Source organism: Sorghum bicolor, chromosome 6 (genome assembly GCF_000003195.3).
Source record: "Sorghum bicolor cultivar BTx623 chromosome 6, Sorghum_bicolor_NCBIv3, whole genome shotgun sequence".
Taxonomy (NCBI): domain Eukaryota; kingdom Viridiplantae; phylum Streptophyta; class Magnoliopsida; order Poales; family Poaceae; genus Sorghum; species Sorghum bicolor.
In genome coordinates, this window is record NC_012875.2 from 60931582 (window position 1) to 61037738 (window position 106157).

The 106157-nt window shown below is 43.0% G+C and overlaps 10 protein-coding genes, 1 long non-coding RNA gene and 1 other non-coding gene across 18 annotated transcripts; 6 read left to right on the forward strand and 6 right to left on the reverse strand.

Moving 5' to 3' along the window:
* Positions 2858-2929, reverse strand: TRNAQ-UUG. Its single transcript has one exon. It is a non-coding gene; the product is annotated as a tRNA-Gln (tRNA).
* On the forward strand, positions 4766-6091 carry LOC8055472. Its single transcript, XM_002447331.2, has 2 exons — positions 4766-5618; positions 5806-6091. The coding sequence occupies exons 1-2, from the start codon at positions 4903-4905 to the stop codon at positions 5996-5998; spliced, it is 909 nt and encodes a 302-aa protein (XP_002447376.1). The 5' UTR covers positions 4766-4902; the 3' UTR covers positions 5999-6091.
* On the forward strand, positions 9858-11663 carry LOC8076517 (serine/threonine-protein kinase SAPK5). Its single transcript, XM_002447332.2, has 3 exons — positions 9858-10214; positions 10374-10895; positions 10992-11663. Exons 1-3 carry the CDS (start codon positions 10095-10097, stop codon positions 11487-11489), a joined length of 1140 nt encoding a protein of 379 aa, XP_002447377.1. The 5' UTR covers positions 9858-10094; the 3' UTR covers positions 11490-11663.
* On the reverse strand, positions 12001-21325 carry LOC8076518 (DDB1- and CUL4-associated factor homolog 1). 2 transcript variants are annotated; one of them, XM_021463187.1, is made up of 14 exons: positions 20886-21325; positions 20171-20261; positions 19957-20073; positions 19667-19842; positions 18701-19565; positions 18452-18549; positions 17932-18355; positions 17246-17845; positions 16987-17169; positions 16001-16528; positions 15416-15526; positions 15191-15309; positions 13565-15095; positions 12001-12959 (listed from the first exon to the last, which is right to left on the reverse strand). In XM_021463187.1, exons 1-14 carry the CDS (start codon positions 21080-21082, stop codon positions 12255-12257), a joined length of 5745 nt encoding a protein of 1914 aa, XP_021318862.1. In that variant the 5' UTR covers positions 21083-21325; the 3' UTR covers positions 12001-12254. The 2 variants fall into 2 exon arrangements, with proteins under 2 accessions (XP_021318862.1, XP_002448829.1); XM_002448784.2 differs by having other exon boundaries at positions 16987-17175.
* LOC8055473 (NAC domain-containing protein 30) lies at positions 36595-39028 on the reverse strand. 2 transcript variants are annotated; one of them, XM_021462682.1, is made up of 4 exons: positions 38691-39028; positions 38255-38552; positions 37796-38118; positions 36595-37637 (listed from the first exon to the last, which is right to left on the reverse strand). In XM_021462682.1, the coding sequence occupies exons 2-4, from the start codon at positions 38418-38420 to the stop codon at positions 37125-37127; spliced, it is 1002 nt and encodes a 333-aa protein (XP_021318357.1). In that variant the 5' UTR covers positions 38421-38552; positions 38691-39028; the 3' UTR covers positions 36595-37124. The 2 variants fall into 2 exon arrangements, with proteins under 2 accessions (XP_021318357.1, XP_002448830.1); XM_002448785.2 differs by lacking the exon at positions 38691-39028 and having other exon boundaries at positions 38255-38679.
* Positions 55226-61085, reverse strand: LOC110436194. The gene is made up of 3 exons (XR_002453934.1): positions 61000-61085; positions 60377-60481; positions 55226-55724 (listed from the first exon to the last, which is right to left on the reverse strand). It is a non-coding gene; the product is annotated as an uncharacterized LOC110436194 (long non-coding RNA).
* LOC8066531 (protein NRT1/ PTR FAMILY 5.10) lies at positions 58118-65316 on the forward strand. Its single transcript, XM_021462583.1, has 3 exons — positions 58118-58619; positions 58698-58915; positions 63708-65316. Exons 1-3 carry the CDS (start codon positions 58451-58453, stop codon positions 65097-65099), a joined length of 1779 nt encoding a protein of 592 aa, XP_021318258.1. The 5' UTR covers positions 58118-58450; the 3' UTR covers positions 65100-65316.
* LOC8076520 (receptor homology region, transmembrane domain- and RING domain-containing protein 1) lies at positions 66982-70953 on the forward strand. Of its 3 annotated transcripts, none has more exons than XM_021462584.1 (5): positions 66982-67216; positions 67888-68156; positions 68492-68698; positions 69063-69467; positions 69936-70953. In XM_021462584.1, exons 2-5 carry the CDS (start codon positions 68030-68032, stop codon positions 70682-70684), a joined length of 1488 nt encoding a protein of 495 aa, XP_021318259.1. In that variant the 5' UTR covers positions 66982-67216; positions 67888-68029; the 3' UTR covers positions 70685-70953. The 3 variants fall into 3 exon arrangements, with proteins under 3 accessions (XP_021318259.1, XP_002447380.1, XP_021318260.1); XM_002447335.2 differs by having other exon boundaries at positions 66984-67216; positions 68492-68716; XM_021462585.1 differs by lacking the exons at positions 66982-67216; positions 67888-68156 and having other exon boundaries at positions 68583-68716; positions 69047-69467.
* On the forward strand, positions 74703-86221 carry LOC8076521 (transportin-1). The gene is made up of 29 exons (XM_002447336.2): positions 74703-74879; positions 76128-76415; positions 76516-76605; positions 76825-76902; positions 76972-77052; positions 77296-77346; positions 77546-77631; positions 77931-77997; positions 78082-78138; positions 78234-78263; positions 79050-79109; positions 79220-79333; positions 79777-79890; positions 80365-80463; positions 80665-80790; positions 80908-80982; positions 81094-81165; positions 81308-81418; positions 81639-81722; positions 82353-82460; positions 84090-84191; positions 84274-84336; positions 84414-84488; positions 84738-84809; positions 84895-85019; positions 85146-85197; positions 85278-85346; positions 85440-85499; positions 85591-86221. The coding sequence occupies exons 1-29, from the start codon at positions 74703-74705 to the stop codon at positions 85672-85674; spliced, it is 2670 nt and encodes an 889-aa protein (XP_002447381.1). The 3' UTR covers positions 85675-86221.
* LOC110436277 (30S ribosomal protein S17, chloroplastic) lies at positions 86715-87502 on the forward strand. The gene has a single exon (XM_021462891.1). It carries the CDS (start codon positions 86788-86790, stop codon positions 87232-87234), a length of 447 nt encoding a protein of 148 aa, XP_021318566.1. The 5' UTR covers positions 86715-86787; the 3' UTR covers positions 87235-87502.
* LOC8076522 (probable inactive histone-lysine N-methyltransferase SUVR2) lies at positions 89582-94201 on the reverse strand. Its single transcript, XM_002448788.2, has 8 exons — positions 93847-94201; positions 93170-93719; positions 91792-92912; positions 91381-91640; positions 91191-91257; positions 91044-91094; positions 90301-90394; positions 89582-90186 (listed from the first exon to the last, which is right to left on the reverse strand). Exons 1-8 carry the CDS (start codon positions 94039-94041, stop codon positions 90158-90160), a joined length of 2367 nt encoding a protein of 788 aa, XP_002448833.1. The 5' UTR covers positions 94042-94201; the 3' UTR covers positions 89582-90157.
* LOC8064298 (increased DNA methylation 1) lies at positions 95310-104292 on the reverse strand. Of its 3 annotated transcripts, none has more exons than XM_021463026.1 (12): positions 103823-104292; positions 100652-103713; positions 100313-100436; positions 99691-99776; positions 98971-99212; positions 97967-98053; positions 97582-97681; positions 97118-97316; positions 96797-96993; positions 96293-96463; positions 95545-96096; positions 95310-95452 (listed from the first exon to the last, which is right to left on the reverse strand). In XM_021463026.1, exons 2-10 carry the CDS (start codon positions 103685-103687, stop codon positions 96443-96445), a joined length of 4092 nt encoding a protein of 1363 aa, XP_021318701.1. In that variant the 5' UTR covers positions 103688-103713; positions 103823-104292; the 3' UTR covers positions 95310-95452; positions 95545-96096; positions 96293-96442. The 3 variants fall into 3 exon arrangements, with proteins under 3 accessions (XP_021318701.1, XP_021318700.1, XP_002448834.1); XM_021463025.1 differs by having other exon boundaries at positions 103817-104292; XM_002448789.2 differs by lacking the exon at positions 96293-96463 and having other exon boundaries at positions 103817-104292.

Consider the following 106157-nt stretch of genomic DNA (forward strand, 5'->3'; position numbering starts at 1 on the left):
GATCCACGTGCATTTCCAAGGGCTTGTTCCGCTGCTTTTGCAGCTTTTTCAGCACTCATAGGGTGCAGCAGCCGCACACCCCCATAGCTACACTTAGGCCTTGTTTAGATGTGAAATTTTTTTGAATTTCACTACCATAGCACTTTCGTTTGTTTGTGATAAATATTATATAATTGTAGACTAACTAGAATTAAAAGATTCATCATATAATTTACAGATAAAGTGTGCAATTAGTTTTTGTTTTAATCTATATTTAATACTTCATGTATGTGCTGTAAGATTCGATGTGACGGGGAATCTTGAAAACTTTTTGGTTTTTGGAGTTAACTAAACAAGGCCTTACAAATAGCCTTACAAGTTGCCGAAGTTGTTATATATACATAATTATATAAAAACTATCCAAATTCAAAAGTACCATCTTATGATTTTGAAGGCCGAAGTTCAATTTCAAAGATTGTGGCGACTCAAATTTTGTTTTATACTTTCAAATGGATAGTATTATGTGAGAACACAAATTTTTGATAGGCACACCTTGTAATTGTACTAGCAAATTTATCAAGAAATACAACTTTAAATGGTTTCCGAATCATACTGTCTTTAAATTGGCATAGTGTCTTATATCGACTAAAGGTGTCACCTCTTGCACATTAGTTGTCAGTCTAGCTATCACATGGTGATGATATTTGCTAGCTAAGAACGACCTATTGTAAATTATAACCCGAGGTGTCTTGCAATATAGCTACAACCACTGCCACATACCACTTTAAGTTTATGTATTCGAAACCTTCTTGTATACCAAGTAGTATTAGCACAAGTATATGCGCGACATGGTAATCTATCCCAACAATAATCTAGCATTACTACTTACTATTGTCTCCCCACCTCTCCGGATGCCTGTGTCTAGGGTTGATTTATTTCTCTCATGTGAACCGCGTACCTCCACAAAGTTCTTTGGTACATGCCTTGGTGCACCAGATACATCTAGTGTACCGTTTACATTTGATAAATGGCTAAAGAGAGTGCGTGAATTGGTCTCTAAAAAATTAAAGCAACACACGTTAGCCCATGCAATTCTACTCACCGTTTGCACGGTTCAAACCCTAGAACTAAAAGAATGAGACTAAGACCATCACACTAAACATGTGCTTAGTCACGATAACACTAATATATATAGTCCTTAATTGTGCAAATAAGACATATGACTAAAAGCACATTATCATGGAGAAAGACACCCAAGATTTTTGCAACCAAATGAATATATATAGCAAAACACTTGTGAAGACATATTGTGAAGAAATGGCATATGTAGAGTCATGCAAGCTTAAAAGGCTGAAACGATTTCTATCTTTGATCTTGAGTATATGTATGTCATACCATTAAGATTTAAGAAGGATGAAACATTGATTGTGTTGATAGCCTTGGTGCTCAAACTAACTAACCCAAGAGAGAAACACTTGTCACAAACACTTGGGAATGGTGGTCCTGAAGCTTGTTTTTAGTTGGGATGAATAGACCTCTAAATAAGTTTTAAGTTGAGTCTAAGATCATTGAAATCTTGGCACTTATTTTAGAGACACATGCACATACCTCCACGAAGTAATTTGCTGCATCTTTGTTGTATTGTTTACATCTATATATCATTTACGTTTGGTAATGGTGTGATTATTGTGCCCTCTGTTGTGTACTAGTTACACTGCATTGTGTTATGAGCTATGACATCATTTACCTTGTGTAAAACTATTTAAAAATTTAACAATCTAAAAAGTAATAAGAAATTTTTATGTTACTACTTTTGCTTCTACGTTGAAATATCATGGTACATTTGATGGTGCAAATTAAAAAGGTGACGCACCAAGTTGATTTTGTGGATAAATCTATCAATGTTTTCCTCGTTGCACAAACGTTCACTCTTGAACAAGAGAATGTGTTGGAGGGTATTGATAACCTATTGAGAGTTCTCGTGGTTAGTGCTCTTTGGGTGAGCCCTGTGGGTGCTAACATGCACCGGCTTGTTCACTGGCAAGGAAATGTGAGATGTAAGTACATGTGGTTGTGACACAGAGCATTTTGATCATAATTAGAACTTTAATCATGCTCAAGTTATTTGTTATAGAGTTGTAACTAAATGTTGTAGTGAAGATGTGGAGATATGGCACGTGTAGCTAATCTATTTCGATATGTACGACTTCAATTATATAGTTATATATGATGGTGAGAGTATCACACTTACTCCATTCCAAATCAAAAGACTCGTTTTGACTTTTTCTAGATACATAACTTTTGCTGGAGACTTAGATATACACTATGTCTAGATACATATTAAACGGAATGTATCTAGAAAATCCAAAGCGTCTTACAAATTAGGAACAAAGGAAATATTATATAGTACATGTGTATCTATTGTATCTTGCAAATTGCATCTATTTTCTATGAACTACTTTCCTTACAGAAATGATGCAATTCTAGAATGTATTTTCATTGAAATGTTCTTTAGCTAGGTGTCAATGTGCCATTGGGCGAGAGGGAGCGCCAATGATGTACACGGCCACACGGGAGCTCAAGGCCGGCACGGTGCCTGCCTGCCTGCCTGCCTGCCTGGTTAGAGTTGAAAACTGGACTACTACTACTACTACTGGAACAGCATACTAAATTTTGCTCTGATGATGATCCCAATGTTGGTAGGGAAGTGCTTCAGCCGTTCAACCACGGATCATATCACTTTGGCTGACCGGCATCTACATGGAGTAGGTGTTTTCCATTTCCATTTATTTATTTATTTATTTATATGAAAACCCAAAAAAAAAAAACACTATTGAAGGGGAAGAGAAAGGGGGAAATGAAATGTAAAACAAAAAAAAGGTCCCACCGGGATTCGAACCCAGGTCGCCAGATTCAAAGTCTGGAGTGCTAACCACTACACCATGGAACCAATTTGTTTATTTTTTATTTCCTACAGAATTATTATATATAATAAAGAAACGATTCTCAGACCACCAGGATAGGTGTTCATAATCATGGAAACACAGAAGCTGGACAGTGTCTGCCCATTCCTCCTCCTCCTCCAGCCGACGCAGCAGCACTCCCTTTATTTCCCAGCTTCATCGCCGTCGTCCTCAACTCAAAGCGCCTCCCGCGTCCTGCAGGTCCAAGTCCAAGACGACCAATGCAACAAGCACAAGAATTAAGCTGCGCGTACGTGGAGGTGGAGGTGGAGGACGACATCGATCTTCATTCGGCACGTCCTCCGGCGGCATCGGCGAGGCCGTACGTCACGGTGAAGGGCAGGCATCCTGAAGCAGGTCAACCTCGAGACCGGCCGGCGGCATCATCCCCATCACCGTCCTCTTCCTTCCATCGGCGACGACCATGCCGCTCAACCTGTACTGCAGTGTTTTTTATATTATATGTTTTTTTTTAATGTTCGTATGTTATACATGTAATGTTCTATGCTGTATTCTGTAATATTTTTATAGTATTCATGTGATGTTCTATAATGTTTTTAGTGATATTCACACAATATACATATGATGTTTTATGATTTATTTAGTGATATTTATGTAATATGTATACAATGTTCTATAATAGATTTAGTGATGTTTTACAGTGTATTTAGTGATGTTCAGTTAGCGTACCTATGATATTCTATAGTCTGTTTTAGGATGTTTAAAAAGTATCCATGTGATATTTTCTTTTTAATGTTTCTCTGTTACATTTTTTATTTTTTTTTCTTATGATTTGCTCTAAATTTTATTTTTTATTTTATGTTATGTATTTATTTATTTTTATGTATTTTATAATACCAATACCAAACCTCTAATACTAGAATACTGGTCTCATAATCTGAGAATATTTTTCTTACAAAGACAGAATATTATTCTCTGAACCTAAAATATTGTTTGTGCTCAATAAAAAATATTATATTTTTATAGGATAAATATTTATTAAAAATATATTTAAATATATCTATGTGAAATCTTGTTTTGAAAGATTGATTGCAAGAAATCTGATGGTATAATAAAAATTTATTTGGACAGTTATGACTTTTTTTAGTTAGTCGTAAATTATCATGCACGAGAGCTGACGTGGTTTTGTGGTCCCACCGCGGCGTGCTGTTGCCGCAGCCCCCCTGCATCCTCCCCTCTATTTTGTATTTTTTATTTTATTTGTCAATTTTTTTTCAGGGAATCCCGAGAGATATATATCCCTCAATATATACGTCATTTGAAATCTGCAAATATAAATGCGTTAGTTGACCATAAGAGGAAATCCTTGAGATATGTATATGGTAGGTGGGTTCACCTATTAATTCGTATCTACTAGTAGTAAGTATTATTAGCTACTAGGACAAACATATATTTGACATGACGAATTAAAAATAAGTTGGATTTTCAAATTTGAAACTAGGCCCGGGCCGGGAGTGGCCAACGCGCGCGCGCGTTTGAGCAAATGCGGCTCCGGCATATGCATTCGCGATTTCCCACCGCCCAGTTCAACTTTCCATGTGTTTTCGGCTCAAACGCGGCACTTGTACATAGATATATATATATAGTATTGGTTTTACACTAGCTATGTCTCTAAATTAATAAAGCAATTTTATTAATCCATTTAATTTTGTGTGTATACAATATATATCTAGCTAGCTAGGCCGGTGGTGGTAACATCCATTGACTTGCTTAGTTTATTCGATCGTATCTCCTGGTCAATCAAATCAGTGACGACGACCTTGTGTGAACGCTAATCAATTATTAATACTCCATATCTCCATAGATATGATCGCGAGCACAAGCAGCCTCTCCTTCTCATAATGTCTGCCTGGCTGCCTCTATATCTACGACCTGGTTGGTACCCGGCCCGGCCGGTGGACTGATCGTCGATCCTTTCTCATGTCCATTTAGAATCACCATGGCCGCCGGCGGGTCGTCGTCGTCAAAGCCAACAAACAACAACAAGGTTTTGCGGGTGTGGGAAATGCTGGACGCCAACGACAGGGCTCGTATGGCGTACAAGCGGCTTCTCGCTCGTCCAACCATGCTTGAGGTTGCCAAGAACGTGATTTGCCTCCTCCTCTGGATGGAGACGACCATTGGTGTCAAAGTCCTCCAACAAGTACTGGAGGAGATGATGAGCAGAGACGACGACGACGACCCCTGCAATAAGCAGCAGAAGCACTACCAACTCGCTCTGCTCATCAAGGAGGCAGATGGCCTATACAGCTACCTCCTTGATGAGCCTGACGACGCATTGCCGGAACCCCTCGTCTGTAACATCCCCACCATCGTGTCCCTCTGCGGTGGAGGAGGCAGGCTGCTCGACTTCAGATTCTTCAAGGTCCACAAACAAGTCGTCGCACGTGGCGTCGCCGTCATTCGGGACACCGTCGCCGCACTTGTCTTCAACGAACACCTTCACGCCATGCTGCGTGATTTTGAAGACGACCTTCACTCCAGTCTGATGAGCCAACCAGCTCCAGCTCTAGAGCTCATGGAGCGGTTCGTCCCCATGTCCACCACGCCCCCCGAGGACTCGAGGATGGTGTTCCTTGCCTTCTCCGTGTCCAAGAAGGCCGGTCGTCGTGCCCATGGTATAAGCTCACAAGACATCATCCACCACTTTGAAGGGTATGTATGTATGTATGTGCGTGCTAGCTCATCTGATGGAGTTGTTGTATTTCCATATATATATATATATATATATATATATATATATATATATATATATATATATATATGCTCTCTGTTCATTCCTCTAGCAGGAGGATTAGTTTTTTTTTTCCTTCATGCGTACGTGGGGGTTAATTTTGTGCAGAGTTTTTGGGTTTCCGCGTCACATCGAGCGCGTTGAAATAGAGCAGCCATGCACAGGCCAGGACTCCAAGCATGGGATCATTTTATTCAAGAGCCCGGAGAAGATGAAGGAGGCCATGTTCGGGGAGACCTCAGCATTCTTTAGGATCAAGTCGCATGACATTTGGATGCAGTGCTACATGCCTCCGTTCTAATTAAGCTCATTGAATCAACTACAATATATAACCAATTCACCTATCAGTGGTTGGTGTTTTTGATTTGGCAAATAATGGATTTTTTTTTTGTTATTGTTGTTTTCCGGTTGAAATTTCTAGTCGATTTCGATCCTAATAGTATTATATATGCAATGCAAGCTACACATACAAATTTGTCACCGCTAGCTTGTTTGTTGATTTCAAGTACTAGTATCAGTCATGCATCGTGTGATTTCTATATCTTCACCTTCTTCCCATGGAATCAGATCCTACGACTTCCTTCTCCTTGATCGTCTACGCAAACTTAGGGCCCCTTTGGCAGCGCTCGTGCCGCTCCATTCCTCGTGAGAATCAGCGGAGCGCAGCCGAATGCCTCAGCTTCATGCCGGTCTGCGTGGGAATCGCTTCCACCGCTCCGTACAAATTGCACGTCAGGTTGGGAGCGAAAAAAACCCACTCCCCCGAACATGTCCTTGCCTCCAATGCGTTGTCCATCTCCGCGGACGCGCCCTTGTTCTCCTCCAACAAAGCACTACTCCCCCTTCACCGCCGGCACACCCTACGCCGTTGTCTTCAAGCCTACCATCACCATCGCCTCTGAGCCTATTGTCGGTGAGATCTAGCCTACCCTTCTCTTCCCCGCACCTCTTTTCTTCTCCATCACAGAGATCCAGACTGCTCTTCTTTCCCTCTCGCCTCTATTCTTCTCCATCGCCGAGATCTAGCCAAACTTTCCTCTTTCGCTCCATGGTTCGGAGCTGGAGCTGTCGTGGATTCCTACCAAACGGCACCGCTCCAAGCATGGAGTGCAAGGGAGCAACAATAGTGGAAAGCGAGAGTAGGAGCAAGTGAGAGTGGCTTAGGAGCGCTGCCAAAGGTGCTCTTAGAACTAATCAAGGAGCTAAAGTTGATTGAAGGTCAACACTTTGCACCCTCTACTTATTGCCACATTTGACATATTAAAATAACCTCCTACATATCCATGTTTTTGCCATTGTTGACCTGGATCTTCTTGGATCTTCTTTTTGAGATCTTCAAAGGCCATATAATCCTCGCCCGATAGCATCTCTAAAGTCGTCCTTATGATGCTTTTAGGATCAATCTCAAAGGGACATGTATCTTACCGGCCATAGTGGCCGATTTATCCATCCCCAATGGAGTTGCAAAAGTATTGGCACTAATCTGGTCCCACACTAAAAGAGGCAGATCGCTTGAATCACGCAATGATTGGCTCATAACGAACCCAAGAAAACCAATTAGACTTGTTTCGGAAATCGGCCAGACCTGTTTCCATAGATTTCCTATGAAAAAAAAAACTAAGAACCCTCCAAGGAAGGAGCTCATCGGGAAGTGGCACCAAGGGTTGTTCTAGAGTTGGAAGGATACCTAAAATGCCTACAAACACCATCGACCCGAGGAGTTTGTACAACAATAAATACTATGTTTGGAAATGGTCGAAAAGTTAAGTCGATCGTATCATGTTTTGATCGATTGCTAGATACATTGGTGGCCCTTCATGTGTAGGTGGGAAGGTCTTGTGCTTCATTAGAAGTCGAAACCTTTACAAATCTCTTGTGAAAATACAACTCCTAACTCGGATCTAGCTGTCAAAGCTCAAAGGGTTAGGAATTGGCCTGGAATTCTCTCACCTGGGCTCGAAACCAAATTAGGCATCCTACATCTGCATTTCTATCGTCTTCGCGAGGGTTACACGATAGTAAAGTCAAATTATTTATTTAAGAAAGTCTTCAAAACTAGAAGAGTCCGTTTTCACAGTACACCTAGCGTTAATCCATTCGAGGTTTAACTTGAGGCGCCGGGTCTTGAGACCGGTTCTATCATCGTAGCCATGTCATCATGGACAGACGAAACATGACCGGCCACCTAAGGCCTTGTTTGAGTACACTTTAATCCATCCGGATCCATTTGTATTGGGCCAGATTGAAGTGTTGTCAAACCAGGCTTAACAAGAATGTTAATATTATCGTTTCTTTTTTAGAATAAGTATTGGAAAATACAAGGGCACCGTCCGCTTGGCAATGGCAAGGTTCCACCACAAATGAAATAGAAGATGCATGGATGTTGAAAAGGCAAGGCAATGCACTCTTGGCTGTCGGATTCATCGTTGGTGCGCGCATGTGGAAGTACTAACGCGAAAAATTTTAGATTTTGCTACTGTAGCACTTTCGTTTGTATTTGATAATTATTGTTCGATCATAGATTAACTAGACTCAAAAGATTCGTCTCGCGAATTACAGACAAACTGTACAATTAGTTATCTTTTTTATTTATATTTAATGCTTCATGCACGTGTCTAAAGATTTGATGTGACATAGAATCTTAAAAAATTTTAGAAACTAATGACCTGGCTCTGAATCAATGCAGGCATGAACTAGCCGACGCTGCAAAAGGCTACTCAATCTGCCTGCTCAATCTTGTCCTCCCGCTTTTATATATAATAAACAGCTGCAGCTTAGTAATAATATTAGTACACTACTGAAAGTCTAATCAAGCGAGAAGATTTGAATTGCCAGTTTGCCACTGCAACTGCTGCTGCTGGCAACTAGTCTTTATCCTAGGAATAGTCTTTGGGCGACTTTCTATATGTTGCTGCTGGCAACTAGTCTACGTATTGTGTATTATATATGTACTATGTTAGGCCTTGTTTAGTTTCGAAAAATTTTGGGAAATGGACACTATAGCATTTTCGTTTGTATTTGACAAATATTGTCCAATCATGGACTAACTAGGCTCAAAAGATTCGTCTCGTCAATTTCGACCAAACTGTGCAATTAGTTTTTATTTTCGTCTATATTTAATACTCCATGCATGCGTCTAAAGATTCGATGTGACGGGAAATGTGAAAAATTTTGTAAAATTTTCTGGGAAGTAAACAAGGCCTTAGAAGAAATTCCTGTAGCTTGTGTTCCTTCCCTACTGTAACCAACAGTACCGGAAGTAAAGATGTTAAGAAGAAGGGGGGGAAAGGGAAACACCTCAGCTCAGACACTGACTGGTGACTATTGGCGGCTATATATTGTACTAAGTCAGTCTCCTCTCCGGTTCTATGATGGTGATCTTTGTTCTTGAAACCATTGAGAAAGTGACGCTCCACTCGAAGTTGCATATTCTATTCTACAGTAGTGGTATATGGTATATACCAACAGCAACTTGCTTCAATTCGCATGTACTCCCATGCCGTGTATATTCAGGTGTGTTTTAAATGCAGAATCCTGTGCTCTTGCTGGTGATTGAATCTAATCTAGCTAATCCAGGGAGCAGGTAAGCAGTGTGTGTATGTACTGAAAGCGATGGTGGTGGTGGTGGTGGTGGGCTGATGAGAGGCAGCAGCTGGGCAAGGGCAAGGCTGCCATCATACTAGTATTCCTAGATATAATTAGGTCAGGCAACCAGCACTAGTTAGTATTGGAAATCCTATTCACTTCACGGATAAGGAACGAACTAGGGTGATAGATGCACAGAGCCACAGAGAGATGAGGCGAGGTCCCTTTCGGTTGGTGTATATGCATTGCTCATTTCATCTGCTCTGCGCCTCTGCGTCTTCGTGATGGTATTATTAGTATTACTTACAACAAGTGCGTGCCGCCTGGACGGCTGGACTGGACTGGACTGGACAGGATGGATGCACCGTCATCGCCATCGTAAATAACGACTAGAATACAAGCCGATCCCATCCCATCCCATCCCATCTAGCCTGCATAGTGTTACAGACAAAGCAAATGGGATGGGATGGAGAGGAAGAAAAGAAAAGAAAAGAAAAGAAAAGAAAAGAAAAGGCGGCAGCGGCAGCGGCAGCACCTGCTCCGTCCGTCGTTGGTTGGACTGACTCATCAGCTCAGCTCCACAAAGAGAAAGAGGGCACCCCACCACCCACACATCCCCCCTGTCGTCGCTGTTTATCTCCGCCCGCCGGGGCCTCCTCTCCTCGTCTTCTCGATCCCTCCCACCACGCCTCCACCATAGCCCCTGCCCCTGCCCTGATAAGCTAAGCTTGTGGTTGAGGTGCGTTCCTGCACAGAAAGCGTGCAGGTGCAGCAGAGATCAGAGGAGGACAGCTGGGATCCCAACCAATCCCATGGACAAGTACGAGCCCGTTCGTGAGATCGGGGCGGGCAACTTCGGGGTGGCCAAGCTCATGAGGAACAAGGAAACCAGGGAGCTCGTGGCCATGAAGTTCATAGAGCGAGGAAACAGGGTGAGTAGAAGTAGAAGTAGAAGTAGAGTCCTTTCATTTCCTTTCCTTTTGCCATCTGATCTATCTAGTCTAGTCGATGGATTATTCCTTCCTTGTATCTATATTATGGGCTATGGATGCCTGAAAGTGAAACAATCCAATCCAATCCAATCCAAGCAGATCGACGAGAACGTTTTCCGCGAGATCGTTAACCACCGTTCCCTTCGGCACCCCAACATCATCCGTTTCAAGGAGGTGGTTCTGACCCCGACGCACCTGGCGATCGTGATGGAGTACGCGGCCGGCGGTGAGCTGTTCGAGCGCATCTGCGAGGCCGGCAGGTTCCACGAGGACGAGGCCCGCTACTTCTTCCAGCAGCTGGTGTGCGGGGTGAGCTTCTGCCACGCCATGAACATCTGCCACCGGGACCTCAAGCTCGAGAACACGCTGCTCGACGGCAGCCCCGCGCCGCGCCTCAAGATCTGCGACTTTGGATACTCCAAGTCCTCCGTGCTGCACTCCAGGCCCAAGTCAACGGTCGGAACGCCGGCCTACATCGCCCCCGAGGTCCTGTCGCGACGAGAGTACGACGGCAAGCACGCAGATGTATGGTCCTGCGGCGTCACGCTCTACGTCATGCTCGTCGGAGCCTACCCGTTCGAGGATCCAAAGGATCCAAAGAACTTCAGAAAGACAATCTCGGTCCCTAGTGCTACTCTTTTCTCTTAATTTTCTGCAATTGCAAATGCTCCTTTCTTCTGAAAGGAAATTTGCTTCTTTTTTTTTTTTTTCTGGCAGCGCATCATGTCCGTGCAGTACAAGATCCCCGAGTACGTGCACGTCTCCCACAACTGCCGCCACCTCCTCTCCCGCATCTTCGTCCAGAACCCCTACAAGAGGATCACCATGAGCGAGATCAAGAGCCACCCATGGTACCTCAAAAACCTGCCCAGGGAGCTCAAGGAGGAGGCACAGGCAGCCTACTACAGCCGCCGGGGAGTGGGAGACGCCGCCGCCGGCAGCAGCAATGCCAATGGCAATGGCAATGCCAATGCCGTGGCACCAGCAGCCTACTCGTCGCAGAGCGTGGAGGAGATCATGAGGATCGTTCAGGAGGCGCAGACGCTGCCCAAGCCCGCGAGGCCCGTCTCCGGCTACGGCTGGGACGCCGCCTCCGACGACGACGACGACCAGTACGAGGAAGAAGCAGAGCCCGAGGAAGAAGACGACTACGACAGGACGGTGCGGCAGGTACACGCCAGCGGGGAGTTCGACATGAGCAGGCTCCAAATCTGACATGGCACACACCTCTCTCTCTCTCTCAGTTCCTCTCTTGGCAATTGCCAACAACCCACCACCACAGCTTAAGCTTAGCAGTCAGTTTTGTGTTGTGAAAAAATTGCGCACCTGTAACCCCGCAACGCTCCCCTGGTTTCAATTCAGATTCAGATGCATTTTTCAGTCCCTGCATTTTTTTCATCTATCTATCTATCTATCTATCTATCTATCTATATATACCAACATGCCTGTCAACGACACAATAATGCACATGGTACACATGAAAGGCACATATTCAGTGATAGGGCTATTTGATTCGATTCTCTCATCCTATAAGAAAAACAGAAGAAACTGACACTTTGGATCTTCGGAAAACAGGTATCAGCATTTAGCCTCCACCGTGCCTAGACAAAAGTCGATACTAGCACAAATAACATAGTCAGTCCTGATGCTTGCAACTTCATCAGTGACACTCAAAACTGAGCATAACAACCAAAGTCAGCAGAGCAAAGCAAGCTCACACCATAAATAAATAAAAAATAATTAAATAAATTTTAATCGATCGATCGATAAGCAAAACTCAAAGCTTTCCCATCTTTACTTACATCATCTAAGGCCTCAACACTTCATTATGTTCCAAGTTCCCCAGCAGGAGCTGCGCTACCCCTAGAGGAAGGAAATAATTACAAGCATAATGTGAGCGTATAAATATTCAATTGTACATGGCCATGCTCCATGTTCTTCAGCAGGGCAGCAGAACAAAACCTACATTATCCAACACTCCTACATGATCCAACCCTCCTCGTCGCCACTGCTAAAGGATTCCATCGTATCACTCTCGTCGTCCTCCCCTTCATCGTCACCCAAAAGATCCATCAAGTCCCCTCCCCCTTCAAAGTCACCGCCATCATCAATGAACTCTGGGTCATCTTCAATGTCATCCGAACTGGGGATATCGTCGCCACCATCTTCATCACCATCATCGCCACTGCTGCTTAACTCTTCAGAATCTGTATCCCCTTCCAGCACTGGCGCAAGAAGAACATCATCATCAGAGTCATCATTGTCATCATCGTCCTCATCATCAGATTCACCTGCGTCCTCTGGATCTGAATCATCATCAGTTATCCGCTTCCTGCCAACTTCGAACAAACGAGCAGAAGAGAAAAGCTCCTGGTGATCGTCCATAGCAACCACCCCAATAAGAGAATCATTGGGCTCAGTGGCAAGATCAAGTACACAGCGGTCGATTTGGACGGTTGCAATATCTGAGTAAGTCACCGCATCAATCGTGCGGAATGCAGGGAAAAGAGGTTGCCTGACCCTACGAGCATTGATGGATGCTGTCACGTCCTCAAGATTACGCCTCAGGATGGCATAGATAACATCACCAGTTCCATTGAACTTTATTACTGTCTGGTCCAGGGAAGGAACACTCCTCAAAAGCTTAAACTTCCTCAGATCCCACACCTCCGAATTTAAGATCACCTATACAATATTCAACAACAGATAAGGAGCCGAAAACACTAGCAACAAGTTCCTCTGCGCAACAGATATATTGGTAGCAAAGTCACAGTGGATAAATTATCCTTTCAGACCATTGTTCATCATCATCATCAATACCCATGCACTATGATAAATTTCCACCCCACTTAAGAAAATTAGGTGACAAATGCGCTATTATTTTCAATAGCCCACAGTTTTTTTAGTGCCTTGTAAGGCTCTTGTTGTTTTGCTACTCCATGCACTCCTCGTTCTAAAAAATGTTATCTGTACATTGTTTACTGAGATACTTTGTTTGGGCTCAAAAGATAAGATTATGTTGAATCCAGAAAATCTGTTACTGAATAAAAAATGGGACAAGATTGAGATACAATGGCATTAGCTGGATATGCTGCTGAACTAAACAGGTCATGGAAGAAGGGAAAGTATATCAAACAATCCTACAGTCATAGTCATGAGAGAGAAGTGATATGTTAAGAATGCCATAAACCCACAATAACATGCTATGAGATGGATACAAAGACACTACGGCTCAAAACATACAAGTAAATGAGATTAATTAGTATGGTTCAAGGGACAAAAAAACAAACCTCATTTCCTGCTGGATGGAATCCACCACCACAGTAATCTGTGAACTGGTCAAACTGATGAACAGGAGTTGGTTGCCTCGTATCCCACAGCACTCCATTCCAAAGCAACATTGTGTCTGAAGGACTGAAATGTATAATGGGTTGTACGTAACCCCGGCCTGAACCTGAACTGCTAGTGTTATCAGGAAGCCGTGTAGCAAGGGTATATGTCTGTACATCATACAACTGAACCTCCCGTTGAGCTGTATCAGTAGAAAGGGCAGCAAATGAAGTTCCAGAGTGGTTAAACCTAGCAGCTTTGCAGTCATCAAATGTGTGCAAAGGCCCTGCTGATAGCGAGTAGGCATCCCAGATCTTAACCTCATTTAGGCTGGATGTGAGAATCAGCTCATTTCCACCAGAATATGTCGACTCCATCATTGTAACAAGATGTTGGTGGCACGTTTGAGTCTCTAGGAGATTTGCCGTGTTGCAGTCAAATATCCTTAATTCACCTGTGTGGTTACCAGCTGCAACTCGAGATGCATCTCCAAGAAATGTCATGCAAGTCAACAGTGATGCCTCATCACGACAAACACGACACTGCTTGAACCTACTGTATATAAAATGACGATCCCTACGAGGTATCTGTATCCCACTAAATTGCCTACTTATCTCACGGCTTCCCATACGAGCAGCTATGTTTGCAGGTGCACTAAGGCTGCGACTAGGCTCAGGGCAAACATGAGGGTGCAAAAGAGAGAGTGGTGGCAAAGTTGTAACTGGAGCAGGACACTGACGGTGTTGATGTTTCAAGTATTGTACAACCAGTGAGTCAAGTGTCATACGCTCCAAATTTCCTGATTGTTGATCATTCACACCAGGAAGTGCTGTAGTGGTCAATGCTCCTGGTGTGCCTTGAGAATTGTCCAAGTTGTCAGTAGAAATATTGTTGAAGTTTGTCCGACCACATTGAAATGAAGTAGGAGAATCTACTGCAACCGACAGACCTTTGCGAGTGGGAGCAGGAGTTTGGAATGCAGATGGTTGGTACATTTGATCAGTTGCTGCGAGGCGCTTCGATGCTGATGCGGAATTATTATCCTTCACATCCACAAGCTTCCTCTTAAGTGGCAGCGACAGTGGTGTTTTATTCAACATTTCTGCATCTCCAATATCAGCCGCAATAGGTACAGGACTTTTAAGGATGTTGCTTGCTCTGCTACCAGAAATAGGATGCGGAGACAGAGCTCTTCGTGAGAAACTGGATGAGAAGGTCAGTGCCTTTTTCTTAGATGAAGGCAGGATAGAATCTGATCTCTGGGCAGATTGATCTGTCGACATATTTATTTTATCTGAGAGAAATCCCTGAACACGTCCAGAGGGCCACTGTTGCTGAACAGATGATGCTTCCAGGGCAGCAACTTGGTGGGCAGGAAGCACTGCTGCTGTCAATGGTAAAGGTGCAAGGCCAGCCTCCTTCTGGAGCATGGCAGCAGTGGCAGTGAAACCAGACCCAAGGAGATGTTCATGTATCAACTGCATCAGTTCCCTACACACCCACGAAAAAAAGAATAAGAAAAAAAGGAAAGGAAAGAACTCAAAGCTGCAAGATAATGCAATAGAACAATCATACAGAAATCAAACCTTGAGTGATAGGAGATAGGAGTAGCAGCGGCTATCCCAGCTCGCTCAATGCGTCTCAATGCTGGAGCAGCAGCATCAGTTGCCGCTAATGTTGTTTCTTTTCCAGAATTTGTCAATACCTGCCAAAGAATCATGTGATCAGTACTCGTTTAACCAGCCTCGCCTGTTTAGAGGGTTTCTTCTGCAAATTTAATATCTGTAATCACATAAGATGAAAGCTCTTACCGCAATTAGTTCAATTGCCACTTGGGTCAGCTCAGCCTGCCATCTTCCATTATCGCCCCCAGACGTCTGGGCACTGGTATCACGGATCAGTTCTGATAATTTCTTTCCCACCTGAAACAATTAGTGGATAAATATCTTCAAGGTACGCATTCAATAATTATTTGACAAAACTAATCGTCTTGAGCTATATGTAAAAGGCACAAGGACATAAGATAGTAGTATGCCATCTGCATTATCACAAAGCCACAATCAAGAAAAAGCCTGGACAAATTAGGATTTTTAAGTCTTCCAAAATATGCTTTTGACTACTAAATTTTCACATATTATATTAGAGATTGCTAGAGAACGTATATCTTGTTCAAAGATCCAGGAAACATGAATCTATCGATACAACTTATATACACTAAACATGTAAGAAATTATACTATTTGGTTGTAAGAGCTGATAAAGATGACTTTTTCAAATGTTAATAGGCCCTATAAAAAACCGAGGGAGCACTCAGCTTGCAATGGAATCGTAGTTAACAATAGTTATGAGTTGCCACTGTGGTTTATAGCACTGGACATGAGATAAGTAATGCAATACCTGGAGCTTTGTCAGTATATGTGCAATTGTATCGTCTCTAGCCAGGCCAAGCAGGACACGGCAGGCAAGGGCTCGAATAGAATCTATAGCCACAGGATGTGTAACCATCCGAGAACCAAGAAGCTGTAAAAGAATTTTTATGCCATTATTGGCTCTTACAACTTCTCGAGCTTGACGATATCCTTGTTCCAATTGAGCAGCAAGACCAGGACCACCACCTCCAACTCCTAGTGTTATTCTCCGATCACCGACTACTCCAGATGGCACAACAGGTGTGCTAGGAGTTCCTTGATGCAAGGTATTGTTCCTTTCAGCAGGGTTGCCATCACCAGATCTTTCACGAGATTCACCCTGATTTGCAAGTAGATTCCTATCTAAAATACTTTTTTCAAAGTTCTTATCTCTGCTTTCTGAAGCAAGCGCTTGCGCAGCTGCAGGTTGCTGATTGGCAGTCGACAATGGTTTGTTGCTGATAGAAGGAGGTGGGCATACAAGATTGACGAGGACATTCAGTGCTGGACAGATCACCTGATTCACAAAAACAGTGAAAAGTAGATTTTTCACAACCTTACCAATATCTTGGGTTAATAATCACAGGCCTACCAAACTTTCTGCAAACCTGCCAATACTGGAGTAGTCTTCTCACAAAACTACAAACTTGTGACCATTCATGACCAATCAGGCCCAGATCAGTCACAGTTCATCAAAATTGACCTGGGCTCAGCTGGCCTGATGCCACTTACATGTGGGCCCAGCTGACCATGAAAGGAGAATGATCACAAAGTTGTACTTTTTGTGAGAATGTACCCCAAGCAGTGGTGGGTTTGTGAAATGGGCACAGTATGATGTAGGTTTATATAGCTCAAAAGATAAGCAGATTTGTGAAGTTCACTGAGTGATAAAAGACATGATATTTAAAATAACACAGAAATTATCAGGGAATTGCAAATTTAATTCATACTCATATTTTCAAAGTGAAGCTGTACCTCATGATCAATATAGTCGAGACTTTTCACCGTGTCTAATAAAACAGCCATACCAGCACGATTGTTGCTTAATGTTCCCTGCACTATTGATTTGCGGACATGTGGCTGTGGCATAAGTGTTATGATGTGAAGAACTCCAATTGCATATTGAGTTAAGTCACGCAAATACCGATCACCATGTGCCTGAAACTGTGAATCAAATCAGGTTATAAACAAAGCCCCACATAACCAAACAATGCATGTGTGCAGTGTGTTTTACCTTACACAACTCCAGCATAGTCATGTGACCATTTGAGGCAACAAATTTATCCAACACAGGCCAACGAGCTCTCACAAGAGCAAGGCCTAACTTTCTGTCCCGCTGGATCTGACGAAAGACAGCATCCATAGCTTCATTGCTAATGTCAAAAGGTTTGTAGCCAGCTCTTGCACTAGAAGTATTCCGGGCAATACTACGGATGCTTTTGCTTGGCCGAATGGAATCAACAAGCTGAAGGAGATGAGCTCTAAAGTATTGCCGTAGAGCAACACAAGTATGGTATGCAACTTGCTTCTCTGATGCAGTTAAAACTTCAGCAGGTGGTCGATCATTCCTTTGATTTACATTGGAGGATCCTGCTCCTCCAGAATTACTGCCAGACCTTCCAGATGCACATCCACATAGGATATCGAGAAGCTTTTGCATCCCATCCCGGGCATCAAATAGATCCAGAACAGCTTTGAACACAAAAGCAGCAGCGAAAAAGATGGCCACATTTTTTCTAGCTAAATCTTGTGGGCACTCAAGAAGTTGAAGTGCTAATTCAACAACACTGTCAAGTGTGTCAGAGGAAAGCGCACAAACACGTTCCATGGTAGACTGCAAGCATATCAGAAGATTAGCATGGTAGAGAAGTAGCAGATCAGCATTAAGATTGCGTGAACAAGTAGTATGGTTGTGTCTACCTGAAGAGACCCAAAAGTGAATAAGCAGGCAGAAAGACCCATATATGTCTGGGTAATTCTAGGAATAGAAAGGATCTTCTGAATACCACCACGATCAACAAAGAGTGCAGCAAATTTTCGATGAGCAGCCAGTGCACAAATTAATTTAAGGACATCAGGGAGTTGAGCAAAGTGGTCACGTCCCTCCTGATCTTTCATGCCCCTTTGCAATAACGTGAGGCAAACATCAACACCTTTTTCATGGAGAACAGGACCCAAAGCTTCAACATATTCTCCCAAAATCTGTAGACACTGGATGCTATATTTTTCTCTAAGTTGTAAGAGCTGTGCTTTGTCACTGATAACAAAATTTTCCAAATCCTGGTCTTCACTGGTTTGGACAGCTTCTTCCACTGCACGCTCTTCACCAACTTGATTTGCACTTCTGTAACACCAAAGTGAACTCTCAGATAAATAACAGATCAGTGACAGAAAACAATGAGAAACATAATGTGCATGTGTAAGCATTTCTCCCCATTACCGTGAGACACTAGTTGACACTGCAGCCTCAACAACAGCAGATGCAGCTTTCTCTGCCGCTACTACAACTGCATCACTATTATTTTCGCTTTTCCAAACCTGCAGAAGTACAAGCGTTCCAATAATAAGACATAGTCACTAATGAAATACTCCCTCCGTTCTAAATTATCGACTTATAATTTGGAACGGAGGGAGTATGAAATGGATGCTAACAAGCTATCTGCAAGTTCAAAGATGTTTTTTCCCATACCTCCAAAGCAGCAGATTTCACAAGCTCGGCAGCAGCATCACCTGCTGCTTTCACAGCTTCATCAGGTGCATTTGCTGATCTGGCCTCAGCCTCAGCAGCTCTCACTGCCTTCAAAACAATGTCAGATATATCCTTCAAACCAATAATGCAATCCCTGAACCGATCCTCGTATTCTTCTTTGGAAATAGCGCTAAACGACTCGAGGCCTGCAGATCTATTGTTCACATCAGTTGCCTTCTTTGGATCATCAACCCTCACCACATTCCTGTCTCTAGTAGGCCGACCTCCTATTCTCAATCCAGAGGTTGGTGATAAAGGTGTCATTTCACATTCAGGCAAGTTGTCTCCTGATTTTCCCTTCACTCTAAGTCGCGAGGGCGCTCGACCCAGCTTTCTTTTCAACACTTCGCCATTTTCACTGATCTCTTCATCTTTAAGAAGCCTCGTCACAGAATTTTTTTCCCCATATTTTGACTTTGTGTCACAAACACTTGTGCCATAACACCGATCATTGGTCCAATCAGCCTCGGGGACATCAGAATTATCCAATGAAGCAACAGTGTCATCCAATGACCTTTCTCCATATGCTTGCCTCATTCCAACACCAGGCTCATTGTCCTTCTCTGCTGTTGGGTTGGTTAATAATACTCCATACCCAACCCTTGTTCCATCCAATCGAGAACCATCTTGGGCCAGACGAGATTTACCCCTACTATCGTCTCTGCCTCGAGGATACTTGGTGTCTTGTGGATGATTAGCATCTCTCTGAGAAGATGAGGAATCCCCAAGGACTCTTATGCGCAAAAAACGCATGAGCTTCGCTGATACCCCCAAAGTCAAGACATCCTCTACCAATTGCCCACCGCTGAGGTGAAAAAATTGAAACATGCAAGAATCATATGAATATCATAATGAATTCGGTAGTAAAAGGATAACACTCAGTACCAGATGAGACACTAACAGTACCTGCACAAAGCCATAGCGAGCAACCCGATCGCATATGTTCTCAGCATCTCAGCATCTGTGGGTTTATTTTTTCCTAGATACTTCCATTCACATTCATTAGACGCTTCAGGATCCTCCGTTACCCACTTTTTAATATTATCTATGATAGAGTCTTCAAAGACGTGGGGATATGGAGGCTGAAGAAAAGAAAGGCAGAATGAAAAGCTTAGCACAGTATGGAACAGGTGGAATAGATTGAGAGCAGACAACAGAAAGAGTACACGACACAAATGCATAGAGGAGAAGCTAACCGTCCAGGCAGATTGACAGCTCAGGAGCAGCCTAGCAGCGGCAGCACGTACAGCAACAGAGTAGGAGGTGTCTGACAAGAACTTACAAAACACCAACTCGTAAAACTCGTCATTGTCCTGTTGATAGGGTTAAAGTAACAGTGCTTAGTTATAGAATTAATGGGCAAAATGAAATTACGCTGATGCATACAGAGCTCCAGAGTAGGCTACACACCCGGAGCAAATTGGCCAGCTTCCCAATTGTAGATGTGGTCCTTGTGTTTGTGTTATTGAACGTTGGGTCAGCTGCACATAACTCAATATATCTGCAGAGGCAAACAAATGGTTAGGAGGCAATCAACAAGCAAGTCTGCAACTCCTTATGTCTGTGCCATTAAACATTGGGTTAGCTGCACATAATAACTGAATTAAAGTGTGAATGGCAGTTTTGCCTCGTAAGCCCTGCATCCACATCCACATGGTAAAAATCGAACTAGTTATTAGTGCATGAAGCCTCACGAGAAAGATGGCACGAGTAGCCGATATCCGTCTGTCAGCCTTTTAATCCAGTCAATGCGGTAAAGTTGGCCAGACAAGAATACTTGAAATAGGGATAGCCGGATAGCGGGGATAGGGATGTAGCTTCCCGCCTGGAACTGGGCAGGTAATATGCATATCCAAAGCAGAGCGAGTTGGTGCCATACGCACACTAGCGGTGGTGCAACCCGGCCAGGAGGCAGGGCTACTAGAAGGCCCTAGTAACCAAGTGAAGCGGGACGCAGCAATCTAACTAACAGGAGGGAGAATCGGCTCACAGGAATAGAACAGAATTTAAATTAATAGATATATATAAACTGGAAGGAAGAGGAATGAAGGGAGGGGAGAGAGAGAGAGAGAGAGAGAGAGAGAGAGGAGCGGACAGTGACTGAGTGAGGCACAGCAACACTGACCTGGCTTCGTGGAGCTCGCACATGGTGGCGAGGGTGTGGAGGAGGCGGGGGTTGGGGTCGAGCTCGCGGTCGAGGATCCTGGAGATGACGGTGTGGGCGCGGGCGAGCAGCGCATCCTCGTCCTCGTGCGGCGGGCCGGACCCGGGCTCGGGGGCGGCGGCGGCGGCGGCGGCGGCCTCCTTCCCCGACTCCGCCATTGGTGGAGCGCGGGATTACGATTAGGGTTAGGGTTTGGCGCTGCCTAGGGTAGGGCAGGAGGCTGCGTTGGTGCGGGTGGGTTGGCGATCGCGAATTCGAATGGAATGGAATGGAATCGATGGAGAGGAGGAGGTTGGGGGAGGAAGAAGCCAAGAGGGAAAGAGAGTCCCTACCCGAGTCGCGAGGGAAGGGAAGGGAAGGCAAGGCACGGGCAAAGGCGGCGCGGCGCGGCGCTCAGCCTCAGCGCAGCGCAGCCCGCAAGCAACCTGCTCTCGCGAACCTTCTCAGGTCTGCAATCCCTTCTTCGCTCGCCATGGGCATGGGCTGAGTAGGGTTCGCTTCGGCCCATAAGAATTAGGCCCAACTAAACATACGAACTAGAGGGGATTTTTTTCCTGTTTCTTTCTTTTCTTTTTCCTACTACTATCATCATCGTCACTCCGCTATGCTTTTGTTGCCCCTACTAGATTAACACTTGGCCACAAACTGAAATCGGAAGTTCAATTCGTTTGAACTTTCGGTTGCACATGTTGGCCCAATCTTCGTCCATATAATACAAAGAAAGTTCAATTCCCAAATGGATTGCTGCCATGGATAGTGAATTTCAAGCGCTGCAACGCAATCAAACTTGGCGCTTGGTTCCTCCACCAAAAGGCAAAAATCTCATTGACTACAAATGGGTTTACAAGGTAAAATGAAAGAGCAAACAGATCTGTCGATCGTTATAAGGCGAGACTTGTTGCTAAGGGCTTCAAGCAACAGTATATGATAGACTATGAAGACACTTTTAGTCCTGTTGTCAAAGCGGCCACCATTCGTCTTATATTGTTTGTTGCAGTATCCAAGGGATGGTTCCTTCACCAACTTGATGTTTAGAAGGCCTTCCTTCATGGCGTTCTTGAAGAAGAAGTGTACATGTGCCAGCCCCCTGGGTACGCTGACAAAGTTAAACCAACCTGGGTGTGCAAACTCGACAAGGCACTCTATGGTCTCAAGCAAGCACCGCGTGCTTGGTATGCTTGTCTTTGTGGCAAGCTTGAGTCACTCGGTTTTGTACCATCCAAAGGAGACACATCTTTGTCATATTACCGCAAAGGGCAGCATGTTATATTTGTTTTGGTCTATGTGGATGACATTGTAGTGGCCAACTCGTCCAAGAAAACTACTAATGCTTTGCTCAAGGATCTCGAACGAGACTTTGCTCTCAAAGATCTTGGTGATCTTCATTACTTCTTGGGCATCGAAGTCAAGAGATCACGGGACGGACTGATTTTGTCACAAGAGCGCTATGCTACTAAGGTTGTTCAGAGAGCTGGCATGGCGATGTCAAAACCCATCGATACTCCTATGGCTAGTTTTGAAAAATTGAGTGTTACTGATGGTGCGCGGTTGGGACCAGTTGATGCAAGAAGGTATCGCAGTGTGGGTGGAGCTCTGCAATACTTGACCCTGATGAGGTCATATATTTCCTTCTCAGTAAATAAAGTGTGCCAATTCCTGCATGAACCGAACAAAACCCATTGGAGTGTCTTCAAACACATATTGTGGTATGTGAAGGGGGTCCTTGACTTTGGGTATCAGGTTTCGACCATCCTCATCCACAATGGTGAGTGCATTCAGTGATGTGGATTGGGCAGGGTGTTGTGATGACCGTAGATCGAACGGTGGTTTCGCTGTCTTTGTTGGACCTAATCTCGTTTCATGGTGTGCAAAAAAACAGGCCACGGTCTCAAGGTCTAGCACTGAAGCGGAATACAAGACTTTGGCTAATGCCACAACAGAAATCATGTGGATTGAGAAAACGCTTAATAAATTGGGAATCTCACAACCCTCGGCTATGGTGTGATAACATTGGGCTATGGCCTGGTTGATACACGTACAGACACTATATGTATATTTACCACCGTACCATGCGTATGATAGGAACGCCTCAAGCCGCGCGCATTGGCAGGCAAGGACCTGATCGATCTGTAAACGTAACTAGTGCTGCATGCATGCATCGGATCCATGCATGCATCCTGGATCCAGTAGTAGTGCTGAATGCTGACCGTATGTACAATTAAGTTCCCTCCCGACAAGGGCGCCTGCTGCTGCAATATATCTGCATCGATCGATCGGGCATGCATGGGCCGGCGCACGTATATATCGTCCATCCATCCATATCCATTATTCCATATATATGGTGGGTGGGTGGGTGGCGCGTGCACTAGCTAGCTGCCCCGGCCGGCCTGCGCCACTGCCGCGCGCGCCCGGCCGGGCCGGCGGCGGCCGCCCCAGCAGCAGCCGTCGTTGTTTCAATTAGCAGCTCGCTCTCGCCGGCCGTCGGTCCCCATTGGCATATATGGATTGGCCGGCCGGCCGGATCATGCATGCATCGCGCGCGCACAATTCTACCACCGTTATAATTGCACGGTTGCATGCATCACCGTACCGGCCGGCCGGACGTCGTCGTTGTCCGTCAGAGATAGAGAGGGATCAGATACACACACCACACGCACGCACGATAGACTTTCAATTCCTGTCATGCATCATCACGCGACCTTATAGCTGCTTCCTGCAGATCATCTATGCATGCAGATGCAGTCCATCCGTCGCCCGCCGTGGGACACGGTGATGACCCACGACAATCTATATATCGATCGATTAGTTTTTGATGACACGGTACGTACGGTGATATGACACTGCACGTACGGTGTGAGTGAGTGTGTGACTCTCAACTTATTAGGCCTCGATCGATCTGTACAAATTGCACAGCCACGGGATAGGAGGGAATTTCTGTAATTAAAAGGAAGTTTATATTAAAGGTCTTTTGAGCCAAGGAATTTTGATCGATGAGAGCTAGATGAATATATATAAGATGGGGAGCATTGATAGGGGACACTACACTACTACAGACTGAGGCATTGGTCGATGCCCAAAATAGCCAAAAACCTCGGCCTTTTTGCGGCCCGGGGTTAAAGACCCCTTTAGCACCGGTTCGTGTTACAAACCGGTGCTAAAGGGTCCTGCCCAACGGTTACTGACATGTGCCGTCGGGCAGAGACCCTTTAGCACCGGCCAGAGCCACGGGCCGAGGCAAACCCTTTAGCACCGGTTTGTGTTACAAACCGGTGCTAAAAGGTAACCCTTTAGCACCGGTTTTTTCCCTGAACCGGTGCTAAAGGTCCAGTTTATAGGCCGGCTCCCTCCTCCCCTCTGCCCATTTGAAACCGAGAGCACCATTGTTGTTCTTGAAGCTTCTTCTTGCTTGTTCTTCATTTGTTCTTCATCTCCAACGCCCATCGTTGATCTTCTTCGACTCCGTCATCGTCTCTTCGCGCTTAGAGGTGACTAACTTCAGCCTTTCTTGTCTTTTTCATGTTGTTTTTGGCTTGTGATGTTCCCATCATTTTTTAGCTCAAATCCACTTTGTTATTTTGAATCATTCACATGAATTAGTATCCATATATATATATATCATATTTCATGGTTGACCTAGTTTTAATGTATTTTGCAAGAATGAATTATAGTATATTTTTATGATCATAGAAAGTAGGATAGTTCAAATTAATTGGTTTGTTAATATCACTTGATTTATTTTTATTACTACATATAATGTCCATTGTATCATACATGTTTACTAGTAAATGTGGAATTTATAATTGTTTTAAAATTGAGTATGGATAGTAGATGGCAACCGTGACCGGGTCTTCAGTCTCTCAACGGGTTCAAAAGCGATACCGTCCGGAACTCCCTCTCATTACTTGTGGCAAGTGTGGGCAGAAGATTTTGATGGAGTACAAAGTGTCGAAAGAGGGAGTAAACAAGGGTCGTATATTCTACAAGTGTCCAGATCGTAATGTGAGTTATTTCCAGACATTTGCTTATATATGTGCATATTTTTTTAAATGATATTAATTAAACTTTTGATTCTCTCTTTTAATTTCAGTGGGATGGTACCGGCGGATGTACAGGTTGGTACTGGGAGGAAGAATACATTGAACACATTAAGAAATCTTTTGCACAGGTGGTTGAGGCTGAAGGTGGTGAGGCAGTGAGCCGACGAAAGAAGTTCAATGATGTTGATCAAGCGAATGATCTATCTATTATAGTTGGGATCGGACGCGAACTAATTATGTTGCTTAAGTGCATTTTAGTTTTGTTTTTTTAATGCTAGTTGCGATTGTATTTGTTGTAGCCAAGCTTTCCTAAATTAATCAACTATGTATCTTAGACATGTTGTGCAATAAGATGAGAAACTATATGTGTGCATGGTTTTCATAATATATATGTTATCTTTAATGCAGATGGTAACACGTAATTGGATGTATAATGCCGATCGGCGCTCCGAAGAGTTCATTAATGGCGTGCACTATTTCTTAAGTGTGGCCGAGTCAAATAAGAGGGACGGTTTCATGTGCTGTCCATGTGCCGTGTGCAAGAATTTGACGGAATATTCTAACTCAAGAACTCTTCATTCACACTTATTAAAGTCTGGTTTCGTACAAAACTATATTTGTTGGACCAAACATGGAGAAAGCGGGATTATAATGGATGAAGGTGAAGAAGAAGAAGAAGAAGAAGAAGAATTGGACCATGCCAATATTATTGCTCAGTACGGTGGCTTCAATGATGTTGCAATGGGGGGAGATAATGAAGAAGAGGTGGCGGCAGAAGATGATCGGGGCGATGATGCTTTTGGTGATGCCATCCGTGATGCACAAAGAGAATGTGATAGTGATAAAGAGAAAGCCAAGTTCGAGCGCATGCTAGAGGACCACAGGAAATCGCTATATCCCACCGCTGAAGAGGGGCAAAAAAAGCTGGATACCACACTAGAATTGCTGCAATGGAAGGCAAAGAATGGTACATCTGACAAGGCATTTGGGCAGTTATTGAAGATCATAAAAAAGATGCTTCCGAAAGGCAACGAATTGCCCACCACTACGTATGAAGCAAAACAGGTTGTCTGCCCTTTGGGATTAGAAATCCAGAAGATACACGCATGTCCTAATGACTGCATCCTCTACCGTGGGGAGGAATACGAGAATTTGGATGCATGTCCAGTATGTAAGGCATCACGGTATAAGATTAGACGAGATGATCCTGGCGATGTTGAGGGTGAAGAACGTCATAGGAAGAAAATTCCAGCCAAGGTTATGTGGTATGCTCCTATAATACCACGATTAAAACGTCTGTTCAGAAATAAGGACAATGCAAAGTTGTTGCGGTGGCATAAAGAAGACCGTAAGATAGACAATATGCTGAGACACCCTGCCGATGGATCCCAGTGGAGAGCGATAGACAGAGAATTCCCAGATTTTGCAAATGATGCTAGAAACTTGCGGTTCGCCTTAAGTACAGATGGTATGAATCCTTTCGGTGAGCAGAGCAGTAGTCACAGCACTTGGCCAGTTACTCTATGTATCTACAACCTTCCTCCTTGGCTATGCATGAAGCGGAAGTTTATTATGATGCCGGTGCTTATCCAAGGACCGAAGCAACCTGGCAATGACATAGATGTCTACCTTAGGCCATTAGTTGAGGAACTTCAACTTTTATGGAGCAAACCAGGAGTTCGCGTGTGGGATGAGTACAAACAAGAGCACTTTGACCTGCGAGCATTGCTGTTTGTAACAATCAATGATTGGCCAGCTCTGAGTAATCTTTCAGGCCAGTCAAACAAGGGATATAATGCATGCACACATTGTTATGAAGACCTTGACTGTGTATTTTTGAAAAAATGTCGAAAGGTCGTGTACCTTGGCCACCGTCGGTTTCTTCCTGTGAACCACCCAGTACGAAAGAAAGGCAAGCATTTTAAAGGCAAGGCAGACCACCGGACCAAACCTCTCAATCGAACCGGGGATGATGTACTCGAAATGGTCAAGGATATAAAAGTAGTATTTGGAAAGGGACGAGGCAACGAACCTATTCCCAAGGATGCTAAGGGACACGTACCCATGTGGAAGAAGAAATCCATATTTTGGGAGCTACCTTACTGGAATGTCCTAGAGGTCCGCAACGCGATCGACGTGATGCACCTGACAAAGAATCTTTGTGTGAACTTGCTCGGATTTATGGGTGTCTACGGGAAGTCTAAGGATTCACTTGAAGCACGACAAGACTTGCAGCGCATGAAAGAACGAGACAACCTGCATCCAGAAAAGACAAATGATGGACGTCATTACTTAAGCCCTGCTAGCTACACTCTGAGCAAAGAAGAGAAGGAAAGCATGTTTGAATGTCTTAGCAGCATCAAGGTCCCATCTGGATTCTCCTCCAATATCAAGGGAATAATTAATGTGCCAGAGAAGAAATTCCTGAACTTGAAGTCCCATGACTGTCACGTTCTAATGACGCAATTGCTGTCGGTCGTTTTAAGAGGAATTCTACCTCCACACGTACGTCTAGCCACCGTAAAGCTATGTGCATTCCTCAATGCAATTTCTCAGAAGGCAATCAATCCAGAGCAACTAGCTACTCTGCAGAATGATGTCGTTCAATGTCTCGTCAGCTTTGAGTTGGTGTTCCCTCCATCCTTCTTCGATATCATGACACACCTCCTAGTTCATCTGGTCAAAGAGATTCGTATTCTCGGTCCTGTGTTCCTACACAACATGTTCCCCTTCGAGAGATTCATGGGTGTCCTAAAGAAATATGTCCATAGTCGTTCCCGGCCAGAAGGAAGCATTGCCAAGGGCTACGGAACAGAGGAGGTCATAGAGTTCTGTGTTGACTTTATTCCAGACCTTGACCCAATTGGCATTCCTGAATCTCGACACGAGGGCAGACTCAGCGGAAAGGGAACACTTGGGAAGAAAACATATATTGGTACGGGAAACGATTACTTCAATAAAGCACACTACACAGTTCTCCAGAACTCCTCATTGGTGGAACCATATGTTGAGGTACACAAAGATTTCCTACGGTCCCAGTGGCCCGGGAAGAATGAAGCTTGGATAATGCGTCAGCACATGGAAACTTTTGGCGATTGGTTGCGCAAAAAATGTCAAGGTGATGAAAACATTGATGAGCAGCTTTATTTGTTGGCCAGGCAACCATCATGACATGTCCTCACATACAAAGGGTACGAGATAAATGGTAACACATTTTACACAGTTGGCCAAGATAAAAGGAGCACCAACCAAAATAGTGGTGTACGCGTGGATGCCACGGATCCAAATGGGAACAGACAAACATATTATGGACGCATAGAAGACATATGGGAACTAGTCTATGCAGCTAATTTTAAAGTTCCTTTGTTCCGGTGCCAATGGGTGAAGATGACCGGAGGTGGGGTAACAGTCGACAAGGAATATGGGATGACAACCGTGGACCTTAACAATAGTGGGTTCAAAGACGAACCATTCGTCCTTGCTGCAGACGTGAGTCAGGTGTTCTATGTCAAAGATATGTCTACGAAACCAAAGAGAGGAAAAAATGATGACCACTCAATCATCAATGAGCCAAAGCGCCACATTGTCCTTTCAGAGAAAAGAAACATTGTCGGAATTGAGGACAAGTCAGACATGTCAGGCGATTACGAAAGGGATGATCGAATTCCGCCCTTCATAGTCAACAAAGACCCAAGCATTCTGTTAAACAATGAGGATACTCCATGGTTACGGCAGGATCATAACCAAGGGTCATACGTCAAGAAGAAGTTCACTGTTGTGTCGGCTTGACTTTGTATGAAACTATATTTGAGAATTGTGAATTTTGATGTGTGTAACAAACTTTGTATTCATGACTTTGTATTCATGACTTTTCCAATTGTTAGAGATCATCAAATGCAAAATTTGTCATGACTATATGTGTCAATTGTGGATTTTCAACTACACCTTCCCAAAACTTTGTCAAATGCAAAAATGGTCTATATATGAAATGTAGATTTTGATGAGTGGAACAATATTGGTATTCATGACTTTTCCATTCGAGACCATCTAGGGTTCCGAAACCGCTGCGTGGCTATGAGTTCTATGAAAATTCAAAATTCAGTGGTTCAAACTTTTCCAAATGAAAAGTTGACCATTAGACAAAATGTAGAACTTGATGAGTGTAGCAGACTTTGTATTCATGACTTTTCCATTTGGGACAATCTAGGGTTCGGTCAAAGGGTGTGTTCATCAAGATATATATTTTTATATGATTTTTTATTTGATGAAAATTATACCCAACTAGCATTCCTAGTAATAAATAACAAAAATAAAAAGTTTTACGTCAATATGATGTGAAAATAAATTTCCAGTTCATTGGATATAGTTTTTGTAAATTTATTGGAATAATATATTTTTGCATTAACAAAATACTAAACATTTCTTACAAAATCATTGCAAATTATAAAAATACAATAAGATATTTAAGTTTAAAAATTTTCATGTGTACATTAAAACAAATTACAATATATGTCACTGTTTAAAAAACATTATGCAAAATATTTAATTTACTATACAATTTATAATATAAACTGTATATATAAAACAATTGAAAAACCCTAAACTAAAAAAATGGGCCTTTAGCACCGGCCCATAGTGGGAACCGGTGCTAAAGGGTCCTGAAAATTTCAGGACCCCGCCCGAGCCCGCCTAGGACCCTTTAGCACCGGTCCGTGGCTGGAACCGGTGCTAAAGGGTCCCTTTAGCACCGGCTGGTAACACGAGCCGGTGCTAAAGGGTGACCCTTTAACACCGGCTCTTTTTACCAGCCGGTGTTAAAGACCCTTTAGCACCGGTTCCAGCCACGGACCGGTGCTAAAGGGTCCGTCCCTATAAATGTGCGCAGGAGCCCTGGATCTTGGCAGTTCCCTTCGTCTTCGTCTTCGTCAAGCAGAGATCTCCGCGCCGCCGTCGTCCAGCGCCGCCCGTTCGTCTCCCAGCGCCGCCGTTCGTCTCCAGCGCCGCCGCCGCCATCTACAGCGCCGCCGTTCATCTCCAGCATCGCTGCAGCGGCTCTCCACAGATCTACGTATATTTCTTCATGTGTATCGATCGCTCGTGTGTATATATATATATATGGATGAATGTCAAAACAGTTTATATGTATAGACTAAAATTGTATATATGAATTGTATAGATATATATGAATACCAACAGTTTATATATATATACACATATACATACACACACATATATATATATATATATATATATATATATATATATATATATATCTTTTATATATATATATAAGATATATATATATATATGTATGTATATATATATACTATTATTCTTGTATCATTTTGTTCTTGTGTCATTATTTTATATTATTAATATATTTTGTATCATTATGTATATATACTATTATTTTATATGCACTTAATTATGTACTATTATTTTGTATCATTATATATGCACTTATATTTCATACCCAACAGTTTATATACTATTATTTTGTATTATTATGTATATATATGCACTTATATTATTCTTGTATCATTTTGTAGTATTATTAATTTTTTAGTACATTATTCTATGTGCAGGTGTGTATTAGTTTATATACTATTATTTTAGTATTATTTTTTAGTATTATATTTTAGTATATTATTCTAGTATATTACTTGGCCTAAAAGACTTTGTAGTATGTTATTATAGTATATTATGAATTGTAGTGTTTTGAATTGTTATGAAATATATTTTGTGCTAGTGTTTTGAATTATTATGAAATATATTGTGTGCTAGTATATTATTCTAGTGTTATTGTCCGTATTATTTTTTTAGTATTACTTTTTAGTTTGGAGCACTCTAGCACTTCTATTATTCTAGTGTATTTCTTATTATGTATATATATGCACTTATATTATTCTTGTATCAATTTGTAGTAGTATGAATTTTTTAGTACATTATTCTATGTGCAAGTGTATTACTTGGCTTAAAACATATACTATTAGTTTATACTATTATTATAGTATTATTTTTTAGTATTATATTTTAGTATATTACTTGGCTTAAAAGACTTTTTAGTATGTTATTCTAGTATATTATGAATTGTAGTGTTTTGAATTGTAGTGTATTATGAATTGTAGTGTATTTCTTATTAATGTATTACTTGGCTTAAAAGATCCTAGTATTATTTTTAGAGCACTCCAACACTTTCATTTGTAGTAGTATTAGTGTATTTCTTATCTTATATAGAATATATATATGTATGGTTGCAGACATAGAAATGGCTGACCGTCCTCATGATGATCCTGATTATATGGAAGCTGCCATTCAAAATATGATCGACGACGGTAGTCAGTACTTTGTTGATTACCACGACATCATGCAAGGCAATCGTACTGAGCAACAAGAGGGCAATGCCCCTGAGCAACAAGAGGGCAATGCCCCTGAGCAACAACTTGTCGTGCAACAAGAAGAAAATACTGGCGAGGTATGTAAATGTAAACATATATAAATAATGCATCTCTTACATTAGGTTTTAGACTTATTACTTGGTTATTAATTTAGTATTTTTGTTTCTATATGTACGTGTAGCCTTCTGGATCGACCTCTACGGGGAGAAGCGTACCTCCACGAGGGCCAAAGAAGCCGTTGGAGGGCCGCTATGTAATCTCTGAGTTTGAGATAGCTACAGGCAGACCACTTGGTGAGCATGCAAATAAATATGTTAGTCACTGTGGATATCTTGTAAGAGATCAAATACCGATCAGTTGTCGTAAATGGAGAGAGAAGCGAGGTGCTCCTGAGATCAGTTTTGTCTCTGATCGTGACAAGGAGTTAGTTTGGAAAGCCGTCACAGACGTTTTCACCTTCGACACCAACGATGAAGAGTTGAAGGTGCGAATTTATGACTGGACTATGAAGAAGATGGCAGTACTCTTCCAGAATTGGAAGAAGTCTTTGTACAATAAATATGTCAAGAAAAACGAGACTCTAGATTTCAACCTCAAGCAATATGTAAAGCTGAGGGCCTTCTGGGATGACTTTGTGCAGTACAAAACATCAGAAGAGGGCGAGGAACGAGCCAATAGAAACAAAGAGAATGCCAGTAAAAATGCATACCACCATCATATGGGATCAGGTGGTTATAAGAGTGTTGTTCCCAAGTGGGACCGAATGGAACAGGAGATGCTTGCTAGGGGGGTCACACCCGAGACAATAGCAAAGAATTGGAGCGAGCGCTCCAAGCATTGGTTCTACGGTCATGGGGGAAGCGTGGACCCAGACACCGGGGCGCTAGTTTGGGGCCAAGAAATCTCTAGAGCAGCAGAGAGACTAGTCCGTGCACGAGAGGCGGTTCAGTCTGGTGAGTTCAGGCCTAACAGGGAGAAGGATGAACTCACCTATGCGCTTGAAAATCCTGAGCACGGTGGGCGTACGAGAGGCTATGGGGCAGTTCCGTGGCTGCAATCATTCCAAACCGATCAAGATACCTACAGAAGCCGCCAGAGAAAGAAGGATGAGGAGGCAGAGCGGATCCGCCGCCTGGAAGCTTTTGTTCTGCAGTCACAAGAGCGCGAGAAAGCTCGTGAAGAATGGATGCAGGCAGAGATTCAAAGGCAAGTGCAAGCAGCACTTAGTCAAATGACGAAAGGGCAAGGTACATCACAGCCTGAGGTCAATGTTAGCCCCCCAGGCCAGTTGAAAAGCAGCTGCGCATCCACGGAAGTACCAACCATTCAGGATGACACGAAGCTACACTTCCCCGTGGATGATGTCACAGAGGCTTTTACTACCTGTGAGCTGCATGTACCAGATGGGAATGCCACCAAAAAGGTGGCTATCGCTGTTGTCAACCCTATCGACCGAACGGGCACTCCAAGAATCCATAATCGACCAGTACCTGGTGGATATGCTAGCGTCTCGGTTGATAGGGTTGAGAAAGGTTGTGGCAATGTGCCACTAGACATAGAAGGGGGAGACGGAGAGAAGACCTTAGGTGAAGCTGAGAAGACATTTATTTGTTGGCGCAAGCGCTTCATAATTATTCCTCAGCATAGGTTTGTGTGTGATTTTACTTCTTATATTATTTATTATGTATTGAAATTTAAAAAAAGTTTACTCACAAAACTTGTAATTGTTTTCTTTGCAGGGACTCCTCCAACCTAAGTCCAGTTCTCTCCCCAGCGCATCATAGTGCTGCGGGCGGTGACAATGCTGGATCTCCTCCAACACCTGCGGCGGCCACACCGACCCCGCCACCGCCTCCACCACGGTCTCCACCTCCTCCACCGAGGTCTCTAACTCCTCCACCGCGTTCTCCAACTCCTCCACCGCGTTCTCCAACGCCAAAAAGATCGGCCCCACCCCCTCCACCGCCTGCACCGCCCTCTCCAAAGAGTGCACGGTCGGTCCCCTCGCCTCCAAAGCGAGGTAGTAAGAAGCGGTCCGCCCAAGAAGGACCGAAGTCATCGGTCCCACCTCCAAAGAAGGCTGTCTCAGCAAAGAGAGCTAAGACGCCAGAAAAATTACCTTACGAAAAGAGTGAAGAGGAGGTAATTGCTACATCTAAAGCTGAGGTCCAACAATTTTTTGATAAAATAAAGGAGGAAAGGAAAAAACGGCTTAACCCAGAAAAGCCGTACTTTTATGTGAAGCCATCGGAACTGAGGCAGAAGGTGGCGGACCATCAAAAGAAGCAACGCGAAGCTCAGAAAAAGCCAGCACTTACGGACTATGAGCGGTCTCTGGTCAAGTCTTCACAGCCTACTAAGAAGAGAGTAGGAAAGGGGGTCCCACAGCTCGGAGAAGTATCAAAACCGGTGCCCCCTTTGATTGTGCCAAATCAATACGGCTCAAATGAAGACTTGATGCCTAAGAAATCCTTAGCGTTGTCTGAGCTAGACTCGCTTGAGAGTTACTTTGGACAGAGCGGTTTAAATATAGAAGAAATTACCGCCATTCTTGGATGCCATACATTTGAAAAAGCCGAGGTAATTGATCAATGGTGGGCAAGATATGAACCGGGCAGGAGTCTATTCGACCCTAAGCGTTTACACGAGCTCGGCACACAAATGTTTGCAATAAACAAATGGTGCATTGAGGCGTCTAAAAGGGGAGAGAATTGGATTTCTGTTCGTATTAGACAACATCACTACTTCCGTGGAGATGACCTCATATACGTGCAGTTCGAAGAAGTGCACCAATTATGCCACCTCGACGCTCTTGACAAATCTCTTGTCAGCTGCTTTTGTCTGTAAGTATTTTTCCTTTTTATTATACTTCTAACATCTTTAATTACATGTATATAATCCTTACACACTTAGGATTTGTATGTATATATGCAGGCACCAAATGAGAGAGCTCAGAATGAGAAATGACAATAGTATTGGGTTCGTTGACCCTTATATTGTTTTCAAGGCTCCGCAGGCAGTGTGGACAGCAGATTATGAGACAGAAATCTGCACCAATCTTATGAGGTTCTTTGTAAACCAAAAAGAAAAACAAAAAATACTCTTCCCCTTCAACTTCGAGTGAGTTATATAGTTATTAAGTGCATGCATATTTTATTTTACATTATAGGACTGACCCTATATATGTGTGTGTAAACAGCTTTCACTGGATACTCATGGTCATTGAAATTCCCAAGAACCGATTGATAATCTTTGACTCAATGAGAAAACCACAAGAAAATTATCAACAAATGGTAAACGTTATTCAAAGGTACGTAATGTCGATCTCAGCTACAAAAATATCATAATATGACTCTGTAATTATTAGTTCACGATCCACAATGGCTGTGTATAGGGTTTGGGAAAGATTCATTGACCGTGAACATCTCAGTGGATGTAAAGCGCCGCTTAACATAATACATCCACAAGTAAGTTCTACTAGCTAACAAACTTTCGCTAACTTTTAGCCTTCTTATTGTCGTGGTCATGAATATTTTTATATATATATACATCGTACAGTGGTGTTTAAGACAAGAAGGGGGAACAATCTATGTGCATATTACGTGTGTAAATTCATGATGGCACAAGTCAATCAAACACCCACAGAGACGCTCAGAGTACGTTACATGTCTCTTTTCATTATCTCCTGAATTATATTGAATAACTTAGATAACTAATACCTTTTTTATTTATTTCAAATTAAAGACGGAATGGCTGAGGGAAAAGGTCCTACAACAAGACCGAATCAAAGCTATCCAAGAGACGATAGCAGGATTTCTCCGCGACCAAGTGATCAATCCAAACGGCGAGTTTCACTTCAACGGCAACGAAACTCTTATACCAAACAACGATGATCATTTGTATCGTTTGTAGACATTGGGAGAACAAACTCTATGTATATATGTGTTACGAATTTTGTACATATAAAACTATATATATATAAAGCTTTTTACATATATATTTAATTTTTGATGTGGTCTATTCATTTTATTATAGGCAAAGCTTAATTATTAAGCTTAGCCTATAATTTTCATTTATATATGCTTAATATGCGTGTAATATAAATATATTATTGTATCAGCAAAACATGTATTGAAAAACCTATTATTATATATTATATATAAACAATAAACAGAACCGAAGAAGTGAACCAAAAAAAAAGAAAAAGAAACCCTTTAACACCGGTTGGTAATACCAACCGGTGTTAAAGTGTCCTGCAACGTGGCAGCCCTGGCAGGACCCTTTAACACCGGTTGGTGGGTTGGTGTTACCAACCGGTGTTAAAGGGGGGGCTTTAGCCCCGGTTAACGGAACCGGGACTAAAGGGTGGGCCTTTAGTCCCGGAAGGGCAGCACCGGCTCGGGAACCGGGGCAACAGGCCCTTCCCGACCGGTGCTAATGCCCGAACGTGTGGCAGTGCTATATATGTTAGATTAGATTTCCACATTAATTAGAGGGGCTGGTAGACAGTCATTAGTGACGCGAAAAAACACGTCACTTATATTGTCTCAACACATTAGTGACGTGTAAAATTAAACCGTGTCACTATTGACCCGGCCTGTATCAGAGACATGTACGTATGAGAAAAACGCGTCACATTATTAGTGAATCAGTTAACACATTAGGTATCTTAATTACGATGATATATATAAATTCAGTGCACACATGCCACCTATGAATTGAATAGAACACAACAATAATAATCTTGCTCGCTTAAACGCGGCAAGTGATAGTTAAGGTGGATAGCGATGGATGCTCTGGAACTTATTATATAGTGATGATGGGGATGAAACAGTAGTTGAATTTGGCTACGCAAGCCAGCCTAGCTAGCTACCTTAATTAGGGTCGCATATTCACACGCCCAAGAATACGACTGATTTGTACAGCATGCATGCCATTGCCGATTCTCGATTGTGCGTCAGTCGTCGTTGGGGCCCAGCTAGCTAGCTAGCCAATGCATGATCGATCGAGTGGCAACCGAGCTAGTGCGAGTCCCTGTCAATTTTGCTTTGTTTTTATTAGCCTAACCCCATGGCGTCAACTGATTACCCATCTTTGCGGCTTACCATACACAACAATTCAGTGTACTTTACTCGACCCATGCAATGCATCTATCTATGATCTATGATCCCGCGTGCAGATCATATCATATCAGTAATGTGTACGTAACTTAATTGAAGGCTAGCTTCATCAGTCTGAAATTAAAGCGTCCAGTTATTATCATATCAGTAAGTAAGTATAAGTACTACAGTAATATAATAGCTGTATATGTTACATAGGTATAAGCTGGGAACAAATTAAAGAGTATTTTTACATAGTAGCTCTACCTGCTGAATTAATTAGTACACTGCTCACTACTACACTGTGCATCATATTGTATACCTGAATCTAAGGCAGAAGGCCAGAGAGCCACAAATTAAACAACACTGACTGAATGATGATGAGCTCCCACTCCCAACCCAGTAAGAGTCGAGTAAGTGAAACAGTCGATCTCTGTACGTATAATGTGTAACAACACATAAGGTGTACACTGAAGTGTGTATGTGTGAGCATCTGAATTATTAGCATACTATATATAATTAATATGGAACCAATAATATATATAATGCCGCCCGATGAATGAATAATGTTCTCCATTGGATCAACAGTGGTGTGCACCACGTGTGGGATGCATGCTGCAGCAGCCGATCAATCGATTGGAGGAAACACGATGAAACCGATGGAGGTCACTGCAACAAGGATCCCGAGGGCCCATGGAGTTGCGACGTCGCGGACAGCAGGCTGTCCAGAAAGTTCCAGTCGATGGCGCCGGCAGCGGCTGCAGCTTGCTCTCCTTCTCCTCCTTCCTGTTGGATCATCAGCTCATGTTCATCGTAGCTGCTTCTCTGCGTAGTAGCTGGAGCGTAGCCGCCGCCGCCGCCATCAGAACAGCAGGCTATGGCGGCAGTGGGGCTCTCCAGCGGCGGCATACTGAACAGATGTTTCTTGGACTCCAAGTCGTCGTCAGAGTATAACGAAGAAGGCGGGAAGCTGCTGAGCAGGCCTGCAGGGTGGTGTAGCAGTGCTGATGATGAGCCCAGGAAATGCATATGGCGGTCGCCGTCGACGTTCAGCCGAGTGGTCGTCGTCGTTGAGAGGTGGTGGTCGTAGTAACCGGCGCCGTAGCTGGTGGGGAAGAAGGGCCTCTGCTGGTTGGGGATAGGCTTCTGGAATGCGCGGCACACCACCCAGCCTTCCTCCTGATACATACATGATCCACAACCAGAAGATACAATTATATATAGTATTGTTTATATTTAGGAAAGTAAAAGAAAGAAAGAAACACATGATTAAAAAGAGAGAGAGAGAGAGAGTAAATTAATTATTAATTAAACTCTTGCTTATATATATTAATTACCTGCGCGGGTGCGTGCTCGTTGGATTGGAGTCGGTACTCGTGCATGATCCAGTCGCTCTTCCTGCCGTTGGGGGCCCTGCCCTTGTAAAACACCAGCGTCTTCCTCATGCCGATGACGACCCTGCTGCCGCCGCCGCACCTGCTGGTCCTGGTGCACGACGACGACAGCACCGGCTTGTCCCTGCCGGTGGCCTTCCAGAATCCGGCCGCCGTGGCGCGGTTGGTCCTCGTCCCGCTGGGGTACTTGCGGTCCTTGTAGCTGAAGAAGTACCACTCCGTCGTCTGCTCGTCGTGCCCACCGCCGGCGTGCTGCCTGCACCGCTCTGCACGCCGATCGATATATATAGTTAGATGATGAGGAAGAAGCGGAGAACTGAACAATACAATATATATGATGCGAAGGAAAGACAAATAATAAATAAATAAACAGATATAAAATATGCATGCATGTACACCGACCTTGCAGATCCCATGGCTCTATCCTGTAGAGATCGACCTCCTGGATGATGTCGAGGTCGATCTTCTGGGAGGCCACCTTCCTGGCAAGGTAGTATCCCACCAGCTCTTCCTCTGTAGGGTGGAACCTGAAGCCTGGGGGAACACAAGACTCCTCCTGCTGATCCATGCGCGGTCGATCGGCTAATTAATCAATTATTATGTTCTTCGATCCGCTAGCTAGCTGCTTAATTAGTTCGATCCACGTGCCTCAGCTCCACTCCTCGCTCGATCTCCTCTACTACTCTGAAAATTAGCCTGCCTGCAGCGTGCCTTTTATTAAGTGATGATGAGTATGGAATATACATTCAGGGAGGAGGAAGAACTAGATAGCTTATTAGCTATATATAGATGCGTGTGGCGACCGAGCCAATGCAAAAGAAAAGACTGGCGGCGGTACCCTGTGCTAGCTAGCCGGGCGGCGCGGCCTAGCTTAATTTCCCAATATAATGCAAGCAGGTTCCTCGATCGCTCTCTAGCAGTCTTAATTTGGTAGGCTATACTGTGTGGTCAGTTGAGAATTTCAGATATATAATATGCACCGTACCCTCACTCGTGCGCTGAGACTAACAGAAGAGCCCGCAGCTACTTTAATTAGCCTTTAGACGATCGACCTGCTCATCGATCTGCTATCTAGCTGGTGTTTATATATATATAGTAGTGCAACCTGCGATCTGCTGGTGGTGGATCGGAGTCGTAGAAAGCTAGGCGACACCAAAAACATGGATGGATGCAGGGGGACTGAAGAATTGGAGTACAGTAGTGCTGATATATATATATATATATACTCCTAGATAGATCATGCATGATTTGGTTGCAGAGAAAGGATAGGATATATAGATGTCCTCTGTCAGGATGCATGGATCCTTTGTACAGTACTAATTAACTGGTAGGTAGGTACGGAGTAGCTAGTAGTAGAATAGATCGGTACATCTAGATGCATGGATGGAGTAGTGGAAAAAGACCAACTAGCGGCATAATCATATATACGAGTATATCAGTGCTGCATGCTGCGGGCGAGCTAGTAGTAGGGCTCCGTCTCTTGTCTGTGAGCTAGCTATCTTAGGGTGTGAGGATCGATGGAGAGGCCGGAAGCATCAGCTACAGCTTTTCGATCTTTTGAGGTGGAGTGCAGTGGTATCCGGCCGGCCGGCAGCAGCAGCAGGCAGCAGCATGCATGTTTCTTTGAGTGCACTTCAGCATTAGCTAGCTATAGCTAGCTAGCTACTAGCAGTATGTGTTGCATTGGTTGTTCCTCTCCGATCGACTCCGATGCTCCTCGCTCGATCTCACATGTGCTGATGTGCATGCATCTTTCACCACACATGCACACCACGCGCATGCACCTGATGGATGATGCATGCAGTGCTAAGCAATACATATAGGCCGGCCGGGTACAATTAATAATCCTGCTACATAGCTTGTGTATTGAGAACGGAAAAATTGAAGTCCTACAGTCTACAGGTATATTAGAGACGACAGAGGTTGAGACTTACTGTCATCAAAATCAATCACTATCACTAATATATACGGAATTAATTTTAGCTGCGCCTGTGACGACAACAAGTACCTAAATTTGCAGGTACATTAGAAAAAAAAAACCCAAGACCAACTAATAATTAATAGGGTACATACATACAGGCGGGTACAGTACAGTATAGCTAGCACTAGCTAGAGCATTCAGTCTCAAGCTGCATGCAGCTGAGACAAGTTGGGTAACAGCGTGTGCCTAACCCTCCTATAGATCGATGCAGCCATGTGTGTGTGGGTAACAATTTATAGTTAAGCAGTCAACAAGTTTATTTGGTAAAATAGTTCCATCATACAGACAGATCGAGTACTATTAGCTAGTATTGTATTGGGCAGGCCTCAACGTACTCAACTGGCCGCAGCTGTGGGTCGTCGTCCTAGCCAGCGGCCTGCTGGTGTACTTCTCCGTAGCATATATATTATACAGTGGGCTAGCAGTCTTTTCACAGTTGGTACTGCACACTGCAGAACAAGCGTATAACTATACTCTGCATGCATGGTACGTAGGAGGAAGCGAGATCGATCGAATTATATTGATGAACAAGCTTAATTAATTATATGCATGCATATGCACCAAATTAACAGACATCAGGCAGCCAATTCAAGTACAAGTACATCCATACTTATATAGCTAGCTAGTAGAGTATGAGGGCAACCACAATATATATAAACTAAGTAGTCTATATGAGCAGTTTTTGTGTCAGTGGACAAAGCTATCGCTGTCTCTACAATGTTTCAGTCAACAACTAGTCCATAAAGTGGGTCTCATATAAGATAAAAATTATTTCTCTCTACAATCCTGTGCAAAGCTAAGAAGGAGAGAGTGAGGAGTGAGAAAAAGTAACATTTTTTATTCCCTATGGGTAGTCCGGGTACCTTTTTCTATGGACTTTTCTATGGACTGGTCTCACAGTGTTTCAGTTACCTAATAGCAAATATTTTATTTCTATGGACTACTTTGTAGCACACATTGTAGTTGCTCTGGTGAGTATATATGTGGGTGGGGAGTTGGGACAGTACTCACCAATAAATTAAATATATATACGACGACGACGAGAATGAAAGACGATCGATCGAATTGATTGAGGAATACCAAGCTGCTGCTGCTGCTGCTACTGGCGGCCGGTGGTTTGATCGAGACGGAACACAGAGATCGATCGATCATGAGATCGATGACGGCCAGGGGCAGGGGCAGGGGCAGGGCAGGGCAGGCTCGTCGATCGATGATCGCTGAGCTTCTTGCAGCTGGTTAAATGTTGGATTGGATTGGACTGGACTGGAGATCGATTTATTTATTAGCTCGCACGCACGCAAGAAGTCGTCTCGCTCGTAAAAAAAAGCTAGCGCCTTGTTTAGTTCACTCTGAAAACCAAAAAGTTTTTTAAGATTCTCTGTCACATCAAATCTTGTGGCACATACATGAAACATTAAATATAGACGAAAATAAAAACTAATTACACAGTTTAGCTATAAATCACGAGACGAATCTTTTTATCCTAGTTAGTCCATGATTGGATAATATTTGTCACAAACAAACGAAAGTACTACAGTACCGAAAACTTTTCACTTTTCGAAACTAAACAAGGCCTTGAATACGGATCGATCGATCGATCGAGATGGATGACACGACCGGTACGGTAGCATCGTTGCATTCATCAGATCAAGACGATCTGAGGGCAGGGCACAACAAATTAAAGGGCTGATTAGATTGGAAACGAAAATTTTTTGGGTGTCACATCGGATGTGTCGGAAGGATGTCGGAAGGGGTTTTTAGAAACTAATAAAAAAACAAATTACATAGCTCGTCAGGAAACTGCAAGACAAATTTATTAAGCATAATTAACCTGTCATTAACATATGTGGGTTACTGTAGCACTTAAGGCTAATCATGGAGTAACTAGGCTTAAAAGATTCATCTCGCGATTCTCAACTAAACTGTGTAATTAGTTTATTTTTTTATCTACATTTAATATTCCATGTATGTGTCCAAAGATTCGATGGGATGGATGAAAAATTTTTAGGTGGGGAAGGCCTAACTTGTAGGCCGCGAACACAAGCGAGCGCGGCAGCTTAATTATTACCTCCTGAGTCCCCTATTTATATATTCCAAAAGGGCGGGGCACTAGCTAGCTACCTCATATATATTGGAAGCACACATCACAATGATCCTGCTTTGGTCCTAATTAACACTTTTTGTCATGCAATGCAATCTAGTACTGTTTTAGCTAGCTACTCCGATCCTCGTAGAAATTATATTTAGTATGATAAGGACATATATATAAACCATTTCTACACAGACTATGCTGGTAAAGCCATTTCTCTCTATATATCGGCGTTACTGATGAACCGTCTATAATCATATCTAACACCCGTGGAAATATAATCGCCAGTTTCTACTGAAGGGTCCAAACTGCATGGGGAAAATTAAGATTCCTATTCCCTATTGATAAAAACTTTTAGCTTCATCAAGTAAATTGTTTCTAATAGATTTATTATGAAGAAATTGTTCTATTATATATACTCCCTCTCGTTTATTTGTAGTGCTAATACCTGACTTTTTTTGCAAACATGGTTTCCTTCAAACACATGCTCCATTCCATATATATGTTTTGACTTCTCTACATATGTAGCACTTTTGTTGTGCACTTAGATATACATACGCTAGTTAGACATATAATAAATACATTGTATCCTAAAAAGTCATAATATCTTATAATTTGAAATGTGGAATAGCTTTCATCATTGTTTTCTATTAGAATGTTTTTAGAAAAGTATCCCTGCGTCCCAAAAATACACAACATCTTTTACTTTTAGACATCTTGCTTGACCATTCATTGTATTCAAAATCTTTTTTTTTATAAATATTATTTATTTTGTTATGGCTTATATATCAGTAGGGGTACTTTAACAATGACTTATTTATTTAATTATATGCAAAAAAACTGAATAAGACGTATAACTGGACAAACATGATATCTAAAAGTCAAAAGTATCATCTATTTAAGGATGGAGGAAGTACATGTTAAGACAAAATCCATGCATAGACCTCTTCAAGTTTGTTAACTAACAGAAAGGTATTTGCAATTCAATTTTAAAAAGTTCTTATCAAAATTTGTCCAAAATGCCAAATATTTGCAAACAGGAGGCAAAAACTCTTTTTCTCGAATACGCAAAAAGGTTTGCGCAACATTATATTAACATTGAGAAGTGGTGTACATGCCATTAGTTAGGCGCACTATGGAGGCAGAAACTCCTAAAGCTAAATATGATAGTACTCCTTCCATTTTAAACTATAAGACGTTTTGGCTTTTTCTAGATATGTAGATTTTGTTACGCATTTAGATATACAATTATGATATAGATAAAAAGTAAACGAACGGAGTATATTGTTTATACTCTCTTCATACTAACAACCTGACGTTTAGGACATGATTGTTGTAACCAAGAAGTGATTAATTAGAGATTAGTTTTCTTTTTTTTCTTCTAATAAATAGGGTTTTGATTGCTGTTTATATGAGAAAGTTGACCATCTCAACTGCATAGCAGCTTCAACGCTACGTCCTAGGTTCGACCTGCCAGAACGTCATGGGAGCCGAGAACGTCAGTTTTTATATTTTTTTTAATAAAAAGTTAGATATAGGGAGATTAGAGAAAGGAAGAGAGCGAGGGCGGTGGTCGTTTGGTCGGTTCGCTAAGGAGGAGGAGAAAAGTTATGTGAAGCATCCACCACCGCCACACCGTACCTCCACTGAGGTCTGGTTCAGTTTCTATTTTTTTTTTTTCAAGATTTCTCGTCGTATCGAATCTTATGATATATACATAAAACATTAAATATAGATAATTATATAATTTGATTATAATTTACGAGATGGATTTTTTAAATCTAATTAGTCCACAATTAGATAATAATTATCAAATACAAACAAAATTACTATAGTAGCTAAATCTAAAAAATTTTACAAACTAAATTACAAGGGCTAAGCATTGCATTGGGTGCTGGCATGGTCCGTCGTCGTCTCTGTGATCGCCGAAGGATCCGAGTTGCCATCACCTTTAGGCTTTATTTAGTTTGCTTTATTTTTTCATTTAACAACAGACGTACGATTAAGAGAAGCGTGCGATGTCGTTATCAAGAAGATGGAAGCCGTATACATACTCCCTTTCCCTTGTCCTTAAAAAACTGTTTTAAAGTTTCTAGAACAAACCGGCCATGTATCCCGGCCGGCCTATTTCTCATTTGGTGAGGCGTCTTTTGGCGCCAATATATACTTCTGGTAAATACTTGCTACTTCTTAAGGCACTCACAATACAGATTCTATCATAGAGTCTAAAGTTATTTATTAACTCGAACAATATAGGCTTAGAGTCTAAATAAGAACTTAAAGTCGCAAACATAGAGATTATAGAACTTCTCAAGATCTATAGCATTTATTTTGGCCATTTCTTTATCCGATAAATTAAGTGGCAGTAATATTGTTCACAAAATTTAACACTTGTGAACAATGTTACAACCACTATATCAGACGAATAAATAACAAAATGGCCAAAATAAAAGTTGTAGATCTGGGAAAGTTATGAAAGTAGTAGACAATCTTTTGATTTGAAATTATCTTGTCAAGAAAAACTATGATTGAACTTTTGAAAGTTTGAAATTTGAATTTTTGAAACGACCTTGGGTGGACAAACAACATAATGAAAGTTGTAGATCTCAAAAAGTTATGAAACTTTGTAGTTGATAACTACGTTTGGATTTTTTAAATTTAAAATTCAAATTTTTAAACGACCTCAGATGGAGAAACTACCAAAATAAAAGTTGTAGATCTCAAAAATTATAAAACTTTGTAGTCGACAATTTTTTTATTTTAATTTGTTAGGGTCCCAAATACTTATTTCAAAACTAAATGAACATAAAATGGCTAGGACGTAAATCTCATTTTGGCACAAACAACTTGTAGGTGGTGGTTAGGGGCTGAAGATGCAAAGCGGGAGGTCAGAGGTTCGAGCGTCGATAGCCGTGAAGCACGTGTTTTTTGCACAAAAAATCGTGTTACTTGTGACTTACCAGTTTCACATCAATGTCATTTTTAAGAACTAGTGGTCATGTGAACCCTCATCACCGTTGGTGTACCACTGTTGTGGGGATTTTGAACCAATAGTGATGCGAAGAACTGGGGTAGTGTTTCCCCATTTGCACACATATAGATACTTGTCACCTCTTTTGCTGGGTTTGATAGATTTATGATCAGTTACTTATATTTTCACACTTTCCCCATTTGCATATCATTAACATGTCCATTTGTTTAATACCTAGCTTGTTTTTCGAGAAGTCAAAGTTTATTAATTAAGTTTTTAACCAAATATATAATAAAAAGTGCTAATATTATGATTCACAATAAGTAGCATTAGACTAATCGTGGTGTGTATTTTTCATAGTAAACTTATGTGGATATATGTATAAATGTTGATATTTTTTCATATCCATAGAGTTAGTCAAATTTAGAAAAAAAAAAAGTTTTAATTCCTCTGAAAGCGAGATTGATGTGTGCCTTATTTTGGGGGGCCGAGGGATTAGGTCAGTCTCAATGTATAGTTTCATGGCACAGTTAACAAGACTATAAACTAGGTAATCGAGACACATTAGTTTTATGGAGATGAAACTCGTCTCTCATCTGATGAAACTTCTTTATTTAATGACCCTGCCAAGTCAGCAAATCTGCTTATGTGGCCTCTATTTAATGTGTATGACATTCCTATAAAACATGCATTGAGACTGAACATATGTGTTGGGAGGTTGGTCGTCGTCGTCGTCTATCAATGTGTGTGTAAAGGAACGCAGAAAGAGAAAGAAATAAGGTGCTCCGGGCGATGATGGATCCTACTCCTTATTTTGTTTTGTGTGGACTAGCTGGGGTGTGGTGAGGCTGACACGTGGGTGGGTAGTACTTGATTTGCGTAGGAGTCGCGGTCGGAGGGTTAAATGCACGAGTGATCTTGTGTATCGCCTTGAAAGTTGCACTTCTTGACTCTTGACGACTGTACTGTGTAGTACGTTTGCCTTTCCTTTTTTTTTTTTTTTGGCTCGCTCGTGATGGATCGATCGATCGATCTATCGGTCGAGCTGAGATGACCTGACCTCACCTCGCTCACTACCCCTAATTAATAGTAAGACGTAGTAAGTAGATCGAGACTAGTTACTAGAGGTAGCTAGGGAGGGAGCGATCGAGAGCTGGGACTGGATGAAGATGCAGTCCGTTATATATACTCTCTCGGTCTCTAAATATGCCGAAGAAAATATATGTCCAAATCAATACAATTAAATGTGAATACAATTATAAAGTAAAACACGTGGTCAGAGAGAGAGAGAGAGAGAGAGGACGATGCATGGATCTTAGTGCTATATATGTTCGGCTGGCTGAAAAAATAGCCGTGTGCTAATTGATTTTGATAGCAAAATATTGTCATCTCATCTCATCAGTAGTAATAATTAATAAACATATATATATTTGGTGTGTACTCCTACCTGCTATGGATATGATCGGAGGTGAAAAGGACATGCACGCAAATTGGCCACCAATTTCAACACGGTACGCGTGAACACATATCGTCGATCCACCACCACCCATTTACACTTACACGGTACGGTCCATCTCGATCCCCATCGCTCGGCATCATCATCGCAACCACACGACCATCGACGGCGACACTGCATGCCTCCGCGCGCGCAATTCTTACTCTCTGCCGCGACCCAATGCAATGCAAGTAACAGTTTTTACTTAACTCCTAACAAAAACAGTTTTTCACTTAAACTCACTCCCTAAATCCGAAAAGCCGCTCCTTAATTTATATGTCTTCATGCAGCCTCTAAATAACTTCCCTGTATCATCTATTTATTTTGACAAGCGAGCGAGAAACTTAGAAATAGAAGGGACAAATATTCAGAGATTGAGTTGAAAAGGATATAAAAAAAAACTACCTTATTGTTAATAATGGTGTGATATATATTCAACGGATCTGTACAAACTCATTTTCCGTGCAAACTGTGCAAATTCTAATCTGTACCGCACGATGTTAATCCAAGAGGGCGCACATAATGTGAGTGACGATCTACGTTGCCCTGCACGTACAATGCACGCGGTCGTGCAATGTTAACGAAAAACAGGTAAAAGTGAGGACCACATAACTGACTAATAATCATGACACGTCACTAGTGCATGCATGCCCTGCTTAATTACAGGTGGTCTTTGCATTGGCCCCAATATTAGCATGCATATCTATCATGAATAGTATTATTAGCGATGGGTCGCAGCAACTACACGCGTCTCTAGTGACCGTACTCGAACGATTGTGACTAGTCGTTTATCTTATTTACTACTGTACCACCGTGGATTAATTAGTGGGATCTGCGGCGCGCCTGAACCGGTTAATTAATTACACGTACGCATGTATTTGGCTGCAGCGAGAGGATGTACTACCTTTTCGCTGCACTCTAATCTACACTTATTAAATTTAATGGGTCGAATAAAAGAAATTAAAGTTACAAATAAATTGAACTATTTTTTCACCTTAATTTCTTCTAATCCATGCTTGTGGATCGGGTTAGATCGGACTAGTAGAGTAGTAGTAGCCAAAGAAACTGTTAGGCCTTGTTTAGATGTGAAAAGATTTTGAATTTCGCTACTGTAGTATTTTCGTTTGTTTGTAGTAAATTTTGTCTAATTATGGACTAACTAGGATCAAAAGATTTGTCTCGCGATTTACAATTAAACTGTGCAATTAGTTTTTATTTTCATCTATATTTAATGCTTCGTGCATGTGCCGAAAGATTCGATGTTACATAGAATCTTGAAACTTTTTTGGTTTTTGGGTGAACTAAACAACGCCTTAGGCCAGTCTCAGTGGGGAGTTTCGTAGCGTTGTTTCCAAGACTGCCATGTCATGTGAAATGAAATGAAACTTGGATGAAACACTCACTCTCAATAGAGAGTTTCATTTTATAGTTTCATAGACATTTAATTCCAAGACTCATAGAGAGTTGCGCCTTGTTTAGTTCACCCTGAAAACCAAAAAGTTTTCAAGATTCCCCGTCACATCGAATCTTGTAACACATGCATGAAATATTAAATATAGACGAAAACAAAAACTAATTACACAGTTTAGCTGTAAATCACGAGACGAATTTTTTGATCCTAGTTAGTCCATGATTGGATAATATTTGTCACAAACAAACGAAAGTGCTACAGTACCGAAAACTTTTCACTTTTCGGAACTAAACAAGGCCCAATCGTGCCAAGAGAGTTTCATCTAGATGAAACTCATTTCTTCTCTCTCTTCTTAAATACACTGTCATGTCATCAAAAAGCCTTGTGGCAACCTATTTAATGCAAATGAAACTCATATGAAACTTCCATTGAAACTTGCCTTAGGTCAGTCTCAATGCATAGTTTCATGGCACAATTACTAAGACTATAAACTAGGTAACCGAGCCACAAAAGTTTCATGGAGATGAAACTCCTCTCTCATCTGATGAAACTCCTTCATTTAATGACCCTGCCAAGTCGACAATTTTGCTTATGTGGCACCCTATTTATTGTGCATGACACTCTCATGAAACATGCATTAAGACTAGCCTTATAGACACAGCCGATGGAGGGCACGTACAGTCAGAGCGGAGAGGTAAGAACTGATCTAGGTCCCACATGTCAGCACATTTCTTAAAGTGTTGCTGAAAGAACTGATCATGTAAAGAATATATTTTCTTACAGTTAATCCTTTTTATTGCATATTATGCAAGGACGACGGTGTAAATTGGTGTATTTGTACCGGCCGGCTTACACAAATGCGTTTGATTCACAAATCCTTTAGCCCTTAGAGCAACCAGTCCAAACCTCTACTAGGTCCCTATTCTAAATCTAAGGACTTGAGCAATAAAAATTCACTCCAATGGGGCTCCTATTTGAGCTCCCATTTTAGATGCACTCCCAAATTTTAGTTTTGGGTCCCTAGCAACAGGAGGACCCTATCCTCTCCCAACCCTGGAGCAGATGGCACGGCAGGCGGGGCGCCGAAGCAGGCCTCGCGGCGGGCTAGGCACCGGAGCGACTGCTCCACGTCCTCGCACGGCGTGTACTCGGAGTACTTGGCCGCGCACGTCGGGTACCTCCGTGGCCGCGCGCCCGAGGTGGAGGAGTAGGCGCGGGGCGAGGCGGTGCCGGCGGCATTATCGAGCGCGATGGTCGCGGCGTGGCTCGCGGAGAAGTCGAGGGATGGGGAGGTGGTGCGGGAGTGGGAACGGGAGCTGGCGTATCAGGTTCTCCTCTTCGGGTGGCGACGACGGCGGTGTTGGTGGTGGTGCAGGCGACGGAGGTGGCGATGGAGACGACGTCGTGGGAGGAGGATGGGGAGGAGGAGGCGAAGCCACCGTGCTGCTAGAGGTACCTATTTCACCGTGGCTGGGCGCCGGAGCAGGCCGCTTGGCGCGGCTGGACGCGGTGGACCAGAGCACCTTGTTGGCCGCGCTGTTGGTGAGGACGAGGCCGCTGTCGAAGGAGAGGGAGGCGGGTGTAGACCTCGCCCGGAGGCTCCGCGTTTCACCCGGAGGTTCCGCGTCTCCAGCAGCACCTGCACGCAGCCAGGGCGGCCGGCGGCGCGGCGCGCGTGAGGCGCTCCGGAGCAAACGGCGCGGCGAGCGGGGCGCTGGAGCAGGCTGCCCGGATTTTGGGTGTTGGGCTGGAGTTGCAATGGATTTTGGGTCTCTTTTTTTTGCAGGCCAGCATGCAAATGGAAAAGTAGGGACCCAATTTACATATTAGGCTGGAGTTGCTCTTACATCAACCGACTGACCATATATATTCTACTTTTTAGAACCAGATTGTATACATCCTTAATTTGTCATGACAACTAAGCCAATAAATTAGCTCTATATGTATTTACATGATTCTAGAATTATATATATCTAGAGAATTAGCTAGACGAGAGAACATGCATGTAGGAAGAAGGTTATTAGCAGGGACGAGGGGAGCTAGCTAGGACTTGAGATGGACCTCCATAAGCATGACATGACTTTTTAAGTCTCATTGGGCACAACTAAATTTTACTAATAAAGTTGTTTTTTTTATTTTAGTTTTGTGAACAGCTTACACAGTGAAGCTAAGCTGTTTTAAAGAAGGACCTGTTTGACAAAACAGCTCCATGTAGTACACTAAAGAATGAAATTACTGTAATGCCCTTCTTGTTTCTTCTTCAACTGTGTTCCCTTTTCTTCCTCGTGAGGTTGCACGCTCGCTCCCCATCTTTCTTCCTCATCAGTCGCGACCCCTAGCGGTCACACCCTCGATGAGCCTCGCCTAGCCAGGTAGCACCTCGGTAGCCATGCCACAACAAGCCATGCTCCGCGGACCTCGCCATGGTAGGCCGCAGTATGGCAAGCCGCGCCACAGCGGGCCTCGCCAAGGCAGGTCAGCGCCCCGGTAGCCTCGCCCTAGTGGTCCGTGTACCGGCGGACGAGCCCTCAACAAGCAGCACCAATAGCCGTGCTCCGACAGCCTCGCCTCGGCGGGCTGCGCTCTGGCGAGCCACGCCCCTAGTGGGCTAGTGCCACGGTGGCCATCCTCCGACGGCCACACCGAGGTTGCGCTCTGGCGAGCCACGCCCCGGTGACTGTGCCCCATCGCCTCTAAGCCATTGATCGCCTCCCTCCCGCGAGTGCTGATATCTCTCTCTCTCTCTCTCTCTCTCTCTGCACTTGGGTAAAAGTTGTCTTTTGTACATAGTGGGTCCCACATATAGAAGATGAAGCTGGAATAAGCTATTTTTTAGCTTCATCACAACTCATCCCTTTATAAGAGAAGATAAAAAAATTACTTCACCTATAAAGTTGTTTTGAAAATAAGTGTTTAAAAATAGTTGTTGTGAGCTATGTCACCGGAATAGCTGTGGAAAAGAAATAAGTGTTTGAAAAAATTACTTTATGAATTGTTGTGAGCTATGTCAAACAGATTTCTAGGCTTTAAGTATGGAGGCACAGACGATGGATGACATGACAAGACAAGCCGCCAAAACGAGCTGCATGTGGAGCCTCTACGACCACTTTATCCTCTTGAAAATAAATAATCTCGATCAAATCCAATTAAACTGTTTTGCTAAACATTTTTTCGAAGTGATTTTATTTATTGTTAGCTGCATCATCAAAGACGTACGCAAGCGGCAGAACTATATATTTTGCAAGCAGGATCGGAGGCAGAGTCACGTCAGGTACGGTTAGCTAGCTAGCCCTAATAATTGTATGGAATCATCATGTAATAAGAAGATTTTGTGCAAGCCAATGGGATTGCAATATTGCAATTGGCAGAATGATGAATTTGCGCGTCCGCCATTTGTGGCACTGACACAAGGCTGATACCGACTCAACGGGCGGGCTAAAACTGGACACGACCTACGGCAGGATCGGATCTATCGGCGGAGAGGAGCACGCAGCTACACGTAGCTAAGTCTTGATGATAACACAATGCAACACGACGATGTTCAATGGATATATACATGCATGATGTCGAGTAGCATGCCAGCATGAATTATATTATATCGATGAATAATCATCTACACCTTATTCGCTTAATTTTATCAGCCGAATCCGCCAGCCACTCAGTAGTGTTTTTCTCTCACAACAAATCAATCAACAATATTTTCTGTCATGACTTATCTAGCTAATTAAGATAGGTCTTGTTTACTTCCAAATTTTTTTGCAAAATATGAATAATAGCATTTTCGTTTGTATTTGACAAATATATCCAATTATGAACTAACTAGGCTCAAAAGATTCGTCTCGTCAATTCCGACCAAACTGTGCAATTAGTTTTTATTTTTATCTATATTTAATACTCAATGCATACGTTTAAAGATTCGATGTGACGGAGAATCTGAAAAATTTTACAACGGGAACTAAACAAGGCCTTAGTGTTACATTGGCCCTGTGCCCGCGCCGGAGAAGAAGAACAAGGTGGCTAGACTTTGGGGTTTCTAGGTTAGTAAATCTCCTCTCCGATGGCTCTACAAAGAGGTTCAGGGGGATGCGGGGAGGCCATCGCGACACGACGTTGGCGGCGAGTTGAGGGCGGTGCAGCAGGGGACAACCATATGGGCGGGGGTTGGTAGCGAGGGTGTCGTGGCAGTGGTTGGCGCCGAGGTTGTGTGATTAGGATGAGGGTTGTGGGGCCACCAGTTGTGGAGGCTGGGGCAGACGAGGTCAAGGACGACGCTAACAAACTTGCCATATATTTAGGGTGGGTAGGGTCGTTGGACGTCAACAGGTTGCGGGTGACAAGGAAGCTGCAGAGAAGCTTGTGGGGGAGGAAGGGTGTGAGGAGAAAGAAAGCAAGCGCGGAGGTGGGGTCGTGCACTCCCGCAGCACACGCCCTGTCGTGGCTTAACGCGACCCAGTTACAATATATTAGACGTTCTAAGTCCAGTCTTAATGGAAAGTTTCACCTCCTAGTTTTTAACACATGAAACTTTGATATGAAATGAGGCTCTCTCTCTCTCTCCTAATGCAAAGTTTTATGGCACGATTTCATAGCATATTTTATTATTTTATAAGTCCCACATGTCCCTATTTTTCCTCTCTTCCCCGCATCCTCATTCCACCTGTATGGAGGCTGTGTAGTGTGGCTCCCGCATGGAGACTGAGCAGGCGGTCGGAGCTCACGCCCATGCGTGGCAGAACCATAGGCGAACTCGTGGCAACTGGACTCGTGCGACGGACCGGACTCGTGGCGACAAACTCATATCGGACTCACGGCGGTGGACTCGTAGCGTCGGACTCATGGCCAGCAGACCCGCGATGAAATTTAGAGCCTCAGTGGGGGTTTCAAGCCATTTCCTAGGTGTTGGAAACAAAGCCGATACATTTCATCCCCACGAAACCTTTTCTTTCTCTTTCTTTCTAGTTTCATGCAAGGATTATTTTTTTTTCTAGCGTGGCATTATATTTAATGTGCATGAAACCTCTCATAGAAACCTGTTGAGACTGGCCTAACACACCAAGCAACTTGATTGTGTGTTGTGTTTCTGGCTTGCAAATTTAAAAAACAGATGAGAAAGCTAAGGTATATAGTTTCTTTGTATGTAGTAGTAGCTTTTATGGTCCAGTTTTCCGTCGCAAGAAGATTCAACGACAACGACAAGCAAATGATTGAAACAAATCCATCTAGTATCTGTAGCATTGCATTCGGATGAGATGTACTAACATTTTTAGGCAACAAAAACATAAGAGAGAAAAGAGAAGAAGAATTTTTTTAAAAAAATTAATGATTAACGATTCAAGAGGCGGGAGCGGGCTGAGACATTGCAAAGGGAAGAGAGAAGCGAGTGAGGCCCATGTATGATATACATTGGGCCGCATTACATGGAACCTATTCTTTGATAGCTGGGATGGCCCATGAAACAAAGCAAAGCAAAAAAACATTTGGGCATCTAAAAAGAAAAAAAGATTTGAGGCTTCGGCGTTCCTCGTTTTGAATGAAAATAATGCTTTTGTTCTTTGTTTTTTAAACATCATGATTTTATCTCTGTGTTTCCAACAAAAGGAAGAGTTTGTACCTATTTCGTGAAGTTCTAAACGTTGTTAACTTTTTCCATGTGATTTTTACCCTTGCTTTGCTAGAGATCGTTGTGATTTTAGCCCTATTTCAAGATGAAAAGTTTTGACAGATTAGATAGGGTTGTTGGCAACAAAACTAGATAATTTTTTTTGCATGTTTTATTATTATTATAAATCTATGCAAAAATTGGACAACATTTATACCAGAATTGAGACAAACACAATTCATTATCACACAGCTTGCATGTAATCATCAACCATTATGAACAACTATGAGTATGAGATATCACGCCGTTATACATGTATACGTCACATCAATATCTACATCACATACAGGGATTCTGTTCGTTCCCAAAAGAGCATATGCGTACCTCCATTTTTCTTCTAAGAAAAGAAGAGGGGCAATAAACTTTATAAAATGGTTACTCACATTCCTCCAAAATTCTAATTTCATATCATATTCCAACATCCGATTTCCTAGAAACTAGATATTCTGCCAAGCGAACAAGTTCATTCTGATTAGAAACAAAATTTGAGCAATAGGAGCTAGAAAAAGTATGGATGTTTAAAGAAAGCACTTCAATGATGCATTTGCGCACAAGATTAATAAGATGTTAAGCCTAAACATGCCTCAATTTTTTATAATAGATTTTATTAATCCGTCCGCTATATTCACAAAGGATATACATAAGTACAAGAATATAAGAGCACTTAGACTCATACCTCAACAAAGAAGAGAACACACAACCAAAAAAACTACAACTTGGGCATATTCTGGCCTTGTTTAGTTCCCTAAAAATTTTGCAAAACTTTTCAGATTCCCCGTCACATCGAATCTTTAAACGTATGCATAAAGTATTAAATATAGATGAAAATAAAAACTAATTACACAGTTTGGTCGGAATTGACGAGACGAATCTTTTGAGCCTAGTTAGTCTATAATTAGACAATATTTGTCAAATACAAACGAAAGTGCTACTATTCACATTTTGCAAACAATTTTGGAAGTAAACCAGGCCCTGTTTCCTGACATCCTCTCCTGAAAATGGCTAGATTTAATGGGTCGAAGTGTCGTCAAGTTGTTGCCACCCGTGCCATCTTTGTGAATCTCAATTAGTGTCATTTTCATCTGCTTCAAGTGAGGTGACGCCATATGTCACCAATTAAGGGGTGTTTGAGATTGTTCCGCTCCATATTTTTCAGCTCTGTTCCAGCCAGACGGTTTTAACTCCAAGCACTCAGTTCAAGAAAAAAAGGTGGAGTTGTGAGAGCACCTAAAAAAGATACTCCAGAAATTCCAATTTTAAAGATACTCCACAAATTCCAGTTTTTGTGGAGCTGCTCCATAATAAAGTTTGTAGACCAATTTCAAACACCCCTTAGGCCTTGTTTAGATCCAAAATATTTTTGGATTTTGACACTGTAGCACTTTCGTTTTTATTTGACAAACATTATCCAATCATGGAGCAACTAGGCTTAAAAGATTCGTCTCGTAATTTATAGGTAAACTGTACAATTAGTTATCTTTTTTATATATATTTAATGCTTCATGCATGTGCCGCAAGACTCAATGTGATGGAGAATCTTGTAAAGTTTCAGGTTTTTGGGTGTATCTAAACAAGGCCTTAGTCCAACTTCATCCATCATCGTCTAAGGCCTTGTTTAGTTCACCCCGAAACCCAAAAAGTTTTCAAGATTCCCCGTCACATCGAATCTTGTAGCACATGCATGAAGCATTAAATATAGACGAAAATAAAAACTAATTATACAGTTTGTCTGTAAATCGCGAGACGAATCTTTTAATCCTAGTTAGTTCATAATTAGACAATATTTGCCAAATAAAAACAAAAGTGTTCCGAAATTTTTTCGGAACTAAACAAGGCCTAATTAGAACTAGCTGATCAAACGTGAGCTGACAGATCTGCTTCCACTTTTTTCGATCACGCCAAAGGTGCATATTTCAAGATCTGCTTCCACCTCACAGGATTCCAAGAGTCCTCTGTCATTGTCCTCAGGATATCCTTTTCCGCCCAGACTCGGAGGCCTCCGCTGCACCTATGGCCGCCACTGTCGATAGGATCCGCCTGATCCAAACTCTCCTCCTCACCGAGATCTGCACTGCTGCTCGCCCGCAACCGCTGCCGTCAGATCCGGCAGCACCCCAAACATTCCTCAACTAGTAGTGGTAGGCAATAGTTTAGAAGACTTCGTCGTTCTGTGACCACTGCCTTCGTCTGCTGGAGTTCTTGTTGGTCACTACCATGCCCTCGGGCTTAAAAATGGCAGCAGTTCCTATTTGTTCGATCGAATTACCTGAACAAAAATAAAACATGACCTTAGATGTGTGAATTCATTTTGGAAGAAAAAGTAGCATGTAATTCCCGTTAAACAAGTGCTTGACAGGAGCACAAACACCACAATAAGAAATCAAATGTACACATATAGATCCTTTTGGAAAAAGGATGAGCATATAAATGGCATGTATACTAGAAGCATCTAATGGTTGGACAATACGTACACAGGTTCAGTAAAAATGTATTCAAATTATACATTTTTTTGTAAAATGTAAAGTCAAAAGTGATGGAGGCATTGTTGTAAGCATATATTTAACAACCTCCACTAAAAAATGAAAAAAAATAAACATGAGTAAAATGTAAATATATCATAGGATAGCATGCTGCGAAGCTGTGCACTTGCTCTTTTACTTTAGTTCAGTACTGCTACTACTGCTAGCTCGGCTGCACTGTATGAGAATGAACAGAAGCTTGCAAGCACGATATTAGAATTAGAATCAAATATGATCAAATTATTGATGCATGTATGGACTAATTGCATATATAGGCAAATCAGTGATACAAAGCAGGAGAAGTTAGAGCGTATTCTAATGCAGTCCACCAAATATGCAATTGTTGCCTATATATATTTAGAAGCAAAAACATAACTGGACAAAGTCTATACAAGTTCCCTCACCAAACCTGAGTCTTAGAGTTTGTCTGGTTTCACTTTGCTAAACTTTAGTAGCTAAACTATAGATTAAACTTTAGTTATTGAGTCTTGAGTGTTTGGTTTGGATGACCAAAATAGTCATTTTAGTCCCTTTTAGGCTAAATAATACTAAAAAGTGAGGTTTAGCTCCATTTAGTACAATTTAGCTCCCCCTTGGTAACTAAATTAGCTCTCTTTTTAGTCCCATTTAGTATATGTGTTTGGTAAAAAAGTGATTGAATAGACTAAATAAAATTTAGCCGACTAAACTTTAGCTGCTCAAACCAAACAGACCCTTACCTCAGACTGTCTCCAACAGCTCATGCAAATGGCGAGGCAAACACAAAATAGGTCACTCACAGTGTTTTGCGGGAGAAAACACTCTCCAATAGAATGCACAAACGCGGTACCTATTTTGCCTACCCACCTAATCGGGACGCATATTTGCGTCCTCTCTCTCCCAGACGCAAATTTTCCCAGCTGGTCCTCGTAGTCGGAGGCGCAGGTGGAGGCAAGGAGCGACCAGACAAGGTACATGGACGCGACGGTGAAGGCTCCATATCCGAAGCCGAAGAGGAGGTCGGAGATGACGATGAGGATATCCTTGGCATGATCCTGGCCGGACGAGGTGGCGACCTTCGGCTCGGAGGTGAGGAGGGCCATGGGATGGCGGATCTAGTGCGGGCTAGACGACAGACACGTAGGTGATGACGGTGGTGACCATGGCGAAGCCCGCGGTGGGCATGGCGTGTGTCGAGGTAGCAGCGGCGGAGCTCTCGCCCGCCTGTCCAAGGGGAAGAGGAACTCTGGCCAGGAGCTGGGGCGGGTCTGTGGCTGGGCGACGCGACGTCCGCAGTGAGGGGCTAGAGCGACGCTGTGTGCTTGCGGCGAGGGACTGGAGTGGCACAGCGTGCCCACGACGAGCGGCTGGTGCGGCACGCGACAGTTTTGGGTGGGCTGTTTGCGATAGCTGTTGGAGAAGGAGAGATTTAGGGTGTTATCCATTTCACTGTGCGTGACCTATACCATATAATGTGTATTTGTTTTAGGTTTCTCCTCTTGGAGATAGTCTTACAAATACATAAACTACTTGGTAGACGAGTCTATAGATTGACGTGTCATTCATGCCAATATATAGGAGCAGATACGGATGAGTCTTTATAAATGCATGAACATCATAAGTTCGCTCGTCACAGGCTGTTTGTTTGAGTTTATTTATCAAATTTATCAGTTATTCAATAGTGTTTTTTTCTCATAATAAATTAACAAACAGTATTTTTAATCATAATTTTTCAGCCAAACGTATAGTCTAAATTCTCAATCACAGTCTTATAGAATATATATTTTCCAAAAGATTTTGGACGGAAAAGTCAGCCACTCCTGTCCTATCAAGCTATAGCTTATATTAATGTGCGGTGTACTATATTTAATTTCTTATTAAAATAATTGGTGGTGTCACTGATTGATTTGATTTGACTGGGTAGCTAAAAAAATTCAGTCGGAGACTGAGCCTTGTTTAGTTTTAAAATTTTTGGACACCCTAAAATTTTCGTTTATATTTAATAATTATTGTCTAATCATAAACTAACTAGATTTAAAAGATTCATCTCGTAAATTACAAGTAAACTATATAATTAATTATTTTTTAATCTATATTTAATACTATATGTATGTGTTGCAAAGTTCGATGTGACGGATAATTTGATTTTTTTTTTTTACAAATTCTCTTTTTTTAACTAAACAAGGCCAAGTAAGCAAGCAACCTGGCGGGCCTACGGACGGTCTACTTTATCTGTGTGTGTGTGTATGTATGGAGGAGGGAAGGACACCCTCGGAGTCGGAGGTAGACGACGACCACCACCTCCACACACCAAATAATTATTATATTGACAGAAATGAGAAAGCCAAGGCAGCAATCAAACACAAATATCTCATCTTCCAGGACAGGACAGTTGGCTTTAGGTGTGGCGCGCCGAGGCCGAGCAGGCAGCTACTGCTACTGCTAGTAGAGGGGAGGGGAGGGAGGGAGTAGCAAACGGGCTGTGCGGGTGGCCATGGACCCCACCGGCGGCGGCGGCGGCGGCGGCGACACCATTCCCCTCCTCCTGACATCCAACAAGCAGCAGCAGGAGGAGGACTCTCTCGCGGGCGTCTCCGACTACCTTGGGCGGCCCGTGCAGCGCGGAAGCTCCGGGGGATGGAGATCCGCGCTCTTCGTCGTGGGTACGTACCAATCCAATCCAATCCAATCCCTGGTTCAATCGGCCGATCCTGCCTAATCCAAATCCGGCACCGGCACAGGCGTTGAGATCGCCGGGAGCTTCGCCTACTTCGGCATCTCGGCGAACCTGATCACGTACCTGACGGGCCCGTTGGGGCAGTCGAACGCGTCCGCCGCGGCCTCCGTCAACGCCTGGTCGGGCACGGCCTGCCTCATGCCCCTGCTCGGCGCCTTCCTCGCCGACGCCTACCTGGGCCGATACCGATCCGTCATCATCGCCTGCACCCTCTACGTCCTGGTAATTACCTTGTTATATGTTGCCTGCCCATTTTTTTTTTTTTTGTTTTCTGCCTGCCTGCCTGCCTGCCCCCAATTAAGCATTCATGATCCTGATCCCTCTGCTTCTCCTTTCTTCTTTCTTTCCCTCTTCTTTTTCTTTAAGCACGCACGTGGTAATAAACAAAGAAAGAGGGGCTCGGGCCAGGTTTAGTTCTGAATTTTTTTTAGCATTTTCGTTTTATTTAGTAATTAATATCTAATCATATATTAATTAAGTTTAAAAAATTTACATCGTAATTTATATATAAACTATATAATTATTTTTAATTTTTATCTATATTTAATATTTAACGTGATGATGAAAAGTTTTAAGGCGCGAAACTAAACACGGCCTCGGTCAATATCATCTTTTGTTTTTCCTTTTTCTGTGGGTTTGTTTTACTCGTCAGGTTTTGTTTGGTTGTTGTCGGATTCACTCCAATCTATGTGTATTGGTATGGTGTGGATTGGAGTGAAATTTAGTTGGCTCCATTCCGTATCCTCCACCGTGTCTATCTCATCAATCATTTTTTTTAAAGAAAAAAACAGAGAGCCGCCAGACCCAGGCTGCCGCCGCAACACCACAACCGACGCGGCGCTGACTGTACTGCTACGTAGCGTATCTGCCGTATGCTGCTACAGTGAAAAAACTAATTTTTTAAAAAATTCTCGTCACTTTGAATCTTACGGTATAGAGTATTTAAATATAGATAAAAACAAAAAACTAATTAAACAATTTATCTGTAAATTGTGAAATAAATCTTTTGAGTTTACTTAGTCTATGATTAAATAATATTTACTAAATAAAAATGAAATTGCTACTGTACCTAAAAACAAAAAAAATTGGAAAGTAAACATAGTTCACCCCAAAAATCCAAAACTTTTTAAAATTCTCCGTCACATCGAATCTTGCAGCACATATATAAAGTAAATATAGATGAAAACAAAAACTAATTACACAGTTTGCATATAAATCTCGAGACGAATCTTTTGAGTTTAGTTAGTCTATAGTTAGATAATATTTACTAAATAAAAATGAAATTGCTACTGTACCTAAAAACAAAAAATTCTAGAAAAAAACAAGGCCTGAGTATTTTATTCTAAAACAAGTGTTTCCACTATTGCGTGTCCACGTGCTAGGGATTGCAACTTTTTGAGTATAAAAAAAATGGTTTTGCTAGCGCCCGGACGTTCGGCGCGTGAGTGTGTCCGGACGCCGGGCCTTCCCCCCGCTCGCCTCCCATATGGAAAAGAAAAAAGGAAAAATAGATATGCTAAGCCGATTCTATCCGTCCCCACGACCCTTTTCTCCACTCATCGTGCAAGACTTGCCCCGCCTCCTACGTGCACGAGATCTACTTGCCTCCAACCTCGCCGCCTCTCTAAGCCGATCCCGTCCGTCCCCGCGTCCCTTTCCTCCACTCCCCATGCAACGACTCACCCTGCCTTCCACGTGCACAGGATTTGCCCTCCACCAACCTCGCCGGCCCCCTGCACCTCCGATCCGCCCATCACCAGCTCACCCCTACACCCCGCCCAGCACCAGCTGCAACAACGAAAAAACAAGCTATTGAAACAATGAAAGAACATATGATGCAACAAAGGGGAAAAACTGCTGCAACAAACAAAAAATCTATTGCAATATCGAAAGAACATATAATGAAACAAAACAATAATATGAACTGCAGCATAAAAAAATACTACTACAACATTCAAACACATTCATTGCAACATCAGGGGGGATCTGCAGCAACAATGAAAAAGAGCTATTGCAACATCTCAAACACTGCTACTGCAACAATCAGAAAAATGTCTGTTGCAACAATAAAAAAAAATACTATTATAACATTTTCAAATCATTCGTTGCAACATTGAAAAAGAACAATTCCAACAACGACGAGATATGACTCCCAAGGGCTCGCCGAAACCCTAGCCACCGTCGCACACGTTACATCCAGACCCAGAGAGTGGAGAAGGAGAACGAGGATAAGGCCAAGCTCGGTCTAGAGGGAGGAGGAGGAAGAAGAAGAAGAAGGCTGAGATCTAGGCGAGGACCTCACCTACCTCGTGGGGACATGGGAAAGCCGCCGTCGTTGCCCTCCCTCTCCGGATGCATGGAGGCCGCGGCGAAAGAGAGAGAGCAACCGGGGTAGGTGCGGGCACTAGTATGGGGGAAGAAGACGCCGGAGTGGTTGAGAGCTATGCCACGGTGGAGGAGGAGAACGTCGGGGTTGGTGCGGGCACCAGGCACCATCCCGGCCAGAGAGGTGCGCATGCGGCGCAGGCGGGGATGGCCGTGGAGTGGCTAAGTGCACAGTCGAGATGTAGGGTATCCGAGCGGGGGCGGCATAGACGGCGCAAGCAAGTAGAGTCATAGAGTGGGCGTACGATGCGGGCTAGGTTCGTAAATGAGTGTGGATGAAGATGAGCAGTTGGGTCCGTAGATGAGTGAATGAGGATCGTCCGGACGAGAAACACATAAGGGACGCCAGTAACATATCATTAGCGTAAAAAAAAAAGTCTACATGATGCTCCAATCCACACGCTGGTCTGTCTGTGTGGGTTGCCAGCCTGTCCCGTCCCGCCGCCTCGTTTGCCTGCTCATCCTCATCCATCCACCAAACACCAAACCAGCAGATGGACCAGTTCCTTGCGATTTAAATTGCAAATGGACTGTCCCCTGCCTCTTTGACGTGTATGGGTCCTTTCCTGTGTGTCTAGTCTGCCCTGCTGGCTGCTGCCTGCTGCTAGTGGAGTGGATAACCGGGACCAAGCAAGCCACGGAGGGATCAGGATTCAGTGACTTTGCTTCATGAAGTCACGGTGTAACTTTCCATCCATCTCACACCTCCGTTCAAGATCCAACGACTCCAAAGCAATTTTTTAGGGAATGCTGGCGGCGGGAGCGCTCAGCTTGAGGCGGGAGTTTCCCTCGCGCGCTGGCCGTCCCACGCGCCGCTTCACTTTCCTGGCCGCGCGGTGCGCCGTCGGTCCTGCGGGGCGCGCGGTCCGCGCCCGCGCTGCCTCAGCTGCCTGGCCGCGCGACGCGGCGGCTGTCTCGCGCGCCGCCTCGTCTGCTGGCCGTGAACTGCAGTCTGCATTGGTTTGAAAAGAGCACGCGTTCCTGCCAAACCTGAGTGTGTCTGCATTGGTTTTTCTTATATTTATTTATAGTTGATGATATCTAGTAAATGTAAAAAGCTTCCTGCGGCAGCTAGTTATAGCAGTGGGCAAATTAGTTTCTAACCCTCATATTTCTACAAGCTAGGAGAGATTCCCGATAAAAAAGGAAATCATTGTTATGAAGCTGGAGGCTCTTTTTTTAAACTGGTTTATAAAAGGAATAGAGATGCTGATGTTTCTTCTGATTTTCTCTTGTTTGTAGGGCTTTCTTTGAACAATAATATTTTTTGCAACATTCGTGTCATCTTCCTTGAACTTGAAGGCCACTTGGTAATCTCGCTATTCACGTACGAATAGTGCTTCGTTACAAATTACAAGGTGGTGGAAAGCATCGATATAGTGAGGAGTACATGTATGAAGTATGACTTTAATGCCCGGGAAAGCACGAGATTGAAGCGAACTGATTGGTTAGATTCCTTGTAGGACATATTTAGCCGGGTTTAAGTCCTCGACACATGTGCATCAGTGCATGTGCTCGACATTAAGCTTTTAGTATGCGTGCGTAATTCTCAAAAAAAGAAAAAAAAATCCCATGACCCCTCGGTAGCCAATACATGTAACACGTTATGGAGATTGGAGATACCCATTGATTCGGCTAGATTCTCAGATTCAAGAAGTCCGATTTTTTAGCACGGAACGTGTAGTCCCTCTCCATCTAACGAACAAAATTCAATCCTGCTCCAACTGTTTTGTAGTACCATTTTAGCTAACCGAGCAATCTGAACATGCCTGAAAGTTCAGTTTTCGTGTGGTATATCATATCAGTAACGGTTTCTGTGTCGGGCACTGGGCACGGCGAGCTGGCGGCCATCGCGGGCACGACATGCGGCGAGTGTGCAAGGCCGTCGTGGTCTCGTGGACATGGGATGCGGCGAGTGCACGCTGCCATCATGATGGAGGGCGGCGTGGTGAACCTGCACGGCCGGCGCTGTGTGCGTGCACGGAGGGCGCCGTGGCGAGCGGCCGGCCGGCGTGGGCACACGGCATGGCGAGCGGGTGGCCGTCGCGGACACGGGATGCGGCGAGCGTGCGCGGCTGCTGTGAAGGTCTGCACAGCGAGTGGGGCGGCCGGCGCCGCGACAAGCGAACAGCGGAACGGGCTGCGCTCGCGCCACTGGCACTCAGGCGACAAGCAACGGACCGCAGCGTACGTGGACCAAGCCTACTCGTTGAATGCTGGCTCGGGTCTTGGGCCAGCAGGAGACTAGGAGATGCCGCGCCCGGGACATGCTGCAGACTGCAGTTCACGGCCAGCAGACGAGGCGGCGCGCGAGACAGCCGCCGCGTCGCGCGGCCAGGCAGCTGAGGCAGCGCGGGCGCGGACCGCGCGCCCCGCAGGACCGACGGCGCACCGCGCGGCCAGGAAAGTGAAGCGGCGCGTGGGACGGCCAGCGCGCGAGGGAAACTCCCGCCTCAAGCTGAGCGCTCCCGCCGCCAGCATTCCCTAAAAAATTGCTTTGGAGTCGTTGGATCTTGAACGGAGGTGTGAGATGGATGGAAAGTTACACCGTGACTTCATGAAGCCTAAACCCTAAACCCTAAACCCTATGGGTATGGCATGCTGACGCTGTGCATGTTCATGGTGGCAGGGGTATGGCATGCTGACGCTGTCGGCGACGGTGCCGGTGCTGCGGCCGTCGCACGTGCCCTGCAGGGAGGAGGATGATGGTGATGGCGGCGTCTCGTGGTCGTGGTCGTCGGCTCATTCATGCCATCATCCCGGGCCCGGGTGGGCGCAGGTGGCCTTCTTCTACGTGTCGCTGTACCTGATCGCCATCGCGCAGGGCGCGGACAAGCCGTGCGGGCTGGCGTTCGCGGCGGACCAGTTCGACGCGGAGCACCAGGGGGAGCGCGCGTCGCGGGGGTCCCTCTTCAACTGGTGGTTCTTCTGCATGGCCATAGGCATCTCCGTGTCCGTCTCCGTGGTGGGCTACATCCAGGAGTACGTCGGGTGGGGGCTCGGCTTCGGCGTCCCCTGCGCCGTCGTGCTCTGCGCCTTCCTCGTCTTCCTGCTGGGCACCCCGACGTACCGCCTCTACGCCCCGACGCCGGAAGCCAAGTCCCCGTTCCGCCGCCTCGCACGCGGCATGGGGGTGCCGGTGCCGGTGCCGGTGGCGCCGCACTCTGAGCAGCAGCAGCAGCAGCAAGACGCCGAGGCCGACGCCCGGTGCGTTCTGCGCCTGCTTCCCATCTGGGCGTCCAGCCTTGCGTACGGCGTGGTGTACGCGCAGATCATGACGCTCTTCAACAAGCAGGGCCGCACCCTGGACCGGCGCATCTCCGGCCTTGAGCTGCCACCGGCCGTGCTCCAGACGCTGGGCCCCGCCAGCATCCTGCTGTCCGTGCCTGTCTACGACCGCGCGCTGGTGCCGGCGCTGCGGTGGGCCACGGGCAACCCGTCGGGGCTCACCATGCTGCAGCGCGTGGGCGCCGGCATGGCCACGTCGCTGGCGGGTGTGGTGGTGGCGGCGCTGGTGGAGGCGCGGCGGCTGGCGACGGCGCGGGAGCACGGCCTGGTGGACGACCCGTCGGCGACGGTGCCCATGACCTGGGCGTGGATCGTGCCGCAGTACGCCATGATGGGGGTGGCGGACGTGCTGGCGGTGGTGGGCCTGCAAGAGCTCTTCTACGACCAGATGCCCGACGGCCTGCGCAGCCTGGGCCTCGCGCTCTACCTCAGCGTCATGGGCATCGGGGGATTCATCAGCAGCCTGCTCATCTCTGTCATCGACGGCGTCACCGGCACCGGCGGCGGGGACAGCTGGTTCGCCGACAACCTCAACCGTGCGCACCTCGATTACTTCTACTGGCTGCTGGCGGGGCTCAGCGCCGTGGAGCTCGCGCTCTTCCTCTACTTCGCGCGCTCCCACGTCTACAAGCACAACTCCGGCAGCAGCAGCAGCAGCAGGCGGCTCTCCTCCTCCTCCTCCTCCTCCTCCTCCTCCTCCACGCTTGGGAAAGAGAAATACTCCTCCTGCTAGCACTAGCACTAGTGGAGGGATCGATAGATTCTCGATCGGCACTATTTTATTACTCTTGTGTTGATTGATGACGAAATTAGCCTTCTTCTGTTGTTGTATACTGTACTTTGTTCTTGTAAACAAAAGCAAACTCAGTTGTCGGGGCAAAAATGGACCCTAGTCAAATTCAAATTCAAATCCACGTTCTCGCTTTGGAAGAGGTGGTGATGACAGATTATTCCGAGGCCTTGAATAGTTCACGAAAAGAATAATTTTTTTTTTGATATTATAGCATATTCGTAACTATAGCAATTAGTGTCTAACTATAAACTAATTAGATTTAAAAGATTCGTCTCGCGACATACATGTAAATTGCGCAATTAGTTTTTTTTAATCTACATTTAATACTCTATGCATGTGTCAAACATTTAATGTGATGCGGTAATTTTTTTTTGAGTCCTTGGGTGGAAACTAAACATGACCTATGTATGAGTTGGATTGTTTTTCTATGCCAGACTATAATGATGGATGAATGATTGGTATCATCTAGATGGATGCATTGTGTATACATAATTAATAAGATGCATGATTTTTAGTGGATTGTATTGAATTGAATTCCATCAGGTTGTGTGCGGTGGAGTTGTTGATACTCCGCTCCGATCCAACCAGATGGCTTTCTTTTTTGTGTGTAAACAACCAGATGGCTAATAAGGGGGGTGTTTGGTTGAAGGTTTAAAATTTCGTTTTATTTAACAATTATATGTTGCTCGTTCTCGCGTCAGGTCTGGTGGACCGTTCTCTCCGTCCTTGGAGCCGATGCGTCCCCGGTTGGCGATGTGACCATTCTTGTATGGTGGGACCGTTGGAGAGCGCGCTGGCACGGTGAACGTCAGAAAGGAGCCGACACCCTCTTCGCGTTAGTAGCATGGGAGATTTGGAAGGAGCGCAACGCCCGGTGCTTTCGTCACACATCCTCCAACATTACCCAGCTGCTGTCCATCATCAGGGCCAACGCCGATCTCTGGATCCAAGGAGGAGCCCGGCACCTCGGTTGTTTGATTCGCGAGTAGTCCGCGTTCCTTGCGAGTGGGGGGGGGAGGAGATTTGTACTGTACGATGCTGTTAAACCACCCTCCACCCTTGCCGTCTGTACTCAGCGCCAAAGCGCACTTGTAAACACCCTTTCTACTTAATACAATGATATGCAAACCTTTTGCGTATTCGAGAAAAAAAAATAGACTAATTAGTATCCTCTAGCCATGACAATTAGTGGTTAATTATGACTCAAAGGATTAATCTCGTAAATTATATTCTAGTTATGTTTTTAGTTTTGTAAATATATATATTTAGCACTTCATGCATACGTCCAAATATTTGATAGGAAAAGAGTTAAAAAAATCATCCCGAACCAAACGGGACTTAAGCAAAGACAGCAAGCGAAGCAACAAATCAGCGATGGGACCATGCAAATTTCATGTGTCATCATCTCATCGATTAGATTAGATAACTTGGCAAGACAAGGCAAGGCGCTTCTTGCTTGCTGCGGCTGCGGGCGGCCAAAGGTGTGGCATCAAAATTTGATCCGCCCCAGGGAAACTTTCTATACTCCCATAATTCTATCCATTGATAAGCTTAAGCAAACAAGATACGGAGTAAATGTTAACAAGTGGTAAAAAGAAAAAAAAAAGAGGAACATCTGGATGATAGCACTAGTAGATCTGTTGATGATTTTTTTTTTTGACAACCTGTAGATGGATGTTAACACGGTTATTACTTATTACACACACTTCATCAACTGAACCTAAGAGCATATCCGGACGGACACCTGCAACTGCAACCATGGGGAACATGCTCAAATTTTTTTTTTTGGGTGATGACAATGCAGCTCAACAGAACGGAACGGATATCCATATCCATCCTCCCCCTCGCCAAGCCAACTCTCTCCTCAGTCCTCCCCCTGGTTTGCCTGCCCTGTCTTGCCCAGTTGCCCAGTTGCCCCTGTCGGAATCAGTCCAGGTTCAGGTCGGCAGTGGGCAGTGGTTCAGGTCGAGGCCTCGACGACGAATCGCGCTGCGTCCCCTCCTCCCCGCCTGCTTCATCATGGAAGCCGACGTCCCCATTGCCGCTGCTACCCCCAGGTCCGCATCCGCACCAATCCCCTTTCCCGAGCTCCCTTTGTTTTTCTCCTCTTCGCCGTCACCTGCCTGCTCAAAACCTGTCAAAGATCCCTTCTTTCCTTGCAACTACTACTAGTTGTTCTCCCTTTAGTAGGAGTATACCGTCTAGGTGCTCTCCCTTCAGTGCTCGATTGATCGAGAACGAACAAGGTAGGATGATCCTGCCATGATTGGGCACCGCCGCCCTAGCGAGGCGCGATCCTTGTTCTGTCCTAACATTGGGACATTCTTGGCGATTAGAGATTTCTAACTCATGACCATATCATGTGAATTGCTTCTTTCGTCATAACTCAATTTCCTAGGGTCTAGGCCTCTAGGGAAGACCACTGACCGGATGTGTGCTTGTCTTGTTTCATAACCACAAGCCGGGGAAGCTTCTCTCTGGAACTTACTTTTTTAAGATTGGCTCTTTGCCATGCCAATTGTGGACATTAAAACAGAACCAATAGTTTTAGTTCCTTCTACTAAATAATAAAGGGTTCCCAATAATAAATGTTACACATCTCCAGCTTCTACTCACAATTCCTGCCAGTTTTCACATACTGTTAAGGAATAAAGTTCCAAAAGGATCACAGCAATGTTGGTTTCAGTTGCCACGAATGGTACCTGATTTGTTGCTTTGTGATCTGCAGGTACGGAGCAAGCCTAAGCCAATAGCTGCACCCGGAGACACAGATTTGGAGTATTGAGCTGGCTCTCTGTTTTGTCGGTTGTGTGCTTCTACTTCATAGAAAAGAGCTGCATTTTCTTCTTAGTGCTTTGGATGCTGGCCAGATGAAGAGTAGTAGATTTCTGTTCCTTTGTGCAATGTTCTGTCTTATGGCTCGGCTGGGAGCTGCCAATGTCGTGCTAATGGGGAATAATCTGACCCTGTCCTTCGATGACATTGAGGCGAGCTTTTGTAAGTCCTGCACTCCTTACAACCATTTAATCTTGTCAGGTCACCAGCTGCTACCATCAGATGCCACTTGATTTAAAACATTTTGTTTGCATGGCTTGCGGATGTGATCAATTTTGGTGTTATGTTTGGTTTATTATTGGCTACACTGTGTACCTGCTATTTTATGGTGATGTGTGAGTGCATCACACTGCCTACTACTGTGCTCTCGTGGCTAGTTCTCTGACTAACATTAAGCTTGGTTGTATGCTTCTGATGATTGTGTATGCTTATTCCTTTTCACTTTCATGATTTTTCTTACTGAAGGATTTAAACATGCCTTTTTGATTGTATTGCAGCTCCAGGAGTGAAAGGGTCTGGAGTCAGTGGAGTAGTTTATGCTTCTGAACCTTTGAATGCCTGCAGCCCATTAACAATCAAAACAGTCAATGGCCCTCCATCTCCCTTTGCGTTAATTATAAGAGGCGGGTGCACATTTGATGAGAAAGTAAAAAATGCACAGGATGCTGGATTCAAAGCTGCAATCGTATACGACAATAAAAATAGTGGGGTCCTGGTTTCAAGTAATTTACCTTGTTACTCGCACTTGCTCCTTATCCATTGTTTTCTTAATGCCACTTGCGTAGCTGCATGATGCCCTTTATCTATAGCACTGTGAAGTAGAATAGATGCCTTTTGCTATCACCTCTCCATGCTTACCCGTAGATAGCTATGCACTAACTAGAGACAAGATTGGTGCACAAGCAAATGCTCTTGCAAAATGAGTCGAACGTTGATATTTATGGTGACACAATGCTCTAAATACAACAAAAATTAACTGATAACTGGATTCAATTTCATTCCACTAATTTGTATTGGCAATTGATCCTGTATTACCTTCTCTGTCTAACTAGACAAAAAATGTTACAGTGGCTGGAAGCTCAAGTGGCATTCATATATATGCCGTGTTCGTTTCAAAGGCCTCGGGAGAGGTGTTGAAGAAATTCTCAGGCAATATGGATGTAGAGGTGTGGATACTACCTACTTTTGAGAACTCAGCCTGGTCGATCATGGCAATCTCATTCGTATCGCTACTTGCCATGTGTGCTGTACTGGGTACGTGTTTCTTTGTGAGAAGGCATCGAATAAGGAGGGAGCACCCTAGAATCGCAGAAGATCGAGAATTCCATGGAATGAGCAGTCAGTTAGTTAAGGCTATTCCAAGTCTTATTTTTACAAAAGTGCAAGAAGATAACTGCACATCTTCAATGTGTGCCATTTGCTTGGCAGACTACAATGTCGGAGAAAAGCTAAGAGTGCTGCCTTGCCGTCACAGTATGTTTGCTCCACTTCTAATACCCTGTTTTTTTGGCATACATGCTACTACAGTAGCATGATTGTTTAGAACTCTAACTCGTCAAATAGATCTGCTGTACTGTATCTTTCAGTGTTTGGATTTGGGTGCAAGATCTTTATGAAACCCAACAAGAACTAGACAAACCAAAACAAAATGCTAAAATGTAACAAAATTATATATGCCAAATTCATTTAGACGCCTTAATCTTACTGGTGTCTGGTGTGGGAGCGCGACACATCCGGGTTATAATCATTAGGTATAGAGAGCATTTCAGATTTCACTTATTTATTACTGAATGGAAGGCAAGTGTTTAGTTGTTTTTTGATCCTTAGGCTTAGGCATCGAGAGCAGTGCAAATTTAATTGATAAGGGGAAAGACAAGTCATTTATAAAATCAGTAATGCAATGTAAAGTAGCAAACTGATAACTTGTCTTATGCCTTGCAGAGTTTCATGCAGCTTGTGTGGACTTGTGGCTGACTTCTTGGCGAACATTCTGTCCTATATGCAAGAGAGATGCAAGGAGTGGAGCATCAGAAGTTGTTGCGACAGAGGCTACCCCCTTGCTTTCTTCTGCTGCTCGGTTACCTTCATTCCGGTCGAGTGTGGCAGCATCCCCTCCAAGGCCAATAAGCCGGCATCCTTCATCGCACTCGGTTTCTCGTGCTTACTCTGTTTCTAGTACCCCCAATTCTCCCAACCCCTTTATATCTTCTCACATAAGCTCACCTGGCATCCGTGCAAGCAGAAGCATCACAGACCTTGGAAATATATCATCTCTCCATCCTCGCATCTCACATTTGTCATCGACGCACTCCCTGGTTGGCAGCCACTTGTCTCCACCAATCAGTATAAGGTATTGGTCGTCCCATGTGGCGCATTCAGGGTATGGATCACCCAGTCCACACGTGAGTTCATCCTACATCTCCAATTCTGGGTATGGTTCTTCAAGCTACTGCTATCTGGGACTGGGAGGCTCCAGCCACAGCCAGCATGGGACATACCTAAGGCGCTGTGGAGAATCGGGGCCAAGCCTGTGTACCATGGTGCCGCAGCAGTTGCAGTGGGAGACTAATGTAGCAGCAGGTGCGTCGTCAGCAAAGTCCCTGCGGCAGTCCTCCTACCTGAGACACTGTGGCGATTCAGACGCCAGTTTGTCTGACATGACGTCAGCCCAGTCGTTGCCGAGGTGCTGAGGGGGCTCTGGATTTGTGATTTGTGCATTACACAGTGAGGAGTGTGTGACATAACATTACTACATTGGCTGTGGTGTGGAGAGAAACATGCATAGCAATAGAACATACACATAGTAGCACATAGTAGGGTTTTGTTCTCTTGTTTCTGAGATGAGATGTGTTCTTGTGCTCGCGATGCGTACATATGGCAAGTAACATGCATGAGGGAATAATATTTATTTGGTTGTCGTATGGAATGGAATGGAAGGTTGTAGGGTGAATTTAAGTTTGGTTTGTTTGATTTGGTCGGGAAAATGAGTCGACCCCTTGACTTGAGAGAGAGATGGCTGATGCCCAATGCAAGAACTCGTTTGCTGATCGATCAAGCCTGTTTTGGGCTTTTGGCAAAAGAGAGCCTGCTTTGCTTTAACCCTGTTTGCTACCAAGTCTATGGCCTTGTTTAGTTCCGAAAAGATTTCAGATTTCGGCACTGTAGCAATTTCGTTTGTTTGTGATAAATATTATTTAATTATGGACTAACTAGGATCAAAAGATTCGTCTCGCGATTTTCAGCTAAACTGTGTAATTAGTTTTTGCTTTCGTTTATATTTAATGCTTCATACATGTGTCACAAGATTCGATGTGACGGGGAATCTTGAAAACTTTTTGCTTTTCGGGGTCAACTAAACAAGGCGATACTATAGGGTGGTAGAGACAGAGAGGTTCTCCTTTTTGGTCCATCTTGTCTCTTTTGGCTTTTTTTTTCTCTCATCTCGTGCACCGCCACCGCAGCAGCAGTGGAAAATTAAAGGTGAAAAAGGTGAGGAGGAGGCATCGCCGCACAGGCACAGGCACAGGCCCATGCGTGTGCTCTCATTTTCATTTCTCATCATCCCAATCCCAACTCGGCCTTTCTATGTGTACCATGCTATGCGCGCCGGCCAAAGGAATCAAGGCGTGCTTGTTTCTTTCCAAACATGCCACTATCACTATGCCAGGATTCATCAAGTTCATTCATAATACTACCACCACTCTACAGTGGAGTATCCGGCAGCTCAAAGAACCACTCTGATGTCTTCGCCATCAAATGAAGTTGTTCATCATTCTTATCTGTATGTCACAAAGAACATCAGTTAATTCAGTGTCACAGAACATCAGCAACCGAGTACTCCCTCCGTACCTTACTTATCAGAACATTCATTATTAGCAGCATCAAATCAAATCAAATCAAATCATGGCGTGTCAATGCCTGGGATTTGCAGCATGCCGAAAAGAGAGCCTGTCCTGTTCAGTCTGCATGTCTGTAATTAACATTAACCATACCCATCTCATCCCTTAAGACAGACATACAGTACAGGCTCTTTTCAGACTTTTGGCCCCCAGAACCAAGGAGTCAGAACCAAGCACCATCGGACAAGAACCAGGGAATCAGGGATCCAAGTCACAGTCACCACCAATTTCTACTATTTTTTCAGTGATCTCACCTCATCCTCGCGGACGGGATGAACCATGATGGGTTGCGGCCTTAGTTAGTTTGCGAAAATTTTTAGTTTGACTACTCTAGCACTTTTATTTGTATTTGGTAATTATTATTTAACCATAAATTAACTAGGCTTAAAAGACTTGTTTCGCAAATTACAACTAAACTGTACAATTAGTTATTTTATCTATATTTAGTACTTTATGTATGTACCACAAGATTCGATATGATAGAGAATTTTAAAAAAAAAATTAAAACTGAACAAGGTTGCATTGGGTTCAGCAAGGGGTGTTTGGTTGAGGGTGGTAAAATTTAAGAGACACTGTAGCATTTTCATTTTATTTGAACTAATTAGACTCAAAAGATTCGTCTCGCAAATTATCCCCTAGATGTTATTTTAGTTTTGCAAATAGTATATATTTAATACTTCATGCATGTGTCCAAACATTCGATGTAATGATGACAAAAAAAAAACTTGCAACCACAGGCCCTATAGAGAATTGAGGATATGTTGTTGTTGTGTCACTTCTCGGTCGCCTCCATCACTTTCTATTGGGCAGTCCCAATGGTGGGCATCTAATGGTCTAAGTGCTATGCTTATATAATTGCAGATGTAGGTGATATGGGTGTCATGATACGAGTATCCCATAGTCTTAACTTTGTAGGAGGAACCATATGCAAATCCCAAATATCTAAATGGAAGACCTGACCATGTCCATCCTCAACCATGTGCTATTGAGCCATGTGAAGACATGGAGGCTAAGCATATGTGAACCTAAGATTTTTCCTTACACCATGAGTTAAATATTTGGTCTCAAATAGCCAAATTCGTCCTAAAGAAGCCGGACTGTGACAATCCTTGGCCACTCAAAGTTGTATCTATATGTGATTTTGTTGCGGCATAGGTAGAAAGGAGGAGAGGAGGGGAGGATATACAATATAGAAGGAGGGATGATGAAGGTGCACAACTTGTCGTTGCCTAGTGGTAAGAATGGCCTAGACGAATTGAAGGTGGTTCCTTTAGTTGGGTCTAAACCTCCCCTTACCCTGATTCATTTGAAGCTCTATTATTGTCGTAGGTTGTCGCGCGGTCGACAAATAATGGTTGTATTATGAGGGCGGGGGCACTGAAATGTTTAGCCATGGAGGATGAAATAATAATGATAACATTAGATGTGATGGTAGTAATGACACTTGAGAGTAAGAGTTGGTGGTGGTGAAGAGAGGAGAATATAAGATGTTGGATACTAGAAGAGTAGAAGAGACACAGGGAAGGAAATTAACGTTGTTATCTTTTATCCTATACCATACCTATTTAACTTGATGAGTAATAAATACACTTATCACCATCATAAAAGATTAATGACGAGTGTTTATTTTCGAAAAAATTTATACAACGTGCTTGAGTCTCAACCACAAGCGAAAAGCATAGCAACACATGTCAACGTATGGTTGGACTGTGTGCGTCTTCTTCCTCCTCTCGTTCATCTCCCTAGCTCGTCGTGTTCTTCTTCTTCTTCTTCTTCCCAATGATCAGAGTCAGGAAATTTGGGAGGGGTGGAGAGGTCTTCTAGGTGGTTCTCCATACCCAACGATCTTAGAAAGGAGAGAGGCCGACAGTGAAGGTGGTTTGATGGGTGATGAGCAAGGTGACGGAGGCACCACCCAAAGTGGGTAGTGTTTGGATATTTGGTGGGCACGGCAGGTGGCGGTGACAACTAACTACAAAATAGTAGGGAAGAATGGTGCTTTGACGACGATAGTGGGACGTGGGGTGGTGAAGTCATTGGCAGAAAGGGTGGTGACTAAAGTGGCGACGATGGAGCAACATAATATGAAAGGAAAGAGAATGAAGAATATGAGGCTATGACGCAATGATAGTAGGGCCTTGTTTACTTCCGAAAAGTGAAAATTTTTCGGAACTGTAGCACTTTCGTTTGTTTGTGATAAATATTATCCAATCATAGACTAACTAGAATCAAAAGATCCGTCTCGTGATTTACAGCTAAACAGTGTAATTAGTTTTTGTTTTCATCTATATTTAATGTTTCATGCATGTGCCACAAAATTCGATGTGACAGGGAATCTTGAAAACTTTTTGGTTTTTATGATGAGAGTTGAGACGAAGCTTGAGAAAAACGAAGAGCGTGGATTGTAAAGTCATACGTCACTCCTTTCCTAACACTTTAGGAATAAGACCCCGTAACCTGATTTATATAATTTTTTTTAACAAATATTTAAACTATATTCATCAATTTTTGTAATGTATATAATACCAAACAAGAAGGGAAAAAAATCTAAGTGCGACGAACACGAGAGGAAGTTGAACTAGTTGCTGAGCCGAAGAAGCAAAAATCCTATCAATATAGCCACAGAACGACATTATTGTCTTGCGCGTCCACCCCTGCGCTTTTCAGTAGCTTGGGTTTGGATTCGGACTTCCTGAGCTCCGCCGATTCCTTCCTCCTTCACCTCCTGTCCTCCCCCAGCCGCCGCCGCCGCCGCTGCCTCATCTCATCCCCATCGCCCACCCCCCGCTCCGTCCCCCGGGGATCGTCGATGGCGGCGCCGGCGATATGGCAGCCGCAGGAGCAGGGGCTCCACGAGATCTGCACCCTCCTGGAGGCGCACATCTCCCCCAACTCCGACCAGGCCCGCATCTGGCAGCAGCTGCAGCAGTACAGCCAGTTCCCCGACTTCAACAACTACCTAGTCTTCATCCTGGCCCGCGGAGAGGTGAGCCTTCCTTTCCTCCTAGTGTCACCTTCACCTCAATCGCTCGCTGGCTTATTCCGATCGCCACGCCGTCAGCAAAGCCTAGGGTTTTCTCCGATGCTACTAGAGATTTGAAGCTTGTTGTTTGACTCCATAGACTCCTAGCCCTAGGTCGCCACTGGAGTTTAGCGCTTGGATCGCACGTTCTAACCTCTAATCCAAATCGATATTGATATCCTGGTGTTTTAGTGGAAATGATAACGTACGTTGTGTGTATGTGTACACAAAGGCGGAAAACATGCGCTGGCAATCAAGCTAAAATTTCAGTGCCAACGTAAGGCTACCTATATATGTAGCATTTCAGTTTCATTCGGTGGTAATTTGAATTGTCGTGTTGTGGCGTCGGAGGTTCAAGTAGGGCTTAGCCTACGTGGATATGTGCCGATGCACAGTAAGAGATGAGAGCTTGTTTCCATGTTAATCTTTTATGTCTGTCCTACATGCCGCTGCATCATCGCTTATTGTGGTAATGATTTCTCAAATTGCCCAGAATATTTAAACTGCAAATCATGTGACATTTTTAAAATCCTCGAGCAGTCATGTGTGCATGCCAAAATCTTGCTCAGATGGCTAGTTATTTGGCCTACTTGAGTTCTAGTAGTGTTTGAGTGTCGATCGGTGATGCTCCCATGGAGATCTAAGTAACCACTGGAGGTGAGTGGCCGCTTGCTCCCACTATCTAAAACATTTTCCTTGTAACTTACTTAGAGATACAGATGACAGGAAATATCTATACTTTTATGCTTTGAGGGGTTGGAGGGAGACCACAGCAGAAACCATATGGTTGCGTTGGCGTGATCTAAACTCTGGAATGATGACGAAAAAAAAACACATTCAAAGTGACTGCTACTTACTTTAACTTTCTGCCCACGGTTTGTATTTTGTTTATTACCGAATTTAGTTTCACGTGTGATCGGCAAAAATAAGAAACAGTGATAAACAATGAATTGAATCAATGAGGGTGTCAATTAATCATGGAGTTAATGTGGGATGAAAATTGTGGATTGTGTGCTTCCCTTGTGTTCTTTTCCACACTTATTCGTTCTAAAACCTTTTCGACATTGGGATGTCTTTTACAGGTAGACATGCATGTAGATGTAGTTCATAAATTATCAAACTTGTTATGGAGCAAAATTCTCTTTTGATGACTATGCTTGTAGGTCCAGATATTTTTTCTTCGGCATATCTGACATCTGGTGTTTGTACCAGGGGAAATCTATTGAAGTTAGACAGGCAGCTGGTCTACTACTGAAAAACAATTTGCGAACGACTTTCAGTTCCATGCCACCTCCGTTCCAGCATTATGTTAAGTCTGAGCTGTTACCATGTATAGGGGCAACCAATAGGGCAATTAGATCCACAGTTGGAACAGTGATCAGTGTACTTTTCCAAATTGTACGAGTTGCTGGATGGATCGAGTTATTTCAGGCACTCCATAAGTGTTTGGATAGTAATGACCTGGATCACATGGAAGGTGCCATGGATGCGATATACAAGGTAATGTGCACTCCTGTCATACTAGGGGTTCCATGCATTAAACCAGCATGATGTAGTGTATCTTACAATTTGCGTTCTCAAAATCTCTTTCTGATGACAGATCTGTGAGGATGTCCCTGAAGAGCTCGATGTTGATGTTCCTGGTTTGTCTGAACGACCGATCAATGTGTTTATGCCGAGAATACTGCAGGTCTATATCCAACATCCAGAAATAGCCAATTACATACCTACGCGATTGACACTTTGACATCCTCTCTGTAAATGGTCATATTTATGTCTTCATACACCAATTGCCTATAATTCAGCTATGCATGCATTTGTGGTAGCATGTAGATGCTTGAACAGTCTGATTTAACATATTTATGGGGTTTCATTCTGATACATGCTGATTTTCTTTTTCTTCCTTCAGTTTTTCCAGTCACCACATCCAACTTTGAGAAAACTATCGTTGGGTTGCGTAAATCAGTACATAGTAGTGATGCCATCGGTAAGAGTCCTAACCCCATCTTCAGCTTATCTTTCTCAACGCTCTTGACTCACTGTTAGATTTTCACAGGCACTCTACATGTCTATGGATCAGTACATTCAGGGATTATTCAACCTTGCAAAGGATGCTTCAGCAGATGTTCGGAAACTGGTATTCACCATAGATAATTACTTATCGTACTAACTTATTTGTTATAATGAAATTGCACATTGTGGTGTGCTACTTATTTGCAAGAGAATAAGATTCAAATGCATACAAATGTAATTATTTCATAATTAAAGCAGGATTTATTTATTTTCTAGGCTTATAGCTGATTTGTCAGCAAGCAAAATGCCAGTAATGATTGTTCAATGGAACATATCAACTTGCTAATTTTCCTTGTTTATTTGATAGGTTTGTTCAGCCTGGGTTCAGCTCATTGAAGTTCGCCCATCAATTCTGGAGGTGTGTTATGTTTGCTGTCTATTAGACTTTTTTCCTGCTCTCACCTAATATGTATTAGTGATGCAATGTAACTATGCTCCAAACTTCTCCATTTTCCTATTTTCCCACAATTTTTCTGATGATGTACACAATTTTTGCCTTGACTCGAATTAGTTTGCCTTTGACATACTGGATCTGACATTGGATATTGAAACTGCAGCCACATCTTAAAAATGTTACTGAATTGATCCTGCAAGCTAATAAAGATTCAGATGATGAAGTCGCCCTGGAAGCTTGCGAGTTCTGGTATGTTTTCAGTGAGTGAGTGTAATGAGGGCTGCACAAAGAATGCACCAATCCTTTAAAAAAATATAGAATACCCCTAGTAATATAAATTAACTATCTGAATCTGAGTTATATTGGTAGTACTAATGGGGCACATACTGTGATGGACACTTTTACAACAATTTAATTAACTGTTGGTTCTAACTTATGAAGTTCACAAATTGTTTTTGCTCAAATCCAAAACTAAGTCTGAATAACTAACTATATTGCTAGGAATCGGAAGCCTATTATTCTCACTTTTAAACTGTTAAATATTTCAGGTCTGCATACTGTGATGTGAGTATGCCACCTGAAGGTTTACGGGAGTTCTTGCCACGCTTAATCCCGGTATATGTCTTTCTTGTACTCCAAATTAGTGCAGCTGTATCCTTGGCGCTGGATATAATTTCTTACATTCCAATTTTTTCCTAGACTTTGTTGTCGAACATGGTATATGCGGATGATGATGAGTCTCTTGATGATGCTGAGGTGTGGTAAACTTTTAATATCTTTCATGTTTGATCCAGTGGGTCATCAGTGTCAAATCTTATTCTGATAAATATTATTTATACATTTTATTTCAGGAAGATGAATCCTTTCCAGACAGGGACCAGGTTGGTTTTATTCTTTTTGAGCAATATTCATAACCAATAATGGCCTAATTTTATGAATGGCTCCATCTGTGGCCATCCATCGTAGCGGTTAGTCCTGCGTCGGCAGAATGAAGTGATCACATTATAGCTTTAGCTCATTTCAGGACTATCAGTGAGATCTAATTTTTGGGCGGGGGTGGATTGGTGCATCAGCAATGCATTGACCAAGCTGATTCTATTTCAGGATTTCTTTTTTGTTTTGCTGTATTTTACCTAATAACTGTTGGCTAGCTTTGTCACTCATGCGTGTATCACCACACCTCTCACTCACACACACATGCTGGAGGTTGAAGTAGAGGAGGTCAGAGCACGCACACACATGAACATACATGCGTGAATGAGCTGCTGAACTACTCTGGCTGCAGCTAGCCACTTCCTTCATATAGAAGCAAAGATTACTGAAGTCAAACTAAGGGCCATACTGATACTGCCCACTAATTACTGTAGCCATATTATGTACTATATGTCACTATAGCCATACACCCAACTACTGCTGTCCCATTGACAGGAAAGGGAGAGAGCAGTCACTATTCCTATGCTCCTGTGACAAAAGAAAGATGTGAGAGCAGTAGATTATCTAACAACAACAGGAAAGCTTAACCTTGCAGCCGTATACTACTGAATTGTAGACACACATTGCATATTGCAGCTTTGTCTGTAGTTAATTCTTTTGGAAGTCAGTTAACACTAGCAATATAAAGAATAATGTGAGCCTCTTCCAACATTTATGTACACAATGTGTAACAGGATTTGAAGCCCCGCTTCCATGCCTCTCGATTGCATGGATCAGAAACTGGAGATGACGATGTGAGTTTAGAATTTGTTTTTGTTAAGCCATTTGGTTTTGATGGCTTTTGCCATCCCTTTACTACCTCATCTATGTAAAGTGTTCAAAAAATTACTGGTGATTCGAACAGGATGATGATGCTGTAAATGTCTGGAACCTGCGGAAGTGTAGTGCTGCTGGGTTGGATGTTCTCTCTAATGTGTTTGGTGACAGCATCCTTCCAACTTTAATGCCATTGATTGAGGTAACTTGTACTTCTGATAGTTTAGTAGTGGTGCTTTTTGTTGAAAAAGTTTCTCAAATGGCCTGAACTCTAGCTTTTGCATGTCTCATGGAAAAGCATTGTGGGTTTATGATTTCCTTATTATAGCCCTATTGTTCAGGCTCTGTGTTTAGTTGAAAACAATGTGTAACTCCTCAATAGGCACTGAAAATTGTTATTGTTAGTACTAGTCGAATAGCATGACTTGAAAAAACCCTAAAAGCCATTCCTGAAGTTGCGTAGTCATCAAAAGTGCAAAAGTAATTCATAATGTAAAACTATTATTGCAAGGTTTCTTCAGAACATATTTCCTGATTATTTATGGTTGGATCTGTCCAAGTGTATATGCCTTTTGGCTGCCTTTGTGTTACTGTTAGTATGTGCTGCTCTTAACCTTTCATCTTTTGGTTAAATATAATCTGCAGCAAAACTTGGCCCGAACAGATGATGATTCTTGGAAGGAGAGGGAAACTGCTGTTTTGTGTCTAGGCGCTATAGCAGAGGGGTGCATTAGTGGTCTATACCCGCACCTTCCTCAGGTAATTTTAATGAGTAATGGATAATTGTGGCTATGTTCATATGCGCTGCAAGAATAGTAGTCAAATATATTTTCTTTTCTATAAATGATTAAATATCTCATTGTGGTAGATGAGTATGTGCTAAATCTTCTTTATACCACCATAAATGCTAGTATTACATTTTTTATATGCAGCTCTATAGACTTAATGCTTGATTATGGTACGAATCCTCGAGAACATAGCTATAAGATTGCTACAATATGTGGCGATTTTAAAATGCCTATTGCAGGAGCATTCTATTGTTGCAATCATAGTATTTACCAGATAAATCAAAACTCAATATTCGTTATTATTATCACTCAACTATTTTTATTAGATTTGTTGTCCTCTCTGCAATTGTGGGTTATTGTGATTTTTCTTATTCTCTATACTGTACCACAATGCATCTTGCTGTATATGTTGTACGTTTTATAAGATATCTTCATTGAAATGCAGATTGTTGCCTTCCTAATCCCCCTTCTTGATGATAAATTTCCTCTTATACGGAGTATTACATGCTGGACGCTCTCTCGATACAGCAAATTCATTGTTCAGGTAACATAGCACATTTGTTCCCTGATATTATTCTTATTCCTTCCATTCTAGGGTTTCAGCGGAAGCTCATTACGTTCAAATCATGTTTTAGGAATGTTGAGTTGACATTTATGCATCATCTTTGGAGAAGTGTCACTTTTGCATTTTTAAATTTGTACATTATGGTTCTTAGAGAACTGTATATTCTTGTCTCCGATGCAGAGCCTTGATCATCCAAATGGACGTGAACAATTTGATAAGATTCTCATGGGATTGCTCAGAAGGATATTGGATACTAACAAAAGAGTGCAAGAGGCTGCTTGTTCGGCGTTTGCTACTCTTGAAGAGGTTATTGACATATTTTAGTATCCTTTCCTGTTTTTAGGGAATTGCGTAAGAATTATTATTATGCATGCAAGTAACTTTGCAGATCCTCATCTGTACATATTGGTTCTCTGTTTTCAGGAAGCTTCCGAAGAATTAGTACCCCACCTGGAAGTAATTTTGCAGCACCTCATGTGTGCCTATGGAAAATACCAGGTTCTTCGAAATATAAATAATCTTATTTTGTCCTTGCACTGATTGTTGTCAAGCACTTCTATGTCAGCTCTCACATTCTTATTTCTAGTTTTATGTGCTGCTTCTGAGCAGAGACGAAATCTCCGGATACTTTATGACGCCCTTGGTACCCTGGCTGATGCTGTTGGAGCAGAATTAAATCAGGTGCTAACATTTTCTCAAACCTTTCACTGGTTTCTTCTGTATATCGTGAAAAATCATTTCGGTTCTTTCAGAGTCCAGACTCCTTGATGCTTGATCCCATGTTCTCTTGTGAAGATACTAATTCTTCTAAGTTGCTGTGCAGGCGAAATATCTAGATATATTTATGCCACCTTTAATCACGAAGTGGCAGCAACTTTCCAACTCTGACAAAGATCTATTTCCACTCCTTGAATGCTTTACATCTGTTGCACAGGTACTGTGGTTTTAATATGCGGAAACCATCTATGTAGTTCTTATCTTACCTGGAAATAATCTATTGCAACGGTTTGGAGTAGAGCTGCTTTTAGTTACCTATTGTGGTTCGAAACTAGAAGAATGTGAATAATTGGAAGACTTTCTACGGTTTTGGATTTTTTTTTCCTGAGCTGTTCCTCATACAATATTGGGATTTCAATGTTATGTTGAATCTTCAGGCATTGGGACCAGGATTTGCTCAGTTTGCGGAACCAGTGTTTCAAAGGTGCATCAATCTTATCCAATCGCAACAGTTGGCAAAGGTCTGTCTACTCTTTGCCTTCTATAACATATTTGAATTTGAGTCATGTTCTCTGAATCGCTCATCTCATCCAAGTATGCTACTTTTTCATGCAAAGTGCAGCGTCACAGTTATTTGTTTTTTGTCAGACCTGATCAGTGATTTTTCCTTTTTCCTTTTTATTTCAACCACAGTTCTATTGTACAACCATACTAGCACAATGATGTACTCACTGCTAATACCAAATTTCTATAAAGAATGAGACCATCTAGTTGGTAACTAAATGATTGGTTAACATTGACTGCTCAATCTTGATTATCATGTCAGAGACATCAAATTGGAGCTGTCCAATCGTGCAAAACACACATTATTCTAGCTGTTTCACAGAATTGGTGAAACTTATATTATATAATATGTCATGGTTCATGGAAGAAATTAGATGTTCACCTTAGTGGTTACGTGGCCTGTGAGCTGTTTCTATGTATTTCGGTCACTTGTAAGCACAGAAATCGTCCTCCAACATCGTAATGTGCTTTCTGTGTACCATGGATCTTGGTCATCTGAAAAAACAATAAATATGATAAGCTACAAGGTCAAATCACATATATGACTCATACTTTCTTTTCCTTTATGATTTCCCTCCAATGTGCAGATTGATCCTACTGCAGCTGGTGCAGTGTATGATAGAGAATTCATTGTTTGTTCGTTGGACCTACTGTCAGGACTTGCAGAAGGTCTTGGTGCTGGTATTGAAAGTCTTGTAAGTTATTCTCTTTGGATATGATATCCTTTTCCCTTCCAAGTACATTTTAGACACGATCACATGAACACACCACTCACATACCCACATGGGTGCGTCAGGGGTAGGATTAAATTATTTAGTCATTGGGTTCAATCATACTATCATATTGGGGCCATGCTGTAATATGTACTTGGAGGAGGAATTCGCTATTCTTAAAGCAGAACTATAGTGGATTAATCAAAAGTCATCGGGGCCAGCTGGCTCTGATGGAAGCACGTAGCTCCGCTCCCGGGGTCTGTCCTAGCGCACATCTAAACTAGGGAGGGCTACCCAGAATGGACCCACATGCACACGCTGGGTCCTGAGGAATGGTGAGCCCTAAGATCTGAGTGCGCTCGATCCTAAACAACTGACGACACTTGGTTCTCTTTCAGTAGCATCCGTTGCTTTTGCTGTATACACATAAATCTCTTTTATTCAATTTGAATTTGAACTTGTTAATGTCAGACAATACATTGATTGTCCCAATATCTACTGTATTGTTTACAGAAGTTATCAGTTCTATTACATGGGGCTGTACCATGTGTGCTGAGTAGATTGTCAAGTTGGTAATTTTGCTGGGTAGCTGAGTTTAGGCATTTTGTCTATTTAGCATGTATCCTGGATGAATGTTAGGTGTGACTCCTTAGGTTTGAGATCTCACTTGTCACCAGGATGGTTGGATATGCTTTTCTTTTCCATCTGGAAAGAGTTAGTTCCACTTGTTATGTTGGCTTTACTGATTACTGTCATATAGCAAAGTTTGAGTTTATTAAAACTAAGTGCTGATGCTTGACCATGATGCTTTGTGCGGTAATGATATTGGATTAAAACCAGAGCACAAGTATGAGATCAATTGTTTGTGAGAGTAAATTGAGCCAAAATTATGTTTAGGGGGTTAATTATACAAAGTGGATTGTTCAAGGTTGTAAAGTGGGCTTTTTTCATCTATCTATACCTAGTATCGTATTAAAGTACGATAATTCCTCTCAATCTGTCTATCCGTCCCTTGGTCCGCCATCTCTTTTACTTTTCTAGCCTTGAGTTTGGCCTTGCAAAGCCTTTGGCACACCATCTCATGGCCTGGCTGCCCGAGCCTGTGTGCGTTGTGGCACACCTATGGGCATGTGATTCGCCTTTCACCTTTCTTAAACTCAGAGCAGGTGCACACAATAGCCACCCATTTAAGTTGAGCGCTGAACCTCCCTAGGGCCAGCATAGTATCCATGCGCAATTCTGTTCAGGTGAACAGTGCACGTGTGCTCCTGTTCACAATGGGCTCAGGGTGGGTATGTTTCTCATTTGTTGGTTAGAGATTAGATTAGATCAGATTGCATTGTTTAGTATTTCCTTAATCTAAGAGAGGTTTATTAAAGGTCAAGTCTTCCCATCTCATTAATTAAGCAAGAAATATATTGAAGTTCCTAGTTATCTCCATGCCCTTATGGTTGGTCACAGTATTGGGGTTTAGAGCCAAGTAAAGTATGGCCATGACATCTACACTTTTGTGAAGGGCAATTACTGCTTTTCCTTTGTTTGCTGATTATACTTAAAATTTTAGTACCAAATATGCAGAAGTTTTGATGTGCCATCTTTATTTTGTTGTAGGTTGCACAGAGCAGTTTGAGAGATCTACTTTTGCAATGCTGCATGGATGAAGCAGCCGATGTTCGACAAAGTGCCCTTGCCCTTCTTGGAGACCTTTCTAGGGTTGACTGCATACCACCATAGTTCATATTATCTTGAGATAATTTTCACACTACAAAAAAATTAACACTCTTTGCTGTACTAGGTTTGCCCAATACATTTGCATCCACGGCTTCAAGAATTTCTTACTGTTGCAGCAAAGCAACTGGTAAGCATATTCTGTGCGGTCTATATGTTGTTATCATAATTATCTTGATCCATTTCTCACTCATAACTTTGCTGCAGAATCCTCAGTCTGTGAAGGATGCGGTATCAGTAGCTAACAATGCCTGTTGGGCTATCGGAGAATTAGCAATCAAGGTTAGTGCCTACTTTTATACAATCTGGTTTAACTCAATGCTGAATTCTTTTGCAATCCATAAAATACCTTTTTGTTTGTTTTGATGCTGTTAAAGTTCAAACTGTTTGGCATGGGTTTCCTCTTGGTATATGTCACTTATAAAGTTGCAGTGCACCAGCCCCACCAGAGAGCTTATTTCTTTGACATATCAGTACTGATTGGTATTTATGAAGTTTCGTACACGTGTGACTGATTTTATTTGTTTCCAGATTGGCAAAGAAATTTCACCCGTGGTGATCACTGTTGTTTCTTGCTTGGTTCCCATTCTAAAATCCCCAGAGGTGAGTGATTTTTAAGGTTTCTTGCGTCACAGTTCATTTAAGAATTTAACTAAATGGCTACTTTTTTTTTCCTCCACATCCACAGGGTTTGAACAAGTCACTTATTGAAAATAGTGCGATCACTCTTGGGAGGCTTAGCTGGGTCTGTCCAGACATTGTGGCCCCTCATATGGAGCATTTCATGCAAGCATGGTGCAGTGCCTTGTGCATGTAGGTGTCCCTTTTCTTGAGTCTTTAAACACATCCAATGGGTTAGAGAAGGAAGGATGGTTTTCAGGTGTTTCCTCTATGGTTTGTTGCATGATGAATGGAACTTGTTTCTTTGGTGTGATCCAGGATCAGAGACGATTTTGAGAAAGAGGACGCTTTTCATGGACTGTGTGCAATGGTATATCCAGACCTCCTGGTTATGGCTGCATTCTTGCTATCTGGGTGATTTTCTTCTGAAATCTTATTTGGCTACACCAGGTGGCAGCAAACCCTACAGGAGCGGCTGGTTCATTAGCTTACATCTGTCAGGCCTGTGCAAGTTGGACTGTGAGTTGTGATTCCTATTAGATCGAGGAGTTTCTTTGAGGTTCACCTATAGCCCTATTGAATTCAATGCACTCTCTTTTGATTTGTGTACAGGAGATAAAAAGTGAAGGTCTTCACAATGAGGTGTGCCAGATTCTGAATGGCTACAAGCAGGTAAGCTGGCCTCTTTGCCCTCCTTTGCGTTTGCATTATGTGATGACAAGGATGATAAATTAACGGTGGTAAACTGTTTTCTTTTGTCTAGCTGCTTGGAAACGGTGGGTGGGAACAATGCATGGCCACCCTGCAACCAGATGTTGTGCAGAAATTAGCTAGATACGGAGTATGATGGCAGTCGAGAAGCAAGCTCGTGTGGCTTATTCACCTCATAGGCCATCTTTATGGCGGAGACACAGAGAGGAGCAGAAAGGGATATGAGAATGTCTGTCTGTCTGTGAGGGGTCGTCGAGAGTGTGGGCTGCTGATGCATCTTACAAATGTGGCACTTGAGAATCGATTTGGTTCGTTGGGTGGTTTGTTGGTACCCCATTGTATACTGGTCAGCTAGTTGGTGCACAGCACAGCCCCAACGGGAGTGAGTGAGGTGGACAAGACATATAGTGGTAAAAAGGCAACGGGATGGTGAGAATGTTTGTCAATCTGTATTGGTTGGTTGGGTCAGTGGACTTGGTTTTGTTTTTGTCATTCCACTGGCAAACAAACCCACCCTATTGAGAAAACAGAAAGGTTTTGTAGCGTGTTATTCTTTTTTATTTTATTTTATTTTGGTTCATTACTAGGTGTAGGATCGTTTTCGAGTCTTGTTTGACAGGAAGGGTTTGTATGAAATCAATTCATTGCCCAATAATAAAAAGATTGATGGGGTTTGTTTCTCCTGCGACTGCACTGCGTTTCTCCCATTGGTTTTTGCTAGTACTCCCTTTGTCTTGAAATAAATAAACGTATTCGTGTGGATCAAATTTTTTAAATTTGATTAGTTTTTTTTAGAAAATATTATTAATATTAATATATCTGATAATACTAATTATATATCATAAAATACTAATATTTTATTGTATATATTTGGTTAAACTTAAAAGCGATTGCTTATTTTGGGAAGGAGGGAATACATTATAAATCGATCAATGTTGCTGTTTAATTGGCAACAGCTTGAGTATGAGGTTTGCTTGTTTCTCAGTTGGCATGAACGTATGTATCGGAAATGCGCTTGAGTTTTGTTACAAAGATGCACAGACACAAAAACAATGGCAGTGAGAGCAGATGCCCTGGTGGCACTGCCACACGACGGCACGAAAACGGAATGGAGGGCCTGGACTCACTGGGCCGAATGGAAATGAAATCCCCCTCCCCCCCCCCCCCCGCAGAACCTTATCGGCTTATCACCCCCGTCGACTCGACTCCGAGCAGAGAGAGAGAGAGAGAAACAGAGAAGAAAGACAGGATGCTGCTGCCGAGCTCCCCCTTCGTGTCCGTGTCCGTGTCGCCGTCGCCGCCGCAGTTCTCCTTCTCCCAGCCTTGCTATGGCGCTCGCCCCGCGGCTCTGCGGATCGAGGCGGCCAGGCAGCTGACGGGGCGGGTGGTGACGACCAAGGCGGACAAGACGGTGGGGGTGGAGGTGGTGCGCCTGGCGCCGCACCCCAAGTACAAGCGCCGGGAGCGCATCAAGAAGAAGTACCAGGCGCACGACCCCGATAACCAGTTCAAGGTCGGCGACGTCGTCGAGCTCCGCCCCTCCCGTCCCATCTCCAAGACCAAGCACTTCCTCGCCATCCCGCTCCCACCCCGCGACACCCGCCGCAAGTCCCAGCTCCTCCCGCCGCTCCAGTCCCAGTCCCAGGCCGGCGACGACGACGACCAGGCGCCGCCGCCCTCGCCCTCCTCCGAGTGATTGATTACTGCCGCCCGCCTATGCATTGGATTGGATTGGCTAGCTAGCTTATTGTAATGCCGTCGTATCGTATCAGCTCCTCTCCTCTCAATCAAACGTCCAATGCTTTGTTTATTTGCTGCTTCCCAATTCCAGTGCTCCTCCTATTATATGATCCATGCCCAGAGATGTCAACTTAGTTTGTCTGCAAATTTTCTGTAATACAAAGGATTTCCTTTCATTTTCATTTCTTTGCAATGCCAAGATGGATATGTTCCGTTCCGCTTTATCAGTCGTCTGGCGCTTTGATGCTCGACGAACAATGAGTCGATTGTGTCAAAAGTTATGAAACCTAATGCAACCATCACTCTTGGAATTGTTTTTTTTATCAAACAGTAAAACATTTTTTTCCTAAAAAAATTGTGTATCATAATGATTAAGAAAAATAGTTTAACCGTATGAACGATACTCTTCGAATGATCGTGCTAGGTGATGTTACAAATATGACTGGATCTTTGATATTATATAGATAGTAAATAACTGAACTAATAGTACCGTAACAACCTAGAGAGCTAGGCGTCTCTGCCGTTGGCTGCACGACACTCCTCCGCTATCCAAGAAGAGCGCTCTTCTACAAAAGGATTACTACTTAATATCGCTTATAAACAACATGTCAAAAGATCTTTCAATCGTTTCAGCACAAAACCATTGGGCTCCAATGACTCTTTCCCCCTCTTTCTTTGATGCTCAACTTTCTCCTATGTCTCTTCTCCTCTATCCACGCTTCCTCTCCCCTCTCTCCATACACCTCCCTTCTCGCCTCCCCTTTACCAATTCTTCTAATTCGCCTCTTCCTCTCCCCTCTCCTCCTCACCCTCCCACTCTTGGTTGAAACGATGGATCAACTAAGTAGACAACAACATGGTCCCATTTTATGTATATTGCTTTGGATGATGACATCCTTCACTAAGCGTGGCGGATTTAAGTTGTTCGTGACGGCCAATTATGTCACTTAGTTTTTTTTGCCTCGAAGCTACATGAGTGGTCTGTTTTACGGCTCCTGCTCATAAATTGGGCTTGCTGACTGGCACCTGTAGAAGGGTTTGGTAGAGGGGCCACGGTGTCTTTGAAAGTGGCAAACATACAAAACATGTGTTTAGCAGCTAGTGGTCCTAAGTAATTCTAGAAATTGTTGCAGCAATCAAAATATCTAACAACCTATTTGGAAGACTCTAATCAACAAAAAATATGGTGGTATTTCTATTTTCTAAAAAAATAGCTGTTGCAACAGAGGTTCTGAGCATGTTAGAGAGGAAAAGGTTGAGTAGAGAAGGTTAAACCGTGTTGAGAGATCCAAACTAGCGTTTGGGAGCAAGTGGAGAAGGTCAGACGGTGGAGAGAGATTCAAACTAGAATTTGGTCGCAAGCGCCAATGAGTGTGTGTGTCAAAATGGCAACGGGTACGTACCCAATGGTACTAGCCACCCATATCCGCACCCACCAAGTCAAAACCTATTCCATCGGGTAACCCGCGAAAGCAGACGGGTAAGGAATTCATTCTATACCCGCACCCGACGGGTATTCCACACTAAAAAATATACCCGAGTTCAACAGAAATATAACAACTTTCAGCAAGTTAAATATCACAACTTTCAGGAAATTAAACATAACAACTTCCAGCAAATTAATAGCAGCACTAGTAGCACACCAGCCGCTCAATACTTCCCACGTTTAGCGGTGCCTGGTGGAAATTTCATGGGTTATATGGGCTAAATTACTTAGGCTTCTTACCCATTTTGCAGATATTTCTTACCCACGGGTACGCGGGTATGGGTACTACTATTCCACACCCGTACCCGCCATACCTGATGGGTAAAGGATTTCATCCAATAACGTACCCGCGGGTACAAAATCCATTCCATACCCACGTCCTTACCGGGTAAAAGCCGTCGGATACTCGGGTACCCGTTGCCATCTCTCTGTGTGTGTGTGTGTGGGGGGGGGGGGGGGGTTGGGGGGGAGTTATTTAGAGCAAAGAATGAATGTTCAAGTGGGTCTCCCATTGCCTTCATGCTCTTGGACACTTATATAGGCAATGATTATGTGCATGAGATCTTTTGGTGGCGTTGAATTTTTACATAACACTACCCTAACTACTAGTTAAGCCTAAAAGATTTGACCTATATACCTAGTGTGATCCCCTAACAATAGCTACCTTCCTCATTAACAATAGTCTGAAAAGTAACCCAAAATATCTAACTTACACCCCTCTATCATTAATTGAAGTAACATAAAAAGTAGCCTCTAATATTTATCTAAAATTACGCACATATGCTATTATGAAAAAGATACAAAATAACCACTTAAATTGCATCAAAACCGCCAATACAATAAATTTGAATTACCTACATTAGTCACTATAAAAATTAAAAAATACTCCAAAATGTTATTTTGGATATGCTTGATCTTTCTTTTTAAAAAAAGGAACCTGCCCCATGTAGCATATGCGAACTGCATGGGGACAGTACTCATTCATGGATGAGTTGGCGAGCTGCCCAGAAACATAACGAAACAATCAAGTAACATGACAAATCTTTCATAGATACAAGCAAAGATGCCGCTATTATCTGGGAGCCTACTACAGTCAGTCTCATTGAATTTCACGTTCCGCAGTCAAGCACAGCGAGCATGGTATGCATCAGTCTCATTGAATTTCACGTTCCGCAGTCAAGCACAGCGGGCATGGTATGCATTCCATAATGCAAGCCGGCCCCTTCAACACCAGACTGCCACTTCATCAATGCATAAGCTCAGGTCTCCTCCTGATAGCTGCATAGCATAGGTTAACAAGACATCTTAGCCACCACCCTAACAGTAACAAACTCTAAAACTGATTAGTCCGTTCGCTTTCCCAGAACATGCACTGCCGCTTTCAGCCAACGCTTCATTTCGAAGCAGCTTTGCCTAGCCTCCCTGCAAAACGCATTCAAAGGAAACTTGAGAAGAAAGCTCGCAGAATGCAGCACGGAATGAGCCTACGATCATCATCATCTCTCAAAAAGCAAGGTTTGGAGAGGGAGAACATACTCGAATGCTTTCTACCGCGGCAGTATCTGCTTCCACACAAGCATTCAAATGATTTGACAGGATGCTTATCACCATCAAAATCAATACCATAATCCTGAAACCAAGAATGTTCAGTACTAAGTGTTGTCCTGCTGAAGCCCCAGCCCCAAGTATAACATCCTAGGCTGATCCAATCAACTAAAGAGCATTGCATGAAATATGCGAAGAAGGAACAGTAGCAATTATGTAGTATTGCATGAAAAGAGCGAGAGAGACTAGCCTATTTAGTAGTTACCCAAAAAAAGGTACTAATTATGTACTACAACATTGAGCCAAAATCGTTGCCAATCTGTTTTGATGCATCCAGGTGGTATATTACAAACTAACAGATCAGCCCAAAAAAACTAAACTTCACAGCACAAGAACCCTAAGTAATTGAAGAATGGACATGATGCATGAAAATTTTAGTAGAGTTACCATTCGTAAAAACAAAATTCAGCAATGACACAGAAAATATGACCAACTAGAAGAAATTTGGCAATGGTCTGCAATAAGGATTATATATTTCACTTTTGAGGGTTAGGGGTTTAGCATTGCAACCACATGAAGCAACCCTACAGGCTACAAAACCATTGCCCACAGGATAAACATTAATTAAAGAAGCCCTGAATAAAAAAACAGCAAGCACTAAAAATATCCTTGAAGTGGCTGCAGTAATTGATTTTGATCGTCGTATTTGGTTATTACAAAACCACAAGGCTTACCCACGTGAGCTCCTCAAATGCCTCCACCTTCTTGGTTGTGAAAAATGCAAACTGTACTTACAAAAATAAATAAAGAAAAATTATCAACATGGCATTCTTTCATAGCTGACACAGACTCATCAAATTCGGAAGCTAAGAATAACTTACATGATAATAGTGATGATCTGGCGTCTCCACTTCAACAGGGATCTCAACTAAATTTGCATCGTAGCATCTAGGTAACGTATTGTTAGAACCAGAAAGAAAAATGAGGGGGGGTCAATGGCTCATATTTGCTATCATTTATCACATTTAAAGTAACATCACAATGAACAGGTTGAGAATAATCAGACAACACCTGTGGTTGATGAACCTCCCAACATTCCCACAAAATGTCGCATCCAGGCATAAAGCTTCTTCATCCTTCAGCACCCCATCAGGACCCCAACCAGCATCTAAGAGCACTGAGTACCTAGCACTGTGCATGTTTTGAGTAGTCATTTCATGTAGCTTCGTATTTGTTAGCAACTCCCCAACATATTCACAGACAAAAGCTCCTTTTGGAAGTTCATCAAGTGTGCGTAGCCCCCACCCCTTCCCTTCCCGTGTTGAAAACACCTTGGTAAAAAGAACAAGAAAGTTATGGCAATTCAACTAACCAGCACAAGTATAACATGGGGCTGCACTGCACAAGACAATAAAGCGCACATGCCACCCCATTCCAAAAAAAGGGGGAAAACAAAAAATAAAAGACAGCATCAGATATTACCTGCAGATTGCATGTTATACCACGTTGAACTACACGGTTACCACATTCCATGTTACAACCACATTTACTCCAGCATTCCTTGATAAATTTCCTAACAATATGGCCCCTGCAAAGCTCTGGTGAAGGCTCGTTCCTGATCCTCTCAAGTGGGCAAGATTTACAGAAGAACATATTATGTTTTTCTGGAAATCGGTTCATAGAGACACACTTATCAAGAAACTCTGTCCTAACCAATCCATCTGGTGTATATGCAAATTCACCACCAGTTTTTCTTGCACAGGCACATGGTTCAGGGGCATACAAGCAGTTGCCAAAGCAATCAGAACAACAATCCTTGTCACCAATTGTTTCAACAGAGTTAACATAGGACTCTTGGGAAACAAGATTTCTTGGTATATAATAAAAGGAAGGTAAACAATTCTCACTACCAAATTCGTTTACCGCTGATATACTTGATCTTTCTTGTCCCTTTGATATGTCAGATAAATCATGGGTAGACCCATTGGGAGATAGTGCCAAATGGGCCTGCTGATCAGTAGTTGAATTTGGTGGGCCATTCTCTGAAGCTTCCATAATCAATGATTCTTCTACAGCTTTGCATTTCCCGCTTCTGCTGTTCATGCAATCAATTGGTTTCAAGGATGGGGCAGTACTCGTTGTTGGCTTATTCTGTGAGCTTCCAACATTGCCAGAAGCATCTGATTGTTTATTATGTTCTGCAGTATGATCACTGCCTAGTTGTGCGACACACTGGCATATCTGCTTGATGAGGCCAGCTATGGAAAAATCAGGTGGGAGACTCTTGTGTGAGCGAAGACATTTTTCCTCAACCATCTTGAAAACTGCTGCTAAATCAGGCATGTGGAATTTTGATGGGTCTATGCTGCATTTGATTGACATCTCAACCTCACCCATAGCGGATGAAGCTACAATAGTGTGTAAACAAGGTGCTTCCTGAGTTTTTCCAGCTGCAGATCCTGTCCCAGAATTGTGCATCACAGTTGCATAGTCCAACCCATTTCCCAGACTTTGAGGTTGCTTCATCATGCTATTTATAGGTTCAACAAAGGAAGTAGACGCCGCACTTCTTCTATAATGCTGGGCTGTCCTGCCATTAGCACCTACACAAGGTTCAGCAGAGTCCAATCAGAACAAAGGCGTTGGGCGCAGAAACCAAACAGCAAGAAAACACTAATTCCACAATCAGACTGATTGACAAAAAAAAAGAAAAAGAAGAAGAAGAAGAAGTGATCTTGCAACACAATAAGACAGTATAACAAACACTGGAGTTTTATGGCCTACAATATAAGAAATGTGAAAAACCTCCACAGCACAAAAACTTGAGCAATAACAGATTAGGATGATGTACGGAACCAACCTGAAATCTGTAATGGAGCATGAACAGGTGGAGTATCTGAGGTGCTGGCATTGAGCAGATGGGAAGTAATGCAGCCAGGTTGGGCATTCTGACAGCTGGATGCAGGGGCAGTGCATTGTAGATCATCAGTATCAGGTTCAGGTTTAGGCTCCCTCAAGAAGACGGCATGTTGGAAATCTTCATCCATCATCTGTATTGCCCTCTTTTGTGCAGCATTCCCCAGTGAAGGCACGCCATCTGCGGTGGGCCGATGATATCGGGTTGAGGCCCCGATCTGTGGATGGTTCAGCTCAGACGAAACACCTATAGGTCCATCTAGCGCTTGCGCCGCGGAGGCGTGAGACCTGGGATCAATAGAGCGACCTGCTGTGACACTAGTAGCGCTGATCCTGGGCCTCTTGATGCGAAGGGCCTCGGTCCCACTATCCAAGTCGCAAGGACCGCCGTGGATGGCACGGGAAGTAGAAGGCCGGGGCCGGCAGTCCTCCCCCTCCGGAGGAAGCCGAACCCCTCTTGTAGTGTTGCTGTAATGCTCCTGGTCCCCATCATCCTGAACCCCAGCCGCAAGTGACGCGATGGAATCGCCATAATAATTAGTAAGAAATTAAACCCCAAAAAAAAAAGTCTTCTCCATTCCATTTGGATTTGGGAATGAAGAGTGGACGAAGGAGGAATACCTGGGGGCGGTCGCGGGCTTCGAGGATGGCGTTGGCGAGGGCGCGGTAGCCATCGTCCTCGATGAGCTCCCAGGAGTTGTCGAAGAGGTGGAGGAGGTTCTTGAGGACGGGGATGACCTCCTTCTTGGAGCAGCCCAGAGGCTTCATGGCGTCGAAGGCGCGGCGTGCCCGCTCCCTCCGACTCTGGGAATCCATCCGAGCCCTACCGAGAAACCCTACTCTGGTGGGGTAGGGTTTGAGGTGCTCAGTCCTGCAGCAGCCTGCCGGTGCCGCCGGGGGCGGGGGCGGGTGCCGGCGCCGCGGAAACAGAAGAGTGTCACTCGAATCAGGAAGGGAATGATGAAATCTCCAACTCAAATAGGCTAGTTCGGTGTTCTTCACCAAAAGGGCGTGGGTTCAAATTCCACTCTCAACATATTTATTTTATTTGCTATATACACACACAGTGCGTTCTGAATTTTAAAGTTTATATTGCTACACAGTGTCTTCTGAATTTTTAGGGTTTTTTTTTCCTATTTTGGTAACACCAGAGTCTTCTGCGTTTATATTTTTTTTACACAGAACAACTTCCGTTCTTCTTTTTTTTTTCTATTTTTTTGTAACAGTCTTCTGAGTTTATGGTTTTTTATTTTGGTAGCAGCCTTCTAAGTATATATATTCACAGAACAACTTCTATTTTTCAGTTTTTTCCTATTTTTGTGACACATAGATAGTATTGTGAGTTTTTTTTTTTTACTTTTCTATGTAAGAGCAACCAACTCTAACATGGTGTTTGGTTGGTAGCGGTATTTGATTTGATTTGATTACAGTAGCATTTGATAACGTTTGGATTGTGTTTGTTTTGCATCTATAGTAAACACGTCACGCATGCCATAAAGCGGTACGGCATAGTAGAAATCTAATCTATGGCATCTCCGGGCAGCTGATAGAAGCCAAGGCGGGCCTGTTGGCGTGGCCGACGATTGCCCATTGACCAATGGCCATGGTACTGGTACTGTATATGCATGGCTGTCTGAAGATGCTGCTAGCTGTGAGATCCTGAAGATCGTGCAAGGGCCGTCCGAGGAGAGGAGTCACGGCATCAAGGAAGGGTCGTCATTTGGAGGAATAGGGAATGGGAATAGCGATCGAGCGGCATGCTGCTATCTATAGCTAGCGCTAGCGAGATGTATGGTGAAATACATCACTTCCTATTTTGGCTCACCAGATACAACAAACATAGCACGTCGCCGGTCTCTATTCGTGCCCGTCGAGCGCCTGGTATACTGGTTCGCTTTGGTGGCGCTGTAGCCTCACTCACTCTCCAATCCATCTCAAGCTAGAAGCATGCATTACCCCTCCTGAGAAGCAGTAGATGCACACGAGCAAGATGAATTCCTCTTTTTTTAGAAACCGGGTGATCACCAGCTCCATACGATCGCTGGGTAAAAGATTCGACTACATGCATATATACACAAACGGAAGGGGATTCGTCAAAAGCTTCAACTTCATTCTGAACAATCGTTTCGTAGCTGCAAGGATTACAACACCAATTTATCACCTTAGCACCCATGACCATCAGCCTGCCTACAGTTGCAATACCATTTGGACTTGCTGTGGCCTCAACCTAATAAATATCAAACAACACATGTGGCAAATAAATTTCCTCAAAAACTTGCAAGGAATGGTACCAAACCATGTAGTGATCAGAGGACTTACTTAAATATACCATATCATTCCATCAGCGCCTGCATTCAGGAGTAGCATCAGCTTTTTCTTTCTCTCTAGTTAACTATATACTGTGACAAGAGTCCAATCTGCAAGTTTGGCCCTCATATACCCTCTCCTCTTTTCCATGCCCCCGAACCGTTTGGATGGCTGGCTACATGGATCCATATCCCTCAGATTCAGATCAAAAGGTCTACCATGTTCCTGCAGTACCCTTTTGATGTATACTAAACAACTTAGATTACTTCCTGTCATGACTTACTTTGAAAAAGGCCGAATGCGTTACACTTTGTACATTAAGCTCCATGGTATACAAATACATCCTCTATGTTCAACGTGCAAGAAATGTCACACTCGATCACCCTATCTCAAGAGAGCACTTCACCCAGGAGAGAGAAAGTTTTTAGCATGGCCTCCATAACTTCAAATTTTCTCCATGCAGAATAGAATAGATCAATCTGTGGTTTCTTCAACTTTGCTCAATCCATATTCTTGGATGCCTGCCTCATCCAATCTATTTCCCAGCAGCCTCGTGAGAACTTACTGAGAAAGGAGCCATAGTTAGCTTGTTATCTTACATTAATACCTTAAAATAGTGTTGCAGTTCAAGCCAAAGCAAAAATTTGAAGTTATGGAGAAAATTAACAGCATGATAATAGTAACACCACAGACAAACTCCTACAAGTACCACAAGTGACAGCTAATTTATAACAGAATGTTGCCAAAGATTTGCAAATACCTTGAAAAAGATGAATGCATACAGCAGCAAGTGTTTGAATGATTTTGCTGCTATAAATCAAGTTGAACCATGAGGTGGGAAGACGAAATTGGCCAACACAAGCTAGTGTTGATGGAGGGCATGAGCCCAGATATTTTGTGTGTAAGAATATCACACTTCCCCAAGAGCTAACTGCAGAACGTAATACATGATAAGTTATCCTTATAATGCACAGAACTTTAGCTAAACTTGGAGGACGAGATACAAGAACAGCATGCTTCTGGCTAACAAAGTAGCACTAGTAAGATTTGAGCTCATAGATCACTAAAATTGCAAATGGACTGTATACCTGCGTGGACTACATGCAACTGCAAAGCTCACAAATGTATACAAGTAAACCGGTATAATGGAAATGGATATTTATGTGCAACCATCTGAATATATATTTTTTTTATATAGGAAACATTAATCCTTTTCTTTTATGTGTAAAAAGAGCTTAAAGTCTCAAGAGCTGGTGTACCAAACCTTAGTAGACTGAAACCATGCTGCTGAACCACATTCATGTTTCAGTGTTCTGAATGGACCACTCATGGAAACCTCAGCTTTAAACTCTGTCCCGGACAAGTCAAGGTCATGGAGTTCGAAGTGCTCACTTGCTTTCCCATTAGGCATAAACTTACCATTTGGTACTCCAAAAACTTCATGTATATCCTTTGCCTCACCTGCATAGTTTCAAAATTATGAGTATTATGGGCACACAAACAAATGGAAGGAGGTCATGGTATGCCCAAAACCATAAACCACAAGGCACAAATGTGGCTAGTGGTAAGCAAGCAGGTAGTGAACCTGGTTTTGTGGCCATAATAAATCCATCCAATCTCTTAGTTAGTAACGATGTTCCAGGAAACAACATCAAGTTTACATTATGAAGTTGTTTCCTTTCAGCATCTTCGATAGGTTTGAAGCCAAATCCTGACACCCATGTGCTAACCAACTCTGGGATGGCAGAAAGGACCAACATCTTAACATTAAATGAACAGAGCATCTGCAGTACAGGAAATGAGGAAATTCACATAGTGATATGGAGATAAAAGTTATTAGCAGTAACATAAAAAATAATATTGGTTCAATAAGAAATCAGGCATTAGCAAAGAATGGATCCGATAGCTAGATGGGAGGAAAATCATATCTTAACATTTACACACAGCTGAATTCCAAGTTAATGCAATACGCGATAATGGGAAACCATAACTTGTTTCAGTACTGCTGTACAGTTTTGTACTTTTGTCTGATTTCCTATTTCAGTGTACCTTTTCAATGATGTTCATTAGAATTCGGCACATTCCTTGCCGTCGATAGTCTACAGAAGTAGCAATAAAAGGCAGCTCAGCGGCTTTAGTCCCATGTACTCTGCATGAGAAAAAAAATAAAGATTTAGTTATAAACAAAATTTTTCTCGAATACACAATGAAAATGGAAGAAACAGATAATTATTTTTTATTATTATTGTTTATGGTTCTCTCATTATGTTATTCTATACTATATGGAATTCTTTTTGAAAGTAACATGGCATATGCTGAAAATATGCATGCTTTAGTTGTAAAAGAATATAGCACACATAAATTCATTAAAAGAAAACTTCAGACAGAAAAGTAGGTTCAATTTCTAACAAAGACCTGACTAAAAACAATTTACCTGATAGAAGCCACACATAAAATTTCATCACCTTTCTCCAGGATTACAGTATAGAATCCCTGATAATCCACACGAGCAAAGTTTGATCTGATAAGAAGTGAACCATGTAAGTACATCTTGAAATTACTTAGTAATATATATATATATATATATATAAATATATATATATATATACAAGTGCTATTCTACACCCTAGGTGTAGAATACTATTCTACACCAAATTGGCAAATTATATACTGAACAAAATTCAGTATCGTTCAGTACTTATGTTTCAGTATTTGTTCAGTATTTTATGGTCTTTGGTGTAGTAGTAAGTGATACTGAACGCGGTTCAGTAGTACTCAGTATTTTTTCTGCTCAGTTTTGACTTGCGGTGTAGAATAATATTCTACACCTAGGGTGTAGAATAGCACTACCGTAGGTGTAGAATATTATTCTACACCGCAAGTCAAAACTGAGCAGAAAAAATACTGAGCAATACTGAACAACGTTCAGTATCATCCAGTCTTACACCCAGGATCACGAAATACTGAATAATACTGAAACACGGGTACTGAACAATATTGAATTTTGTTCAGTATAACACTTTGGTGTAGAATAGTATTCTACACCTAGGGTGTAGAATAGCACTTATATATATATATTCATACATTTTCAAGTTTCTTCTATAATATCAAAGAGAGAACCCTATATGAATTGAAGTAGATTTGAAAAGAAAGGGTATAATAAAACTAGTTAAGCATCCAGCTGATTAACAGAACATCCCAAAGATTGTATCTTCTGTATTTAGCATAACAGCAATTTTGTCAGTTCAACTTTCCAGTAAAACATAAAGAGATCAATCCCCATAGTACCATTGTTCATTCTTAGACACACACACAAACATGTATCATTTTGACTTGTGCTTCGACAAATCAGACCAGAAAAATATAAAGTGAAAAAGAATATGTAATGAAATAATGGATAAATTAAAATCCTAAGGATAAGGAATGAAGGAAACTTACCCCTTGTTGTATAAAACATGGGGTATCATGTCCACACCAGTTCTAGGATCCACCATACGAATGAAACATTCCTCTAATAGAGTAAGAGCCACTGCTAATTTCATATTACATTCTGCCAGACAGGCAATCTTCTGAACAGAGTGTAGCTTCTGCCCGTCATTGTTGCATCTCAATATGGACCATGAAAGCTCACTGTCAAGAATATTCTCTGTCCCGACATGACTACGCAACCCTATGAATATCTATTAGCAGCAAGGGTAGAAAAACACATTAATAGGAAAGAAAGAGAAGAATGAGGAAAAAAATTATTTGGAACCAGGACACAGAGTATGTTAGGTGCACAAAGCAGTAGTTAACATAAATGTTGTCTAGTGCTGCATGGAGTGCTGATTGCTTCTAACCTAAATAGCCATAAATAGTGACATCCAATTTTGAGGATTGAAAAAACTAGCGATCCAAGAGGTTAACCAAATTTAATCTCGGAAGGTTTGATTTTGTGAACCACGCAGTGTAGATGTACTAGTATCAGGTGGTCACTGGTGCTAGATCCTAAGCATTCAAACATATGAATCCATTATATCTATGAGACTATGACGAGGAATGAGGGTGACGCAAATTACAATTTCTGCAGGTATGATAAAAACACAAATGGACAATGTTCACTAAAGCATCTTGCAACTTTCAACATCATCTCAACAAACTAAGTTAAATAAGTGTTACCTCTTTACAATATTTCCCACAAAACCATGTCTGAGATATTTGATCCTCAAGAGGTAGCTTCTCTTGTTCAATGCAAGTGTCATGGTCTGCCAATGGAAACAAAACTATTCAAATTGAAGTTACAGATAAGAACATTGGAATAATTTATCTTCTGCAATGCATAATCAAGAACTGAAGAGTGGCTAAGTTAAATAAGGCATGATTAAACCACTCTATGGATTTTATCATTTTATTCCTGGGCCTTGCAAGAAATTATGGTTCAGCTCAAAGCTGCTAGAAGCTTGATAGGAAGTCAATAGAGCACAGCTAGAGGGGATCTTATTTGAAGCATAAGCTCTTTTACACTGAAAATTTGAAGCCTCCTTGAAGCAGTTCCTGTGAGAGTTGAAAAATCAAATTCTAGAAGGAGCTACATTTTTACCAAATGGGGCTTTTTAGATCAAAACAAGCTAATGAAATTGCTTCATAAATGAAATAATGACTATTGAAGTTAGGCAGCAAAGTTAACATAAACTAACCCACCAACTTTCTGCTATGGCACTGCTAAGCATCATAAGGCAATAGCACAGTAGGGGAAATGGTGAAAATTTCAAGAAAAAGTGGAGGGAAGATAAGGTTTTACATGCATCTCCGCATTGGAAACATTTGAAAATAGCCGAGAATGTCGAAACCTCCTTTTCACTAACTGGTCCTCCACATATCTGACAAGTGCAATTATGACAGTACCAACTACCTTCTGGAAGCTCCTGCATATGTAAAGGAATAAGCAAAATTAATTAAGTAGGAAACAATTTCACATATAGAATAAGTATTGATTCATTTAATATCATATCAACTATCAAGCTATTGACACACATTCTGGAACAAAGCATTGCAACGTTAAGGACAGCAACCTCAGAATGAAATGTATCTTTAAGCAATGTACACATAACGGCACCATGAAAAACTGGATAATAGATACCTTAGCAGACAAGCAAGCTGGATGATATGTTGATGGGCAATTGTCACAGCAAAGTAATTCACCACCATCTCCACAGAAACCACAGGTGTCATCACTTTCATCTATTGCCTCAACTTTTCTACCCCATGCATTGCTTCTCCTGCTCATAAATTCAGCAGACCAAGCCTCAACCTGGCACAAGGTGTATGACTTGCCAGACTCTAGAAAGAGGCCCAATGAGGACTGTGGGTGACTAAAACCAGCATGAGCCATAAAACCAGACACAGATAAGGTTTTTTTGCAGCAATTGCAAACAACACCTTCCCAGGTAACCAGCCCATCCTTTATAACTTCATTACTTTTTGGATCCCGGTACTGTATCACATCTTTTACGGTCAGAAAGCCAGTCGCAAGCAACCAGCAGATTACAGTTTTGCGGGCCAAACTTACTCTCTTTCCACCCAATAGGTTTGTGCCAGCTTTCCCGATTTTGGAAATTAGCTTGTTGCCTTTTTTGTGGCTCTTCAGCTTCTTGAACTTCTTTGCAGCTGAAAAGCCTGAAGCAAATTTATGGCAGGTGCCAAGATCCTTGTTTTTCACTATAGCTGTGATCAAAAGGTCCTCATCATTGATCCGCAACTCACGAGGTCTTTTCTTCATGTACTTCAACCAACCCTTTGGTTTCATTTTGGCAGTGCCTCTCTTGCAGATTTGTGAGTCACATGCTAGATAAGTTCCCAGAACATCAGCACTAGATTCATGGGATAACTCAACGGGTACAGTATTTCCTGTTGGATCACTTTGTGAATCCTCATAAAATTCTCCATGGGATGGGAGTATCTTTTTCCAGACCTTGTCATCATGGCAGAACGCTGTGGCATCTGACTGTGACTCCCTTGTAGTACAGTGAGTTTCTGGGAATGTATTGTAATCCTTAAGTTGCTTGCTCACTGAAGAGAGGAGCATGTCACACTTCCTGCCTTGGTCATCTTTATCTAGCTTTTCTGATTTTGTTTCAGCTTTCATATCGTCTTTTAGTGTTCCAAAACCTGAACACATACCGTGTTCCTCAAAGGCATTGGTGTTTCCTGGGTCAGCCATGTCCATGGTTGCTACATTGGTCCCATCCAGTCCAGCTGAGCTAATATCAAATGTTTTTTTCGATTTCTTCCTTGACTTTTTTACAGAGCTATTAAGAGCATTTGGTTGAGCACAAGTTTGCCGTCCATCATCACTTGCATCAATGTGATGTTTCGTCTGGTCACTTGCATCAATGTGATGTTTTGTCTGGTCAGTTGCATTGTAATTCAGACTCTCGTTGCAGGAAAGCTTTGGGTTCGTATCCCTATCGTTGCTGTCTTCCACATCATGACAGCTTTGTAAAGACTGATGCCCATTGTAGCTCTCAGTTGCAAGTGTGCTGCAATCAGAGTCTGTGATCAGTGGAGTCAGCTGAATCATTCGGCTTGCCAAAAGCTCACTGGCTTTGTGCATGGTCTTACTTTCCAATGACATATCTGAGCTGCCATCAAGAACAAAGGTTGAACTGTCGACAGCTCTCAGAGTTTTATGTTGCTGCAGAGCAGTGATTTTCCTACTGATGAACACAACAGCTACAAAAGGATCCAAAATCTGCCAGCGCTGCAGAAGCGTGAGTGCATTTTGCTGGTTCGCAAGCATCCTATCAACATAGGCCATTGTATCTGTGAGATCCTTCCAAAACGCATCAACATCTGACCACTCCTTTGGATACTTTCCCCTTTCTGAATCTGGGGAAGCTTCATATAATTTGTTGCCACAAAACTTCCAAGCCTGGGTTAGTGAGGTATGAACCGCTTCCCTGTTTGGAGCTGTGAAATAGGATGCCATCTTAGCCCTGTCATTCCTTTTACGTGGCTTAATAGTCCATCCAGAATCCTTAAAAAGACGATGTGCATGTGCTTCCAGCTGGTCAGGAATATCCCTGCCCAGTGCCTTCTTGGAAACAGCAGCTGCCGAGCCAGAGTGTACTGCGCTGCCGCTTCCATGAACATCAATTTCATCCAGGCAACTAATATTCGCATCAGGGGTGCCATTCTGGCAAATGGTGCCATCGAGCTGGGTGAACTGACCAGGGCTGAACCAAAACTGGGACTGCTGAGGTATTGTCGGAGTACTATGAGCTTCTTCACTATAAAACAGATGCTGCTCTACTCCCCCTCTGTCAGAGAAATCCTTTGTACTTGCACATAGGGGATAAGTGGTGTCATCCATCTGGCCTTGATCATAAGCGAAGCACGCATTGCTAGGGAATTGCTGCTGATCCTGGAGCCACTGATGCAAAAAGGGATCTGAAAGGAGAGTGGAACTCTGGAATTCAGAAATCTCCGCTAGCGCTTCTATGTAGGAAGGCATGGGGTCATCGACCGCGCTAGTGCTGCTGCTGCAACCCAGCCCGAGTGTGTTGCACATCCCAGCCCCAACATCTTGCGTGTGCACATCCAAAATGCTGTGAGCAGCATCTGAGCCGATGAATTGGTTTTGGTCATCTGAGAGGCCGAATTGGTGTTGGTCATCGGAGAGGCCGAGCGGATGAGTGGCACACTTATCCCCAGGCTGCCAGGAACCCATGAATCCCTGCAGAAAGGCAGCAGCGTCCAGGTCGGTCCCGTTTTGCTGCGCACGAGGGTGCGCGTGCTCCTGAACCTGGAGATGAAGGTCGTGGTGAGGCCCATTGTTTGGCTGACGACTATGATCCATTGTATGGTGTGGATCAGCAGTGGCAGCGGCAGGCTGGTGCTGCGCATGGGAGGGAAAGGGAAAGGGAAAGGTCGAGGTCTCCGTGGGCTTGAGGTGGGCGGCGGCGGTGTGGACGAATCCAAGGTCCATCTCGGCGGGCAGATGGGTGGTGGCGGCGGCACCGCAGAAGACCTCCTTGAAAACCTGAAGCTCCAAGAGCGATCTGTCGAAGGCGCCGTGGTCCTCCATTCCCATGATGTCCTCGCCGAAGATGAAGCGCATGGCGTCGTCCTCCTTGAAGCCCAGCATGTCGTCGGCGTGGCCTCCCCCGGCGGCCATGCTAGTGGCTAGCAGCAGCTGTGAGCCTGCAGAGTTGAATTGGAGAGCGGAGTGAGCAGCTAAAGCTTGGTCGGTGATCCCCCCGCGGGGGAAGAAGAAGAAGAGTGTGAGATCCAGCCATTCCAGTACCTGAGCCTGAACGAAATGGGCGGTCGACGGTCGGGTCGGGGAGGCAGCGGGAGCAGGAGCGGAATGGGGCGGTCGGATCCAGATGGGCAGCAGCTGAGTCTCGAGTGGCCTGTGCTGGATGGAGAGAATCGTGGTGGGGAGGAGGAGCGGGGCGGAGCAAATCGGGGGCGAGATCCGAGGCGAAGAGGGGAAGCGGCCTGCTGCCCTCTGCCTTCCTGTCAAGGTTTGGGCGCCCCGCCCCGGCGAGACCGAGGAGAAGAGAGGGCCGGGGACGGCGGCTTGGCTTGGCGCCGGCGCGGGGCGGGCGTGTGGGTGGAAGTGAAGCAGAAGCAACGGCGGCCCGCAGTGAAGTGAAGCTCGGGAGGTCAAGACTCGAGAGAGAGCTCGCCTTCGCTTGCCTTCCCTTCCCTTCCCTTCCCTTCCCTAGGCAAGGCTGCAAGTTGCGTTTGTTCCGTGATGAGTGAAGCCGATGATGCGATGCGTTGACAGGCAGCGGCAGGACACACATGACATTTTTTTAATTAAAAAAAAACGCCAAAGGGGGGCGCGGCATCTGGCCCTCCTGCTCGTTTGAATCATTTTGCCTCCAAAACCAAACACCCAAATACAACGCTGCCGCTGCCATAGGCCAGAGCAAGACGAGTTTATGCATGCATGCATACTCGATTTGTCCTTTTCTTTTATCATCAATCCAGGAGAAGACTATATGGCTTCAATTTTTCTTTTATCTGTTCGCTTGAGTTTACTTATCGAATATGTTAGTTATTCAGCATTGTTTTTTCACAATAGATCAACAAATAGTACTTTCAGCCATAACTTTTCAACGAAGCATCCAAGCGAATGTCAATACTAATTAAGGCTCCATTTGATTTGATCAGCTATTTTTTATAAACTAGAACAATGGCTGAAGTAGTATAAGTTTGGTGGTTTATATAATAATAGTTTAAAATACTCAATCTATTTTAAATTGCAAGATGTTTTAACTTCTCTTGTTACATAGGTTTTGTCATACCACCGTTCGCTTATCTTATCAGCCATACTTTTTCTGCCAGCCAACAGTGTTTTTCTCTTACGATAAATCAGCAAATAATGTTTTTAGTCATGACTTTTTAGACCAGCGAACAGGTTTAGAATGGAGGGAATAGGTTATAGGCTGAAATATAAGGTAAGATGTTGGAATTAGCTAGAGCCTTTTTAGCCGTTAGCAATTTATGAAAAAAACTTATTTTAGTCGGTACATATATCTATTACCTATTTATAAAAGGAGAAAATTTCAGTTTGCCAATTCTTTTTCTGCCTCCCTATCCGATGTCCGCTTCCGGTACTTGTAGAGGAGAAAAAAAAAAGAATAGAAACTTTTCTAGGTTCCCAATACAAAATCTCCTACACACTAGAGTATATTAAAAATAAAGAAAGTACAGGGGGTCTAAGTGCAAATTTATCAGCCAATCTAACCAGCCGCATCAGCCCGTACATAGACTTCTAGAAGAGGAAGAAAAAAGAATAGAAATTTTTCTAGGGTTCCTAATGCAAAATCTCCTATAAAAATTAATAAATATATAGTAATTCATAGAAAAATCTAAAAATTACAAAACAAATTTTTTTCAGCTCCACATATTTAGATCCATATAGTAAACAAAAATATCACAAATTTTAGTATACTTTTTTTTGCTGGTAGATGCTTGCCTATGTTTTTTAGTATATAAAACTAAAATTGTAGTTATCTTGCTCTAATTATTATGAAAATTTTATAATAGTCTATTTAATGTGATACTTGATTTGTGGTAAAAGTTTTAACACAATTCCTTTATATCTCACTGATTTACTAATTTAACTAAATTAATGCTTGAGGATGCTTCCACTACCTTTGCATGGTGTGCTGTTATGTCATATGAACACTTTATAAGTCCATGTTTTTATAATCTACATACATTTAACCCATGTGTTTATAATCTACATACATTTAACTGATATATCATATTTTATAGAAATCCTAATCTAAATAAAAAAATAAAGCTACCAACAAACTTCTCATGTTTTAATATAATATTAAGATATATTAAGAGGTAATATTAAAGTAAGAGAAGGTTTGACTAATTTCTATTTTTTATTATTAAATAAATATGTCTCCAAGCTACATATTATTTTAAATATTAACTATCTAATATTATAGATGTCATGGTTATCAATAAAATAAATTATGGACTTTAAATTTCATAAAAACATAACTATAAATAGAATGTAATATTATGTCATAACTTTCTATGGTCATTTGATGCTTTTCTCCGGTTGCAACGCACAATAAAAATCAATCTCAAAATTTACATAGACTTCAGCTTAC

Excerpts from the sequence above, each read along its gene's own strand:
- LOC8055472 (XM_002447331.2), top strand. The coding sequence starts at position 4,903 with ATGGCCGCCGGCGGGTCGTCGTCGTCAAAGCCAACAAACAACAACAAG. Across the intron at positions 5,619-5,805 it reads ATCATCCACCACTTTGAAGG|AGTTTTTGGGTTTCCGCGTC; the intron begins GTATGTATGTAT and ends AATTTTGTGCAG.
- LOC8076517 (XM_002447332.2), top strand. The coding sequence starts at position 10,095 with ATGGACAAGTACGAGCCCGTTCGTGAGATCGGGGCGGGCAACTTCGGG. Across the intron at positions 10,215-10,373 it reads TCATAGAGCGAGGAAACAGG|ATCGACGAGAACGTTTTCCG; the intron begins GTGAGTAGAAGT and ends CAATCCAAGCAG. Across the intron at positions 10,896-10,991 it reads ACTTCAGAAAGACAATCTCG|CGCATCATGTCCGTGCAGTA; the intron begins GTCCCTAGTGCT and ends TTTTTCTGGCAG.
- LOC8076518 (XM_002448784.2), bottom strand. The coding sequence starts at position 21,082 with ATGGCGGAGTCGGGGAAGGAGGCCGCCGCCGCCGCCGCCGCCGCCCCC. Across the intron at positions 19,843-19,956 it reads GCTGTCAATCTGCCTGGACG|CCTCCATATCCCCACGTCTT; the intron begins GTTAGCTTCTCC and ends TCTTTTCTTCAG. Across the intron at positions 18,356-18,451 it reads GTGTCAACTAGTGTCTCACG|AAGTGCAAATCAAGTTGGTG; the intron begins GTAATGGGGAGA and ends TTGGTGTTACAG.
- LOC8055473 (XM_021462682.1), bottom strand. The coding sequence starts at position 38,420 with ATGGATCAGCAGGAGGAGTCTTGTGTTCCCCCAGGCTTCAGGTTCCAC. Across the intron at positions 38,119-38,254 it reads AGAGCCATGGGATCTGCAAG|AGCGGTGCAGGCAGCACGCC; the intron begins GTCGGTGTACAT and ends ATCGGCGTGCAG. Across the intron at positions 37,638-37,795 it reads ACGAGCACGCACCCGCGCAG|GAGGAAGGCTGGGTGGTGTG; the intron begins GTAATTAATATA and ends TGTATGTATCAG.
- LOC8066531 (XM_021462583.1), top strand. The coding sequence starts at position 58,451 with ATGGACCCCACCGGCGGCGGCGGCGGCGGCGGCGACACCATTCCCCTC. Across the intron at positions 58,620-58,697 it reads ATCCGCGCTCTTCGTCGTGG|GCGTTGAGATCGCCGGGAGC; the intron begins GTACGTACCAAT and ends GCACCGGCACAG. Across the intron at positions 58,916-63,707 it reads CCTGCACCCTCTACGTCCTG|GGGTATGGCATGCTGACGCT; the intron begins GTAATTACCTTG and ends TCATGGTGGCAG.
- LOC8076520 (XM_002447335.2), top strand. The coding sequence starts at position 68,030 with ATGAAGAGTAGTAGATTTCTGTTCCTTTGTGCAATGTTCTGTCTTATG. Across the intron at positions 68,157-68,491 it reads TGACATTGAGGCGAGCTTTT|CTCCAGGAGTGAAAGGGTCT; the intron begins GTAAGTCCTGCA and ends ATTGTATTGCAG. Across the intron at positions 69,468-69,935 it reads AGTGCTGCCTTGCCGTCACA|AGTTTCATGCAGCTTGTGTG; the intron begins GTATGTTTGCTC and ends TATGCCTTGCAG.
- LOC8076521 (XM_002447336.2), top strand. The coding sequence starts at position 74,703 with ATGGCGGCGCCGGCGATATGGCAGCCGCAGGAGCAGGGGCTCCACGAG. Across the intron at positions 74,880-76,127 it reads TCATCCTGGCCCGCGGAGAG|GGGAAATCTATTGAAGTTAG; the intron begins GTGAGCCTTCCT and ends TGTTTGTACCAG. Across the intron at positions 85,020-85,145 it reads TGGTGCAGTGCCTTGTGCAT|GATCAGAGACGATTTTGAGA; the intron begins GTAGGTGTCCCT and ends GGTGTGATCCAG.
- LOC110436277 (XM_021462891.1), top strand. The coding sequence starts at position 86,788 with ATGCTGCTGCCGAGCTCCCCCTTCGTGTCCGTGTCCGTGTCGCCGTCG.
- LOC8076522 (XM_002448788.2), bottom strand. The coding sequence starts at position 94,041 with ATGGATTCCCAGAGTCGGAGGGAGCGGGCACGCCGCGCCTTCGACGCC. Across the intron at positions 91,641-91,791 it reads GTATAACATGCAATCTGCAG|GTGTTTTCAACACGGGAAGG; the intron begins GTAATATCTGAT and ends CTTTTTACCAAG. Across the intron at positions 90,395-91,043 it reads CATTTGAGGAGCTCACGTGG|GATTATGGTATTGATTTTGA; the intron begins GTAAGCCTTGTG and ends TCTTGGTTTCAG.
- LOC8064298 (XM_021463026.1), bottom strand. The coding sequence starts at position 103,687 with ATGGCCGCCGGGGGAGGCCACGCCGACGACATGCTGGGCTTCAAGGAG. Across the intron at positions 99,777-100,312 it reads TTTCCAATGCGGAGATGCAT|ACCATGACACTTGCATTGAA; the intron begins GTAAAACCTTAT and ends TTCCATTGGCAG. Across the intron at positions 99,213-99,690 it reads GTGGGAAATATTGTAAAGAG|ATATTCATAGGGTTGCGTAG; the intron begins GTAACACTTATT and ends TGCTGCTAATAG.